Source organism: Cygnus olor, chromosome 1 (genome assembly GCF_009769625.2).
Source record: "Cygnus olor isolate bCygOlo1 chromosome 1, bCygOlo1.pri.v2, whole genome shotgun sequence".
Lineage (NCBI taxonomy): Eukaryota > Metazoa > Chordata > Aves > Anseriformes > Anatidae > Cygnus > Cygnus olor.
Window position 1 is genome coordinate 97,143,329 of NC_049169.1, and position 133,005 is coordinate 97,276,333.

Below are 133,005 nucleotides of genomic sequence, written 5' to 3' on the forward strand. Positions count from 1 at the left end.
TCTCAAAGCTACTCTGTTCTGTCAGAAACAAGCTGGAGCAGCCAGGCGGTCGCTTGACTAATGACACAAAGGGAAGGTGCTAAGAAGGCAAATGCAATCCGAACTCCAGCTCAGCATGTTGCAAATAAATTGAGCTGCTGTGATAAAGTTGTGAAGAAAAAGAGGTTTTCCTATTACTTATACAGCAGTCCTAGACATGGGGGTAACAAGCAAGTTGGAAATGGAAATTCCCATTGATGAGAAGAAATTTGATATTATTGCCATTGGCGAAGCCTGCGGGGATTAGTCACATGGCTGAAATGCTTAACAGTCTAGTTACAGACGCTTAAGGAAAAATAGAGTAAAGGCACAGGGGTGATGCTCAGCATAAAAGATGCCACTGTGGTTTTTTAGTTCCTTGATTCTTCAGAGCAGAGACCAGTTCTCATGTTTACTTGCAGAAACTTTCAGAGGATTACTGTTGGGGTCTTTCAGCCACTTCTAAATTAACTGATGGAAAATAATGATTCTGCTCCTCTCTGTAGCATATGGAAATACAAGAAGAAAAAACAGTTATTATGGCAGGATTTTAATTTGAAAGCATTTTAGGGGTTTTATGCAGCCAATAGCAAACATCATCAGTGCTTCTGAAGTGTGGAGATGATCATTTTCTACTGTAAAATCATTGTAGTCGGGTTGAGGTAAAAGTCTAATGTCGTTCTCATTAGGAAGGACAACGAATGATGAAAGGCTGGTCTGGAAGCTGCTGGTTGCCTCTGAAGGGTGGGTTTCAAGTCAATGAGGGATTCAGGCTGAGAAGGACAGATGCGGAAATCAGTATAAAGTAGCAAAAACTACAGACTTACCAAACGTATATAAGAACTCATTACACTGATACCCACAGGCTTGATAGGAAAGAGCCTAGGAACCATAAATAAAGAGAGGGAAACATTCAGGACAATTATAAATAACTTAAAAGAATGATAAGCTCCTGGACTGCAAATTGGCATGAGGAACTATTCAATGATCCATGCTTAACAGGATGATTAGTGTATGACTGGTTAATAACAGTGCATGGAAATGTCACTGGGAAAAGTAGAGGTATGCACCTGCGTAAGCTTTTGGACAACATTAACAGTAAAAATAGGTGCTAAAGTGCTACAGAAAGGGTTGCTTTTGCATTTGCAAGTGTCCCTGCACCTGCACACGCACATACAAAAGCAATTGCATGTGCCTGTCCAGATGATCACAGGGCTGATAGAGTTAATAAAAGGTGATACTCACAGGATGCTCTTTCAAACCTGTTGCAGGAGAAGCTGGAAGCCCTTGGGAGCAGCTACAGGGACCAGTGATCATGATTTGATTACTCTCAGTATGAGCAGAGGAAGATGGTGCCAAGCAATAATATATATATACTTGGCCCTCGGCAAAGGCTAACTTCTCAAATGTCAAAAGTAAAATTTATTAGGGGAGAGAGTACAATATCTATATGTATTTGTATAAATACTCATTTATGTATGAATTAGAATTGGGAGTTCCTTCAGCAAAGTTTATCAGAGGCCTCCGTGACACAGTCATGTAAGAGGATGACAGTGGAGGAAAACTCAATAGGGCTGAGTAGTGAGAGAAACTAAAGATCACTCCACGTTCAATCTACTCCACTTCATACAGACAATAGAGAGAGCAGCCTGAGTCATGAGAGGATGAGGACCTGTCCCTGTGGTGGCTCTGTGGCCAGGAGAGAGGGAATCTGGTCCACCTCTGGTTTCTGGTGGGTGGTAGGGATGGTGGGGAGGGGAAGGGGGTGGTTGGGGTGTCCTCTTTGCTTTGCTGAGGGAGTGGGGGAAGTTTACGCCCCTTCCACTTGCTGAGCTGCTGCTGCCAAGTGTCACACTAAGAGGCTCTTGTGGCCCTGACATTTCCGAAGTGTCTTTTCAGGCCTTCACGTCAGAGCTGACTCGCGCCCAGGCAGACAGGATCTCTCCCACATCCAATTACTCACGGCAGCCTGTGCGTTTGCTTTGTCACTCAACCTCATTCCCCTTCCTTTCCTGGAGGCAGAGGTGCTTCAGTTAGCGGAGGGATGCTGTCCATCCGAGGCTCAGATGCCTCCGTCCTCTCCTTGTCCTCTCACAAGCTCCACAGAGTGGTGGGAAGAGGATTAAGCCAATGGGTCCATGTCCACCCGCTCCCACGGATTTCCTTGGAAGTACACAAGGGATTCTGATTTCTACACAGCGCCGCATGCTAGGCCTACAAGACACAGCAGGGAAGGAGAGAGAGAATAAATGCGTGCTCAACCGAGACCTGGAGTACTAGCCTAGGGCTTTGCACTTGGCAGATCCTCATCTCGGAAGAAAACTTTGTGGTGCTATTACCAGTCAGCACTTCTCCCTCACTCCCTCACTCTCTCCCTTTCATCTAGGTTGCTGCAGTTGCATTTAATGACACAACAGATGTATTCATTTGCATCTTTATATGGATCTCTAAGCTCTACAAATGGGTGGGTGGGCGTGACCCCATTTTCCCAAATTATTCAGCACCTTTCAGTTATGCATTTCTCTCTTTTCTAATGTCTTTTTGAAGCACACGCAAGCAGCAGTGGGGAATTACTCTGCCGTTTTCGCTTGAGCATCTGGGACCTGATCATTCCTCTGGCTGCCTATGTGAATCTCCCTTAGACAGCAGGAGCCACGGAGATGTCTGTGCATGGGTGGACTGCCTCCTCCACCACGTACACATATTTCCTGAGGGGGGGGAAGGCACAGATTTATCTAATAAAGCCCAAAGACAGCTATGGGGAAGAAATCACTGAAAAAAAAAAAAGTGACACCCTGTCTATTTATCGAGGGTGATGACAGCTCTGTTGCTGCCATCAAGAGATCTGTAGTTGCATTTATGGGATGTGGGTGAGTTAAAATATTTCCCTTCACCATCTGAAGGCGGTGTTTATGTGGAGCTGCTTGAAGCACGCTTCATGCCGATGACTAAGGAGATGCTACCGCCAGCGTGGAAGACCTGTGAGCATGGTTGGGTGCTGGGGTGTGTTCTTCAGAGCTTCCTCTGCACCAGTGCCCAGGTCCTCAGCCCTGAGATGGCGGTACCCAGCTACAGCAAGGGGGTTTAAATGGGCGGGGAATATGCCAGCACACAGGGCTGGGTGCCTGGGAAAGCACACCATGCTGTATTTCTCCTGAGTCTGCAGCACAGCATTGCCACCTCTGCCTGGCCAGCTGCACTGACTGGGGACAGCAGGAAGGGAGATGAGGAGAAGAGAAGAGAGGAAGGCAGAGAAACATCTGTTTATATACCCACTTATACACCCACGCAGCACATGGAGGAGCAGTCCCAGACCTTGCAGATGTGCAGGAGAGGAGAGCTCCCATCCTGACTCTCCTCCTACATGCTCTTCATGTAGTCCGGGTGGCTCTGGGGCCATGTGTCAGTGAGAAGCTATTGCTGTGACACCTTGTGAGTGCAATGAGTAAGAATGCTGGTGCCTTCGGCAGAGATCATCTCCGGTTTAATTTATGAGCCGCACTTTGTGTGTATCAAGCTATGGCCAGATATAATGTAATCCCATCACCATGTGTGTGCTGAGCACAGCTGTCAATCAAAGGTGATTTGCATCAGTACGTTTTCATATAAATATGTATGCTCTCTCGCTAACATTATTATTATTTATTATTTGCGTTACAGTCGTGCCTCGAGGCTTCGGCAGGGACCAGGGCCCGGTTGTGCTGGGTGTTGCACACACAGCGAGAGGCAGACCCTGCTCTGCACAGCTTCCAGACCAAACACATTGCAACAGGCACGGTCTGGTGTGCCTAGGAGAAAAAAATATGTATTTTTGAAGTAGGAAGTGCTGGATCTAGCAAGCCAGCAGCAGAGCTAGGAGTAGACCTGGGCTCCTGGTGACTTCTTTCTTAACGCTCTTCCCATTAGACTTCTCCAGAATAACAACAACAACAAAAAATGCAACTTTGCAGCTTTGACTTCTTTTTAGGGAGGAAAAGGATAAGATATTTTACAAGGTGGAAATTCCCTCCTTTGGCTCACCAGGAATGGAGCTCCTTGCTCTAGCCTATGTGAATTTACCCTAGGCCTCGCACCATGGAATGTGAGATTTCTTCTCCTCCCAGAGTCCTGCCCACGAGGATCACCTGAATGCAGGAGGCTCTTCTCCAGTTCCTGTAAAAGGGCACTGGCTGGGGCATCTCTGGCCAGGGATCTGGGAGGTGGGGTGGCACAGACACAGGAGGAGATGTGAGATACGAGGTTATGAGGAGATAGGAGATATGAAGAGATACGAGATATGATGAGATATGAGGATGCACAAAAGGAGACAAAGGGGAGCAGCAGATACAGGAGGGGGCATGTGGAAGGGGACAGTGTTGGAGACAGGACTGGGGACAGGTCCTGGAGGGAGGTGCTCCATGCTGGGAGTACCTTGGGGGGACTGTGACCGTGGGGGACCAACGCTGGAGCAGGGACACCCCAAGGGACCCTGGCACACAGAGGACCCAGGCTGGAGCAGGAAATGAGTGAGGAGGAAGGAGAAGGGGAAGAAAAGAGCAAGAAATCAGGAATGGCAGCAAGAAACCATCACGTACTGACCCAGCCCCCTGTAAAAACAGGGTGGGGGAGTGCTGGTGGGAGAGAAGTATTGGACTGAAGCTGAGTCTGGGGAAGAGGGAGGAAAGGGACTTCCCTCAGTGTTTAATTATTTAAGTCTTCTTTGTTTTCCAACACACAAATCAGTAAATAAAGGTTTATGTTAATTGGAAATAAATCAAATTCAGTGAAATTCCCTGAACTGAGACTGTTTTGCCCACAGCAGACACATATGAAAAAACTGAAGGTTTCTTAGCTCAGAGGGTTGTGAGGAAAACTTTAGAATCATCAAAAAAAATGCTTAAAACCAGAGGCAGAGCTCAAAAAGCCCACAGTACTTTTCTTGTTATAAATCCATACGTGGCCACTGATTGTGCAAGAGCAAACACCAGCAGATGATGATGGAGGTCCTGCACTACTGTTGGCCCTGGAGCCCAGGCTTACATCTAACCCACAGTTGCTGGTGTGACTGGTGGAACATTGAGTATATTAAGTCTGACAGCTTTCCTTTTTATCAGTCTTCATGAACCAGCTTAAAATAAGTCATTTACTATTACACATTCCCTTGTTCTCATCCCCTTTGCAGAACTGCCTTGCTAACTGATCAGGATAGCCAGTGACCAGGTTTGCCAAGAGAAAAAATACTGTCAGACTCAAAAGCAGTGGGTCCCACCCATTGCACACTGGTCCTTCTGCACATACATAGGCTAATCTGCACAGGTCAGCTGCACGTATAACAATTCCATACCACAGTCACAATAACTCTACAGAAATGCAGTAGACAGTCACCCAAAGCACGGGGTGGCTGACTGTCCAGACTATTCAGCTGGGTCTTCTGATGAAATTCAGGGCACCTCTTTAGTCAGTCAAGCATCTTTCAGACAACAAAATTTCTCTTCGTTTTGACTGAGACTAGCTCCCCTTCTTCTGGGTGTGCTGAGAGTAGCTATGCTTGTCCATCCTCGTTGTCTTGCAGACTCTAACCTGGGCCTAAAGATGACCTGCTGGCCATACAAAACTACATCTAAGTCCCATATATTCCCGTACCAGCACCCTGGGAAGAAACAGGTCTCATGGTCCAACAGTGAACCAGCCAGTGAAATTTAATAGCAGTGATGGCAGTCAGATTTATGTAACATTTATGAAATCTATAGTACTGGACTCTCCAAAATGACTTGAAGAGCAATACACCATACAATGTAATTAAGCACAGGCAGCAGTGTGCTTTCTGTGCTTGTGAACACCGCTGCAAATCTGTATTCACTTTAATGTGAACAGCAGTTGCCTTGAACTTGCTGCTGATGATACGAAAATACCATTGTCACTAATCAAGGCTGCTTATAATGTAACAGGCACCCAACCTTATTTTAATGGGGCTGCTGTCTGAGTTTCAGCATCCTGCAGGAACCAGGTAGGAGATGAATGGAATTTGCGAGATGAATCTAAGTTTCATCTGTATGTGCAGACCTTGTTCAACTGACTTCTCATGTTTTCGCCAAAGCAATGTCAAAAGATGCATGCCTGTGTATTGAAGGACCCTGAAGTGATGGCTCTGCCTAAGGTCTTGGGTGGATTTGTGGCAGAGGTGAGTGAGTGCTGTGCTGAGCATGCATCTCCTCCAATCTTCATGCAATAGCCTTTTCCTTCTTGTGCCCCGTGCTGTCAGCACTCCCATCCCATCTACCACACATCCTTGTATGTAAAGGCTCACATGCAACAGGGGGCAAGAAAACAGTCTGTGATTAAGACTTAAATGAATCATAAACATAGGTGGTTGAGAAGAGGATGGAGGAGAAAGGGTGAACATGTATATTAATTTTTCCAGTCTTCCTTAACTGTTTTGTTTTCCTGTCGGATAAAAGGCACTCGGAGGTAGAGGGGTGGATGTCACAAAGCTGTCATCAAGCTGTTTTCCACACTTATTTTTCTGAAATTTGAAATGACACTGAAAGTTGAAAATCTGAAAAAGAAAAAAAAAAAAGAATTCTTCACAGAGCTATCTGTACACCTCTGTCACAATCTTAAAAGGAGAGATATATTTTTAACAGCCTCAGGGGAAAAAACATGTTAGGAAAGTTCAGAAAAGCCTGAGTGCTGTTACAACCCAAAAATGCTTCTAATCACTGAAGGCATTGCCTTTTTAACCTTCTTAGCTGACTCTAACTCTCTCCCCAGCTCTGAGTAACATCTTGCTCCACCAGCACAGCAGCCTGTCTCTACAAGCAGACCCAGGGATGTAACCTCACAGGCAATGGGTGCACTTTTGAAGCTGTAAGTCATCAGTCCTATGCGGAGCCAGCCTCTAAAGGCTCTGTTCAAGCTCGGTTATCTAATGCAATGGTTTTCAACTTATTCAACACTGCTAATGGCTTATGGACTGTGTCAAAGGGAAACACAGAAGGTAAAGAAAAGTCACTCTAATATCTCTAAACCTAAGTGTTTGACAAAGGGATCTGTACTACTACCAGGCAATTTTTCAAGGTCCACAAATAGGATTGAAAACCATGGCGAGGTACTTTAGTCTGCACTGAAGTATCTGTATTAGTCTGCCCTTCTGAGATGCTGAGTGCTAGCTGCTGACTGCTTCAGTATGACCAAAGGGTCTTTGCCCTTCTGCACCTCCCCAAAGGCCTGTGTGTCAGAGCTAACTTACCAAGTTAGTAAGGAGTGATGGAAAATATAACACGGAAGATTAGCACTTAATTTTTACCTTTTTTTTTCTTTAGTTTTGGTCTTTACACTGTTTTATTTATTTATTTTTAATGTGTCCTCTCTTTTCTTTGGAGCCCCCTTGTCTATTCACTGAGTCTGTTTTCACTGTTGAACCTATCACGTCCTACTAGTAAAAAAAACTACTGAAATTATTTACTGGCGAGAAAGGATGGTTTTGTTTTAAATGTTATTATAAAAACTGGTAAATCTAAATCCTCAAAAATTATGAGTACAAATGCCAGAAAATCAAACTAATTTTACATTGTTGAGTTTCTGACAACCTCCCCACAAAATAACTCCCACAAAACTCAAAAGCTCTTACCTTTATTTTTTTACCTTTATATTTTTTTCTTCCATATTTCATTTGTATGGTGCTGGGTACACTGAAGAACTCTTCTTGGTTGTCCACTCACTACAGGTGGCTATGGTCTTCATCATTAATAATAGAAAACAGTAACTCAGCTGGAACATAAGGGTTTCCTTCATTTGTTGGATTATTTTTCCCTGAAAATATTAAAGAAAATTATCACAGAAATTATCACAGAATCGCAGAATGGTTTGGGTTGGAAGGGACCTTAAAGACCACCCAGTCCCAGCCCCCCTGCCATGGGCGGGGACACCTCCCACCAGACCAGGTTGCCCAAAGCCCCATCCAGCCTGGCCTTGAACACCTCCAGGGATGGGGCATCCACAGCTCCTCAGGGCAGCCTGTGCCAGTGCCTCACCACCCTCAGAGTAAAGAATTTCTTCCTTATATCTAATCTAAATCTCCCCTCTTTTAGTTTAAAGCCATTTGTCCTATTGCTACTCTCCCTGACCAAGAGTCCCTCCCCAGCTTTCCTGTAGCCCCCTTTGGGTACTGGAAGGCAGCTACAAGGTCTCCCCAGAGCCTTCTTCTCTTCTTCAGGCTGAACAACCCCAACTCCCTCAGCCTGTCCTCATAGGAGAGGTGCTCCAGCCCTCTGATCATCCTCATGGCCCTCCTCTGGACTCACTCCTTAAAATTATGTTTTATGAAAATTATTTTATTTTTAAAACAGGTGCATATTATGCAATCTCCGAAGTGCATAAATTGGGTGGGAGGAGAATTTTAAAAAGAGACATTTAGCCTAAGTTATTCTGTCTTCCAGTTCCCCCTTGTAGCATTCATGGGCTTCTCTGATAGTTTAACTGTATGTGAATTTATTTATCTGTTGTTAGGTGGGCAAATTCAAGAACGCTGCCCTAAATTAGTGGGGATTAGGAGTCTGCAAAATAAAGAAATTAGAGTCCCAAATACCCTTTTATACGGAACTGCAATCAAAACTTAAATGCACTCATCTTCCTCCTCCCGCCCCCCCCCCCCCCCCCCCCCCCCAACCCCCTTTGAGAGCTCAGCAGAGCTAGAAGTACTTGGCTTTAAAGATCATTTCCAGCAAGGCTGTAAGAGAGCTCAGGTCCCAAAAGATGAAGGATTTTTTTTTTTCTCAGATCTTCCAAGCAAAATTCTAGGTTAATAGCGCTGTCTTCACTCTTTCTTCATCATATACCTGTTTAAAAGGTACAAACATCTTCCAATATGCCAGCCTGACAGAGCTCAGATGGGGGAAGATCAATACATTATGGCCTTGGTAAGTGATTGCCTTTATGGCTTCAGCTGCTTGAGGATTTGCTCTGTCTCATGTACATCAGACACAGAAGCAATAACAGTGTTGCCTTAACTGGCTGATTTTGTGTTTAAAGGAATGATTTCTTGGGCTCGTGCACTTGCACGCCATCTCACTGAGACCCCTCGCTAGATTTCATCACACAATCCCAGCTCTCCCAGTTCACAGGGCCGTGAAATAGCCCAAGAAACAGCAGGACACACGTCTGGCTTATGAACTTGTACTCGTTCACGCTGACAGGATGACAACCACATCGTGGGCTCCGCAGGGCCAGCCAGAGCTGGTCACGTAGCCCGGCTGCCCTCCAGGGGCATGGCCCACCCCAGGGGCTCTGCATTGAGTTTAGGTTATCTGCTTAGCCTTTAACTGATGCTTGCAGCCTGTTGAAGCCAAAGGGCACAAAATGCTGGCCTGAATACCCTTTGGAAGGTGAACGGTGACCCGGAGCCCCAGTGCCCCCAAGTAAAAAGCAAATACAAAAGGAGACTTTCTCTGTCAGTAAACAAAACAAAGCGGGATGATTTTTAAACCTTTTGGCATGTCTGGGTGTCTTTACCACCACTGATGAAGAATAAACAATGCAATTATTAATTATTGATGATCACTAATAAGAATGATGATTACCATCATCATGATGCGGTCTCGCCATTCCTGCCACCTCTCTAATCAGTGTGATCTTGCTGCTATTATACATAATTGCGATCTTCCAAGTCAGGGCAGGCGAGGAAGCAACCTTTCAGTGTAAATACTAAATACTTAGCATAACAAGAGTGAGAGCTCCCCAGCTCGGAGCAGAGCTAAGCGAAGTCACGGGCTTCCATTCTTTTTAATTTACCATCTGTTCTGTATGACACAGCCTGCGTCTCTTTAGGGTTTAGTACCCATTTATTATCCGAAAGCCACCTCTGCCTGCTATTAAAATCACGTTGGAGTGATTTAGAGAGGGAATCCGTCCATTTGCCCAAGTGGAAAGATGTGCCATCAGCATAAACCTAAACGCTGCAGCCCTTCCCGGGCTCCAGGACCAAAAGCTGGTTCACCAGTGCACGCGCCTCTGGTCTGCACTCTCCTCCCAGCAGAGCCAGTTACTGTGGTCCCCTTCCCTTGTATTACACACACATGCCACACACACACTTTTCCATCGTGCCTTTTCCTCCCTGTCTCTGTCACACACGTGAGGGACCTGGGTCCCACCCCACTGCTAGCCCATCTCCTCTTTCCTTCTAGCCTCAGCCTCTCATTATCCTTTCCTGCTCCGTTCCCTTTGCTCACTCACTTTTTCGTATACCTTGCAGTGTGTGTGTATGCTCCTTACCCCTTCATGTCCCAACACACGCCTTGTTCCCACATCCTGTTACTCAGCCTTACCCACTCTACTCCTTTCCAGCTCTTTCGGTCTTCACCATTATTTAATAAAACACAGCGCAGATAAAGATAATTGCCGTCGTTTCCTCAGGCCCCTGGGACATCTCAGAAATCTCCCGCAGGTACACAGACAAGCATCTCACCCTAATAGTGAATGACTGCTAAACTAAGACATAGATTTCCAACAGTCTCCACAAATTGTACCCAACAATGCCACCTCCACCTCCATCTCTGCCGTCCATGGCTTTAGCCACTTCCAATTAACTGAGCGGCCCAGAGCTTTCCTTGGGGACCCAGGACAAACAAGATCCGGGTGGAAAACAAGCTGAGGAAAGCAACATAATTAAATGCAAGGCAGCTTGGCTCCAGCGCCTGGGGCAGGTCTGCCGGGGAGGATGGGGACCCCAGGGGAACCCACAGCCTGGAGCTCAGTCCCTACGGAGCCCTTAGGGGAGATGCAGGTAGCAAAGCACAGCAGAAAGAGGTAGTAGTGCCCATCTCTGCCTACCCTTGTGACTACCAAGGGGAGAACTTTCTGAGCACTAAATATTTAGGATCTCATTTGGTTTGCTGAGACAACAGCCATTTTGTTCTCAAGCTTGCTACAGGAGAGAGACATGTGCTACGTTTTCCCACGCAGGGTGGAAGATGAATATATTCATTGCCCCAACTTAAAACAGTTTAATGAAAACTCTAGCATCACTGATGTGTCCTTGCTAGCTGTTATTTTTCCTTTACCTGCTAGACTACAGTGGGGGAAGGGAGGAGGAGAGGAGAAAGAAGACAAGGGGAAAATGACTATGTTCTCACCAGAAATTTTGAATTGATTCAAAATGAATTCCTCCCCTCTATTTTGAATCAATGCTTCAAAATCAAAAACTCAATTTTTGTTTTAGCCTCAAATGCTTTTCCCCCCTTCACCAAACAGGTTACAGTATATGTTCAGATTTTTATTTTTATTTTTTTTTTAAAAAGGAACAATACCCTGAAAATGAAATGACAGGTTAGACTTTTTAGTATTTCATTTAGAAATGGTGATTTGACATGGGAGTTACAATTCAGTACTTTCCTCAGGGGGTGAGCATGTGATTCCTAGAGGGCTGATGGAAAGCGGGGATGCTGAAGTACCAGGGCTTCTCAAGAAGTAGGTCACTTGTCTCTGCCATCCTGTTTGCTTGGACAGACTGAAGCTGAACAGCTATTTGCCTGCATGGGGGGCAAAAGTGTAGGAGGCATCCCTGGCACAGTTTGCTTCACACTGGCTAGCCTCAGCTAAGAGCTGTGCCTGTGAACTGCAGAAGATGAGAGGAGAGGAAACAGTGCCATGAGATGGTTAAGGGCTCCATCTGATTTCAGTATAAGCCTGGAGCTGCTGGAAGATGAGTGCAGTGCGAACAGCGTATCGCCCTGACCTGTCCTACCCATCTTGTGAACAGAGCAGCCCTCCCACTCACCACAGCTAATCCCACAAGGTCTGCGTGAGCAATTGCAGCACAAAACTGCCCTGTGGATAGATCAAAGCACATTTGTGGCTGCTGGAGAGAGAGACACCTGAAAGAGCAGAGCCGATCCCGTGCCAGTTCTGCCACATGTGTCCAGACAGAGCTCACGTGGCTGGGAGAGCCAGAAGTTGCTGCAGGCCAGTCCAGTGGTGCATTAGCAGAGATGTGTGTGCACAGGGGAAGCTGTATAGAGCTAAGTTTAGCTCTAGTCAACACCATCAGTCTTTCACTTTCATGAGCACTAAAATTGACTGAAACTCACTCAAAATATGTATTTTAAAAAATGGGAAAGGAAAAGAAAATGTCCGGTTCCTGTAAGATGATCAATAACAGCCAGAGCTAGAGATGACTTTTTCAGCCACAGAGAAACAACTGTTATTGTTGAATTGCTCGGGAACTTTGCCAGTGGACAAAGATAAACTAATAATGTCAAGGAGAGGAGGGGTGAGATTGCTGAAACCTTAGCTACGGTAAGAGGGTTGATGGAAACACTTTCAAGGGGCATGTGGCAGGCCTCACAGAAAGCAATCAACTCAAAGCAGGCACCAGGGAAAGCTGGGGGTGGGAGAGCACGCACCTATGGCACCGCCGCACTGCTGCTGCTGCAGCTGCTGCTGCCCGAGCAGGAGGGGCTTGGGACAGTGCATCCCCCTGCTGCAGGTGCTAAGCCACAGGACAGAGGGTCAGGCGTCTTCGTGCAATATTTCCTTTTCCTCAGCCTGGCTGCTTCTGTCCCCAGGCAGGTGTGGAGCCCAGAAAGGTGGGAGGGGAGAGGCAGGGCAGGGTGAGAGCACGGGACACCCATGGAACAGCCCTGCAGCCCCCCCAGCTAATTGCCCTCCGTTGCCAGACCCGATTCCGACACGTAGTGCTTAATGCTGCAGAGTGGACGCTGCCAAGGCTTCACTTCTGCAGCTGCGTCCCCCGTTCCTGTGGCTCTGCAGTAATCAATTGTGAGCCTATGCATCACCCAGAGCATGCAGCCCTGGTGGATATATCCACCTCGTGGCATCGCACCAAGGGGACTTTTCTCTGGCTGCCAGAGAGCCATCCCTTAAAGGGGGTCCATGGGTTCTTCCAGGGTGGTTTACAGTGGCTTCTAGGTTGCTGGCTGTAATAGTTTTGACTGTGAAGGGCCCCAGGGAAAACTCGGGCAGTCGCAGGGTCATAGTTCCCTGGGTTTTCGCCATTTCATCCTAGACAAACAGTAAATCTCATTCCCTAAAATAAAGCACTTTGTATTTTACAAAGGATTGCAACGAGGGCTTTTTCTCACAAGACCCTGTTATTCCTACAACATCAGCCCCATGACACCAAGGCATGAATTTGGGCCATGGTGTCCGCTGACAATAAATGGAAAGGCCCTGGAGAGACTCCAATTCGTGTTTGTGAGAGATAGGCTGTTCTGTCTAATCCTGACCTTTTCAAAGTTTCCAAATACTCACTTCCATTGCTAAAGAAAAATCACTGCACATTTTCTTTCTTTCCTTTTTTTTTTTTTTTTAAACTTTTGCCCAAAATTTCCCAGAATTCAAGGGATGACAGCCCCAAACCCAAAGCAGCCACTTCCCTGTGTGATGCCACGGGGGGGAGAGCTGAGCCATGGGATGTCAGTGTGGAGGGCACAGAGCCTGCTAGAGCAGGAGTCAAAACCAAAGCCCAGGGGTCCTGATTTCCAGGGCTGCCTTCTGACTAAAAAATGATGTTTCCTAGCAGCTCATGCCTCCATCAGCACCAGTGGGGTAATTATCCCTGCTTCACCTTCATATCCTTTTAACTCACTGTATCACAGGGTGCTCAACAAAGATGGCTGGTATTTTTACCCCTCTGTTGTGGAAGGGGAAACTGAGGCATGGAGGAAAGTGAAGTGACTTACCTGAACTTATTCATCAGACAAGTGTGACACCTGCAACCAAACTGTGAGCTTTCGACAGCTGAAGATCCTTCAGGTCTCAGGGTCAGCGAACAGTTGAGCTTCTTCTGTCTGGTGCTAGTTTTATGAATGTGTGTGTGGTCTCCTGCAGTGTTGAGGGCCCTGCAGCCCACCTTGATTTATGTCTTGTATTTAGGTGTCACGCATTTGAAATGGAAGAACTCGGATCCCACAAAGATAGGCAGAGCTTTAGGTTGTCACACCTCTGGTAGGCACTAGGGCACGGTGACTTGGCAAGCTTCCCATCAAAGCCTTGGCCCTGTCAAGCAAACCTTTTAGTTAAGAAGTTCTTCCTGTGGCCTACTCTGTCCTCAGCCTCTCTGAGGGCAGGAAGGCTTCCAGTGTGCTGGTGCCTGCTTCAGAAATGACACCTCATCCCTGGTGCACCCGCTCAGTACCCACAGACCAAAGAAATGCCACCAGAAACACGTGGTGCTGCACAGGCAGGAGCCCACATTTCCAGGGGAGCCCAAGCCCCGTGCTCCCCTCCCTCCCCATGTTTGTGTTGCTCTTTAAATGGCTTTGTTTTGCTTAAGCATCCCTTTTAAAGCAATGTTTAGCTTCCAGTTGGAATGAGCTCCAGGAAGCATGGCCAGGGCCCTGCCTGGAACAACGGTCTGTAATTTACAGTGAGTTATGTTTCAATTACCTCGGTGTTATAGCGTCTTGGTGAGGGCAGGCATTATGTCATGTCAGGGATACAGGCGAGGGAGAAAATACAGACGCTCCCATTACAGCCAGTGATGGAGCAGTTTTAATAATACTGCGGGAAAAAAATAAAGAGAAGGGGAGCGCAAATGACTTTCCAGCCATACCATTACTGCACATTAGTAACACAGCGCAGGCAGGGAGAGAGAGGGAGAGTGAAGTGGGGAAAGGAGAGGCACAGCTGAGCGATGGGGAAGAGGGAAGGGGAGATGGAGGGGGTAGAGAGAAGGAAAAATAGTGAGAGGGAGGGAGGGAGGGAGGGGCAGGGAGGGAATGAAGGGCACCAGAGGAGAAGGAAAGAGAAGGCAAAGGAGATGGGTGAGAGATGCAAAAGGAGAGGTGGCGAGAGAGGGGGAACTACATGTCGACATGGGTTGCCCCAGCCCCACATCTCCCCATCCCCACCACCCATGTCCCCTGCACCTCCCCAGGCTCGGTTCACTGGCTGGCTGCAGGGAACAGCAAGGCAGGTGAGGAGCCACAGGAAAAGGGGAGAGGACAGATCATTATTAGGCTTTTGTGAACGATATTGCCTTGTTGCTGGAACAAAGCACTCAATTTCCAATAATAACAATCTACCTTTTTTTTTTTTTTTTAATCAAATTTCCTTTGTCATTGTGGCTTTCTTTAATTTTGTTTTAGCAGGGTAAGTCTCTCACTTCCAGCTTGCTGCCTCGATCGCCTGCTTTCCCTTACGCTCAGTCACTCCTGCCCATGTGCTCCCGGTTGCTCTCTCCTTCTTTATTTTCTTGACGTAAATGGCAGTCATTGCTCAGAGAATGTGCCGGGTGAGCCTGCTTTGTAATTCAAACCTTTTATTCAGGTTACCATTATGTACTAGAGAGGAAAATATGTATTGGCTAAACAGCATCCTTACGGATTGTCCCCAGGCTGGGAGGGAAGGCTTGGGCATCGGTCCTCACGTGGACCTGCTGCTCATCGCCTGCCAAGGAATGTCCTCACTGCCACCTGCCTTCCCACTGTGAAGAGAAAGCCCACAGCTTGGAGATGTTTGTGCCTTTCAGTACCATGGCTTTGTCTTATTCTACCGATGCAATGCCATAAAGCCACGGCGGATGTTAGGCAGGGGTTTCCCACCATCACAAATAGCTTCACATTGCTATACCAGTAAAAATAAAAGCTGTCTCCCTGTCTCTTAAATGTAGGGCTTCCAGAATGAAGGCTGTATTAGAGGATAGCGGGGATAATATTGCCATGTTTCAGGCTGTGCACCTGCAAGCCTTTCAGTACCATATATCTGTACAGCACCAGTGGATGCAGCTCTGTAAATGCAACCTGAACCAGGCACTGGCAAATACTGCCATTTCTCAACTGCATACAATGAGGAGTGCATGCCTGCCTTATGCCCATTATTGGAAAACAGGACACCATCTGATTTGGCTTAAAAACAAAAGAACATGCACAAGCAATCCCCTTTACAGTGCAAAGCCTGCAAAAACAGTTCCTCCATCAACACGCTCTTGTTATCAGTTAATTTGCACTATATGCACTGTGTGACATTTGGCATTTTTGCCACACAGGTACAAAGACCCCGAAGTTTGGGTTAGCCTACTATTGAACCATGCTGCAGGCTTCCCAGCCCTGCAGTACAGCAACTATTGACAGCTGAGAGCTACAGTTTCCAGAGCGGTACCTCTTTCTGATGCTTACAGGCCTCATTTGCTGCATGAAAGCTGTGGGGTAGTTGTGCCTCCTCCCCGAAGGCATAAAGATAATGCATGTAATACAGTCTGGAAGATCTTAGAGGCAGAGGAATGCTACCAGAAATGTAAAGTGGAGACTCTCTCAAAGCATTCTCCAGTCACTGGATCATCCCAGTTTCAAAGGAGGATGCACACACCAAAGGAAATGATTAAGGGTGGCCTGAGTTCCATATGAAAAAGCTCACCTTTTCTGCTTGTCCCCAGGTGGAGTGGATAACTTTCTGGTCTAACTCACAGTTGTCTGCCTGGACTCTGCAAGAATATTTCTATTTTGTCCCTGGACCTCCTTGTAAAGGAGATCATGGTCGTATGAAGTGTAACCAGGAATTTGTTGTTCACTTAGAGTCTTTTCGCCTCAGGGCAAACACAACCTTACATGGCAAATGCAAGTAACATGCATTATAAACAGGTGATATTTCTCTTTGCAAGTGGAAATTAACTTATCTATTTATTTATTTGGCCTCTTGGGGATACCTCTGCACAGACAGGTAGGATTCAGTTGCGTGCAGAAAAGAGAGACTTCATCCAAGCAGTCCTGCCCAAGTCTCTCATTAGTCTTGTGGCAGACTCTTAGCAGTGATAGTCTCTGAAAATCTCTTTCCTCCCACCATTTCTGAGCTCACAGATGTTAAACACAGGTGATGCAGATCTGATGGTCCTGTAGTTGCAGCTTCTCCTCATTTCAAGATGCTAAATCACATTTAAAGATGTTAACAATACACCAAATACCCTCAGCATACGACATCTCTGTGTAAGCGATCATTGGAGCTGTCACAGGGATATTATTAATTTGCCAAGGAGAAGAAACACATTCTTCCTGGTTCTGAATGGAAGGGGAGGTGCCTGCATGGCAGCTTCTCAAACAGGAGGTGGGCCAGGCTTTAGAAAATGTTGAGGGTCCCCACCTAGAAAAACTTTTTTCTTTTTTTAAAATTATTATTATTTTAGGAAGCATGGGTTGGGCAATCCACCTATATTGTCTGTTGGTTTTCCTCTGTTGTGATTAGTCATTAAAGTCGTATCACAGCCCGGTCCTTGTTTTTAAACACAGCACAGTGAATAGCATCTTTTCCTGCTTAAATTTCCATATGATTTTTCTTTTTAACCTAAAACACAAAGTGCCTGTGGAATATGCGAATATGCCTTTGGGATAATCACAAGTAAACACATGGGTAGCAGCATGTTTGCAAACAGCTAACATTCTGAGACACCAGCCAACAGAAAAGCAGGTTTTGTGGCACTAGATTAAATTCAGCAGAGATTTGCTGGGCAGTTTCATTCCTCTGCACACAAAGGAGAACTCGCCATGGGTATTTTGGGAGGCCTCTCTGTCTCAGGCTCAGCAGAAGAATTCTGAGTTCCTGTTTCCTACTGCTGTCAATAATGATATTCCCTCACTGCTACAACTTGCCGTCCACTTGGCTGCCTGTGGTATCGCTTGGAGACTACAGGTTCAAGAGCTTGCACAGTAATTGGGTTGGAGAGCCTCCTGAGAGGAGCGTGGCTGTGTTTCTCCTCATCCCAGTCACCATTTTAACCGAAATCCAATGAACACAAGGAAAACATGGCAAGTTAAATAGCCAGGCTTCTGGCATACTTTTGAAAATTTGGGAAATGATGCAAGGCACAAAATTCTCTTCTTTGAGAGATTTAGGAGAGCAGATCCTAAATGTCTTTCTTTAGCACAGCACTTCCCAGTCCTTCTGGTTCGTATAATAGGATGTATTAGGATCCAGTTACAAGACAAAGTCCACTAGGGAGTGGAAGTGTGAAGCTTAATACAGTATCACAGAAATGGAAAGCTTCTTTAATAGTACAGAAGGGACTTGTGCTTGAAAGCATTTAACAGAGCCTTGGTAAGTAAACTGTAGTAATTGAGCTAGCAGAGGCATTTAGCTTGAATACTGTGTATATGTATAACAAAATCAAATAAGCACCAGGAAGAACTATTCTTCAAAGGGATGATCTGAAATGCTTCTATTCCCTTTCCAGACTAAGAGCATTTATTTGTTTTGGCCTGCACATTTCATTGTGCCATGTAACTACGATGACTCCTGGTTTGTGAGCACACAAAGATTTAAACCACAGTGCATTAATGTCAAGCTTCATATCTGCAGCTATTTCTAGTCCACCAGGGAATGCAACCCTACAGCTCCAGAACTTCAAACTGAAAACTCAGCAGATCATAGTATCCTCTGGGATTAGTCCTCCCACGTGCCTCTCTTGCTTCCATCTCTCTGCTTTCCTTGAGGTTCACATTATCTGGAGAGAAACAAGGGTGCTAAAAGGCATGGGATTGGAGATAAATAACAAGCATGAGAATTCTCTCAAAGAAAGACACTTCACTTTGGTTAGCTGTATGTCAGAACAAGCAGTCCAGAAAGAGAAAAAGAGAGGCAGAAAGGGAGGAAATTTCACAAAAATACAAGCTTTAAGGAACAGACCTCTATACCCAACAAAATTGTAGTATTGAATACAAGAGGTTTTCAAAGGTCTTAATAATATTTGGTCAAAAAACACCCATTGGAATCGTTTATATTATTCTTGAATTGAACCCTAGGATTTTCACTAAATAAACTTTAAGTTGGAAATGGAGGCAAAAAGCAGTGTTGTTCCTTGAATACTGCTGCAGGACCTTATAGAAGCTGAGATTTGAAAACATGTAAGTCTGTACTCCACTGGGAAGGTGGTCTTGCATAGAGATGAGTCCTAAGATGATGGTCCCAAGAACTAGACTTGCCACTGTGCAACCATATTGAATTCTAACTGAATAAGGTTTAAGTAAAATGTTTTAACTTCACTTTTTAAAGTGGAAAGTAGAGATCCAGTCTGAAATTTTAGGGAGAAAAGATTTTCCTTTTGTTAGAAAATCTTGTCCATTTTTGGGTTCAGCTTTACATGGTAAACTGTGGTGAACAGAAACTCACTAGGCAGGAGTTTCGTTTAACCTGTTTGGGCACCTTTGATGGTGAGAAGAATTCCAGTTCCTGAATTTTCATCTGAACATGAGGAAAATGGATGAAATTGCCCACAAGGAGGAAAAGAACACTTCAAAAAGTTTGGGCCCAGATTTTTATGATACTTGAAAGATGCTGAGAAATGATTAGAAGACAAGACGGGAAGAGGATAAAAACAAAGAAAAGAAGTAAAATAGGCAACAGAGAAGGCAAAGGGATCAACGTGATGCAATGATGGAGGCTCATTGAGAAGAGTAGACTTAAGGAAAGTGATCAGTTGCAACCCATTTTGGAGGCAGGGAACACAAGAGTCTAAGGACTAAAAAGACAGCCTGTGTTGTGGCTTTATCAGACCTTCAGATGCTGTAAGATGTTTCTTATCAGCTGAGAAAGGCACACCTTCAGAACTGTACAGCAATCCTAGTTTTTGCAAAAAATTGTGTTCCAGAAAATACGTGCTACCAAGGAGCAAGGCTTCTGCCTGGAGAGCAGTGTCATAGCTGAATCAGAGACTGCTGAGCTGAGGACAGGGCACTAACTTTGAGTCCCTGTATTAAGCAAACTAATAAGGAAGAATCCAGCTTCGACTACGACATACTGAAATATTCTTATACAGGTATGTGCAACAAAACAGCATGATGGGAGAAAAAGGAATGGAAAGTCATTATTATATACAGCTTCTGCACTCCCCCACTCAGCAAGGCATGCAGTGATTTGGAAAAATTAGGGTCTGACTGTTCTTTCTCTCTTCTTAGTGAATTTTCTCACCTCCACTGTCCCAGCCCACCACCCACCTTCTAAGAAAGCCAAAGCTCCAGTCATTTTTTGTAATGTTTAATTCTTACTTGAAGAGCTTTTGTTACCAGGTTTAACGAAAACAAAGAATGCTAAACAACTTAAACAGCCAACATCTGACAAATAGCAAATAATCAAAGCACTCAATTCAAACATAAATGAGGCCAGGGATTGCCTATTATTCTGTCTTTGCACACTACCCAGAAAACAGGCAGAGGGGGTGCATTCTTGGTCAATCCCTAGGCACTGTCATAATAAACATGATTAATAGGCTATAATTTACCTGCACAAATAATTCAATGAACAAATACAAACAACAAACAAATTTAGGCAGCCGTGATCAGATCTTGAGCAGAATAAAGCAAATTCACTAAATAAATTGGTATCAACTAGTCCTAGTAATTGCATTCCATCTCCCAGAATGGCTCGTGTATTACTTATGGAGCCCAAAAGCCTACCAAGCATTTTACAGGCTAACTCCATTCTGTGACTACAAGAGTGGATTCACTGCCTACACCCAAACAGATTTGCATTGACATTTTTATGGGGTTTTCTAGCTTCGCAAGTATTTTCTAAGGGATGGAGTCTAAAATATCTCTGGTCCTCCCGTAATATTCCTGATTAAGTAACAGGATCAGATTAGGTTTTGTATTCTTTCTGCTACAGGAACTACTTACTGGGGCATTAAAACAGGAGCTCCTGGAGAAACAGGCCATAGACAAGCCCACGGGACTGTGCTAGCTTTCCTTGTTATTTGCTCTCCCCATGTTTTGATTGTCCTGGGTTTTAAGCCTGATTTACACCTTAGCCGAGACCCTGGAGGTCTGTACTGGCTCTGACCAGCTCTGGGAGAGGCGACTATCTCTCCTCTGCATACCAGAGCTCTGGTCTGCTTTGTAACTCCCAAGAAGAGCTCTCAATCTTTGGAAGAAATACTGAATTTACCTTTCCTGGCCCACACATCCTCCCTCCTGCTGCCTGAGCCAGGCAGCAGTGCTGAGTGTGGTGGGTAAGCCTGGCTTCCACGACAAGGTAAGATAAATGGAGAAACATGTGCTGCAAGAGATGTTTATTGAGTGAGATGCTAAATGAATAACCCAATCAATGCTGTAATATTTAATTCAATACAAACTTCAGATTGAGAGTGTTCCCCATTTATTTTGTGCTGTCACAGAAATTGTCGTTCGTTAGAGCAGGGCGCTATCATTAAGGAGAAGAGGTTTCCAGCAGGAAGGGGCTGCCTCCAGGCTTGGCAATGGGTACAGACTTTGTATGATTGCGTGTGACCGAGAGTTTAGCATCATCCTTCCCCAATAGGAGCTTTAGGGAAGGCAGGAGACCTTGTGCCACTCTCGCCTGTAATGCTCCCACCCTCTGTATTGCCTTGCACCAGCCTAACATTTTCTGCATGTGGCAAGGAGCCCTTTGCAGCTGTGTCTATGCCCTGGACTATTTGGACATGTCAACCATGAGTTTAAACCACCCTATTCTCTCCTTCTGGGCTCCCAGTCCCCTGCTGGGACACTGCCACCACTCATGTTCTCAGCAGAGGGCTGCAGCCCAGGGTAGGGGAGGTAAGCGAGGAGCTGTGACATTGTCCTGAGAACGCAGGCACTGCCAGCTATGCAGCAAAAGGAGCAAGAGGAGCCTGCAAAACTCTTCCTGGGTGAAGTCCTAGACTGCAGACCTGCCCTCGCCATGTCAACGCACACATCTCAGCACCGTGAGGGAAAGGCAGCAAGGTCAGCCGCAGAGTGCCAGCACACCCTGCTTGCACTTGGACTAGGCTGCAGGCAGCCCTGCCTGCTGGCACGCCGTCCCGCCTCACCACCAGCACAAAGTGCTCACCCCCTAACACACGTGTGTGTAGGGATGGCATGGCAGGGGTTGCCAGCTGGCGGGACGCGCTTTGCTTGTGACAGGTGGCATGTTGTCTCTAAATCATCCCGGCCATCCTTATTCAGTGCACCTGGCACCCTGTCCCCCACATTTATAGCCGCCACTCTCATAGATCTCAAACCATCTGGTACAGCTCTGACTTGCCCTGTGCTCAATGGGCTTTTCTGTCCTTAACAATCAAATGAGCCGTGCTTGCAGCTCCTTCCCTGTCCCGTGCTGCCTCTGCTTATTTTTATTCTCCCTGGCCTCTGTCACTGGCCAGTTTGAGCCATGATCCAGGAAGATGTTTAAAGCATAGCTTGGCATCGCTGAAGCGCCATTCTTTGAACTAGTCTATTCTCTTTTTCCTGAGGATTCACATGAAAGCAGCCCCAGGTAGCTCGATATTGATTTCCACACGGGTGTTTGAGGAACTCTTTCATTCCAGCAGGTTGAATACCTTCAGTGGGTGTTCTTCAAAGCCAACTTCACTTTTGAATTGATCCCAGTTAGCTTATTCATTCCCTCCTCAAAGTCCTTCATTCTCTCTTCTGTCTCTCTCTTTGCTCTCTCAGGCAAGTCCTTAATTATCCCCCCGTGTTACTCAGGTGAAGAAGCTGAAAGCTGTGCTTAACATGTCCTCTTATTACCCACAGAGGACTAATGAAAGAAGGACTGATTTAGTGAGTCTGGATGCACATGTGTTTGCATGCTTATTTAGTCCTTTCGGTTCCTCCCTCGCAAAGGAAACCAGATCCTGCTGGCCCTTGGTGATGGGTAACTGACATGGGCACAGAGTATATTTTTGTCAAGCTTCAAGTGCTCTGAAGGTTTCTAAATCAAGGTAGTTTACGAGGAACCGTTTTGAAAGGAGAGTGCAAAACCTCCATATTAATTGGGGGTGATCTAGGAGGCAAAGCATCTGTCAATGCAGAGATAACAATGTATGAATACAAACAGAAACAACACCCTGCTCCCCTTTTCTATCTAATCTAGCCATCCATTCATCGATCCTAATCCTACCTCCTCTTCTCCCTTCCCTTCTTTTCATGGCTGCGAGAATTCGTGTTTCATCCCCATTTCAAAGGCTCATGAGTAACCAGAACTTTGTCGGCATCTTCATTTTAAACAGAAAAAACAAACAGCACCCCCTCAGCCCCCCTTCTCCCAGTCTGTTCCTGCCAGAAACATAGCAACCAGCATGCACGGCTTTCTGCAGGCAGCCTAGTTTGCATTTAATTAGTTCTGTGATATCCTAAACTTCTTTCAACCTCCGCCCCCAGAACATCATTGTAGAAATCCTCACTCCGGGAATGACATGATAGAGCTGTCAAAAACCCAGCATCTGTGCCAGGAAGTGTTTAGAGCACTTGGGTTCCTGAATCGGGGGACAACTTGCCCGGAATAGACTCTGCTACCAGGAAATTGAGTCAATATAACGCTCTGCAGAGGAACAAAGATAGGAAATCTAAACCCAGCTATACAAATTGTGACAAACAAGGCAGAGATGTGATGTTACCTGCTCGCAGAGCATCTGGCTGGCATACCAGTATCCACACCAGGACAGGCGGCCCATCTCCCCTGCTGGGAGGAGACAAGGGTTTTCCAAGGTGAGAAGGAATCTGGTGGGACAATTAGTCCCAATGCCCAGCATCTTCTTTTTACAACCATGCCTCCGTGTGCCAGCTGTGAGCAGCACCTCATGAGTCTCGCTGCAACAGGGCTTCTATTTTCATTGATCATCATTAGGCACACATTCCAAGGGCACTGAGTGGAAAAGAAAGAGTAATTTTACTCTAGAGGGAAGGGGCTTGTATGGACCTTTGTGAACACTACATAGGCTGTCCTTGTCAAGTGAGAGTGCTCAGGACCCTGATCAATCGCCCTTCCCACTTCACCATGCATAAACCACCGCCTCCAGCCCCTTGCAATTCCTGATAGCTCCATGAGCTCCTTCCCAGTCCTGGACCCTGACTCCAAGGCTTCTGCTTGGACACTGCACCAGAAGTTACCAAAAATGACAATGAGATCAGTGTGTGGCTGAGCTATGCTGGCTACTGGGGAACCTTGTCATTTCTGTTGGACCTTTGCAGTCCTGAATTTCCACCCACAGATCAATCTTTCCCTCTCCCTCCTCCTCCTAGACAACAGGGAGGACAGAGAGTGAAGTCAGAACACAGTGTCTGTCCCAGTGACCGTCTTAGGCAGCTGATGGGATAGTCATTGTTTCTCCCCTGAGCAAAGCCTCCCTTTTCTATCCGTTTACCCCTAACCCATAAGTGATAAGTGCCAGCCACAAGAAAGCTTCCCACACTTGCCTGCATTTCTGCTAGCCACAGCAAACCCAAAAACTGGAAAGCAAGCAGAGCTAAAGCAGGCAAGAGCTAAAGCAGGAGTCGATATTTTTAATCACTGTCAGCCCACTAACCCCCTTTGATGCTTCCACCGCTCTTGCAATCGGCAAGAGCACTGCTGACAACGGTACCAGCACGGAGTGATGGGTCCTTCTCCTGCAGGTGAGCGGTGCAGCCGAGCTTCTTGCTCCGACCAGGCTCAGCCTCTCTGCAGGGGAGGCAGCTGCATTCGCCACCAGGACCCTGCGAACTGAAGCACAGAAAACATTCACCTCATTCAGCAGTTCCTCCCCCCCATCCCCTGCCACTCTGCTGCTGTTAAACTCACTGCAGCCTCAGCCGCTTTATCATCTCATTTGCTTTCTGATCTGACACCAGTCTGCCATGCAGCTGATCAAAGGCAGAAACCAGAGTGCAGCCAGGCTGAGCAGCCCCAGAATTCAAACAAACATGTCACTTCCCATCTCTACATGTTAGACAACTTCACTTCTTTCTGTTACTGCCTCTTCTAATCTCTCCCTCCACACACATACACATACACCCCCCCTTTGCTTTCTCTTCATCCTCTACATTCATTTCCCAAGCACATATGCTGTCACCTTTTCCCCTTCTTTTGTTGATCTTTCCTGTCACTTTCCCTTCCTTCACCCTTTCCTCCAAGATCTATCTTCAGGACTGCTCTCACTCCGTCCTCCTCTTCCTGGTGTTTTCACACTTCTTTACTTCATAGCTTCACTTTCTGCCTCTTCCTCACTATTTTGGAGACTCTCCATTGTTTCACATGACTGAAGTCACTTTTGGGGGAGCAGAAATAAAGTGCCAGAAGGGATACCTTCTTCTGCAAAGCTGTGGGTAGGCTATTATTAGAATCAATATTATCTATAGATGTCCCTTGAATCAGTAAACAACCTCCTGCCATGAAGTCTTTAATGGATCAGAAGCCTTTCAACACTTGGAAATCCAATGTAGGGAAGAAAGAAAATCAGAGGTCCATTCCTGCAAGGAAGGAAGGGAAGAAAGAGAGAGACAGAAGGAGGCAAATAGAAAAGAGAAGAGAGGGAGGGGGGGGAAGAGAACAAGAGAAGTGCAAAGAAAAAGGTATTCTGGACTTTTAGGAAAGGTGGGAATGACAGGCAGTAAATACAAGAATTCAAAAAGATATATATATATATTTAATTTTATAACATTGCTGAATTTCATTTTATTGTAATCCTCAAATAATACTTGCATCTCAGGCTGAACTAGTGATCCTTGGAATCCCTCTGGTAATTCTTTCCATCACCTGTAACACAGGGCTACAGATTACTCCTAATGCTGGATTTGGGTCCACGCTTAAATATTTCTGTCTGGAACTAGCTATTGCTCTATATTGGGAAGGAGACCAGTCCAGAACTGTTTAGGTCAGAAAATGAGCATTGAGTCTGATTGCTCATGGCACAAGGCTTTTGTATCTGATGGCAGACAGACTGCATACATTATAAAAAGACATAGGAATCACATGTGAGACAGAAGAGGAAATTTTACCTCTCCTTCCCCCTCCATTAGGGCTCAGACCAAGCCTCGAGAGTTGGAAACAATGTTCCAAGCCTCAAACTAATCTGCAAAATTTGTATCAAGATATGAACATCTCTAAGGTCTTCAAGCAGGCATTTTGGTCTACACCAAGCTTGATTAAAGTATTCCTGGATTCAATTAACTGAAATATAATGAGATTATTTCACATGCAATCTGATTTTTTTTTTTTGGTTACAGTGAAGTGAGTGAGCAGTGATTACAGGGCTTAATACAGCAGGCCTTGCTGTATTGAAATCAAAAAGTGACATGAAATTAGGTCAAATTAGCCAGAACTTCCTGGGGAAAGCTGGGAGTGGGGGAAAATACCTCTGCTTTTTCTTCTTAAGTTTATTTTTCATTAGATAATTCTAGAAAATGTATTCTGTGACACACTAGATAATGCAAGAAGAAACAGTTTAAATGAAAGACATGTCATTTTCATAAAAATAAAGCACACATTGAAACAAGAGTTACATACATACACACAAAATCCTTTCTCCAGAATTTTCTCTAATCGAAAAAAATCTTTCAAAAATGAGGACTCCAGTTCCAGTTGCACATCAAACCCATATTTCAAAAATCTGAATCCTGAGTGTTGAGGACTGTAGCTTTTATTTTGTGAGAGTGAGGCAGCTACACACCTGTGTGAGGGCTGGCATGGAAGAGACTTCTAACACAACATTGGTCCACCGAGCACATTTTGAAATTCCACCACCCATCTCACTCCCCACACCTTGGTGAAACGAAATGATTGCTCTCTACATGGGCCAGCTAAGAAAATTACATGTTTCTCTATACCTTTGGACCAGTCTCTGGTGAAGTGCCCATCTTGGGGTTTTGCTAGCTATGACAGTCCTGGAGTTGAACAACCTGCTGAGCTTCTCTTGCTTCTTTCTCTTGCTTCAAATACATCACACAGATTTTAGTTCTACATCAGCAGCCAAGATGGTTCATTTCTATCACTGATAACTGCCCCTTATGCCTCTGCAGGTACCACCACATGAATATTCTCTAAAAATCATCCTTGTCCATTATATTGGGGTACCTTACCTTATGGGTGACGCTTTTGAACCTCCTGACATTTCCAAATCTTGTACCATGGGACACTTTGAATAAAAAAAGAAAAGAAAGGAAAAAAAATCACAAGCTAAGGTCCCTAAATCCCAAGTTCTCAGCTTAATAATGCTTTTTCAGCTGTGCAGTTCCAACATTCATAAGTAGTGCTGAGAAAATAATTTGCAGCCAGTAATTTGCTGAAAAATTTAGTTCCTTTCTCTGCACGCAGATGGTCCCTGAGCAAAATCAAAATTTCCTCGAATGTACTCATTATTTGAAAATACTCAACACATTTTTGGCAGTGCTCCCCCCCCCTAAAAAAAAAAAAAAAACAAAACAAAAACAACAACAAAAAAACCCTTACAGACTGATCACAAAAGCATTGCTTGTGTATTCCATAGTTAGTATTCTAGCCATGAGCTGCTGGTTTGTTGTGATTAATCGTAGGTTCATAGCATGGTTTCCATTCCCCAACTAGAGGGAAAACAAAACCCCTGTAATTCTTATAGTCAGGTTTAGGCCTTGAAGAACCCTTGGGGTTTTTATTTCCCTTGGGAAGGAGGAGCAGGTAAATTAGACTAGGGAATTTTAACCCTTTTGGTCTCTGGTTCTCCCAGGCTTTCCCAGATCATTCATAGTACTTACGATTTGAGCTTCAAGTGGCCTCCATACAAGGTCTTGCAGAGGTGTAGCAGGGCCACACATTTGAGATGCATGCCTCCTAAAGGCACGATGGCGTGACACTCCTTCCCAGTCCCTGGCCCCATGCTGTGCAATCAGCTCACCCCAGACCAGAACAAGAAGGCACACCTGGCAGACGGCAAGGTTGCTGGATGCTGCACTATAAGGTCATGAGGTATGGGAATAGTTGATGGGAGCACAAAGATGTGGTGGACAGAGGAGTCTTTTTAAAACTTGTGAGACCTGACAGGCCTGTACTTTTAAGGAGTCGCTCCCAAGGACAAATAAATAAGGCTTCAAAAATAGATTGATAGCCTGGATCGGTCATTTAAATGTCATTACCTCTTTGCACACTGAAGAACTACATGCAAGGGAGGAACTTAATATTGCATTTAAGTGCATTTATACCAGGGACTAGAAAGAGGAGTGCCATTTACTTACAGACTTGTTAAGGCTTCAGCAGACCCACCAGCTTGCTATTCTGTCCTCACGTTCACCCTCTCCTGCTTCCTTTGGATTGTCCTGCTCCACTCCTTTAGCTGGGACACTGGAATTTGTCCAGGGCTTAGATGCAAGCTGATGTCCTGGAGCTGAAGGGATGGGGCACAAGCATTATAAATCCTCTGAGTCATCCATGTCATCCATCAATCTGCTCTCTTTCTGTGCTAATGTGTGTTACTGATGCAAGTGCAGACAGAATTGTGCCACTCTTTGCAGCTGCTTCAGGGAAGAATCACATTTACATTACTAAATGCAGCTTTCCAGCAAAAACACAGAGTGAAGTCAGAAGACAGCCTTTGATAAGGAAGAAAGAGACTTTAAAACAAATACCCCACATTCACTAACATGTATTCAAATACAGACAAGAGGAACAGTGGTAAAAAAACAAAAACCCTGACATTTCTGCTTCTAGCAACCTTTATAACAGAGCATGAGGATTTTATTCTCGCTGTTACCTTTCCTTTTGATAGTCTCTTCTGAATCACATCTAAAACAGATATTTCTTCATTCCCCTCAGTACTCTGTGGTGTTGGGTGATCTTGTACCTTGCAGATGTACTCTGTGTTAGCCTACCCCAAGCTATGACCAGCCGTAAAGGTGTAAAATGTTCTTCCTTTCCTTGATTGTGTTCTGTGTCCACAGCAGAGCTCTTGCAAGAGGTCTTGAATTTGACTTAGGAAGACAGGACAGAGATGTCTGTCTTGCTGCTGTACATACCTGATTATGACAACTTATGAATGCTTTGAGAAAAGAAAAAAAAAAAAAGACAAGGGTTTTAAAAGGAGTTACATTTGCATTCAAGTTAATTTAGTATATGGGAGATTCTGTTTGTTAGTCATAATAGGAAAAGACCTCATGAAGTCTTTGGGACATAAAAGATGCACTATGAGAGCCTGGCACAATAAATGGTACACCTAGCCCCTACATTTTTGATACAACACTAGATTTTTTTTTTCAATATGTGACAGGATGGTAGAAACTAAGGAGTTTCAACAGATGGAAATGAGTAGCTGCAACAAGCCTCAGACAAAAAAGAAAGGATTTCATGGCATTTACAGCAACAACAACAAAAACAAACAAAAACAAACAAACAAGCCAAAAAGCAACCAACCAAACCAACAAATAGACAAACAAACAAACAAACAAAAATGAAACAAAAACAATCCAGGAGCAAACTAGGTGTCAGAGGTGATGTCAGTACGTTTCCGAGTGAGACTTTTACTGGGGTAGGTGATGAAGTCCATACCCTTCAGAACAACTGTTTTTTCATCTTTACTCTGGAAAACAGTGATGCACAGAATTATTAACTAATATTCTGATAACTGTTATTAGTTTTTTTTGATGACAGAAGAAGACTAAAAAAACCTGGATCTGTAACAAAGAAAATTCAGAGATAGGAGGTCAGTTCTGTGGCAACTTCCATGATAGTGGAGGCAAAAAAACTAACACACCAGGAGCTTTTATAAAAAAGTTTGCTTTTTCCTTCCTTGAACATTTTCTATTATGAAGTTTAAAAACTAAGGAATTTCCTGAATCAGAAAGCAGAGGCTGAATCACTCCAGAGTTAGGATGTTTGAAATATAGGACAAAATCTCAATCCAAACTGAGCAGTTCATTCCTCCCAAAATGCCACTCACCATAGAACTCTCCCCCAAGCATTAAAGTGCTTCAAGTACAGATCCAGATGCAAATTCCTTAACTTGTTAAAAAGTCTCATCACTCAGTAAGTCAAAAGAGGACAAATGTTACACTGTGTGGGCTTAGACACCTCTTGAATCAAGAGTTAAAAAAAAGAAAAACAACTTCATTAGCCAATCTTTCTTGTTATTTAAGCTCAAGGTTTATGCCAGATAGGACATGATATTCTAACTGAGGGGAGAAGGATAGAGCAAACCAAGGTTTTATTAAGGCCTGTGTGTACATGATTTACTTTTCATTAGATTTAGTTATCAGCTAAATAGTAATTCGGGCAAGAGTTCTAGCCGTGTTTAATACTTTAGTCTTACAACAGAATAATATCTCCAGCATCATTAAAAACAAACATTCAGATGGGAACAAATTAACTCATTTCAATTCAGCCAGCTGCAAAGACCTCCTTTCTTTTCCTGTCATTTCAGAAAAATGATCTCAGCCTTTTCCAAATCACCTTTTTAAAGATAAGTGACTTTCGCATAAAGCTGGTAAAGCCATAAAATTCAGGCCCTTGCTCCCCACTAAGGGAGTCACTCCCTGGTGCCCCCATGTTTTCCCAGAGAATTCCCTGCTCATGGGGTGGGCCATGCAGTCCACCCCTTCCTGCCACAGAGGTGGCACCGGGTGAGTGGTGATCCTACTGTCGTGGTTTTAGAGCTCTCTTGAAACTATCAGAGACCAATGTGCAAATCATGCAGATCCCCAAGCCTGGCATAACAGGCTTTTAAGTATGCAAGCTGAATTCTGTACCAGTCTGGGGCTTCAACAGCAGTAGGACTGCATGGTTCCTCCCTTGTCTATCTCCTCTTACTGCTGTGGCTGTGGCTCAGGCTGTCCTCTGGCCTTGTTTCAGACCCTTGTTTCACATTCCCACTCTCTAGCCCTCACTGATGGTGTCTCCAAAGCAAGGCTTGGCCTTGCACACAGTAACCAGCCCTAAAATATTTCGAAGCACAGGTCTCATTCCACAGCTTCCAGAGAAGGATACTTGCTCCCACAAATATGCCAGGGCATACAATAAACAAGGAATGCAGCCTCTGCTTTGACACCCATTTTGTTCATAGGCAATCAGATCCTTTCTATTCCTTTATACACTGTACTGGGTCTTGATACTGAGCAGTTCCAGCTCCAGGCAACACAAAGAAAGCTGCAGAAAGCAACAGCAAAGCCCTCGCTTGTTGCTTGCAACTGCCTTCTGTACTAAAAGTTGGAGCGATCTCTCCTCTGCTTTTCCACTTAGATATTCTCTGACGCTTTCTGACTAAACAAGATGGTCTCATTTATTCTTAGAAAAGTTGCTGGTCACCCATAAGTCCAAACTGAAGTTCTGGTAGGAAAGGCTTTTCTGCAGACTGTATCTGAAAACAACCCACTCTCAAACCCCACTTCCTATCCCAAAGCACTTTGAGGAAGTTTGGATACACATCTGAACTTTTCAGCTTGATGCAGTCTCTCCCTGTGACTCATAGAAATGTTTCCATGAATATTTAATTTTTTTAAGTTCCAAAAGGAAAAAAAGAAGGCTTAAATAGGGAAAGAAAAAGACTCAAACAAATACCATAGCTGCCAACATCTTGTGACAGAAAGTCAATAGCTTTTAAATCTGCATAAAATTACATACATTTCCATGAAATTACCTGCATTTGCATACAGTGATGCTTGATGCTACAAGGAACTTGCAGCTCCTCCCCAAGACTCCCCAAATCCTAACTTCTCCTGCAGGCCCAGTAGCACTTTAATTCTGCCATCCTAGAGCTCTGAGGCACTGTGACAATCTGCAAGGGAATCACTGGGGCATTTGCACAGCCTAGTGGAAATCCCTCTCTAGCCAGGGGCATGGGCCAGAGGCTTCTCGAAGTCTCCCTGGGACTTCTGTCCCTTCACTCTTCCCCACTTCTTCCTCTCCTTCTTGGATGGAGAGGATGAGGCTGCAGTTCATGCTGGGGAGGACAACTTCTAGCAGGCAGAAGAAATCCTCACCACCAGTAAGCATCCTAAACGGACAACTTCTTCCGTGGTCCTCCCTCAGGTTAGGGAGAGAGCATCACGTGAGCAGCTGAAGGGTTTATTTTTTTTTCTGCCTTCTCATTTCAGCTCCTCAGCCTACCAGCCAAAGGCACTGCTTGGTGTGTTTAGGTTTCCCCTGGTGACATTTGTCCACTAAAAATCTGAACCCAGACCCACCAGCCTCCTCTTAGAGCAGCCACGAGACAGGTTAGTAATGAGTTGGAACCAAATGAGGAGTGCTCATCCCACCCCCAGGCCCTGGCCTCCCTCTGTGTAACTGCTTTTGAAATATATTTGGTAACACACCGAATGTATTTAAAGGGATTGTGGAACTGGCCAATTTTCATGCTAATTAAAGTGCAGGAGATGGAAGTGAGCTGTTTGAAATACATTACAGCACCGAGGAAAACATATTGTGCGCTATCTCATATTTTTCAAGAGCCCATATTCAAATCCACTTTCAATCTGTGTGCACCATGCCTCTGCTGCTGCCTATATTACCGAGCCACAGGCAGCGCATGTCGTGCCCCTGCACTGGCCCAGCCTTGGCCATGGGATGGACCTGGATGCAGAATGCGTCCCTGGGGACAGAGAGAACTAGGTCAGTGCTTGGGAAGGAGCTGGAGCGCCTGGTTCTCTGAGGGGAAGGCAGGGAATGGAGAAGATTACTAATCTCCACAGACAGCATAGCCAAAGGGGACAATATTTAAATGTCCTGCAGTGGATGCTCACAGCAGAGAGCCCGGGCTCACAATGGTGTTTCTCTTGCAAGGACTGGGAGAAGCACGGTGTTCAATTAAGTGTCTGAGGGAAGGGAAGCTGCATACAGAAAGGCATTTGCAGAGCCTGTGAGCATCCTATTTTTGCCTCTCTAGATAGCAAGATGGCCAGCTCTTACACACTGTCCCAGCTAGGCAAGAGCTTGACTGGCATCCCTTAGCCAGTGGCATAGGTGTAGCTTTGAACCTGGGCTTCAGCCACTGAGGCTGCATGAGCTGCTTATCAAATACAGAGCAATCTAGTTACCTGCCAGGTCTGTTGAGAGCAACTGTTTTGTCCTATTTGCCAGGATAAGTTTAGAAACCCATTTCTTTTGGGGACATTAAATGCTGCCCTGTTGTTTATACGCAGTTCCTTCCCCTACAGGAAGAGACCCCATCGAGAGAGCGTGCTCATGTATACGAGCCAGTTTCAGCGTCTGGCTCAGGAAGAATCTGCATGTAAATTGATGGATGGGAACGTCCTTGTGTACTTCCCAAGGCAGTGGTGCATGTCCAGCAGCCCTCCTGCTCCTCTCTGCATGTACCTCCCCACAGGTGGTGACTGGCAGAGGGGACAAGCTCTCCAGGCACGCGTACCCATTCCCCCAGGAAGACTGCAGAGAGGAGGGTCTGTTTCTGTGCAGACAAAACACAGGACTCTGTTCTATGCATGATTGCTTGTATGTAGGAATTACTTGGCTGTTTTCCTTCTGTTTTCATCCCCTTGCCCTCTCTCACTGTCCTTTGGATACAGGGGCTGCAAGCATATTAGTCCCTGGGGCTGGGAGCTACCAGGCTGCACTGTCAAGTGCTGAGCAGTATTTCTTCACCCTCAGGAGGAAATCTGCTTCTTTAAATATTTGCCTGACTTCCTGACAGCTTTTTGACAGAACATCCACTCCCCTGTTAACAGCCGCGTTCAGTGGCAGAAGACATCTCTATCAGGGCACCTTCTCTTTCACAAGCAAAGCCCTATTCCCCGCTGGCAACAGATCTTCCTTCTCTCTTTCAGCTCAGATCTGAATTTTGTCCCCTGTGTTGTCTTCTGTAAGGGCCTCACTTGCCAAAACAGGATTTAGAGAGACAGCTGCCCCCGGGCTGGTACACAGATCACAAAGGTTAGGCAGCAGCAGGTGAGATGGTAAAAGAGAGGTTCTTCCCACCTCGACACCACCAGAGTACGGAGGTGGCAGAATAACAGCAAAAAGAGCAAATCCCCATTCTTGTGCAATAAAGGCAAGTGTCTCTACTAAACGTTAATTGAGAAGTTTTCCCTTCCTTCAGAGTCTGGCAAGTGATCTGTGCGGGGGTGGGAGGAAGACAGGAATTACCTAGCAATATCTGGAAACACCCTGCAATCCCAGGGAACACGTGGCTTGGGTAGCGGCAGCAGCTCTTAGGAGGCAGCTAAAGTAAGCCAAGATGACATGTGGGAGTCAGGGAACTAGCCTGTTCTGTCTGATGCTGTTTCAGCTTTCTGGTGTCAGGTCCAGCTGAAGTCCTTGGCTTTGGAGAGGAGCTTTCACTGGTCTATTAGGTCAGTTTCTGACTTAGCTCTGCCAGGGTGATGTGGCTGACTGGTCAACGCAGTAGCGAATTCAAAGAGAGATGTCTGAGTTAAGTCATCCGTAAGGAGTGTCTGAAAGGACAGCCTGGTTTCAAGAGCTTGTGGTAGGCTAATCCTTTTAATAAGATGAATATCTAGATTGCCTTTGTGACATTGGAAATCATTGAGTGCCTAAATCCTGCTCTACCAGTGCCTGGCAGCTTACAGCATGAATGGTAAATAAGAGTCCTAGCAGGAATGAAGAGATTGATTAATGGCTGATACCCACTGGACCACAGATAGAGTATAACAGGGTTTGCAGGAATAGACTGTGCATCAGGTTCACTTCAAAGTCAATGGTATGGTGCTGCCAAGATCTCTTCTGCAGTATCTTCTCCATGGACAGCAGGTCCTTTGCTGATGCTGGTGTTATTCATCACTTTATTTTTCCCTCTTGGAAGGTGAAGAAGAACCATCTATATATGGTAAACTCAGGGGCTTGCAAGATCCTTCATATTCCAAAAATAATGAGAAAATTAGGAGTCCCAGAGCCTCAAGAACCTCAAGACAGCTGTTCCCAGGTCTTCATGCTCTTTATGATGCTAGGATTAGGAGCACAAATAGTTTTTGCCTTGAAAAGCTGTCTCTCTGGCAGAACCACAGATACTTTTGTTCAGAGGCAGCATTGTGTGCTGAGTGTCACCCAAAGGAGGGAGGGAGGGAGGGATACTCTCCCACAGGATTTCTGGAAGGCACTGCCATTGTTCAGAGTGCAAGTGGGCTGAGGAGCTTAACAGATGGCTGCAGTGAGACATGGACTCTCTACAGATGGTGAATGCATTCCCTCTGAGATCAGTGGTGGGCTGGATGACAGCCCAATATGGTTGCAGGCTCCAAAAGCCTGTATTCCCCCCCCCACCCTGTTATCATGACATTTTCCTCTTTGGAGAATGGAAAAGGATTTAGAGAGGCAGACACAGAGACATACATGGGTAGGGAGAAACCAGAGAAAATAGCTGATGCCATAAAAACAGGTACCTGTCCCTCTGAGAGGCTGTCAGCACAGAAGGAGAGGGCTGAGCAGTTATTGCTCGCTATTTTCCCCCGTAGACATCCTTCCGGTCCATGGCATAATACTTTGGTTTTCAAAACATAACTTCTTTGATAGGCACCAGATCCCAGAAAGCAAAATGACCGAGGGTGGTGTCTCTGAGAAAAATCTTCCAAGAACCCCATCACCTGTGGATATGTCTTTGAGATGATGGTCACCTTTTTACATACTGGCCAGTACTGGTTAGAATGATCCTCTGCCTGGATTTTGTTGCAACCAGCATTTAAAAGGCTGGAAGCCTTTTCACCAGTAATTTTCCAAACCTGATTAAATCAGTGGAATTAAACAGCAAATGACTTCCTGCTGTAAGCAGCCTCAGATTTGAACGGATCCTTATCCCTCCCATCCCAGAAGAGAACATCAAATTTCAAATTTCCCATCAAATAAGCAGCTTATCAAGTTTTATTAAAGGAATCAGTTGGTTTCTTAGCCTTCTGAAAGTCAAAACAGAAAAAAAAATGAAAAATGTTTCAAGCCAGGAATAGCATATTAGAGAATTTCAACTTTTTTTTTTTTTTTAATTATTATTATTTTTCCAATCAGGACATTTTTTGAAGACAATCCTCCTACAGGTGATATTTCAGAAATGCAACACTGGAAGAGGTCATTGTGTTTTGTGTTTAGGAAAGCAGATCCTCATTTGTTCCAGGATGATCTTGTGCTATTTAATAGTGGTGGTGGATAATACCAGCAAGCTGTCTGGAAATACTACTTGGATGCAATTCTAGGTTTCACAATGAACACTAGCTTGGAGGATTATCTCAGCATAGTCAGCATAGGAAGTCTGACTCACAGCCATTCATGCTAAATGGTATCAACAAAAGTTTATTTTAATTCTGTATCTAACTATAAGCTTATAAGATGATACCCACAGGGACTAATGCCATATTATCAGGAACAAACTCAACTTCAGCAGGTTAATATTCAGCAAATAACCAAAGTTGGGCAAAGATCTGGATTAGAACACATCTCCTGAGAGCTGCTGTGCCCTCAGCCCCAGGGCTTGCAGGCTGAGCAGTGCATCCCTTGGATTTCACCTGCTTCCAGTTTAAGGGAATGCCTGCAAGGAAGTTCACAGGAGTGAACAAAAGACAAACAAAAAAACAAACAAACAAAAGACACTGCTGCTAGTTCTGGTAGCAGAATAGATCTTGTGGTTCAGCATTCAACACCTTCTCAGGAAGCTCTGAAGCAACTCTAGAAATAGTCCTTTTCAAAAAAGTGAAAAGGAAAAGGAAAAATGGAAAAGACCAAGAAGGCATTTGAAGCGTTTTAAGTATGCAAGTAGATCGGTAGGTCTAAAAAAATACAGAGGATATGTCTTGCTGAATATAAACTTATTGGTGCAAGGATCTTAGTCTAACGCTGATGGAAAGGCCCCTTGTGCTACATTGGTTCCTTGCATTAAAGTGGTGTTAGAACACCTTGCAGGATCAAGCGCAATATGAATGGTAAATCCTAGAGTTATATATATAAGTATGGAAATACCACACCAGCAATATTGTTCCCAAGATGCTATATTTTGGGGAGAAATGCCAGTGTAGCAGTGCAAGTTGATCCCCAGTGGCTTTGCCAAGAGGTTCTGGGATTATTCCAGAGGAATTACTTTTAGCTTGGTCTCTCAAGTCTGCTAAATACTTCTCCATATGAAAACCACAACACCATATTGCTGAGATACTAAAACCAAGTGAGGAGAGAGAGGGTCAGGAAACTTTGAAGCAGAGAGAGCAGAGATCTGCCCGGTCATGCTCCTTTCCCACTCCTCATCCCTTTTGTTCCAGGATATTTCCCACTGCTTTCCAGGCTTCACCCTTAAGCAGGCAAGCCCTGGAGCCACTGCAGCAAAGTGTGCTGTTGTACAGCCACTAGCCCCTTGCTCTTCTCAGGGAAAATCCTCCTCCCAGAGGACTGCTTCATTTATTTCATTTGTCTCCTTTCCATCTCCCACCCTCTTCTCAGGGGAATACAACCCAGACAGATAAGCTAATGAGACAATTAGCTCTCCGCTCCCTGATTGAAGGGCCCTTTATTTCCCTAACCAGCCAAGCCAATTCTCAACATCGTGAGTGCTTGACTTTATTTCTACAATGTGATTCATCTTCCCTCTTGCTCATATATAAACCTACCATAAAAGAATATTATTAATGTTGCCAAGTCAAGCGCTTGCTTGTTAGCAAACACTTAGACCTAAGCCTGTTTGGGGAGCCTTAATTCACTCTCTTCTCTCTCACCTCTCTGCAATACACCTTGTATGTGTATTTTACTATATGCTTTAATAACCGTATTGTACAGCTGTTCAGAGATCCCATTCCACACTCAGGACACAGGTTAGGCAGCGATCCATGAGCACCCATGAGCTAGTCACTATTTTATGTTTTAGTTATTTATTGGGATGCCTCGCAACTTTACTTGCCACCTACCTGCTACCACATGTCTGCAAAAGCAATCGTTGCGATGCAGCATGCAAAGGTTGGGAGCAACCACAATGCAAGGATCATGGCTAAATGTAACACAGCACGTCAAAAACACATCTTAAAATACTAGCACATTGCAAACTCTGGCAGAAAGGGAAGATAGAGGTCTGAGACAAATTTAAGAGCTTCTCCAGTTTCCCTTCAGCCCAAAGACCCTGCCTTCCAGGTGATCACACCACAGCCCCCAATACTTGGTCTCCATCATCAACTCCCTTCAAGCAGGTAGGGAGAGGAGATTGCTCAGAGGAGAGGGTGAATAGGGGAGGCAGTGGTGCCCTGATGCTCCTCTGACCCTGTGCCACGGAGAGAGGAGCAGCCTTCCAGAACCCCAACTCCTCTGATGTCCTAGACTGAGATGCAGTGCCATGGCAGCTGGCTTCACTTGGCCTCCTCTGTATGTGGGGAAATATAACAGTAGAGTTCAAGAGGCCTGCAGAATCTGCTCAGTATCAGCACAAGGTCCCAGTTTTCCTGTTCTTTTGCCACCCACTCGCACCAAGCTGTATAACCAGTTGTGACCATGTCACACAGTATTGAACAATGCAAGTTGCAGTTGGCAGAGGATCAGCCACTCATCAGCCTTTCTGTGGCAGCTCTCTGCCTTCCAGGCAGGAACCAGAGGGATGTTTTAGTTGTTCCTGTTACTGTAGCAAGTGGAAAAGAGAAAAATGGCAGATTACCTATGCCTGGAGTATCACTGTTAACTGTTGGGTCCGTTTTCACTGTTGGTGGCTGACTGCATCCATCAAGCTCACGAGATACTTTCCAGTGCAGTATGATGTGTGCTGTGTTCACCATTTACTATTGCATGCTTGATCGTTTAAGCTGTCACATCGCTTTTGATTTCTCGACAGACTGTCACCCCAGATCCCCTTAAGAGCTAGCAGTGTGGCCTCTGAGACACAGCTGCCTAAGAGCATCTATGTCATCTCTCCTTTTGCGTAATGTTGCTTCTAAGCAAGTTTGCAAGGGGAAGAGGAAGGGTGGAAGCCAATGTCAAAGTTCTCACTGGATTCACCTCATACTTAGTTAAATCTAAAAGGGACCCAAGATTTAGGATAGCTTGAATACTGCAAATGTTTTTAGCCCCCAGCCTTTTTCCTTACTCCTGGTTCCTTTAGCCATTCATGAGAACTCACAAATGTCCTGTCACAAGACAAAGAAGAGGTGTACAGCATATCCATGCAGATTGCTGTCGGAGTTCTGATACATCCATCTATTCAGAAATATCAGCATTTTTTGCCCCAAAACTTATGTCCAGGCAGAATTTGAAAGATTCATAAATTCTCTGGAATTTACAAGTGCATAAACGGTAATACAGCAGGCACATGTCCGCAGTTCATGTGCCCCAGCCCCATAAGTTATGGAAAGAGGCTCTGTGCAAAGTACATTTGCATTGTTTCCACATGGGATCTCCCAGAGGAGGTGGCAAGCCTAGCTACTGCATCACTGAATGTCTTTACTTTAAAGGCATACCTGAGCATATTAATTTTCTTCAGCATTGTTGAAGGCCAATACATGCAGATGGACTTCTTTTGCAAAGCTTCCAAGATCTAGCAACTTGTGATTGTGTGATTGTGATTGTGATTTTAAATATTTCATTTTAAAGACCTAAAGGGGTGGAAGAGAGGACTTGGTTTCATAAAAGTGCAGTACATTTGCAAATAGATTCAATGGCCTTTGCCCAGCCAGAATTATAGGAAATAGAGACTAAAAGGTTGTAGAAACAGTTAGATGGCTTTGGAGAAAAGCTCTGCTCCCTTTCACTGTTTGACAGATGCAGCACAGCAAACAGAGAGTTAAGGCTTTTCCCCTGCTACGCTGCAGCAAAAATGAGAGATTTAAATAGACTGAAAATGTAAATCCAACATTTACTCCATAGACAGAGTGAGGCAGAGCAGAGGGGAGGGGAGTGATGGAGGATAAATGATCATTGGATGTGTGAGAAGAGAGATGCATCACATAGTATATATTTTATATGTATTAATATTCATACCAGTTCTTTCCTTTCTCCCTCCAGGCTCTGTCTGCTGCTTCAGTTCATCCATCCAGCTTCAAGAGGGAGATGGATCTTTCAGCCCTTTCCTGCAACTCTAAACTAGAAACAAAGTGTCAAAGCAGCATGCAGTTCCCTTCTCAAGAACATTGCAGGGAGACATTGTAGGGACTTCTAGAGCCATGGGTCGTCCTAAGGGAAAGCATAGGGTGTGCGAGGGGTCTTCCCATGCATGCTGGAAAGGTTCTTTTGTGCTCAGAGGTGGGCTTGAGTTGCAACGTTTAGGAAGATGAAGCATGGAGTGACATAAGTTCTTCCTGAGCCCAGAGGAAGAAGCATCACTGCTTTTATGTGTGTATGGAGCTTTAGGAACTGCCATATTTAAAGGTCTAGAACAATGCACATGGCAGGGTCAGCATGTGCAAAGTCTTCAGGTATGTAATTGGGGAATGGAGCTCAGCATACTTTCAGAAAGAGGACGCGCTCTGTGATTGCAGAGAGATGGTAGTCAAATCCTGTAAAAAGACAGTGCTTTCTTCTATTGGTCTGGAATCAAGACAAACCCAGTTGTTGATAGAGCATGGAATCAGGTGACTGGGACACTTGGTTGGGACTAAAAAGATGCCCAACCTGAAGCAGCAGCATCAAGATAAAGAAGTAATATACAGGTGATAGTGCATGGGAAGAGAGTTTCAATTTAACAAAAAGAAATCGAGGCCAAAGTTTATGCTGAAAGGCTGCTGCAGTATTTTCATTTCGAGACTACCTAAGATTTCATGAAAAAAAAATCCATTTTCCAAACTGTTTTCAGAAGAGAGACAGTAGTAGTCCTGGAAGACTGATGTTTCCCTCAAGACTCAGGTGCTTCAAACTAAGAAGACTTGATGGCAGTGCTTAAAAAGCACTATGCGCCCCAAACAAACATCGCAGCGGAGAAATAAATTTCTCTTAACCATGCCAAGGATAGGTGAGGCTTAACAGTTTTCTTGCTGGTCTTGCGAAGCTCTTCTACCTGTCATGTTGGTATTCCTGCCTAAGGAGCCTCTTGGGAATTATTGCTTTCTATTTGGCAATCAAAAATCTTGGGCTTTGATGAGGAAAAAGCTGCAGAATATTTTTCACATGCAGTGATTTATTCCAGAGGAAGATACGGGTATTAGGTGAAGTTCAGATCATAGTTCTGTGGTCCACAAATGAGGAAAAGCTGTTTTTGAAGCCCCCTCTATGGCTTGAACGGAGGCAGACCCAAACTGTGGCCTGGCATCAGTCCCAAGAATGCCAGAGAACCAGATTTAGAGGTGTGACACAAGTTATACCAGTGCTTCTGCAGCTGAGCACAGAAGATCTGGACATGCAGCATACATTAGCACTGTCCTAAAATGTAGTGAAAAGGAAAGCCATTTTATATTTGCAAGGAGGAGGAAACCCTCCCTTTTTCTTAGTAAACATTGACTCATTTATGTACTACAGAATATTGGTCTTCCATTGTGGAACAGCTTCTCTGAATTTAGGGATGAAAAAGCTGGATTTCAGTAATCCAGATTGGGTAAAAATCTGTGCAACTATTTATGTTTGGACATAGCAACTGACAGATGTATCCCTATTTTTTGGGGAAAAGTATACAGAAGATTTACCGTCTTTCCTCCCACAGAAACTGACAGTGTTCACAAAATTAGCATCCCGGAGATAAAAGTTCAGACCACAACCGGCTGCCAATTCACATAGCACAATTTAAGTCAGTGCCACTTTACAGGAAGGCTTTTACAGGAAGTGCTCAGGAAGGCTTTTGATCTATGGATGTAAAGTAAGTACTTTTTACCCTTGCCATTATTTGGTACAGAAGGAAGAGATTTTTAGCCTACCATGGAAACACGGATTTGTCAGTGTTGTTTGTATTACAGTCACATTCAGGGCCTCCCACTGTGATAGATGCTGAATAAACATGCAAGCGAGAAGTCCATACCACCTAACAAAGATATCCAAAAAGAAGGAAATGTAACAGCTTGTCCAAGACCATGAAGCAGAACAGAGGTGGAAAACAGTGCAGAATCCTTAGTCGCATATACCATTTTGATTCTGGAAGATCTGTATCTACAGAGCTTGTAACTTCTTTACAAACTCATGCCTTCAGACAAAGGCACTCTGCTTTTACTGGTCGTGTCAACCAGAGATGTATTTACTTCATTACTCCCTTCAGCAGTCTCCTTACCTGTAACTTCTAGACCCCACCCCAGTTTAAACATATTAAATCAGAGCTGGGTATGGAGTTCCTCTTGCAGGCCTGGAACACAAAGCTCACATGGTTTCCTGAGAAGGATTAGGGAAGTCTGGTTCCCTATGACTTTTAGTAACAGGTGCTTCACACTGTAGTCTTTCTATTTTCAGAAAGCAAAACTTTCTCCTATCCATATTGCTTTGATGAGATCTGACTACTAGTTCAAAAGTTTTTGGGGAGTAGCGGGAAGAAGAAGGTTCTGTAGACAGAGTATGCATAATATGTCTTATATTCTAAGCATGCAAGATAAAATTTATGCTGATTATTTTTTGCCTCAGCCCAAAATAAATAGGAATTTAATTCTCAAATTAAACCAGAGAATTTAAAAATCCAAAATAAGTTTTACTGAACACATTTTATTTTAACCACTTTAAAAACCTGTATGAAAAAAATAGACCTTTTCTGCAATTAGCATACATTTTACTCTGACAGAAAATTTCCAAAAGTCATTTTGAAAATATGTTTTCCTTGAAATTTTGAAACATACCAAACACAACCCTCAGGCAACTTTTTTTCGAGTTGGTATTTTCCAGTGGAAAAAGATTCCTCCTCTAACATTGTGTATTGCATTAATAACATTTATAGCTTGACTGAGAGCTCTTAGCTATGCCATGGCTGAAAAGCTCACTTTGGAAATCGCTAATCCAGGCCAGATGCACACTTGCTTCCTTGCAAGCCTATGGCTAAACACTGCAGCAGAATGTGCCTGGCAAGACGGTGTACCTCTATCTTTTCTCTGCCACTGAGCTGAGCAGTTTTGGTGGATAAGTCAACAGTGGGGTGTCAGGGCAGGAAAGGGCAAAGCATATATGCTCAGGGAGGAAGCACAGTCGAGTAGGTCAAACACACGTGTGGGCTGGCCCATGGCATGGCTGAAGTCAAGCTGAAAGTGATTCTGATGAAATTATGGCTAGTGGAAAAGGCTTCTGAGATGCAGCTTGCAGATGTATGGCTAGATTCTTATTTGTAGTTCCTCACTCCCTCAGTGTTTGTGAAGCAAAAATCAGCTTTCTTGAGATGCTGGTGCTTGCAGTTCATGTTGAGTTCACTGAATAAGGGCAGTCAAAAAAAAATGAAAAAAATGGTTACAAATTGGTTCAAACGTAGGAAAATAAAACCTACTGTTGTAAATATGTGGCAAGCTTGATTTTTAAAATATTCCTTCTTTAGAAAATATTTCTCCCCTTGCATAAGTCATAAATTGCCAGATCAATTTTGTAAAATGAAATCCAACAACTCCTAAACAAATCCTTTGGGCTTAGGCTAAGCACGAGCCATTTCATCCTGAAAGAAGAATTACTGGGAGAGTTCAGAGGAAATGGAAGCAGAGGCTTGGATGCTGCAGCTCTTTTAAGCTCTGCATTTGGTGTATGCTGTGCTACTCAGGCTGGCGGACGCACAAAGGAATCTGCAGCTGAACTGGCCCATTGTCAGGGGATGGGATTTTGTTTCTTGAGTTGTCAGTACCACTAAAAAGAAGAGGATGGAAAGCCAGAAGTGAGCCTGGCTGGGTGTGCAGATGCCATACCTGTGGGGCCGGCTTGCTTGCTCCACGACCAGCATCTCCCCTGGGATGGGAGCTGGCTGACCCTACAGCACCCATTTGGCAGGGGTGCTTCCTCCAAGAGTGTGTGCATTCATGGTGAAAGGTCCCCATCACCTAGAAAGTGGCCTTTCGTCGGACTGGTTTTCTCCAAGAAGCACCTGCATACTCCTGCTGTGAATGGACACTGCTACTTCAGCTTACAACAACAGGGTTTTCCTTTCCTCCTCTGCTATTCGTACCTGGCCAGGCATGACTCATTCGCAATACCTGTAAACAAAACACACTACAGCACAGTTCAATTTTGTACTACACTGAATGATGGGTCTCCTGCAGATGGCCTAGTGATGTACTACAACCAGTGTTAAGCAAGCGACAGAAAGCAGCAAGACAGTGCTGTTGAAACGTTGCACAAAGAATTACTTGAAGCCTTCATATATCAGGCAAACAAGAGCAGGGGGGGGAGAGAGGGTTATCTGAGCAGGTGTTTTCAGATTAAGTTTGAAGGGAGATGGAAATGAGAGATTGCAAAGTGGTTAGCTCTCTGCAGCCGCAAGATTATGTGAATAGGTCTCTGCTTAGCACGTGCCTCTCACTATCCCCGTAGGAAAGATTTTAAGTTCTGGGAGATCTCAAAGTGACAGCTGCAGCCATCCAGCATCTTGTGTGCAGAGCCTGTTCTGCACCATTTGATTCTTACCTCAGAAGCCCAGATAAGTTTTTTCCTGGTTCTCCAGACTTGTGGATCTTGATTATCACAAACTCCGTGGCTTTTCTCAGAAGCTCTGCTCTTACCTTTGAGCATGGCAGTATTTGTGTAGTAAGCCGCTGCTGGGCTAGTATCAAGAGCTGGATTGCTCAAACATCTCCAGTTTAAGTAAGCTCCACAAAGCCACTCAGCATATAGCAGGTTCAGAGCCCCAACAAATCTGAACACCTCAGTTTTGCAATCCCCAAACTCCCCATCCAAGCATTCGAGGTTGCAACTGAGCCATCACACCAGTGTTAAGACATCGCTCAAGAGAGGATTTCAGCACTCGTCTAGGGCCTTTTTGGCATTCATTACAGGATTATTCTTTACATCCATAGCTTCAGGGACTGTAGGATGTGGAAGAACTGACACTTGAATGAAGTGCTTCGTTTTGAGTGAACAAAAGGCTCATTTGCCTAATGTGGGCGTGTTTGTGCTGCAGATAGTTTGAATCCTTTGATGCGATAACTTGGGAACAACTTGTTCTGAAACCATCCACTTCAGTGGAGGCTCCTGGAAATTCAGCAACCCTACTCCCAACGTTTGCTCTTGCCAAACAGCAGCAAGTGCTAGTAAGACCTGGAAATACTCCTTAGGGTCTTGCTAGAGATCTCATTCCTCTCCTCCAGGGAAATGGGTACATCCCTATTTTTCCATCTGTGTGTGGAGTACAGAAGGGAGAGGACCAGAACATCAGTGAAGAGCTCCACACTGTGTCACTGGAGAATAATTATGTTTTCAGTGCCAGTCATGAAACCTCTCTCCCCTCAGTCACTGGGGGAGAGAGAGGCAGGATCAGTAGGACTAATGGGGAGCCTCTCACTAGATTTAGAGGGACATGCTGGCAGGCCAGGGTGGACAGGAGGAGAGACCACCAACAGCCTCTGTACCTAGCGTGCCTTTGACACTCCAAGAGGGGAGAGCTGTGCAAGAGTCCCAGTGATTTGCAGAGTTGCATGCAGTAATGAGGAAGGAGCCAGTGGCCAACCCACTGCTTTTGACCTATTTACAACATGCAATGAATTTGTGCTGATTTAAGATCAACAGGAGACAGTAATGAGAGACCTGGCTGCCCTGAAAGTACTCTCACTTCACCTAGACCACTCGGGGAGTGTCACTTGGTACAGAGCAGAAAGCACACAGTAAGTCCCTGTGGATTACAGACTAATGGTATGACACCTTGTGTGTTGTCAAGTATACTGTCACTCCACCTGCCCTTGGGCAGAGGAGGCAGACACAACCCTCTGTGCATCCAGTAAATACTCGATCTGTCCAATGCTATCAAGGACAGGCGGCAGAACTAAGCAGCTCCATCCCCAGTTCAGATAAATTGGATCAACGCCCATCTGCTGCTGCTAGCTTTTGCCTGCAATATTAAGCTACTCTGGACCAGAGATCCATTCCCCCCTCTCCCATATTGTTCCCACTACTGCATCTATGGCAACATTAGGAGCTTAACAGCAGACAACTCAGCCAAGGCCACCGGCCACTTCAAAGCGTATTTCCCAGCTTGAGGCTCCTATTTTAGAGTTCTATTTTAGAGTTCCCACTGTTGCTGTCATCAATGGGACACCATGCGTATGGACAACAGAGAGCACAGGGAACAAAAAGCCTGCTACCATTCCTGTGTCAGTTTACTGTTAGTGTCCAGCCTGAAGGCAAGCCTTTATTTCATCAAGGAGGAACAGCACAAGAAGCAGCAGAGAGCATTCCCTTAAATACACTCCTTTTGGCAGGAAATTCGAATGAGTAGGAAAAGATGGGGTCATGAGAGGAAGTCTGGTAGAACAGATAAGAGCAAGAAGTCAAAAGCTTGAGTAATTTCATAGGAATAGTCCAGGCTTGCCCTCAACCATGCAAATGAATGTCAGGAGCATCTCCCTTCCCTAGCAAAGCATTAACTCTCAGCAGTTCGTTACCATCATGCCAGCCTGCACAGCTCTCAGCCACCGTCAGTGAGGAATTATGCTTACCAGGTTTTCCCTCAGATGAAGTAGATTGTTCCCAAGTGTAGGTGGCTGTCACCAGCCTGAATCTTTACTATCCCTTTACAACACCATGCATTTTGTGTATATATGTTAATTAGGGACACTATTAGTGCAATACAGTAAATAATATAGGATTATCAGTTGCAGAAGGACTCCAAGTCCTTCAAGACCTGCAAACAAAGGCAACCAGGCACCAGATACCAAACTTAGAAGCATCTGCAAGAACTATTATTTTCTTAGTACAGTACTCTAGGCACTAAAAGCCCTGAAATTTAACACCCATTCCCCTCAAAATATGGGAAGAAAACATGAAATCAAGAGTGCCAACAACTTGGACCTTCTCAACAGCTAGACACATAACATGAAGAAGTCTCCAACAAACATTTTCAACACTTTCCAGTAGATGTGTGACCCCTGTGTAGCAAGTCTGCTGATACGTTTGCTTTCCTCAGTCGCCTTTTGCAAACCTTTCATAAGTATTTCACAGATCTTCACCACTGGTGGTTTTCAGTCCAAGATCGCCCCAAGGCTCTGAATGATCCTGGAAAATGTATATCACCTAGTATTGCAAAAAGAGAAAAGGTCCATCCTAGGCCCTGTCAGTGACTTGGCCAAAATCTTCATTTCAGCCTCTAATTATTACTCCAGCTCTGAAGAAAGACTGCAAGAATAAGAGATTATTCCAGGAATATCTGCAAGTTTTAAAGAAGCCAGGAAATCTGAAAGCTAACTCAAAACCAAGGATAAAGAAGCAAACAAACACGCAAACCCCACAGCATTTCCCTTTTCAGGAGAGGTGCAGATGAATGCAGTTAAGTACAGTATCGCTTCAGACCCCTCCAGAAATTAGCATATCTGATACTGCAATCCTCACATCACTCGTTTTAACTCCAGGGTTACACCTGTGCTGTCACAATTACTTTCATGAATGTGTCAAAATCCACAGTGAAATAACTGAGGTTCCATATGCTTTCTTTTTTTAGAAGCCCAGGCCACAGAGACTATTTTTTTTTCCTGTTGATTAGAGGTTTTTCTGTTCAGTTCATTGATCAAAAGGGCCATTTACAAGACTCTGAGTTATCTAAAGCCGATTTCAAGACCACAAAGCGCTATCATGTTCCGAGGTGAGATTTCACATTGACTCTGAATACAGACAAGATGCTCTGGGAACACAGGCAAGGAGAAAAGTAACACGTCTAGACAGACTTGTCATCTAGTGCAAACTTAACCAGGGTCCTGGGCCAACCTTTGACAATATGCCTTATTTATGCCATTGATCAGGGCAGTCACTCCCAATAAAATCAGACTAATTGTTAAAATCAGAGCCCTGATTGTAAACCCTTTGAAATACCAGTTAAAGCCTGTTACAGCTACAGGAGCCAGAAAGCTTTATAGAAGTGACTTTGAGAAGAATTCGCATACTCTTTGCTTCTGCAAATACTTGTTAGACGGCAGAAGCAAAAGGACCATTTCATACAGACTAACAGGTCACTGTTGCTCTAGTGAACAGATGTCAGAGGACACTTTTTGGCCCTTTTTTATTTTGTCTACCATAGTTGAAAATAAAAATATAAAACTGAAAATATCATCCTAGTATTCCTTCCAAGATATGCCAAGAAGATTTTTTGTTTGTTTGTTTTGGGTTCTCTTTTTTTTTTCATATTTTCCTCTGTATGTGTTGGCAATCCTCAGACAAGATCTAAGTAAACCTAGAGCACAGCTAAAACATAAAACCCCAAATACTACAGATCCATCTTGATTTGGAGCTAATTCACAGGTATTTCCTATGCATAGCCTGTAACAGAAGATATTGAACTCTATTATTGTTATTATTTTTAATGATAGTTTAGGGGATTGCTAATGGGATAGTAGAGCTTCTCATAGCCTGGGTGCAATTCACACTCAGTAGTTAAGGGCTGAAAGTCACTAAAGTCTAGTATTGAGAAAGTATGCACAGTGTCATTAGAAAAAGGTGTGAGAGAAGATCACCCACAAAACTTAAAATCCTCTGTCCTTTTTCCTCCATCACATCTCCATGAGGAGCCATGCCAGAATACAGAGACTGGAATCACAGGCTTGATCATAAATAACCTTTGAAGCTCTTTCTATTCACTTTCTCATTTATACCTCACAGCTGAAAGATCATACTGTATAGTACTCCTGATAGATTCCCTTCCCCAAGCCCACCCACGGAGAGGGAAATATAACCCAGAAAAATACGAACCTAAAGCATCCCTCTTCTTCATTAGTTGTTTCCATCAGTCCCAGCTGGAAAACATCACAGCTGGGAGAGCAACTCCTGACAGAAGACCACATATATTCTAGGTGAATTCTGTCTGCTAAGTCAGAAAGATGACTCGACCGTCAGAAAAATAATGAAACTATAATCAACACAACAGTATTTGTTGAGAGAAAAGGCATATCTGCTCTGGCTATTTCTCACCCTTTCCTGAAGAGCGCTCTTCTCCTGCTTCACCGACCCACAAGCAGGAGCAAGTTTCCTAGAGGCCAGCCCCAAACTGATCTCACAGCCTCATTACTCTTCCTTCTACAATTCAGCAGGCTCTGCACACACTGCCTTCCTGCAAAGCACCGTCTAGACACAATATGTTCCTCAGAGGAAGGGGAACCTGCCATATACCCCTCCACTCTTTCCTACTTAGCTGTATCTGGGTGGGTTCAGGATCCACTGGAGCTGGTGGTTTGCACCCTCTCCCCTGTCTGCAGGGTGGTTCTGTCACAAATAATTAGGTGGTGTGCTGAGCTGAAAAGCCCAGGTTCCCTCAAGGAAAAACAAAACAAAACAAATACAAGAAACAGGGTTGTGGTTTGTGGGCTCAGACTGTAGAGTTTTCACCAACAGTACAGACCATCATCCCAGAAGAGCTGTGCTGGGAACTTCTTTTAGAAGCCAGGACTAGTGTCTTATTGCAGAATCCGTGCCCAATTATTAACCGTGTAAATATTTCAGATTACACAGCATATTATACCTTTAGGTTATTGATATGTCCATTGACTATTAAAATTAATTTTTCATTACACTAATTAATTATGATAGTGATTTGGCAATTATCTTCTGTGAAGTTTGGCTGAGACCAGTTGCAGCCTCTCTCAGTGTCTTTAACATGTATTCCACGTCCTTGCAGAATGCAAGATGAAAGATATGGCTTTATCAGACCAAAACTGGGCTGCTGACAACTCTCCCCAAATACATATTGACAGTTTTGCTGTCTTAAAAGGTACAGATTGTATAGCACAACCTATAAAAACCTTCAATGCAGGAGCAAAGAAAGATATGCATAGGTTTAACATATAATGTTATGCCCTTTTCATATGTCTGCAGAAGCTGGATTTAAGGTAGAAATTTCATCACAGAATCCAGTATACAGATTGCCTGTAGAATTCACAGACACATTTGTTCCAGAAACACTAAGTCTTTTGTTTGACTGGAGGAAGCTTACGTCTTGTGCTGCAGAGTATGGTTTACTAATCACCAGTGCTGGTTTGAATGGCTCCATGGATCAAAACTGACTTTATGTAGCGGTGCTGAGTGCATTGCCATTTGCGTGCATTGATCATGAGGATGCTTTGCTTGTGAGGATCATACTGGGAGTCATTTCTTTGATGTGTGCAAACATAGGAAAGAGCTGAGGCTTTTACAGGAGTTGCTTGGCTACAGGTAAAGAATGCCACCGCTTAGAAGAGGGCCATTTCAAGACAATTAGAGCCTATTTTTTCTGCCTTCCTATTTACAGGTCTAGCATAGCTCACATTGTTTTGGCAGGACGGAGATTTTGTTTCTGTGTTTTAGAAAAGCCCATCCAAGTGCAACCACTACAAGTCCGTTCTGCAGGAGCTGACTTTTACTCTGTCCTATCCCTTGTCACCACCCCGTCCTTTTCCGCTCTCTTCACGTTCACTTAAATTAAGGCTCACCTTTGTCACCTTCAGTAGTCACACTGAGCCAAAGATTTTGTCATTTTGAAATCAGTGAGAGTACTTCCTCTGACTTAAATTGGAAGAGGATTAGATTTTTTGCAGTCATCTCCATTGAACTGTAGTGAGCTTGGCCTGCTGATGTTCATCAACTTCTCAGAAACGTGTATAAGTTGACGGTGTATGATTGCCTCTTTCTCTTGCAAATAGCATGCCCCAAGGGAATTTGTGCACTTACTACTCCTGCTTACAATTACACTAAAGTGTGCTCATAAAGAGGGCTCTTGCTTTAGTCCTTGCAAGAACAACCATTGACTTTAGTAGACTTTGGACCAGGTCCTCAGTCTTGAGTTTTATTCCTGGCAGTGTCTGCATTGTGTAAGCACATGACAATGGATTAGTTATGGACTGGAGCACTGCACAGCCTTTGCAATCCCACAGTTTTTAGGCATTCTGGGCAAGTGTTCAGTACACTCGGTGAGTATTCATCTCCTTTCATGGCTGACACACAGAAAGGACATGGCCAGTGAAACAAGTTCATTGTTCTGTGTCCATATGAGGTGGCTAAACATGAAATGTGTTGCTCCTTTTCTGGCTGATGACTGAGTTCCCCAGTCTGCAGTCAAGTGATTAATGCAACGTGCATACTGCACCTCTCCTGTCCCCATGCCATCCTCCTCCTGAGTGTCCACCAGCATCCTCCATCCCCAATTTGCATGACAATACACTTGTGTAAGTCCATGAACAAAAATGAGCTTGGCTGCAGTGAATCAATGGAATGGCCACGGATGCAGGAAGAGGACACAACAGAGCTCCGTGGAGAGGGTAAGCTTGGATTGAGCCATCTGGGTTCTGGCTACGGCTTTCAATTGTGAAGTATGCAATAGCATCCAGGGGAAAAAGGGAAGCTTCTGGCAGCCAAATTCCTGGCTGCAGCTTTGTGTTCTGAAAGAGAAAATAAAATCCCTGGGAGAGAGAAGAGCCTTGGAGAGAATTAGCATTATACTGAGATGAGGCATTTGTCTTCAGGAAGCTCATCCTTGGATGTTGCTTTTTCAGTTTGGTAACAAAGAAACTCACATGTGAACAACACTGTCTGGGACCCTCAAAACCCAATAGGGGTTACCAAAGACTGCCTTGTCTCTACAAAGTTGATAGTGGTGTTTGGCTGGCTCACTTATGGTGAGCTGAAGTTCTCACTGTACTGATGTAACATGTAAATATTTGAGTGGCTTTGCTTTTTCAGATGAACTCCCACTGCCCTTCTTCATTTTAGAGACAGAGGCAGCACATCTGGCATTTGGAAAAACAACAAAAACAACAAAAAACATGTTATTAATATTTAAAAACTGGCTCATGCACATGAATACAGAAAGTTTATTATCACTTTTAATTGCATAGGCCTGTGTAATGGGTTTATGTAATGTGTAGGCTTTTCTACTGAGCTCATTGCTATAGGCTTTGAGAGCCTTGGAAACATTAAATAATTTAGCCTCAAAATACCCTCTAGTGGCGTGGTTCAGTGTCATTTATCTCCATTTTACAGATGGGGAACCAATGTAACAAAACTTCCAATGCTTTCCCTAAAGTTGCTCAAAGAGCTTGTGGCAAAGCTTCATAATCTTTTACCTCTACCATTATTATTACGTTCTTTCTGAAAGAGAGAAAAAAATAAAAATAAAAAAGACTTTGGGCTAAAGCAAAACTCACAAGTACCGCCAACTGAGTTTTGGAGAAATTACAACCTGCAGTCAGATTTCACCTGATTGCCTAGAGCTGCAAAAGATCTATACAGAGGAAGTCCTAGTCTGGACTAAATTGTGTTGTACATGGCAGAAATGTAACTAGGATTTAGAGCTTTAAAAGTGATGACCCAAATGACAAATTGATAGTCCACCCTAAAAGAAGAAAAGAACAGGGTGAGGAATGGTAAAATGGCTTTAAAAATAGAGACTGGGGTATCATCTTGACTTAGCAAACAGTTTTGACTACCCCACCTTTCTTTAGTATTCTACCCTGTCCCTAGGGGAAAATCTTTGCAATAAATAAACAGAAAAGCTAGGTAATGGAGGAGTTCTAATGAGATATTTTCATTAAAAAGTTTTTAATACACTGAAATGTTTCACTTTGACATTTCCTGAACAAACCTTAACCTTTTCATACTCTTTTAAGAATTGATCAACTTTGTAGAGCAAACAAGAAAATATATGTATATATTTTAAAACAGAATTAAATAACTTATAATGAAACATGACATTGACATTCAAAAGAGACATTGGCCACCTAAATTTAGTTTTCTAAGCAACAGTGAAATAAACACTTATTGCATGATCCATACCAAAATTTCTGTTTTGATCCAAGCCAGACCTTTTTTCCCTTTACTTCTGGCTTGGCTAACAAACCAGAAAACAATTTCCTTTTTCCTCAGTTGACTTCTTTTATACTCAGTTTTAACCCTTCAAATATTTTCCATCTATGTCCACACATTTCCTAGGAAGTCTCTTTCTGCATGGCAGCGAGACTGAAGGGTGATATTTAAGTCACCGTCCTAAAATCATACCGACAGTTCTGATCTGGATCTGAAATTTGTGGACTGCTGCACTTCAAAGGAGGTGGAGTTAAATATTTCAGTTCTGCCAGAGCTGCTAGTTGTAGCTTGGGAAGTATAACAGTGTGCCAGTCTTACTCCTGAATCTGAATCCCTTACTTTTCTCTTACAAAAGCCACAAAGAAATCCAAAACATGCAATCACATTAATTCAAGGTCCTAGAGCAGAAGTGGTAGGAGAAGAAGCATATGACTAAAGAGAGACAGAGCATTAAAATGGACAGAGTACAGTCTAAAAATCAGAAAACAGAGAAGAGTACCCAAACTTGGGAGAAATTTTTCCCATTATAAGGAATGTATAGCCTTGACAAAGCATCAGTAAGCAGCCTATAGATCTATACCAAAACTCTTAAGCAGTATCAATAGGTTTGCAGACCTCATGGCTCCACTCACAGAGACTCATCAGAGCAGTTCTCAATTCACTCCTGTCTAAAATCTGTGTACAGTCAAACGTTTTGTGGGAGAATATGGACCCATGTGCCCCATTTTTAGCCCAAGGTCTGCTTTAATTTCACTGCTCATGATGATACCACGAGATCGGGGTGGCTCATTTTTTTGACCTGATGGGCTCTGTGCATGAAGCATGGATTGTGTGAGCTGAACCTGAGGAAGATGGAGATTATGCTGGCAGGCAAAAGAAAGCACTTTGAATAGTTTATGATCACTCTGCAGTAGCAGTTACATATTTTGAACAGCCACAAACAGTCTGTTCAGGCAGTGCTCTAGGAAAGGCCCTAGAAGCCTGTCATGGACAGAGTATGCTGAAGCAGAGCTCTCTGCCATCCCCATTTGGCTAGAAGCCTCCACTCCATTCTGGCGCACATGATGTCCTGGCCTTGGGAGGCCAAGTTTTTTTTCACCTTCTGTTTGGATTAAGGACTGCAATGACCCTTTGGAGAGTCCAGTTGTTACAGCCCCCTGAAGCAATATGAACAACTCTGAACACATAACACTTGTCCTCTATTGTCTCCGCTGGCTCCCCACAGAACTCAATTCAAAATTCATGGTCTTTATCCTCATGGTCTAGGATGAAGATATTGAAAACATCACAGAAAACATCAGGTTGCAGATGTTGTTCGCCATAGTGAAAGTATATCATTAAGGGAGTATATCCCTGGTAAAGTGATGGGAGTTTTCTTGGTGCGTAGATATAGTAACACGTATTGATATCATGATTTCTGAGGGTGATTCTTCCACAAATTACTCCACCTTATGACTTTGCATTCTTAGTACCAGGTTTCTTTCTTTAACAGTGCTATTATTTAGCATAAATGTGAAGTTAAAGCGTGTATGTATCAAAAAAAAAAAAGAGGGAAAAAAGCAAAATGAAAAACATATTTATGCTAAAGAAGCCTAAAGACCTCAAATCAGCTGGAAGACTATTGAAAGCACTCTTCTGTCTAAAGGAACTTATCATGCCTTAATAGTTACTTAGTAGTACCAGTGTATGCACTCCTGGAAAGTGCCTAAGTCATGCAATAAGAACAGAGGCAAAAGACCAGCAGGTAAAAGATGCTTGGATATTAGACTGATGCTTGTAGAAGTGCTCAGATGCACATCTGGGATTCCATGGAACCTCTGTTTGACTGGTAGCTCAGTGATGCAAGGAAAACATATTAGCTCAGTCCACTTTGACAGAGGTTTAAAGACCTGTGTTTTATCTGGCATTTGCTGTACATGAAGAGTGAAAATAGTTATTTATCATGACTCAGTTGGAAAGCTGGCAACCTGTTACGCCAATGTCTTATGATTTCCTAGGGAAGTCCACAGACAACTGCAACTTCACAAATAGATCTTTCTTGTAATGCATAGGGCTTGCTCAGGCCCAAAGCCACCTTTAGTATGAGATACATAGGGTGCTTTTCTCCCACTTCTTCAGTAACACTTCCTGTTTCTTTTTTAAAATTTAAAGAAATTCTGATTGTGAGTGAGATGAGATATACTTTTGCTTGAATAAGTTTTCATTTCTGTGCAGAGTGAATCACCTCTTTGTTCTGTTCTTCTTTTACTGATTCTAGCTTTTCTGGCCACTGACTATATGGAATTATGTCAATTCAGTACCAGGTTCTGTCATTTGTTTGGCAAGTGCATCAGGTGATTTTGTAAGAACACAATCTAATTGTTTTTGAGACATGGAACTATGGTAGATACAACTTAGTCTAATCCGCAGACCTTCCAAGCCTAGGATTTGGGGAATTGGTAGAAAACAATAACAACTCTGACACTTTCCAGTGACAGCTCATTCTCTCTTTCTACTCCTGTATTATGAAATGTCTTTCTGGGGAGCTAAAAGAAATATATTCTGTAGGTAGGAATAGGTGTTCACAGCAGTGCAGGGCACTGAGAAACTCTGAGAGAGATGGATCTTTGCATGGCAGGAAGGGAATATATCCTGACAGAATGGCCTCGAATAAAAATGACAAGTGAGGAAACGGTCTTCTTTCAGCATAGAGAAAAGTGATATCCCCAGAACAGGAATGACACAGTTAAGCAGATCCTTAAAGCTTGGATAATGCTGCAGAAAAAGATAGTCACTGATAGATGCCTGACTTTTTTCTTACAAACTCCGTCTTTCAACACAGGCACTTTTCAAACACGCTTTCCAGGAATGCTGGTGTGATCGGTGCTTTTTTTTTTTTTTTTTCCTGAGTGTGTTTCTTTCTCTTTTTTTTTGTGTGTGTGTTTTGTTTTGTTGTTGCCCTGAATACTTAAAAGAGCAAGTGAATTTCAATGCCCTTCAAAGGCTTTCACATCATGAGAGACATACCTGTATGTTTGTGCAAACTGGAAATAGATGAAATATCACATGCTTCATTGGAACAACTACAAATAATCAAACCTGAAATGAAAACTGAATATTCTGAAAAGACCATTTTGATGAGCAATTCTTGTTCAAAATAGCAGAAAAAATATTCCTACAATCCATTCTGAAGCACAAAGACACAGTAGAAATGTTAAGCTTTTCTGAGATATCCTTAGGTCTTTGCAATGTTTGAACTTAGCAAGGCAAAATTGTTAGGGAAAGGTACCATCTTTTATTTGAAAGGCATGATAAAAACAGGGAAAAAAATCAGAAACACGATTTTTTTTTTCCCCCCAGTTTAGAAGCAGAACATTTCAAGTTCAACAACATTGTTTTGGATACAAAATTAGTCTAATAAAATATCTGTTTCAGTTCTTCTGATAAAACTTTGCCTTGCTGATATCCTTAGATCTTTGGAGCTACAACATTCCTACTACTTGTAAGGTATAACATTCTTTTGTCTTATTCAAAGAGCTAGAAGGGACCACGACAGGTCATCTAGTCCATCTTCCTTGACTTCAGATCAGAATCAAATAAACCTATGTAATTCCTGAAACTTATTTATCTAATGTGTTCTTAAAGACCTCTAATGATGGAGACTGCATGACATCCTCAAGCAATCTTTGTCTTACCTGAACCTTTCTTACTTTAATTTAAACCCATTACTTCCTTGTTCTATCTATCACAGCCATGGGTAATAGTTTCATTCCTTCTTCTTTTCCATAGCTTTTTATGCTCTTGAAGACTTTTTCTCTCAGTTCTTTCTCTCTCTGTCTAGGTTAAACCAACCCAGTTTTACAACTATCACATCGGTCTTTTTTTTTCTAGACTATTTCTGACTCTGACTTTTATGCATCCACAATTATTTTTGTTGCTATCCTATAGACTGTGTTTGTTCTGAATTCTCTTGATACCCCTAAGTACTCTTTACTCGCTAGTATGGAATATGGAGCATGATCCCGAAAAAGAGTGAACATAGAGACTGAATTTCACTCTTTCAGGAACAGGTGACCTTTCTTGCCTCAAATTAATATCCCTAAAGCACAGCAGCATGTTGGAACCCAAACTTGAGATGAATATACATGATTTTCTCTTTGGGAATTTTCTATCGATCCCAAAAGAAGGTACTTATAGCAGACTCCTGCAGGGTTCCATCAACCCTGAAGAAAAATAAAATAGCAGAAAATAAATATTTTGTAGTAGTAAGTAGAAATAAATAAGGAAGTGAAAATAAATATTTTGTAGTAGTAAGAATTTTAATTTTCATACGGGTATATGCAGGCTTTAAGCATTATGCAGGAGGTAGAAGGCTATTATTAAAATCAACCCTACTTACCAGATGGGAAAAGCACAGTACAAAGACATGATGATATGAAGCCCAAAGCTACATAGTAAGAAATAAACATAGGCCAAACTAGAAAAGAAGAATTCCTGATTTTCCATTTTTCTTTCTTTTTTTCCCCTGCAGACTCTGGAACTGAATTTTCTCTGACCTTAGGGGAAGACAATTTAGCTCAGATTCAGGTTAGAATTCACTGATGGAGTGGGGCAGAGAAGTCAGATGAACAAGGAGAGTGAATTTGCCTTTTGTACCACGTCTGAAGTAATGCGATCTATTCTGCCAGAGCTGTAACAGAGCAGTGTGATGGCATCTATCTTCCACCTAGTGCCTGGATAATGCTTGTACCTCTTCACAGTCAACAGAAAGCTAGAAGGATAAGCTCAGATTAGCTTTCATAGGGTTTCATTGCAAAACAAGTGTGTAAAAAATGATTTTAAGTGACCTAGATGATGTCTTTTCATATCATTATTTAGTAATATCTGCCTCAGTAGATGAGGTAGCTGTTAGTACTGTAAGGATCCCTTAGGACAAACTCCTGTTGTAACACATTTTCTCTGCACCAAAGCCTACATAAATGTTAAATGAAGCCACTTTAAACAAATATAGGTAACAGAGGGAGAATAAGCCTGTTAACAGAATCAGCATTGCAGTCACTAACTCATAATATTTTATTTATTTATTATCTCATAATACCTATAACAAAAGTAACTAGATGCTATAAAATAATACTTACAGACATAGAAGTAGAAATGCCTCACCATGTCCAACCCTTCATAAAAGCTCTACTGACTCACAGTATCCAATGAAAGAAAGAAAAGAAAGTATAGCCCCTTTCCAACCTCAGCAAACGTTTAGTTGAATGCCTGGCTGAGCACAACAGCTGTAACGCATGATGTTTTCCAAACACAGCCTCCAAAAGAGCCTTAGACCATCATGCAGTACTCAGGGTATGGACTTTCAAACTATAAGGGAGACAGGGGAAAGAGACACGCCTTCTTTTTTTCTCTCTCTTTTTATTTTTTCCCAGATATGGCCTACTGTCAGTTGTTGGCTTGAACCAATATAAGCAGACAATGGGAAGTGTGATGGAGAAGGTGGACAGAACAGGAAAAAGTTTCTCAGCACACTGAACAGTAAATGTAGCACAAAAAAGGGGATCCAAAGCACTGCAGTCTGTGCCATGTGAAAAACCAAAACAGCATCAAAGTAGAGAGCAGTCTTATGTGTGCTGCATATTGAGCATGAAGGTATGGCAGGCAATTGTGAGAAGACTACTGGGTCAGATACAGTCAGAAGAAAGCTGTCCATGTCATAATTAGAAGTAACAAGGGAATTTAAGAGGACCTCCTAGGCTAATATGGAGCTATACTGGAAAAAAAGTGTCAGTGAAGGGCTCCTAACCAACAAACAAAACCCGCCACACAACATTCCTCCATTATTCTCAGCAAATCCCCTCATTTCCATTCTCCTGGTACTTGTGGTCTTCACACAAATTCAGCCTCAGCAATTTCTTTATAAGTCAGAGCTTGAATAGATAGCAACAGAGTGCAAGGAGAGAACAATATGTACTAGTCAAAAGAAAACCAACACCTTCTTTTGAGCACCTTTCTCCTGTATGTCACTTTTTCTTTTTTTTTCTTTTTTTTTTCTCTTTCTTTCCAAACTGAGACATGAAAACAGCATAATGCAGAGGCACTCAGATGGCACTGCCAACACAGTGCATAGGAAAACACATTCCCTCCCAGGCTCCCTGATAATTTAGCTTTGTTTTAGTTTCAGTCTAATGAACATTTATGCTGTAGCCAATCTTCAATTTATACCCATCTAATCCAAAGCACAATTATATGCCGAGTGGAAAATGCGACTTTGACTGATAATAATAAGATTGGCACTGTGCATGGCAGTTTTTCACACTTCTTCATGACTGCAGCCATACCAGTTGGGCAATGATTTTGCCATACCTCCCCAAAAAGGTCAGGCGGGTAGACAGAAGGAGAGGACTGGGAGAGACATAACATTGGAGAAGGACACGTTCAGGTATATCTATCAATCTAGGAAGGGATGTGGGAGAGGCACTTTCTCAAAGAGATGTTGAAGAAGAAAGCAAGAGATGCTTTTCACTGTGCATTTGCTAATACATACTGTTGTCTTCACTCTTGTTCAGAGCAGAATTCTCCCACCAATAAGTTAGAACTTTTCCACTGCAGACCTAACCCAATGTTGGTAAGTGTTCTTAAAAGGCCATTCTTAACTGCTTTAAAGACAGAAGTAACGTCAATTTGAGTCTTTCTGACAGACATTCCATTAGGAAAGGTGATCTTGTGCTTAATTTAGAAAGTCAAGACATATGAATCGTATTCTTGGCTTTGCCTCTGACTTGCTATGAGATTGCAAAGGCATCACTTAATCTCCCTCTGTCTTCATCAGTTAAATAAAGCGAATGATACCCAAATCTCCCAGGTAGAAGAGTGTAGACTGACCAACATCAAATGTAAATCTGCTTTGAGATTGCAGAGTGAAAGGGGTTAAAAAAGAGTTGAAAAAGAAATAAGTTCCCTAGCCATCCTTTGGATTCCTCTTATAGTTTCAGCCTATACAGCCATTCATTTCCTATCTATGTCTTGTATAGAGATGCTGCTGTTAAGCAATGTATCAAAACAAATCCTGGTGAAGAAATCTGTTGAGCACGATGGGCCTCATTCTGGTTGGAAGGTGTCTATGAACAGATGGGCTATTCCTGCTTAGAATCTTCTTTCTCTTGGCTTAATACCATATTCTATTTCATTTTCACCTGCTTAGAGTGCTGGGAAGTCAGCTTGTCCTTTGTGTTCCTTTATTTCTTTATTTTTTCAAGAATGGGAAAGAGTTCTTACCTGGCCTCTTTGGGGGGAATTTCATGCACAGTTGGTGGTGCCCAGAAGGGAGAAGCAGATGCTGCTGAGATATTCATGGTGTCCAAAATAGAAAGCAATTTATATGGACAATTAAGAAGAGCCACACGGGACTTTGGTGGTTGGAAGCTACAAGTCTGTAAGCAGGCAATTTCTAGGACTTAAAAAAAAAAAAAAGAATTCACCTGAGGCCATGCAAGGGAAGAAAAGTTATATAGAGAGAACAATTCCCAAGTTCATTCACCAGCGCATTAAGCTCTTGATTTGCAGTGAAAATGCAGCAAGTGGAGTCCTGTCATCAACAAGATTTAGAGAACAAAGAATGCAGTCATCACGAAACAGGTATGAAATGTCACACAGAGTAAAGTCCGAGCAAGCCAAGGGTTTCTGAAAATATTAAAAGAAGATCTCTAAGACCTAGGGATAATGTGGGTCTCTTACTGAACGAGGGGGGTGTCCTGGTAATGGGAGATGCCGAGAAGGCGGAGATACTGAATGCTTTCTTTGCTTCAGTCTTTGCTTCAAGGACTCACCCCCGGGACTCCTCGACCCTGGCGGGAGGAGAAAGGGGCTGGGAAATCGAGGGCTCCCACCTGGTTGACAAGAGAGTGGTTCAGGAGCATCTGAGTGGGCTCAATGTACACAAATCCATGGGTCCTGATGGGATGCATCCACGTGTGCTAAGGGAGTTGGCAGAGGTGATCGCCGAACCGCTCTCTATCATCTTTGAAAGGTCCCGGAGAACAGGAGAGGTGCCTGAAGATTGGAGGATAGCCAATGTCACTCTGGTCTTCAAGAAGGGCAAGAAGGAGGATCCGGGAAACTACAGGCCAGTCAGTCTCACCTCTGTCCCTGGAAAGGTGTTGGAACAGCTTGTTCTGGATGCCATCTCCAAGCAATTGGAAGAGAAGAATGTTATGAGGAGTAGTCAGCATGGATTCACCAAGGGGAAGTTGTGCTCGACCAACCTTATTGCCTTCTATGATGGCAGCACCAGCTGGGTAGATGGGGGGAGAGCAGTGGATGTCATCTACCTCGACTTTAGCAAGGCTTTTGATACTGTCTCCCATGACATCCTGATAGCAAAGCTGAGAAAGTGTGGATAGAGGAGTGGACAGTAAGGTGGGTTGAGAACTGGCTGACTGGCCAAGCTCAGAGGGTGGTGATCGGCAGTGCAGAGTCTGGCTGGAGACCTGTGACTAGCGGCGTTCCCCAGGGGTCGGTGCTGGGTCCGGTCTTGTTCAACATCTTCATCGACAACCTTGATGAGGGAATAGTGTATGTCCTCAGCAAGTATGCCGATGACACAAAGCTGGGAGGAGTGGCCGACACGCCAGAAGGCTGTGCTGCCATTCATTGAGACCTGGACCGGCTGGAGAGATGGGCAGGAAGAAACCAAATGAGGTTTAACAAGAGCAAATGTAGAGTCCTGCACCTGGGAAGGAACAACCGGACGTAGCAGTACAGGCTAGGGGACGACCTGCTGGAGAGGAGCTCTGAGTAGAAGGACCTGGGGGTCCTGGTGGACGACAGGTTGACCATGAGCCAGCAGTGTGCCCTCGTGGCTAAGAGGGCCAATGGGATCCTGGCGTGCATTAAAAGGAGCGTGGCCAGCAGGTCAAGGGAGGTGATCCTCCCCCTCTACTCTGCCCTGGTCAGGCCTCACCTGGAGTACTGTGTCCAGTTCTGGGCTCCCCAGTACAAAAAAGACAGTGATCTCCTGGAAAGAGTCCAGCGGAGGGCCACAAAGATGATACGGGGCCTGGAGCATCTTCCTTATGAGGAAAGGCCGAGAGACCTGGGTCTGTTCAGCCTGGAGAAAAGAAGACTGAGAGGGGATCTCATCAATGTGTATAAATACCTGAGGTGTGGGAGACAGAGGGATTTGGCCAACCTCTTTTCAGCGGTTTGTGGGGATAGGACAAAGGGTAATGGCCACAAGATAGAGCACAGGAAGTTCCACACCAACATGAGAAAGAACTTCTTCACAGTGATGGTAACGGAGCACTGGAACAGGCTGCCCAGGGAGGTTGTGGAGTCTCCTTCTCTGGAGATATTCAAGGCCCATCTGGATGCCTACCTGGGCAGCCTGCTCTAAGGAACCTGCTTTGGCATGGGGGTTGGACCCGATGATCTTTCAAGGTCCCTTCCAACCCCTTCAATTCTGTGATTCTGTAAAGGACTATCTGTCCCTTACCTGCTAGTTACACCTCTCCTCCTCTGATTCTCTGTGCCATAGCTCCTCAGCATGTTTTCTCTTCTCATTCATGATATTACACAGGAAAAAGGCCTGATGAAGGGGTAGGAATGTGGTAGAGGGGGTTATATGTTTGGCATTTATTTTCTTGTCATTGTTTTTGCTCTTTTGGCATTGGCAAGACAGAGAATGTCAGCATTTTCTGTTGACCTGACATTTTTCCTGGAATTAAGGGAGTTTCAGTGCAGGCACAAAGGAGTTAAATCAATTTGCTTCAGAACAGCCCTAAAAAATCAGTCAACTCTTTAAAGAAGTCTCTGGAGGGGTGGTGGCTGTAGCTGTAGGGATGTGCAGGCTGAAGGCTCAGCAGCCACCGTAACATTTGAAGGCATGAACATTTCACAGTGGGGACAGAAATTATGTGACTTCAGCCCTTCTCTAGTTGGCTACAGAACTTAGAGCAATGCCTGCGCTTGCCTTTTCCCCAGACATTGCTTTGGGCTGTCTTATTAGGTTCAGACTTCCTCTGAGAATACCCTGCCTCTCAGCAATACAGTGTGCCCGAGGACACTGCTCACTCACCTCTCGGTAGCCACACAGTTGGCACAGGCTGTGCAGAAGCACTGAGAGATCATGCATTGGCTAACTCTTCCCTTACTTGCACATATGAAGTTGGGCCCACTCAAAAATCCCTTTATGAACCTTCACCCTGCAGGATGGTATCAGATTCTCCTCCAGTTCTTCAGTGGCAGAATTGAACTGTTTCAGCTGAGTAGCTCCAAGGCTCCTGCTGCATGCAACATGGGATCGAGCAGGGTATTTCAGACACAGACACAGACACAGATTTCTAGGTTGGAAGAGACCTCAAGATCATCGAGTCCAACCTCCGACCTAACACTAAGTACTCCACTAAACCATATCGCTAAGCTCTACATCTAAACGTCTTTTAAAGACCTCCAGGGATGGTGACTCCACCACCTCCCTGGGCAGCCCGTTCCAATGCTTAATAACCCTTTCGGTAAAGAAGTTCTTCCTAATATCCAACCTAAAACTCCCCTGTCGCAACTTTCGCCCATTCCCCCTCATCCTGTCACCAGGCACGTGGGAGAATAGACCAACCCCCACCTCTCTACAGCCTCCTTTAAGGTAACTGTAGAGAGCGATAAGGTCGCCCCTGAGCCTCCTCTTCTCCAGGCTGAACAAGCCCAGCTCCCTCAGCCACTCCTCGTAAGACTTGTTCTCCAGACCCCTCACCAGCTTGGTCGCCCTTCTCTGGACTTGCTCGAGCACGTCCATGTCCTTCCTGTAGCGAGGGGCCCAAAACTGAACACAGTACTCAAGGTGCGGCCTCACCAGAGCCGAGTACAGGGGCAAAATCACTTCCCTAGACCTGCTGGCCACACTGCTTCTTATACAGGCCAGGATGCTGTTGGCCTTCTTGGCCACCTGAGCACACTGCTGGCTCATATTCAGCCGACTATCAACCAATACTCCCAGGTCCTTCTCGGCCAGGCAGCTTTCCAGCCACTCATCTCCCAGCCTGTAGCTCTGCTTGGGGTTGTTGCGCCCCAGGTGCAGGACCCGGCACTTGGCCTTGTTGAACTTCATACAGTTGACCTCAGCCCATCGCTCCAGCCTATCCAGATCCTCCTGCAGAGCCTTCCTGGCCTCGAGCAGATCGACACACGCACTTAGCTTGGTGTCATCTGCAAACTTACTGAGGGTGCACTGGACGCCCTCATCCAGATCATCGATAAAGATATTAAAGAGGACCGGCCCCAGTACCGAGCCCTGGGGGACACCACTAGTGACCAGCCTCCAACCAGATTTGACTCCATTCACCACAACTCTCTGGGCCCGGCTATCCAGCCAGTTTCTAACCCAGCGAAGCGTACGCCAGTCCAAGCCCCGAGCAGCCAGTTTCTTGAGGAGAATGTTGTGGGGAACGGTGTCAAAAGCCTTACTGAGGTCAAGGTAAACCACATCCACAGCCTTTCCCTCATCCACCAAGCACGTCACTTTGTCATAGAAGGAGATCAGGTTCGTCAAGCAGGACCTGCCTTTCATAAACCCATGCTGACTGGGCCTGATCGCCTGCTTGCCCTGCAAGTGCTGCGTGATGACCCTCAAGATAATCTGCTCCATGAGCTTTCCTGGCACTGAGGTCAAACTGACAGGCCTACAGTTCCCCGGGTCTGCCCTCCGGCCCTTCTTGTAGATGGGCGTCACATTGGCTAGCCGCCAGTCAACTGGGACCTCCCCCGATAGCCAGGACTGCCGATAAATGATGGAAAGCGGCTTGGCCAGCTCCTCCGCCAGTTCTTTCAGTACCCTCGGGTGGATCCCATCCGGCCCCATCGACTTGCGCACATCCAAGCTCCGTAGCAGGTCGCCAACCATTTCCTCATGAATAGCGAAGGCCACATCCTGCTCTCCATCCCCTTCCACCAGCTCAGGGCACTGGGTATCCAGAGAACAACTGGTATTGCCGCTAAAGACTGAGGCAAAGGCGGCATTAAGCACCTCAGCTTTTTCCTCATCCTTAGTAACTAGGTTTCCCCTCGCATCCAGTAAAGGATGGAGATTCTCCTTAGTCCTCCGTTTCGCGTTGATATATTTGTAAAAGGATTTTTTGTTGTCTTTAACGGCAGTAGCCAGGTTGAGCTCCAGATGAGCTTTGGCCTTTCTAATTTTCTCCCTGCACAGCCTCGCTACATCCTTGTAGTCCTCCTCAGTGGCCCGCCCTTTTTTCCAAAGATTATAAACCCTCTTTTTTCTGCTAAGCACAAGCTGCAACTCTCTGTTGAGCCAGGCCGGTCTTCTTCCACGCCGGCTCGTCTTTGGGCATGTGGGGACGGACCGCTCCTGTGCCGTTAAGATTTCCTTCTTGGAAATTTCTCTTCTGGTTGCTTGATTTAAGTCAGACAAAAATTCTGGAAACAGCTATTCTGAAACAGCCAGGCTCACATAAGGCTAAACTATCATCTGAAGAGAAAGAAGAGATGGAGTGGCAAGACTGGACATATTTCATACAAATTCCTTCCAAAATCTGTATTTTCCCTGCCATTTTTTTTTTCATATTTCTATGGTGAAAGAGAGCATTATCCATCAAAGAATGAACTCCGTACTTTGTTTTAGTGTCTCTTATTTGTTTACCTTCACTCTTTCTTGAAGCCTGCATTCCCATCAGAAACCTATTCTGCATTTTCATGTCCCTTCCCTGGCTGTTTTGCTGCTAGGTCTTGTCATTGCCTGAGCTAAAGTGTTTTTTCCCCCCCTTTTCATTCTTGTCAAAATAGTATGTGTCTCACTCAGCCTTTCTTCAGCACTGTTCCTGACAACATAGACAGACCTATGGTAATGTAGATATCTGTGTTTTATGACATCTTTGGTTTCTTGCTGTACGATGTGCTTTGTCATTCTGAATAAGAGTTTAACTACTCACAGCTAGCACTGCAACTGGGGAAATTATGTGAGATGCAATTCACACAGGGTTCAAGTCCTTGGTCTGAATCAAGAAGAACAGGGACCTGAACTTGTCTCTCTCACATAAAATGAGCATTTAGCTAATAGATATTCTGCAGCACAGCTCTATCCTTTCCTAAGAAAACTTACTAAGCAGAAGCTTCATTGAACTTTCTTTGTTCCAACAAAAACATTTGGTGTGTACAAACTCAAATCTTCCTATGAAATATAATTTATTTTGGTGTGGAATAATTCAGAATCAGCTATATTACTAAGCAGGTCTTTGCAATGGGATGCCAAGAAAGCCAGCAAGTCTTTTGGTTATGCCTTGTGTTGCTGCTCTCTAGAAAAGGTACTAAAGAAGAAGGACTTATTCCCCAAGATAAAAGGCTAGCATGGAAAAGCAGAGTCCATGGGTATCATCAGAAGCCTAGTATATCTAAACTACAGATACACAGCCACAGCAGGCATGTGAGATGAATAATAATGGTACCAGCCTGAGGCTACTCAACAGAACTTCTTAGCAGAAGAACGTCAAGCAGGAGATCCAGTGTCCTCTCTGTCTGACGCTTGTATTAGCCAGGACAGAGGCACAAAGATTACTCCTTGTTTCCCCATTGCAGAACTGCCAATACAAATGTGAAGGTCAAAGGAATGATGTGATGTTGGTGTAGCATGTCTCCACTCAGTGTGCACACATGAAAGGCTCATTCCAGAGAGAGAGAAAAAAAAAAAAAAAAAGGACATGCAAGTTATGAAAGTTTCTCCATTCTAGAGGATGCCAGGAGCTATGCCTTGGCTGCAATTTTTTTGAGTTCCCAGAATATGCAAGTGAACCATGTTCATGTCCTAACCTGGTGTAAAGATAAGACCCTAGAGATTCACCATCGATCCCACAAGCCAGAAATATCAGAAGAGAACCATGATGAACTCTGGGTAGGTCACTCATATGGACAACTTGGGGGACTGGGTCCTTGCCCCACCTCTCTATTCTTTGGGGTCTGAGTAACACAGGATGCTTCACAGCACTTGAGGAAAATAATATTTGAAAGTTTTGGAGACTTTGGTCTAGATACTTGACATGAATTTTGGAGGAAGCAAAGAATAACTTGTGAATTTCATATTAATGCAATTCAGATTTGCAGTGATTAAACTGCCAGAGATGTGGATATCCAGGAAATAAAAAGAGTCCCACACTTGTGAGATTTCATGCACAAACCTCCCAGCAATCTGTTTGCAGTAGAAAAAGTAGAACAAAACAAGATTAACCTGCAGAGAATGGAGGAAGAAATCTAAGGAGGAAGGTTGTTAAAGCAGAAAAAAACTGAGTGAAAATATAGAAAGAATAAAAGAAGAGGGAAATAATCCAAATAATTCAAAGTTAGTGGCAAAAATACAGAGGAGAGAAATTATTCGCTGAACAGACATAGAACAGAAGGTGACCTGGTCTAGTGGTAGGTGTCCCTGACCATGGCAGGTGGTTTGGAATTAGATGATCTTTAAGGTCCCTTCCCAACCCAAACAATTCTAGGACTTTATGATTCTGTGACCATGTAGGTTATCAATTCCATCCTCCAATAGCTACAGAAAAAAAGGGAATAGATGTTATGCTGAGGAACATCCATAACGTCTACTACAATCCCCTTTCAATTTAAGTCAAAAAACCCCACCATAACCACACAATATTTAATACAAAAGTAAAATAATGCCACAGTGACCATAACACGTCTAACCAAGACTTTGAGATGGATGAAAGGTCTTAAGATCTTAGACTCATACAATTGCATGCAAGTAGATACACTCAGATAGTTCTTGGGAGTGGATCATACTCCACACAGCTATGGAGGGAGACACGACGAGCAATCAGACTGAACAATCCTTGTTCTTCAGCCCAGAGAAAAGTTCTTTCATGATCCCACATCCAATCAATGCTTTTAATTCAAGATACATCAGTCAGGCAGTACCAATAGGAGCACCAGCATAACCCAGCTACTATCCTGTCTTTAGCTTTGGTCTATTTCTTGTTTGGCTAATTTAATGCTTCAAAGGAAGATCAATTTGTCCTCTCCCCACTCCTCATTCCTCCCACCCTTACATACATATCCAAGAGAATAAAGGACTAGGAAATGAGGGCACTTCCTTCTTTACCCCAATAGTGGTCAGTAGAAGCTCTGAAGCATGAAATTAATTAATTAAAATATAAATGCAGTGTAATTCCTTCTATGAACTCAGCAAGCACCGCTTTTTAATTATTTAAGTACCTTGCCCTTGCTATCCTGTATGGAAGGCCAGAACTTCTTTCCTTTGAAGTTCAGAAACCTTCTCCTAATTTCCAAGCTAATTTATACTCATCTAATCTTTTAGCACTGCCTTTTTTTTTTTTTTCAGCTGAAACAATTCTGCATCCTGGTATTTACAAAGAGGGTATTCAGGAAGAAAAACTGTACTCCTCATCTTTCTTTTGCTAGTCTAACCAAGCCTCCCACGCACACTTTTTAAAAGGTTTGCTACTTCCCCTAATCATTCTTACAACTCTTTACTCTGTGCCATTTTCCTTTTTCTGATCAGAAGTGACCCAAATAGGCCACAGTATTTTAAGTGAGGCCTCCTCAGCTTCTCATATCACGGTACTACTAAAACACTTCACTATCTGAAAATACCCTTGCCAGATACATCACATAATTGCATTAATTCTTTTCAAGGCAATGTCATATTCTAACAAAAAGGAAAAGAAAATATAAAGTGGAAAAGGGAGATGCTGAACAGAAAAATGGAAGCATCCTGAGGAACAGCAGACGATTCAAGAGGGAAGGAAAAAATGTCCTTCAAACATAAAGACATGATCAGCTGTGTAGAAAAGGTAATTCAAAGGAATAATGGACAGTCAGAAAGCTGAGGCAAGGCACATCTGTACAAAATCACAGTGCACTAGTGTGGTATGACCTCTCAGTTTCATACCAGCCTCTGACAGGTTTTCCTAAAGGCAGCATTTTGGCAAAAGCAAGGCTGACAGTGTCACATCTGTAAGGGGGGGAGGAAGACTGAGGGCAAAGAAAGCAGGGGAGGTGGATCCATCTCCCATGTCCTGAAAGGACCCTTGCACCAGAGCTCACAGCTTGTCTCTCCAGGGTGCAGCACTTTCTGCCTTGCAGTTTAAGAAATAGCACTCCCTGCACATATGTGTGCTTGTGTGCTGGTGTGTGTGTGCATTTGAGACATACAAAACCTATGGTGCCTTTCTTGAGTCCTAAAATTTTTAAAGATAGCACTGTTAATAAAAATATTTCACTGTCCCATAGACATGCAAATATTGTCCTTTAACCTGTGAAAGAATATAATAGAAGATCTCAAAGTACTTTAAGAATATTAATGAAATGTTACAATAATTCCCAAGCAGTGTATGCTTATATATTTTTCTATGTACTCCACAAGGAGACACAGTAAGTCCTGCACTAAGTTGCCTCAGAGTTTTCCATAGTGAAACATGATTATGCCTTTTTTTAGTTATTATTTTGAAGAAAAACCTCAACACTGAAATATTTTGTAAGAGCACTTTGAAACAGAAGATGAGGGGAGAGAAAGCTCTATGTTTTGCTGATATACCATAAAGCTGATGGGTTTTGCCCTGTCAAAAGATAAATAAATAAAACCCAACAAATTTTCTCATCAGTGGTTTGTATAGCAGCACCTTTGTTTCTGCCAGTGCAAAAGGAAACTCAGCTCGCAGCAAACATGCGATATGTCAATTCATTTCCATTGTATTGGCAAGAAGCAACACACACAAGACAGATTTATCAAGCTATCTGATAGTCTAAGAGCCAAAAATTCTTCTTCCAGCTCCCTCCTCTTCTTTCTGCTTTCCTCCATACACACACATGCACAAATAAAGGTGAATCTGCCACTCCTGCAAGCACAACATTGTAAACTTCTACAGTTTTATTGGGGGTGTTTATCATAAAGCATCCTTATCTGTTATCTGCTTATAGAAGAGGGTTTGGTATGTTATTTCAGAGTAATAGCCGAGAGCGAGTTAAATTGCATTAACCTTTAAAGCTGGCATTAATGGGTAACCGTGTCAGGAGACTATATTAGTCTACAATTTCCTTTCCCTATTCTTATTCTGTCTCTGTGCTTGGAGTATTTTTTGCCACTAGTGTCAACCTTACATCACAGAGTTTGAGCTCTATGCTTAGTGCCTGTGCCCTGGAGAAGCCCTCAGCAGAAGTGTAGAACTGGCATTTCTTCTACTCCAACAGACAACAGGAGAGATTTGAGTCTATGCATCTTGTCCTTTGGCACAAACAGCAGGTTATTCGGTAAATGCTCCATACCCATATTTTGCTCTTGGGTGTAGCAGTGCGGTACATGAGACCAATCCCCTTACTGTTACAGAAGACTGTCAGCAATTTACTGGGAAACAGAGAGCTTAAAACTGAATTTTTTATCTGTGGGAACTAAAACATATGAGCCATACTACGCTTTCTGTTACTCTGACACGGGACACTTCTGCAAGGTATTCCAAGCGTGCAAGCACAATCTACTAGCAGCATTCCATGAACAGAGACAGCTAGAGCTGCTCTAGATCTGTTATGGTGTAAACGGAACCTGGATGTGTCCCACCAGTTATCCCATACTCAAGTCTATGTATTAATTATACATGTAGAAGTCCTGTATTTAAGAACAATCAGAGTCATTTATCACTTTCAGAGAGCTGTAATTGCAAACACAACATAACCATTTGTCAGCTGTTTTAGATGGAAAGGAGTAGGCTGAGAGAAGACAGCAGCCTCTCTGATCACATTTGCATTGGGAAGTCTCTTCATTACAGATCTGGTTTGTGGACGCTCCTCCCACTCACAGCTCTTTGAGACTTCTTCAGGAGCTGTTTACCCAAAGAATGCCTGCACCTGACTGCCCAAAGCTCTCCTGAGTTTTGTAAGGAGAGCGAGCAAGTCAAAGCTGTGAAAAGACAAAATCTCTACACAACTGAAGACAGGTTTCTGAAAATATACTGCAGTGATCTTCAAAACTTCCACAAATTGGGAGCCATCAGATCAAAAGCCTAGCTTACAGAAGAGCTTTCTTTGACAAAGGGGAGGAAGTCCTGGGTGAATTTTAATACTTCTCAGAAAAATGCCTGGTAAGAGCAGACATACATACTCCCTACAGACCTACATATGGGACATGCTTTGGGAGATGCAGAAGGGGTATATGTTTGTTGGCTACCATGGAGATGAGTGCAACATAAGAGCCTAAATAGAAGATAACATGTTTTGTTTTGAAGCCCTCTTACTGTAAAGGTGCATGTTAAATACAGAGCTGTTAGAGTTTCTTGCCAAAAGCTAACATTAATTGTTTAAGTTAACGCTGCAATTAACACGCAACTAAAATAAATTCTTTCTTTCTTCTTTTCTGTGTTTCTCAAAGGGAACCCATTGCTTCCTGAGCTTCCCTGATAGCACACATGCTCTGTTGTCCTTTTAAATGGAGCAGCTCAGCCTCTTCTCCATGGCTGATCAGCAAGGCTGGTGAATGCAGAATGGAGAGGAGCCCAGGCCTTTGGGTGCAACTAGCTTTGTTCTTTTCTCTTGAACCCTTTTTGTGACCAGGTTTGTGTTCATTGACATCTTTTTTGCCTTCTCCCAGAGAAGTCTGCCACAGTTCCAATGTAGGTAACCATGTTCCCTCCTTCAAGCTGTAGGGATTTACAATCATAATGCAATTCAGTTTACAGTGTCAGTAAGATGGGAGCTGCTGTATCATTTGAGACTGGTCTGGGACTGTGAAGTTTGGGGCAGCTTCCTGAGTGGTGGAACACATCATCTACCCATATGACCCATTTTGCCTGGAGCTATCAGTACACAGCCCCAAATGAGTCTCTCAAAAGACATTTTTATTTCAATTCAAACTACAGAGATTCACCCTATTAGTTCCCGTGGTGCCAGTTACAAGCCCCAGGGTGTCAGACAAAAATAGGAGCACAGGTACTTACACACCAGTAAGCCTCTGTGGTAGGGGAACATCTCTGGGCCTGGAGCTCTATAGATGGTTTTGAGACAACGTGTTGCATTCAGAGTAGTAATAAGGATCTTTCTCCCCCTAAGGAAAATAAAGAAAAAAAATTATGATCATTGGTAGAAATAGTGTTGATTTCTCTTAATGACAAATGAAATGAAAATTTGGGTAAGAATGATGGATGCTGCCAGTCAGAGCTCTTCTTGTTACAGCAGCCGATGTCTCTTTATGTACCCATCTCATGAAAGTGTCAGAGATATTTAAAAAGAAAAAAAAAGAAATATGCTAAAATTAAAATGGAGAAGAAAAAGTCTTTTCACACATTTAATGGCATAATGAAGTCTTTTTAATGTAATTTTCTTTACTCTTCTGATTACATATTCACAAAGAGGATCTTCACTTCCATCTTTATTAGGCGCTGTGTTTGTCATCATTATGGGTTAAGTATTTTCATAAACATTTGATGAATATTAACCATTTAAAATAAAAAATAACAGTTTATTCTCACTGCAATGACTGCTGCACATGGAGATATTAATATTAGAGCAAGTCACATGAAATTACACACCCTGCAGCCCCATCCCTGCGTGCAAGGAAGCAGTGCAGATGCTAGGAGATGAGAGACTCTCAACCTGCTGAACATGCAGAGATGGCTGGAAAGCTGGATCCTAGCTAGACCCATAACCTGGGGTAACAGATCATTAAGACTACTGAATCTCCCTGTCAGGGACTTGGTTTTCCTAGGTCCTTTCTGTAGGTCACAAAATAACCAGCTGTTTCTTTGCTACTTTACCAATGTGACTGCATTCTTCCCTTCCCTGGGCTTTCAGGGAGCTTATCCAGCCCAGGCTTTAATATACCATCCTGGTTAGTTTATATGCTGTCTCTAGTTGGTGCAAATGCCCTAACAAACACATTTTTAAACATAATCTGTTCTCTACAGCAGGGGAATGGCTTCTGAAAACAAACAGTTCCAAAGCCAAGTGCCACAGAAAGAAGAGAAGGAATGAAAAAAGAAGGTCCATCAGAAAGAGGATGATTCAGACAAAATGTTTTAGGCCCACTAGAGCACTGGTTATAATTTCTTTATAACTATATTTCATTTTGATCCCTTATTTTTGTTAAGAAAGGTTTATTTCTCAATGACGGAGTAATTTCCATGAAAGAAAACAATAATGTGTTCTATTTAAATTCCCCTCCCTCCCGCCCTCCCCACCAGCTCTGTTTCTTTTGCACCTTTCCTCATTTTTCTTCCTCCAACAAAATAAAAACATCACTGATGACATCCAAATTCCAAGGAAATACACAAAAGCTCATTTCTGACAAAAGGCTATTGCAACAAAAATACCCTACCTGCTTCTCATCACTGAGCATCCTTGTTCCTCTCCTCACCCAGAGGAAACAGGAGGCAGCTGATACCCCAGGGGCTTCCCCACCTGTAAACTAGTGGGCACTGGCTCCCTGTTTTCCAAGAACACGCATGCTAGCACCAACTCACCCCAAGATTAGGCAGACATTGAAAATGTTTTTTTTTTTTTTTTTTAAGAGCAATATGCAAAAGGTGAGGGGAGAAGGACTACCTGTGCATCTTACAATGCCCCTCCCTACCACCCCAAAGTGGAGAGCAATATTTTCAGTGCTATCAAACACTATTAGAAGGGCAGATTTGGAAAGCAGCAGAGGGCTACTCTTTTTCTTGCCTTCCCAGCCATAAACTCAGTCACTTGAACTAAATCCTGTAGGTGACGCACCCAGAGCAGGCGTCTGAAGAGCCCAAGGGCCCAATTCAAAACACCCTGCCTCAGCCCTGACTGGAGAGGGTTAACAGTAGAATTACCGACGGATGTTTAATTAGGATTTGAGAGATGGGGATTGAGCATTAGGCTTGGGTTTGTTCAGGGCTCATGTGTGCTCAAGCACAGAGGTAATTTCACATTGTACTTCGCGGTGTCCTTCGCGGCACTCAGCCAGAGCTCCTGACGGGAGCCACGCCGGCAGCAGCTGGAGTAAAAGCTCCACCTGGAGACAGCAGGAGCCTGCTGGCTTCCCTGGCTGCTCACAGCAGAGGCTACCAGCGAGGATTTGCTGCAGGAGCAGGGGGCTCGGGAATGCTCAGCCCTGGAATTAGTGCCTCTCTTGCTCCCCTGCTATGGCCCAGACACTTCTCTTCCTTCCAGTGCTTAGAGCTGCTAATTCCCATCCCCACGGGAAGCCAGGCAGCACAGCGCAGGAATGTGGGCGATTGCAGGTCTGCAGCAGGGGCACAGAGGAGAGGGAAGCCAAGGGGAAAAGGAAAACTTGAGCAAACCACTGACCATGGTGCCTCAGAGCTACCCAGGCACTAAGGTTGAGGCTGGACCCTGCTCCTGGCACGCTGCAGCCTGCTTGCTGCCAGCACGATGCTGTCTCCAAGCGAATGATCCCAGTGTTACCTGCAGCTGCAAGAGAGGCCATAATGGGAAAATAAAATCAGATGTGATTGGTTTTGCTTTGGTTTGAAGCTTGTTTTCCAGCCCTTCCATCTAATTTGCATTATCTCAACTGACTGCTCTCCCAAGAAGGCTGCTAAGGTCACTGGTACAGTGGGATGAGTAAGGAGGCAAGAAATAGCTCCTGGGAACCACTCACCCATCCTTGCATGGGTCAGGTTTTGAAATTCACATCCCGAGGAGAAGTTGGCAGCATGGTATAAGGTCTCAATGCCAGGACTGATGCATAAACTGGTATTTGGCCTCAAGCTTCTGAATGCTGAAAAGAAAATGTATTCTTAATGGTAGTGACTTAAGCACGGGGGTGTTCCCACTAACTGGAGCTCCTCTGTCCACGTTGCCAGCACAGCCCTTGGTATGGTTTTGGCTCAGAACAGCCAGAAGCATCCCAGAGAACTCCTGGATACAGCCTGAGATTTAGCATAGGATGGGGTTCTTTCAAGAAGGAAGGAGAGAGTTGTTATATAGCAGCAGGACATTACAGGCTAAGCAGCCTCAATAGCAGGAAACTTTTCTCAGGTGTATCTAATTCCTTGGCACAGGTACAGACTTTTTCAATGGAAGTCTGCTCTGGATCACCCACTCAAGGGAAGGGCAATCCTCTGCAGGAGCAGGCTTTCTGCAGCTGGGCTAAGACCCATAAAGGTGTAAGACCTGGTCCTTGGCCTGGATAAGGCCTTTCAAACTGGGAGAGAATTAAAAAAGTACAGTTTGGTTTAGTAGTGAACAGAGACTCAAAGACATGGAGGGAAAAAGTCCTTTAAGCTGTTAAAAAGTGGGTGCTCTAGAGCCTGGGTGTCAAGAGCAGAGGTGACAAGAGAAATGTTCAGTTCTGGCTTGCATGGCCCTGTCTGGAAAGCAAAGCTCAGTATCTCTAAATAGTCTAAAGCTAGACTGGTTTGTTATTAGTGGAAACCAAGCCTTTGCATGTTATTAGTCAGCAGATGGTATATAAATGTGATGTCAGGAACCAATCTAGCACGACCCACGGCAAGACGGGGGATGATTAAACAGGGAAATGAAACAGAGCTGAGGAATGTCACCAAAGAGCCAGCACAGAGGGACTCGGAGCCCCAGGAAAACGGGAGCTTCAGGCTGCACGAAAAAGCTTTGCCAAGGAAAAAAGCAAGAAGCAAGTCTGTAAACAGAGCTGACCACAGGGGATAAAGATGAAATAGAAGCAGACTTTTTTACTGTCTCAATCAGGAAGAAAAAAGTGACAAGAACTGACTGAGATGCTGAAAAGTGAGTGATATGCTATTGCCAAGAATAATGCTCAAAACACTGTAACAGCTGATAGAGGTACTGAGCGATGCGAACCCAGACAGAATAAGACTTCAGAGACATCTCTCGGTTAAAGAAAAAAACAACCAATAAACTAACCAAAATCCTTCAGCAACAGAAAAGGGAGCAGATGTTAGTGCCGAGAGCACTAGACTCCACAGGCAACTTTGGAGACTGCCGGCAGCGACTCCTGGTGAAAATGGCAGGTACACCTCTCCCCTGGAATATAAACACAGCGGAGACTTTCCTTACACTAGCATGCCTACAGCAAGCCCTCACCTTTCTTTATTCTTATCTAGGACAAAAGTTGTTCCTCAAGAACTAGCCCAGAAGGGCTAAGAAGTCTCTCTCTCTTCCAGCCCCCTCACATTTGTGCAAGAGACAGAGTGTCTTCACTACTTTCTCACTAGTGTCCTTGTCATTTTGAACAATGTTGTCCAGACCTAATCCAGCAGGTTCTGGGTTTGTTGAAAAATAAACCTGTATCAGACTCCTCCCAGAGAGAGAAGCAGGTGACTTTCCATATCCAAGGAACTCAGGTCTCTTTCCTCATCCTTCATTTAACTGTCTGAGTTTGAGCCACTGCATTTCACTGGTCCATACAACCTAACAGTCCTGATGGGGACATCTTCTGGACAAGCCCCTTCAGGCAGATGGATAATAGGCTAGGCCAGCTCCATCAGACCTCTGTGAGCGTAGCTGTACCATGAGATGTGCTTATCAGTGCACAGAGGCACTTTTGGGAGAAGTCTGGCCACGCTGGCCCTGGCTAGCTAGCACTGCTTGCAGTGCAGCACCCATACAGCTTGACAGCTTCCAGACACAGCTGGCTCAGCTCTGGCTTGGGCATCTCTTCAGGATTCAGCCAGCGTCATGCAAGTGCCTCTGCAGTAGAAGGGCCCCCAATCTGCATCCAGCAACCCAGCACCATGCTCCACACAGACCCAGGAGGAGGCTCCTCTGCTGGTGGTGGGTGTATTTTTATTTATTCCTTTATGCATACATACATTGTCATGTATAATTAATGCTTCTGCAGTGCTTTTTTTTTGGATGTTGTATGGGATTTTTATTTTTCCCCATCTCATCTTTTTTTTCCTCTCTCTCTCTCTCTTTAGCATATGCCATTTGCTCTATTATTTTCTCCTTACGATCACCCATCTTCTCTTTCCGTTCAGTTTTGACCACTCTCCCACCTCTCTGCCATATAGGTCATTCCCCCTATCTCTCTTTCCTTCCTCGTCTCCCTCCCTCCTTGCTCAGCGTAGGCCACCCCCTCCACCTCCCTCTCCGTCTCCTGTCAGCAACGCAGTTTATCGGCAGTTGCAGTCTCATCTATCAGTTCAATTCATCTTTCGCTGCAGCCTTTGGGGGAGAGCGAGAGGAAAAACCACAAGCTGCCTTCCTAAAGAAACCAGTGGCAGCCAGGGGCATTAATATGAGAAGCTTGGGAAGGTGTCGTTTTTCACTCAAGCTGACATTTAAGCTGTTTCATAAATATGAAATCAAACCAAGGGCCCAGATGGGCCTCCACCCCCTCCTCCTTTAACTAAGAGCGTCTGTGATACTCTCTTCACCAGCTTAAAGCAAGGGGATGACAGGAGCAAATCCTCTGGGGATGAAGGATGGAAGGAGTGACTGTTCTTGGTGATGGCACCTGGGATGTTTACACTCATCTCAGCACAGAGCCAACAACCCGTACAGGGGAGCCATCAGTCACTAGTGATAGTGGTAGTTTGTTCGAGATGGGCTTTTGATCCAAGTGCACAGGGCAACGGGGTGGATGTTCTCCCTTGTGCTCCTGCAAAGGAAGGCAGATCTTTTTCCATCAGCAATTCTCTTAGCACCACAGCTCTGTTTCACATACACATGGATCCTGATTTTAGGAGAGGAGGAGGTCTGAAACCCTGTTCCTGGTTTGCTTTAGGAGTGTGGCCTGCTTATACCACCCCAGTCCCTATCCACCCTGTGGTACCATCATGCTGTGTGATACCTCGAGCACAGCATGTCCCAGAGAACCAGCAGTTTCCAGAATAATTTACTGGACCAGCTAAGAGGGCTGTAACCTCACCTTCCTCTCCACTTCCATTAGAAACAATTCCTTTCATGGCTGGGCTGAAGAAGAGGTGTCCTGGGCACCTGTTAACGACCACAGATCCCAAGAGCATGGTAAGGAGTGTCTCTGAGCTTGCTTGCAGCATTTGAATCTGTTTTCATCTGCCCACTCTGCTGTTCCTACAAATCCATACTGTATGCACAGGCAAGGGGAGAGGGCCACTGCCTGAGGAGAGAAGATGTGGATATGGTACCTTTTTATATGCTGCTAGTTATTACTGGCAGTGATACAGCTCCTTGGGATCCAGACATTAACTACTACTGCCGTGAAATTGCTCACCAGTGTATACTGAATGCAATAGTGGACAGTGACCTCCCGAGGCACTGAGCTCTGCTTCTTGGTCTCACAGAGAGACATGTTGTACAGCCTCATCCCTCAGCATGGTGTGCTCACAATACCTTGCACTGTCTGACCCTACTGTAACCCTTGAAAGGCTATGCTTGGACTACTCCGATGGACAGAAACCATCTAATTCCCAGTACAAATTCGGCTGGCTGGTTTTGTGAGAACAGTGAACTTAAATTTAAGCAGCTTTTCACCCTCCCTCATGTTTGACCTAATTATATGTTTACAGAGAATAATGGTCTCCTCCCACTTTCCGTTTGACTAGAATGAACATGGCAGCCTTATTTCCTCTAACATGATGGGCTCATCATTCCCCTCATTGTACCAGCTTCCCATTTTGGCATTTGCTCCAGTTTTAATTCTTCTCTCTTGAAAATGATTAAAAAGAATGATACCAATTGTTCCAAGTGATGTCTCTATTTCTATCGTACAGCAACCACAGTACTCCCTTGTTTGTATTGTATGTTCCTCCCATGGCACATCCTAAGATCTCACTTACCTCTTGCATGGCCATTTCAGGTTGTGAGCTCATGTTTGTGCTGTGATTGACTGGAACAAGCAAGTCGTGTCTCCTGTTTTCTTGTTTCAAACTGATAAGCTTTCAGTGTGTAGGTGAAACTCTCATTCTCAGTGCTCAGATCTGTGGCCTTGCTTTTCATACTGCTATTCTCCCTCACACCGACTCAATCCTCACAATACCCTGTGTGATATTCTGGTGATTATAGGCACCAACGATGCTGCCTGTTAAAGTTAACCCACTCCTAATTTTAGGCCAAAGTCATCACTGAAAACATGGATCCCATGATCAAAACTTAAGAACTTTCCTAGCCACCTCCTTCCAGCACAGCCTTCTCCTTCCCCTCTTTCACCAGTTCCTTAGTCACCTCAAAATTCTTGCATTAATGCTCATCTTCTCTCATTTAACTAATAATTTCCCAGGTGGCACCATACCTGATTTTAATGAAGTACAGATAGAGGAGATCTACTGCATTTCCCTTGTCTAGAACATCACTTACCTTATCAAAGACAGATATCAAGTTAGTCTGGCACAATCTCTTTTTGATAATGGTATGTTGCGCTATATCCCATTTTCTATTCCATGTCTTCAATTATTCTTTCTGACATAATTTGCTCTGAATCCATCTATGCCCTTGAGGCCAAAATAACAAGCCCACAGCCACCTAGTTCACTCTCCCTCCCTTTCTTAAATACGGGTACTACATTTCCTGTTACCCAGGCAGAGGAAGAATCCCAGTGATTGGATAGATTTATTAAAAAACAAACAAACAACAACAAAAAACCACATCTACCAGACCTGCAATTTCATGGGACATCTGGGTATGGTGATTTCCCAGCCTCCCTGGTTTGAACCCTGTAAGCTCTCTGAACTGTTTCCATCTTGCATGCAATTATTGCCCTTTCAGTACATTTATTCCCATTAGTCCACCTGACTTTGCCCCACACTCTATACTACTGCTCTTAGGGGCAAAGTATTCCTCTACTTTAGAGCTGTGCAAACTTTTCTCACTATATATAGAGGCTCCACTACTTATTCTTTTTTATTTATAGTGCTAAGGATTCTTCTGCTGTTTCATTTCCTTTGCAGGGACTAACTCAGTTTGACTTCTGGCAATTCTCACTTCATTCCTGCACTTCCTGACCTCCCAAGACATACCTTTCTTTGTTGCTTAATCCCCTTTCCAAGCCTGCCTTGATGTGCAGGTGGACTAGGCAGTTATCAAGAGCAGCAGGCTGCTGGGGGGTAATAAAAGGGCCGCAGACCTATTGCTTGTTTGGCCTATGCCAAGCGCTGCAGAGTTAGCCCTGCTGTGACTACCAACACAGACAGGGTCAGGGTGGCAGCTACTATTGCACGAATATGCCCTCCAAGCAACAGTAGCTGCTAGTCCTATCCTCTGCTCCTCTGGACGGCAGTCAGAGAATTAAGGTAGGGTTTTCTCTCACATCCCCCTAATAGCCCCATTTCTTTGCTTCCTGTCCCCAAGCCAGGAATCTCCCTTTCATAAATGCCACCACAAGCAGGAGCCTGAGAGACACAGAGGAGTAACTGCTTTGGGGTCAGAGCAGAAACAAGACACTTTTGCAGCCCCTCTGAAAGTGGGGCCGGGAGGATAATAGAGGTGGATCTGTATTTTGAGAAGACAGCTGTTGCAAGGGTACTGCATGGTGGAGGAAGAGTGGAAGATTCTTTTCTCTACATTGGAGAGACATAGATTTGATGGATGGACTACTTGTTGGGTAAGGAATTGGCTGGATGGTTGCACTCAAAGAGTTGCGGTTAATGGCTCTATGTCCGAAGTGGAGATTAGTAATGAGTGGTGTTCTTCAGGGGTCAGTATTGCAATCAGTGCTGTTTAACATCTTTGTTGGTGACATGGACGGGGGACTGAGTGCACCCTCAGCACATTTGCTGATGACACCAAGCTGTGTGGTGCAATTGACACACTGGAGGGAAGGGGTGCCATCCAGAGGGACCTGGACAGGCTAGAGAGGTGGGCCTGTGCGAACCTCATGAGGTTCAACAATGCCAAGTGCAAGGTCCTGCACCTGGGCTGGGGCAATCCCAAGTACAAATACTGGCTGGGCTGAGAATGGATTGAGAGCAGCCCTGAGGAGAAGGACTTGGGATGTTGGTGGATGAGAAGCTCAGTATGAGCCAGCAATGTGCGCTTGTAGCCCAGAAAGCCAACTGTATCCTAGGCTGCATCAAAAGAAGCAAGGCCACCAGGGTGAGGGAGGTGATTGTCCCCTTCTACTCTGCTCTTGTGAGACCCCACCTGCATTCAGCTCCAGGACTCTCAGCACAAGAAGGACATTGATATATTAGAGCAAGTCCAGAGGAGGGCCATGAAGATGATCAGAGGGCTGGAGCACCTCTCCTATGAAGACAGGCTGAGGGAGTTGGGGTTGTTCAGCCTGTAGAAGATAAGGCCCTAGGGAGACCTCATTGTAGCCTTCCAGTACCTAAAGGCCCCTACAGGAAAGCAGGAGAGGAACTCTTTGTCAGGGAATGTAGTGATAGGACAAGGAGTAAAGGCTTTAGACTGAAGGAGGGTAAGTTTAGATAAGATATAAAGAAGAAATTCTTCACTCAGAGGGTGGTGAGGCACTGACACAGGTTGCCCTGAGGGGCTGTGGATGCCCCATCCCTGGAGGTGTTCAAGACCAGGCTGGATGGGGCTTTGGGCAACCTGGTGTGGTGGGAGGTGTCCCTGCCCATGGCAGGGGGGGTGGAGCTGATTGGGCTTTGAGGTCCCCTCCAACTCAAACCATTCTGTGATTCTATGACTCCTTTCTCTAACTACGGTTCCCTGAAACCCCCTGTAACTCCTTTGCAACCTCCCAGCTCATCCTGTCTCCAGTCACCTCCCATCTGCTCTGCACTACCACCAGAAATTACTTTTTTGGTCTTCATCTACAGGGATGGCAACATTCAAAAATGTATTCATATTGCAGAGAACATGATGCTTCCACCCTCCACTGTTCTTTCTAGGCGCTCTGTTTATGGTCAAGATGTTTTAAAGTTAACCTTTTAAAATAAGTTGGTCATTCATTTCCTCCAAGTTTGCTCCCTTTTCTTGGGATGCAAATTCCAAATAACTTTGCACTACCCAGTTATGTGTATTCCCCCTGTCCTCTTTAACAGTCTCTGAGCTCCCAATCCAGCTGACTTACTGATTTCTTTGCTCACACAAAGTTTGCCCTTTGGAGATAGAAAGAAACTCTCAGTTATGATTCATTCTTATTTATCCAGCCACTCAATTTGAACCGAACTGAACCATTTAGCTGTAGGACTTGAATGGACCTCAAGAGCTCACGTAGCCCATCTCTGCCTCAAGTGATGATCAACTGTCCAGACCTCCATCACTCCTGACAGCATGTATTTAACCTGCTCTTGTAAACCTCCACTGGCAAAGACTCCATAACCTCCCCAAGCAATCTGTTCTTTATATTACTCTCCTCATCCTCCAGAAGTGTTCCCTAATGTCTCATCTGAATCTTTTTTCCTGCAATTTAAGACCATTATTGCTTGTCCTCTCTACCACGGACACAAAAAAAAGGTTATTGTCTTCATGGCAGCTTCCTCCTTCTTCATAAAACCTTTCGTTCCTCTCTTCACAGACCAAGCAGCGCCCAGTTCATTCAATCTTCCCTCATGCGTAGTGGTTTCTACATCTCTGAGCATTCTTGTTTTTCTCTTCTGGACTAAGTTCAGGAGACCCATACCTTTCTTAAAATGCAGTGTCCACAACTTGATGCAGTTGAGGCTGCATTAAAAAAGGATTACTTCACACATCTTACATGTGACGCTCCTATTTATACATCCCAGCGTGATGTTTGCTTTCTTCACAACAGTTGACTTATTATTATTGACTCAGGCAGTCTGTGATCCACTGTAACCCTCTATATTCTTCTCAGCAGAACGACACCTGGCCACTCCTGTCTTGTGCTGCTACTATTGATTGTTCCTCAGTTCAGCACCTTGTACTCACAATCACAGAACTCATCTTCATTGATCTACCTCCCATTTTTTTTGCAGATTATTTCTCCAGTCTCTCTAGATCATTCTGAATTTGAATCATGTTCCCTGTAGCATGTGCATGCGTATTCAATGAAGTATTCTAACATTTACTAAGGGCATGCATTATTCCACAACCTACGTTATCAGTGACCATAGTATCCAACTTGATGGATCCTTCTAGTCAGCCAGTGAATTGCTGATAACTGTTTTACAAGTATGGTTTTCCAAATAGTTTTGAATCCATAACATAGTAATTTTATACAGGCTGCATTTCTCTAGCCTGCTAATGGAAGTCTCACATGAGGCAGTGTCAAAACCTAACAAGTCAAGGTGCTTTGTCGTTATCTACAAGGCTTGTTACCTGTCAGAGTAGGAAATCAGGTTGGCTTTATACAATTTGTTCCTGACAAAATCAAATTGTCTGTTATTTACCATGTTGCTATCCAACTCATGATCAATCTATTGTTAGGTCCCACATAAAGCTCTCCTGTATTCTCTCTGCTAACTGAAATCAACGCTGGAGTAGTAGCACCTCTGATGGGTCTCAGTGATTATTTGGTGATGAAGTCTTTTAGCTATCACATTCAAGAATAACCAGGCCCTACTTTTATTAATAGCACTTATTTTACAATCTAAATTTCAGAAAATACAGTCTTCTAAACTGACACAATTCCTAGGTATTTTTTTGTCTCTCATACATGTTAAAGCAATTTATGATATCATGGACTAGAGAAGACACCCAAGTGTAATAAAGACAGCATTTTTCCAGTTCCTCCCCAAAGCGATTTTACTCCCAAACCAATTCCACTTTAGCTTTGCTGCTACTTATTTGCCCATCACACCCCTAATGTGCATAATCCCAACTAACTTCATCTTTGTTTCCGTCTTTCCTGAAAAGCATATACCCTTCAATACCTATATTCCAGTCTTAACTGCTACTCTAACATGTTTCTGATATTTCTATAATAACCAGTTAATAAAAACCAGGTATTTTAGTCCAATTTTCAAGTTTCTTGCACTAATGTTAATGCACCTTGGCTGTGTCAGCCTAATCTTGCCCAATTTCCTAGTTAAATTATGTACAAACATTTCCTGAAGAGTATCACTAATTTCACGACTGTTCCAGCCAGCATTTGTATTCTCATTTTCCTGGCCTTTTTCCCCCTTTTGTTACACATCCATCTATAGCTATGTGCTATTTTACTCCATGTTGCTTTTTCTCTGTATTAAATAAACAAACAAACGTAGGAACGAATATTATACAAGCCTATCCCAAACTACTGCTCAATTTTCTAGACCAAGACCTTACTATTAATTGTGCTACATCAATGCCAGAAATGAGCCTCTCAGTCACACAGGAGTCTCTCCCTGGAGGATGCGAGACACTTTTGGGAATGCCTCTCAGTGGTGAGGCTGTCTGAAAACCTTCCCAGTAATACCAGTCCTGGGACAGCCTTTCTTACTGTCTCTGTACATGAAAGAAATTCCACTCATCTTCACCTTAGCACTCTCCTTAGAGGCACAGATGTTTTTGACCTTCTCTGGTGGGATTCTGGAGTAATACTTGTCCGGGCATGAAGCATAACTGCTGGATTTTTTCAAAGTTCCGTTCTCATTTGCTTTTTTTTTTTTCCTGGTGTAGGTCTTTCTGATTCATCTCACTTTCCTCATTTTCTTTTCTATGGATTTTCTACGGATTAGTTTTTTTTTTTTTTTCCCTACTCCATCTTCTGCCTCTTTCTCCATTGCAGTCTCCAGTGCAGCATGTCTGTTGTCAACTCTATTTCTCCTCCATCAACCAGTCTCTTTCTCTGCACATATCCTCACCTAGCCTACACTCAAGCTCATTCCATTCAGTTAGGATCATGAATCTGGAAGACGCAGAACCATGTCTAACCATTGTGGAGAAATCTTTACTGAACAGGAGTCAAGTCCAGTGGTACCAGGGAAACTGGTCTGGAGAGAAGTCTGCAATAATGCAGAGAGGAAAGTCACCCAAAGGGCTTCTCTGAAAGCTCAGACATTTAGGACATCAAGAAGTTTTAAGAGCAATTATAAAGACTTTTGAGGAAAAATTAAAGGAGAACTTTTCTCTCAAAATACCTAGCCTCACAGATCATTAGAAGAATATATTATTACAAGACACAAGATCTCTTGAAATGTAGTTCAGAAAGGAAACCATGTAATATTCCTACAGCACCTGGAACATGACATCTACAATTAAAAAGAGAGAGAGGGGAGAATAACAGAGGGAGATAGGGCCCCAGAGACACACTGTTAAAAAAATTATATTTAGAATCTCCAAATCTCCAAGGAACAACAGACAGAGAAGTCAATTATACTACCTCAAAGGGAGATTTTCAAATATTGTACCTAGTGGGAAATCACACAGACCTGACTCCCTATGTGCTTGCAGCTCCCATGATCTTTTCCATTTCACAAGGCAATTGTAAATCTCTACCAGTCTGGGTTGGCAGCTCTTTCAGGTAAGGAGGAAGTATAACTAACAGCTGTGTACACATCTAACAGAGTGATTTAATAGATCTAAACAAAATTTGGAATCTCTATGCCAAAGAAAATTCTGCAATTTCAAATTTGCTTTTGTTCCAAAAAAATGAAAACAAAAGGAAAAAAAAAGTAGAAAGAAACTCTTTGTTTTAGGTTAATCAGAACATTTTGTCTATATTTTAACTTTAATATTACATTACATTGTAGTTTCAAAGAGAAAATAGGAATCTAAGCAAGAAGTCATAAAAAAGCCTAAATGAAACATTTCAACCTCTGGAAGTGTTGATGTGTTTTCTGAGTGAAATTTCATCAAATGGGGCACATTTCTTCAGGCCCTGAAGCTTTCATAAAAATCAGCCTTTACAAATGGAAAATTGTTATACTCTGAGAGGAAAAAAAAAAAAAAAGGAAAAAGAAAAAACCTACCACAAGTACCTCTCCTATTGCTTTTCTAACCTTCAGCATTGCAAGTACAATCACTGTTGTTTGTGTCACTAAACAGCCTTCTAGTTGTGAACAGCAACAATCTCAGCAGTTCCTCTGGCCAGACACTTGAGAAAGCATGCTCAAATTCATGTGGTTTCACACTTGTGACCTACCGACCACTGCAGGTCCACAGCCTCTCTTCAAGAGCCTGTGTAAGATACCTATAAAACAGTGTCTTTTGCTAGGTTTGAACTTGCTAGATAAGGTGAAATTTCTGCAGGAAATGTTTGGTTGTTTCTGATTTTGAAAAGCGTGGCTGTCCCCAGCACTCCACCGTCTCACAGGGCATCAGAGAATCAAGACTCACAGAACTGAGCCTTGCTCTGCCTCAGAAGCAGAGAAAAATGGACTGGCCAGCCAAACAGCACCAGGGAAGATTTCCTCTGAGGAACAGAAGAGCCTTCCGAAGTAGGGAGTTGACAGCTGCGGGTTCCTTTGAAAACCACTCACTTCCCTCTGTCTCCAAAGCGAGCACAGATCTAAGGTTATTCCTCTCTTTGACTTCCTCAGTTAATCTCCATTGTGTCTGATGTTATTCTTCTCCTGTATTTTTGAAATTACTCATCCTTCTCTGTTGCGCAGTTACTCTTGCCTGCGTTTCTCTGGTGATAAATGCATTAACAAATGCAGCTCTCTGCCTATCAAACCTGGAAATCAGGGAAACTGCAAATTCAGAAGATCAAACTCCACAAATCCCAGCTACTGATACCCAGCAGATGAAGGACTTTGAAATGCAGCAGTTCTATCAGATTGTTATAACCTCGGTGAAACATTTGGACTGTTGATACATCGTATCTACATTCCCTGCTCAATAAATCATGCACAACACAGGAAAAGTTCTTGAGGGATATAAACCACTGTTCACTGAGACCTTCCTTGCATCATTTGATGTCAGTGAAGCCACACCCCTCATGTTCAGTGAGAAGCATTTTTTTTCAGGCTAAGTGGTGGTCTAGTAACAGCAAAGGGTGAGTAGGACAAAAAAAAACACCTATCAGAGAATCACTCCAACTTGCACTTAGTTGATCATTTTGGAGTAGTAGAAGGATTATTTATGGTATGGACACTGGGATTTGCTTGAGTAAATATGAGGACCTACGGTGCAGAAATTTGCATCTGGAGAAGCCATCCTAAGCATCACTTGTAAGTCAGCAAAGCTCTAATCAATATAACTAATGCTGTTTAGGGTGCAGTTCATCTTCTCCTAAAATAAACACCTATATTTTATCTGCTAAAGTCCTGTCTTCAGTATCCATTAACAATAATGGAATCCAGATATCTAGCAGGGGTTTATCTGGGACATAGATACCTAATCTGTACATACCCATTGCTAAGTGAGACAAGTCCTTCCCTTCTTTCCTTTCTGAGCTATAAATGGGGCCCCACTAGGCCAGTAAGGAATAGGTTTGCATTATCTGTGAGCAATCTGGGGACTTCACTTCCATATCCTCTTGTAGCTAATGGTCTGTTCCATTAATTCTTAAGGTTAAAGTGACCCTTGTAAAGCTAAATCAGTGCATTTCTCAAATAGCAGACAGCAAATATACTTATGCACACATTTAGATATTTGTGAAAGAAATTAACCCTACCTCTCCAACTCATTTCCCACTTTCCTTTCAGTACCAAGATAATTTACTTAAATAGAGTTCCCAACCTTTCTAACAAGCGAAAAACAACATGAAAAAGATGGAAAAACCCAATTGGCTGGCTCCTTTCCTGCTCATGGAATAAAATGAATAATTATTTCCTTATTAAAACAAAAATTAAATATTTTCTAAGCTTTCATCCTTTTTCATCTTCATTATACCACCTCTTAAAATAAAATGAAAAGAAGAAACATGAAACTTAATAAAAATAAACCAAAATTGATGCAAACAGAATAATTGGCAAGGCGTGAAAATACCGCTTGTATCCTGGAGACAGACTGCGTTGTCGGTCGTTTCTTAATTTTCACTCTATTAAGGTAATTTCCTGTGACTATGGCTTTTTTTCCCCAGCAGCCATTCTCACGCACTGTCATCCCTGCCTTCTTTGCATGCGAGGAAGGTTTTTTCTTTTTTCTTTTTTCTTCTCACCTTCCTGATCAGGAAAGAAAAATACATGTGTGAAGTCAATTTTCCAGAGATCTAGAAGCAGACAATGCTGATCACTGAGTCCAAATGCATGGAAGGGAGCAGTGGAAGTAAATTTCAAACTGTAACATCCACATCGGTGTAATATTTGCTCAACAGCACCTTTATTGGCTATATCCTATGAGAGATTGCACTCTAAAAACTTTGAAATTTCACCCAGTAAAGTGTTTGTATTACCACTGCACCCTAGCTCAGACCCAGATCTGGTTCTGAACTTATGTCTGACTCATAGCAATTTGTAGCCAGGCTAAACCTGCAAGAATACAAGAGCTTCTGGGGCCAGATACAGGTTTTCTTCACTGCTTAGTTTCTTCCCTTGCTTGTGACACTTCTCCCATGAACCTCTATGAGCAGGAGATTTTGGTAAAACCCATCAAGGCTGTTAGATGTACCCATACTAAGGAACGAGCATCCTGAGGAAGTTTAGAACTAAACTGAGATTTTGTAGAGAGCTGTCCAAGTTGGAAATGAAAAGCACATTTTCAAATATGCCAGGGATAACAGAAGTTCAAATTAAACTGATTTCAGAACCACAACTAAATTTTCATATTAATTAAGATTAAAAATTGTCTCTACAACTCTGACGACTCTACACAAAATCATTTTAGAAAGTTTTCAAAGTCTGGAAGGGAATAATGTCTTCGACACCTCCACTTTCTTCGTTGTTTTTCTCCTTGCTTTCAACCAGAACAAAATATGAAAGAGTTAACTGGAGGCAGGAATTATCAGGTGTTTTCAAACTAAAATTTTCTGCCTGTGATCAGAACCTGGAATAGTAGAGCAGGCAAAGCAGTCTTCCATCACTGCCCCTCAGTCTTGGACACTTACTATTCTTCTGTGTGCATGTTAGCATGTGCGAGTTCATAATGACTTTGGAAATCCAAATTAATTTTTTTATTATTATTATCCTGATGCTTTGTGAGTATTTTCCAGAAGCATATTGGGGATTAGTTTCCAAGGAAGTTTGTATATGCTTATTTTCCCACAATTGTTGTCTTGTGTTCGCATTCACCAGTGCACAGAGAACTGATTCACACCCTCTTATTTGTGGCATAAATCTTTGGTGATCGAGTAAAAGATGCTCTCTTTCTTTACTAGCTTTATTCATCAGCAGTTTCTCAGCTTTTGAGCCTTGTATCAGTGATATCAACAGCTGAAGTTCTTTTGAATGATTAGCAGATATAAAGAAACAGACTGGTATTACTGCATTGGCTTTTTGTATCAAATACTTTTGACTATAAGAGACAGTTGTCTTACTATCTGCTGCATGCCATTAGGAGCAGGCATGGCCTGGGTGGTGGCCCAAAATGAGAGGAGGAGGAGGATCTGGGTTTCAGCTCTTGCCACAGGGATGAGATCCAACCTTGCACAAGGTACTTAAGCTCTTTGCCTCCTTTTTGTCCTGCACAGCGGTCCTAAGTGAAATCTCACTGGCTTTCTGTGATGTTTTCAGTCTCAAAGGTCAAAAATAGTAGCTAAAGAGTATGTGTCTGTTTGCAGTATTGCCAGATTTTCTCTCTTCTTGATATTCTAATCACTTCCACCACTAAGGATTATACACAAATGAGAGATTAATACCATGGGTATGTCTACAACATACAGCAGTGCAGACCTACACAGAGCAGCCTGTAATGAATTGCTTTATCTTACAGAAGCAAGTCTACCAATGATGACAAGTGGAATAAATGAACCGGTGAGGAGACATTCTTTCTATTACCCAAGGCTTAGAGGTAGCACAGAGGTCTTTTGCTCTACCACATTATAGTATATCACACATAGCTGTTCCTCTAGCTCCCCACTCGCCCTGGGATGTTCCATCTCTTTACCAATTTTTATCAATGATCAAGTAAAGCCTGCGGGGGAACCAGTAAGGCTTTTGTAGGAGGACCTACATCAGCATCTTAATGAAACCAAGCTGACAGTCTCAGATGGTAGGCCATGTGGTGAATTCCACTAAACACTGGGAGAGAAATTCCAAGCCAGCTCTGCACTGTTTAACAAGGAACAGGTACTTGCTTGCAAATGAGACTTGTGCTTTCATCAGCCAGCAGGCCCCCACTGCCTACTGTCCTCTCTATCAAAAAATCACATGGATTTGCAATTGCTTCTGGAATCACAGGTCCAAAACTTCATAACTGACCCTTCAGATGGTGAATAATGCAGCTCCCTGCCTCCCACTGCATGTACTCTGCATCTACCACATACTGATGATAGCCACCAAAATTGTAAACAGTTTAGGACACAACTGTCTGAGAACACTTGAGAATGATCTTATGGAGCTACTAATGCCCCCAACGCTTCATCTGGTGACTTGCTTGCAGCAGAAACAAGATAAGTGAAGGAAGGGAAGGAAGACTGGATTTATCACCTCTCAGAGCAGATCCAGGGCTTGAGACTATTTGGCTACAGAGTACACATGTTCTAACCCACGAGATGTAGCTGTTACCAAACTCCCTCCACAGAATATCCTTTATATATATATATATATGTATATTTATATATATATATTTTATATATATATCTATACACACGTCCCTCCTCCCTCCCCACCCAGCCTGCTGGAGGGGCAGCATCAACCTCATTTGATGCTTAAACAGCAGATCATCCATACCAAAGACCAAACCACACCACTAACCAGAAACAGCCACAGGACAAGAGATGAAAAGAGACTGAGAGTATTGCCCAAGTGATAAGACCCAAATTAAGCTTAGCGTTAAGTTAGGAGATACTTAGATGGTCCTCAGATACACCCCCTGCCTCATGTAAAGAGTTTCTCATTTGTGGAAAAATAAATGCCTGCTAGCTCACTTAGTTGCCCATTTATCTCCATGGACAACTAATAAAACCCTTTTACTAATGTTAGTGTGCCATAGGTCCATAACTTTCTGCAAAAATATTGTCCATACTTTGCAGATATGGTGCATATTTTTCATTTTATTTTACTCCTCTCCATTTCTGTCCAGTATTTCACATTCACTCTATTTGTTTTTCAGTCTGCTTTATTCCCAACTGCCTTTTCACCTCTTTTTTTTTTTCTTTTCTTTTTTTTTTTTCTTTTTCTTATCCAATAGCTGGTTTGTCTTTCTCACCAGTCTCTCTGCTGATCTCATTCCTGAAGGGAGCACAGACCGGGAAACAACTGAATTAAAACGTGTGCACATCCGATTCATGAGAGAGCTTGATATGAGGCATGAGAAGTTTGCCACATCCCTAGCGATTAGCTTTTTGACTGCCATCTTTCTAGCAGCAGGATTTTCTTCAAGGGGAAATACATAGCACAATCAACTCTGTTAAGGGAAAATAAATGAATTTGGGCTTGATAAAAAACCCACACAATCAAGTTCTGAAAGAGTGAAGGAAGATGTGTTTTTAATATCTGTCCTAACTCAAATTACTTTTCAACACTGAAAGTAAAACATATCCCATTTACAAAATGCAGAAAAATAATACCAGAATGTGACATATCCTGGACAACTAATATCCAAAGGCAAGAATATCGAACTAGTGTAAATTCAAAAGGATTGTCTGATTTCGTGCAAACAGTTAATTACCTGTGTCAGAGAGCAGACCAAACAGCACAGAAACTGTCTACTTATTGAAATTAACTGAAGTGGAAAGAAAACAAAGAGAAAGAGAAAGAAAGAGAGAAAAGACTATTATTATTAAACTCCTGATAATGAACGGAATGCTGTAAATTAGAGATAAAGAACCATATTCTGACCAGAGTTACACCGATGTCTGACAGAGGACAGAGCTGGGCCAACTGATGCCTCAGGGACTTTTGCTGATCCCTGTAAGGTGGAGTTGCTGCTGTCACCTTCTATACTCTTTATTCCCCCCCTCTCGCCCTTCCCTGAGGCTAAATCCCTGAATCAGCCATACAGTATCAAGGAATTTTGCCACTACACAAGCAAAATGGGGAGCTTTCAAACGCTCTCGTGGAATCTGTCTCACATCCAGCTAGCATATTTCAACAGTCAGGCGGATTTAATATCATGTTTTAAGCAAACTCATGAAAATATAACAGACTCTCCATTTTGTCTTTTTGTGTCTTCTTCCTGCAGCTCCATGAGAGTCTGGAATCTCTCCAGACTCCATGAGAGTCTACAATCTTTCCTCCTACGTCTGTCAGTGGAGCCCTGTCTCAGACTAAAGGTGGGCAAGAGACAACAAGCTCACACCATCTGGACTCTTTAAATACCCATCTGTCTAAGTGCCAGGTTCTCAAGAGTCCAGCATCCAATGAGCAGACCAGTAAGGAATCAGTCTTTCCAAAGGACTCAGGCCCTGTTAGGCCCTGGCAGGAGGCAGACAGAGCTTTGGATGCTCCCAAACCTCAATGCTTGAGAGCTGCAAATGTTGAGGGCTTCTAGGGTTGATGCTTATCTGAACTACTTGGATAAGCACAGAAAGCTCATGCTGACCAGCAGTCATGTGTCTTTCTTTAGCCAAAAATACCACAAAACCAGATTGGATTGTTTGGTTTCGTTCTGCATATCCCACACTCAAAATACTGACAGCTCAGTGATGCAGCTGCTGCTGAATTTGGGCTCAATTTAAGTCATTTAGATGTGCAAGTACTTGATCGTGCCTGAAAAAAATCAAACCTTTATACCTTCTAAAAGGTCTAACTTTGTGTGACAGTGAGAACTGCCAGCACAAAAACAAACAGTCCAGCTGAAAATTTGGCCCTTTTTTTAAGAACCTTTTCACAGACATACAGAAAAGTCCAGCAACGATGGGAAGGTTAAATTAAATGCCTGCTCCATACTAGAGTGTTTTGTTTCAGTCTAATCACTCAGGGATTAATCATCTGCATAGTTCCTAAATACTGCCCAGACAAGTTGCTCTGTGCCTGCAGGAGCTAGGGACTGACTTTAAAAGATTGCCTCAGTATTGTCTCCAACTACATGAGCCTGACATTCTCCCTTGAGCCAGCAGAAGTCCTCAATCATAGAATGGCTTGGGTTGGAAGGGACCTCGGAGACCATCCAGCTTCCCCTGTCATGGGCAGGGACACCTTCCATCGAGACCTGGTTACTCAAAGCCCCATCTAGCCTGGCCTTGAACACCTCCAGGGATGGGGCATCCACAGCTTCTCTGGGCAGCCTGTGCCCGTGCCTCACCACCCTCTGAGTGAAGAATTTCTTCCTTATATCTCATCTAAACCTACCCTCCTTAAGCCATTACTCCTTGTCCTATCACTACACTCCCTGATAGGGAGACCCTCTCCTGCTTTCTTGTAGGCTCCCTTTAGGCACTGGAAGGCTGCAATGAGGTCTCCCCAGAGCCTTCTCTTCTCCAGGCTGAACAACCCCAACTCCCTCAGCCTGTCTTCATAGGAGATTGTCGCCCCTTCTCTGGACTCGTTCAAATAGGTCCATGTCCTTCTTGTGCTGGGAGCCCCTATCCACCAATGCTGTAACCCCATCATAGAAGGCCACCAGACTTGTTGGGCATGATCTGCCTTTAGTGAAGCCATGTTGGCTGTCACCAATTGCCTCCTTATTTTCCTTGTGAGTTAGCATACTTTCCAGGAGGATCTTCTCCATCATCTTGCCAGGCAGAGAGGTGAGACTGACTGGCCTGTAGTTATCCGGGTCTTTATTTTTTTCCTTGTTAAAAACGGGAGTTAAGTTTCCCCTCTTCCAGTCAGTGGGAACTTCACCAGATTGCCACAACTTCTCAAATATGATGGAGGATGGCTTAGCAACTTCATCCACCAGTTCCCTCAGGAGCCGCAGATGCATCTCATCAGGTCCCATGGCTCGTGAACCCTTAGGTTCCTTAGATGGTCTTGAACCTGATCCTCTCCTACAGTGGGCAGCTCTTCATTCTCCCAGTCCCTGCCTTTGCCTTCTGGGATTTAGACTATTTAGCTAGAGCTCTTGCTGATACAGACTGAGGAAAGGACATCACAATCATCACTAGTGGAGAGACAGCCTGCAAATATGACAACATTCTGCTACCTGCCATGTGCCTGTCTGGCCAAATCAGACTTTGATATTAGGCCATGGGGAGACAGGGTTTTCTATGTCCTGAAGGAAACTTGGAGTTACAGGCTTATGGTCTTGGAATTTTTCTGCTTCAGCTGATATATTGTCTAAATCTAAAACTTATTTAAAAACCTGTCTGGATGCCACGGCTTTTAATTAATCTTCTCTTAGTTTTTATACCATATAGTACCTTGAAGACGCAAGATCAATCACTGCTATATTGCAATGTAGAGTTGGGAGACAGAAAGATAAATGAGCTATCAAGTTTAGCATTTTGATGGCTAAGTTTAATTTTAACTAGCTCGGGAACATACTGTAGATAGATGAATAAAATCAGCTTTAGGACCTAAGCAGGAGTCCACCAGAAAGGAACTGAAAGAGTTCTGGTCAGTCTTATGAGGAATTGGGTGAGAGAGATCTACGCTCACATAAGCAACTATGCTAGCAAACATACAGTTCTTATCCTTCAGCTGTATTGACTTTTCAAAATCATAAACAACCCCTGAAAATAAGAAACATCATCAAACAACAATAATAAAAAACACACAAGCCTGATGGAATGCTGGTATACCGCGTATCTTTCATCCACACATTCTGCAGTTTCCACCCTGCAAAGACTCATTCACAAAGGCACTGAGACCATTTACAATGCACAATATTAGGCATACAGGAGTGTCATGGTAGAAACAGGTCTCAGTACTTCATAAGGAAGGGAAGGGTAAATGCAGTGTCACATGCATGATGTGCAAGCAAGAAGCAAGTTTATCACTCAAGGGTACAAAATGAGTCAGCAGCAGGGCTGGCAGCAGAATCAAGGAATCCCGACTCATCATTTACTCCATCCATGAGGCTGTTCACATTGCTGCAAGTAAGTGATATAACAGCCAGCCAAGTCATTCATCCCTTTGAAAGTACCTCCGCAAGGATGAGGCACATTTGGGGTCCTTGTGCCTTTTATGACTCATGGTGACTCAGATTCTACTGTGTTTCACAGAGTCCATCACAGAAACTCTAATCCCAGTGTTTTCTGCTTGGTCCATTGTAATGATTCTCATTCTAATGCGTGCCACGCATCCATCACAGTGACGATTTCTACCGCTCCACCCAGTCTTACTGCAATGAGTAATGCTAATGCACTGCGCCAGTCTGCGAGGAATTTCCATCATGCATCATTTTAAGATCACATTGTATTCAACAGTATGCTCAAATTAAGGCTGTTCTTGTACGTGAGTTTGCTCTGAATCTTAACTCTAGCCTTTTCCCATCAGACCAGTAAAAAGGTGGAGTGAGGGAGCTAAATAAAAAGAAGCTGTGTCAGTCTGTCTGCCTCTCCAAGGGATTTATAAAGCACCCATCGCCAAAATTTTCCATGTGCTGGGTGACAGTGTCTTTTTGCCAATGGTTTATTCTGATCCACTGGAGTGAGAATTACTGAAACTCACAATCAACCAAAACAAATGCTAAAATCTTTGTTTCTTGTCCCCTTAGGTCAGGTATAGTGTTTGGATTGGGGTGGGGGAGGTTGTTGGCCGGGAGGAACTGCCTACCTCTAAACGCCTTCTCACTTATGTAATAAAAAGTGGATAAAACATGCATGAATGATAACACACATTTTACCCAAATAGCTCCATTTATGAATATTTTTAATTTATGATATAATGCTGAGGCTCTGAACACACAGATAATAGTACATAGCATCCATTATTTCACCACTGGGTTGGAGATACTGTGGCTACAAGACAGCAAGAACCAATCCAGTATTCAGTCATTCAGTTGGTTGAAAATTTGTCCAGAAGATTTTGGTGGATGAACTCTGCTCCAAAGAACTGCACAGGGTATCAGATACCACCTGTCCTCCACTGTGTGACATCAAGACAACATAAAAAATAAAAATAAATGAAAGCCATCATAAACTCTGTAGGTTGTGCTCTTGCTAAGTCAACAGAGTTACTTGCGTGCCCACATCTGATCCAGATCAAAATCGTAATGGGCTGATGCAGCAGAGCACATGGCCTCAGAGCGGGGCTGTTTTCTTCCCATCTCACTCCATCTCTGTCAGCATAGAATTATTTGCTGCTATTGCTTTGGTACGGGGATTTTAGCCTGTCTGATCCACACTGTGGTATGTGATGAAACGCTGGGAGGACCTGTCCCAAAAGAAGCTTCATGGTCTGTAAAGGTAGACCCTCATTACTAGAGCCAAATGTGTACCAAAGACATGCAGGGCAACCATTTTTAATAACTTAGAAATAGAATATGACTCTGGTCATTTTTATGCTGTTTATACTTGCTTTAGAGAGCCGTCACACACACAGAGCCCCGTTGGAACAAGAGTTCATAGAGAGTAAATCTCAGGCCTGTAGCTTAGAACCACTTAATCACACAACAGACTTCATTTCTGGCAGAAGTAATTAACAAAGGTTCAGCCATCTAATCAGGGAACAAAAGCACAGCTCTGTCACCTCATTGACCAATCATGTCACCCGAATATCGAATCATGAATATCGACTACTCGCAGCAAAGGGTCTGCAGGTAGCTCCCAGACCAAAATACGCATAAAAACCGAGGCTGCAGGTCAGTCAATGCAAACCCACTGCATAAAACAACTACTGGCTGAGAGCAGACAACTGGCAAACATGAAGAGGAAAAAAAGAAAGGGGAGGGAGGGGGGAGCAAAACAAAGCAGCAGCTAAATTTGCCAACCACTGCAGATTCTGCTTGTCTGAGTATAAAGCAGAGAGCAAGTAAAAGGGAGTGGAAAGGAGAATGGAGGAAAGAGGATGCTCCCTGCACAGTTCTCCTGAAAAACACTGTTCAGAGAAAAGTTCAGAAGTGCGGGAGCACCAGAGCTGGCACAGGGCATGTTGAACAGTGGTGAACTCTTGTCTAGAAGCCGGTCTTGCAGGGCTCCACATCCTGTACCAATCCTCCCAGACAAAGCATTCTCCATTCACTTTCATTTTCCATATGCTTGTTTTGTTCAGTGCCAAGCAAGGGCATGCAGCCAAAGCTCATTTTTTCTGCCCTGCCTGGGAGCTTGCTCCTTCGCACTGTGTTCAGGCTTCCTTCTCTGCATTGAGAAGTCCACTTTTCTTCAGTGTAAGAAAAGCAAAGGGTGGGACAGGGAAGATGGCTGAGGCTCAGTACCACATTATTCCACATGCACTAACTGGCAATCATTAAGGTAGAACGGATACTGTGAGCAGCCCCAGACAAAGAGAAAGTTCTCATTCAGGTCATAGCATCACACAGACCTGCCTTTGCACTGTGCCTAATAATGACCCCATCTTCCAGACATCCATTTTAAGGGAACCATCAAAAAACAGTTTAGGAAACAAACCGAGGAACTTAAGGTCACCCTAACTTATTGCATAAGGTTGACTCCCAGACAAACACTATCTTCAGAAAGGATTCAAAACAGCCCCAGCTCTGTTCATAGACTTACAAAACCAAACCTAAAGAAACCCTGAAAGAGTTGAAGAGTAGAAGAGTGCAATAGTCCATTCTTTTCAAGGAGATGTCATTTAAGCAACATTTTCCAAAAGATCACAGCGATGCCAACAGAAAGCTGTGGTACAAAAGAAGGCAAATGTAAAGTAAATGGTTGAACAGAGAATTTAAGTTCAAACATCCAAGTACGGTAAGGCAGGCAATGAGAAATTCTAAGGCTAAACTGGTTTTGCAGTCAGGACAGTATGTAGAGATGTGGGAGATTAGGGATTTATTTTCACCCCGGCACAGTTTTTATGAATGACTTGAGCACTACCAGTCCATCTTGTTATAAATCTCAATTTCCTTAATCATGAGAGTGTAATAATGCCGATAAACTACTTCAGAAGATGCAGTAAGAGCACAGTAACATTTGCAAGGTGTCCAGACACTAGGTGATTGAGGAGACAGGAAAAATGCAGGAAAATAGGGGACTTCCCTGATTCTCTTCTGTGAGTGTACAGTCAGGTATTGTAGAAGGTGCCCAGCTGCCCACGTCGTGATGGACAACATTGGGTCCATTCTGGCTGTTGTTGGTTGTGCAGGTAAAAGCTGTGGGGAAGTTTAAGTGCCAGTCTTGTCTTCCCCAATCTAAGACCCAATTGCAGAGCTACTCACCCTGAGGTCTAGGTGTTTATCTAAATAGTGAGGCTAAAACATGTTGGGTTACACTGAAGACCAGGAAGGCTTCAGCCAGAAGATCGTGAACTGAATGCACAAGTGAATGTACAAAGCCAGGAGACCAGGCAAAACTGAGAGGGGATCCAGGGAATCAATACATGGCTTAAAAGAAAAAACTCACTCCTCTTCCAACCCCCCATGCCCCAAATATTTTTATGGAGGGAAGACCAAAGCAATGTAGATTATGGTGGAGGTCAGAGAGGCTGTCAACATCTGCAGCCCTTCCCAGAAACACTCAGCATCATGCTGACAGATAATAAACTCAGGAGCTAAGACAGTTTGTTGGTGAATAGGTCTGAAGAGTACGTTAATAAGGTAACTTCCCAGCCTTTGCAGGCTCCGTCTGTCAGGGTGGGAGTGTATCTATGAGTATGTATGTAAGCAAACAGTCCTCCCCTGAGGCTATGAAATCAAGCAATTAAGAGTATGTAACAATGCACCTGTGGGGAAAGCATAACCTCCCATTTTCTACTTCCCAAGAGTTTCCCCTTGCACCTCTTCCAGTCCCTACACCCCTGGAAAGGAACAGTCTGCTTTACCTATTGCTTCTCCTTCTTGCCTCAACCCTTCAGCAGCTGAGAGCACGCAAATGGCAGTTCAGCATCCTGTACAACAATGCAGTTGGCACATGCCAGTCTCCTTGAATTAATGCAAAGAGATAGTCAAGAGGGGAGAAAGTTTCCTAGAGCAGTTGCAGCTGACCCATTACAAAAGACACACAGAGCCATGCACATGAGGACCTCACTGTTACAGGTTGGTGTTTCTTAGTATACCAGTCACAACTTCCTGAGGTCAAAAGCAACATAGCGCCTTCCTTCCTGAGTGAGAAGTTGAAATTGCTTCCCCTAAGCGATTGCCCTAACCAGGGAGCTGCTAAATACCTTTAATTGCTGGCAGGAGTTCAGCTTCTCCAGCACAGGCCAGTGAATGTTGGCAGAGTGGTTGCAGCCAGTTCTCACCCCTCTGCCTTGGAGGAATGGAGCTTTCTCTATTCGAGGTATAGTATGAAGAGAAATGAGGCAAATGAGATGGGGCAGTGTTTACAGAAAAAAGAAAAAAGAGAGAGAGAGAAAAATTGGGACAGATGAACAACAGCTGAAAAGCCATGCTGATTATCTCAAATTGCCTGGCAGAGGAGATTAGATGAAGAGCAAATTTAAGCAGGCAGGGAGAAGAGAAAGCAAACTAGGTACTCCTTGTATTGCTTGCTTGTCTGCTGTAGCATGACTGTTTTTGCATTGCTGTGGACCAGAGAAGCCCCAGTGCTGCGTGGGGAGGACGAGTATTGCCAAAGCTGCAGATGGGAGCTGGAAATGGGTACTGACATGTAGATGTAGGTTCTCCTTGGGGTTGAAGCAGGGGGACAACTCTTGCACAGCAGCACCAAGGTCTCTGGCAGAGTTGTTTGGTACCAGCCTGCAGGACTGCAGTGGGCAACCTGATCTGTGGCTGTGCTGTCTTCCCACTTTCACATCAGGACTGTGTCTGCCCCTGGGTTACCCACACATCTGAGTACCCAGAGAGCAAAGGAGAAGCCGTGTCCTGTTGTCAGCTGATTGCTGTGTGCTAAGAGAGGGTGGCTCAGTGGCACAGCTGGAGACAGCAGGGAAGGGAGGGAGGGAGCTGCTACGCTTCTCAAGGATATAGCAACCTTCATAGCCAATCAAACCAATTGTCCAACTGTTGTAACACCTTGTCTCAGATGGTGGCCAGCATCAAGGATAGATGTAAAACACTTAAAATGGGAAATAACTAACTAATATGTCCATTGGGGAAGTTTCTTTATAACCCCAGGCAGTTAGTGGTTGGATTTATGCCTTGAATCTCAAGGGCTGATATTTCTTATAAATTTTTTATTTTCTCTAATGTAACTGTGAATGTTCTCACTATCCACAGAAACATCTTTTTTTTTTCTTCTTTTTTTCTTTTTCTTTCTTCCTTTTTTTTTCTTTTAACCAAATCTGTAAGCTCAGTGGGTAATATCTTGCAGCAGGGAGTTCCACAATTAAATAGGGTATCATAAAAAATAATATTCTCAACACTTCCAAATTGATGTTGCCTTTTTAATTTCAGAGCGTATCCCTTTATCCCAGTAGTGAGAACCTCTTAAAACATTATTATTTATATACTTCTAACACATACCCCTTCTTGTTCATCTCCTCTCTGAACGATATCTTCCTTCATCTTTTTCAGTCTCCCCTTATCTGAAAATCCTTCCTAGCCTCCAAACCATTTTCACTGCCTATCTCCAGGTCCTGCTATATTCTTCTCTTTTAGGAGGAGTTGATGAGAAATTAGCTAAGTATAAAAGGTGAGGGTTTATCAGTAACTCTATGATGGTATTATATCTTTAATGTTAATTTCAGTCCCACGCTGGAGATATTTTTGCTGTGCATCTAGTTATGCTAAGTTCAAGGAAAGATGGGGGGGTCTGACTCCAATGAATAAGCATCTTTGTGCAACATCTATCTCCTGCTGTTCCTCATGCCTCTGAATACAGCTCTCATCTTCTGTCTTAGTGCATGTTATCAGGCTGTGTTTCTTGTTGGGGATTGTCATTAGAATGGTGACCTGCCAGGGTTACATAGCTGCCCAGCTCCTATCAAATGAGAACTTGAAACATTTTTCTGTTATTTTTAAATACAGCCTTGTACCGCCTCGTTTAACTTTAATGTTCTGTTTGAATGCATTTCTCTGTAGTCATCTAAGAGAATAGTCCACAAGGAAAAAAACACTGAAAAAAGTTGCTGTCTTTTTTTCTCTGCTAAATTCTTCTCTGAACTGAGGTTCAGAGAGGAAAGATAGTTTTGGTGATACGACTAGTGCAAAGCACTATAGTAAAAAGAGTCAAATCCCTGCTCTGCTCTCCCTTCTGCTCCCTCATGTGATCTCATCACTAACAGAGGCTATGGGCAATCACAAGTGATCAAGCTCCTGATGCTTAACAAGTTACTGCTCATCAGCTGAACCGTAGAAGCAAAGATGTCCACATTCTATGTCCACAGAGATAGCAAAAATAAAATCTCTTCACTTAAACTACCTTCATGGAGCACACCAAAGGGCAATTAAAGCTGGCCAGCTGGCATTTAGTCAGCTACGAAAGCACATCCATCCTCTTAAGGTTTCCACACCTGTAATAATTCCTTAGCTCATAGGAGAGTGGGGGGAAAGCAACAGAAAAACTGTATAGAAAAACCTGTCACAGCACTGCAGCCACATGGCTATGTCTATATTGCATGCCTGATAATACAAACCAGCAGTGGGCTGTGCCACCATACAGAAAAGCATCCCCTCTGGTCCCAGGCTCCTCTTTTCTCCTCCCTTCCACTCATCTGAGGTCAGCAGAAGGATGAATGCAGTATGAGTCAAAACCAGAAGGTTTTGGGGCAGGTCTTGGAACCAGGGTGATGCTCCTGACACTGCCAGAGGAAGGACAGCAGCAAGCACAGGTACTGGGATGGACCAGCACCACCCCATACATTTCTGCCCTCCATCATTGTGTGAAAGCCAAAGCAGACACTGCTGCTGAGAGAGGCAAGTCCTACATCTGCCAGGAAAATGCACAGGCAAAATAAGCAGCATGAGTGAGGTCAGCTTGATTAGGGTTGTACAGGAGCTCCAGGAACAGCCCAATTTGCTTGAAGCCAGCTCAGAGCTGTCATGACACAAGTGTTGTTTGGTGTGAAAGAGAAATGTGGACTTGACAAACATTGCTAATAGAAGAGGAAAAAAAAAAAAAGGAGCCTTCTCCTTATTGCTCCAGATTACTGTATTATTTTCAGGGTTGCTTTTTTGCAGGTTTGGAAATAAACTCCAAGCTGTTTTGCAAACCCTTCATATTCAGTGCAAACATCTTATTTTATTATCTCTGGTTTTGTTGTTGGTTTTCTTTCTTCCTCCTCCTCCTTTTTTTTTTTTTTTTTTAATCCATTCAACCATTTATTGGATCTTCAATTCTCCAGTGTGCATTTCTTCTTTGCTACACTATCTTCTGCTTTTCACAGATAAACACCTCACACCTGGGAGACAGGCTCCCCTAATTAGTATTAAAACCTGAAATTTTTTTCCACCATGCTTTGAAGCTTTCTAGGATGCCTTTCTGTGAATAATAATGTCCTCAATTCAACATAATGCAATGCTCAATCAAAAGGAGCTACAGCAATCACTTCCCAACAAGCCACATTGCCCCTTCCCCTCCCTCCATACAACTGATGAGGCAAGGAAAAGTCCAGCTGAAAGAGATGCTCAGAAGCTGAGGTTTCTCTGTGTGGCAGCCTTCTACCCTCAGAGTGCTCTATGCAGAAGGAAAACAGGGACAAGTCTGCTCTGCCTTCCCGCTTTCTGGGCGGGGTAGAGAAGCCAGAGTTCAGGCAACTCTTTTAAAAGCACCCTGGCCCACTGTAGCATCTTGCATAAAATCCTATGTAAGAGAGAGTAAGAGAAGTGGGGCGGACGGGACCACACATTTCCTGTGTGGGAAGGAGAACCAGACATAAACGAGACACCAAACCATCCACACATCTCTTTGCTCTTCTCTGCAGAACACTTGTGGTCTCCTCCACAAGCTGCTGCCCTTGAGATGCCAGCTGGGCAGCTGCCTGCTGAAGACAGCAAGGTCCCAGGTGCTAAGGATGCCCACACTGCAGACCATTTCCAGTGGAGTCTTCTTTCAGAAATTCACAGCACCTGCTATCTTCCCACAGAGCATGTATATTTCAGAGGATGAAAAAAAATCATCATTCCCCAACAGGAAGGATGTTTCTTGGCAGCTTTCCTAAGCACTTCTATTTAGAAACTAGCTAGGGTCACAGCTTCTGCTCCCTGAGGGCAAAGTGATACCACAGCCTTCACACACAATAGTGCCAGCAACCCAGAATCACTGTAGATAATGGCTGTTATGACTTGGGCCACCCAGTCCTACTATTGTAAGGTTTATTATTGCTTATGGTAAGATTTTACTAGTGAATTTCTTTGCTCTGTGCTTATGTGCACATGCAAATACAATGAAATACTTACAGGCACATGTTGAAGTATTGACTGTGGAACTTCAATGCTGCTGTAGGAACATTTATAATTTGGCACCCTTGCTCATGGCCCAGTCCTACTACCCTTGCACACGTGGGATCAGAACTTCAAAGGAAACTTAAGTGACTTAGAAGCTTCAGCCTTCCCCTTCTCCTCCATTCTTACCAGAATTGCTCTTCCAGTCCCACCCGGTTGTTTCTAGAGAGCCTACTCGATGAGCAAGACATTAATCCGCTGCATGTAAGACCACTGAAATCTGTGGGACAAGATGCAAAGTGTTACTATGAATGACAAAACTTAGCAAATAGGTATGCTTTACAATAATTTGGCTAACATGAGAGAGTATTCCTATGTGAGACATGTGCAGGCCAGACAGTTTTATTTCCACGGAAGCTTTTAAAAACTCCCATAGTTTGCTGCTTCAGCCAATCTCAACTAGCCACATCAAGGCAATGCCATAATTGTAAAAGACTGAAGAAAAAAACACCTTCCCAATGTCAGATCCCAGCTTTTCTTTGCAAGTAAGGTAAAACCTCTGAACAGCAAGATCTGGCAAGATCTTCTGTAGTCAATCCTTGAGCAGTTTCCTACTGTGGGGAAGGCTCAGGAAGAAATGTCACTCAGGACAGTTGTTCCTTACTGCCCCAGTCCTACAAAGCCTTGAGAATCTTAACTTCCCACCAAAGCTAAGAGGAACTAAGAACTAAAACAGAAGTAGGGGGACTAAGTATTCTCCTGGACTTGGAAGAATGTGAATGAATCCTGCAGACATTTTGTGAGTGATTCAGCGTAACAGCAGCAGTCTGTACTACCATTTGAGATGCCCCAGGATTGATGAGGTGTCTGTACAGGACTGGTGGACATGGCACACAACTCATGGGGTGCCCAACAGAAATGCTCACCTGTTTGTAGGTGTCTTTAGGTAGAAAGTGGAGAAAGGCAGTCTGGATTTAGGCAGTCAGACCTGTACTTTGTGGGATTTCTTGTACATCCTCAGGCACCTGATATTGGTCCCTGTCACAAGACAAGATGCCAGACTGGACACACTGCTGCTGTGATGCACAAAGACAGTGCTGGATGACAAGTATCCCCACCTCAGATTTAAAGCACTAGGGGAAACGTGAGAACACATCACGTAATTATTAAATTCTGCTTTTTGTTAAATGCTTCTCACCAGTCCCTCCATCCCCGACATAAAGAACTAGCTAGGCTCAATGCAGTTCTGAACATCATCTAAATGCCTACTGGGCTGAGAGGTCAGCTAGTTCACCAACCATATCAATTAAATGCAGGTTATTACCCTTTCATTATTATACTGGTGAGCTGGTGTTTGGATGACTTCACGCTCCTTAAAACTCCTGCCATTAATTAGAGTGCTGTCAGCTCTCCTCTGATTTGCAGCCCCTTCTCCCCACCGCTTTTCCAGCCCTGTGTCCCTGTATCCACGTGGCTCCCAGTACACCCTACTCCTGCCTCGCAGCTCCCCCTCCTACCCCAGAGCTGGGGTAGCTGTCTCTTATCCTGAATTTGGAGCTTCTCTCTCCACTTTTCCTAGACCCTTGCCTATTGAACCAGCTCTTGCTTGAACAGAACCAGCTAATCGTATTGAATTATGCCAGATTTTAATGTGGCTTCCTAACACAGACACATGCCCATGGGGATCTATGCTGAGAACACCAAGACCACATCATCTTTGATCTAAGACACTACAAGATATAAACCCTTGATCACACTCCTCAACCTAATTTATCATCACCTTCCCCTTCATAAAATATCTGTGTCCAAGAACATCATTGCTGATTTGATCACAGACAAATTAATCGTTGTATATGCAGTATGTAGTGGCATTTCTATAAGAATGTTTAATACTAGTGAAGTGGTTGCATTGAATCAAAAATTATAAACTTTTCCAGCTCTCTTATAATTGCTATTCAGGGAGTCATTTGAATAGCAAGCCTCCAAAAGGATATGAGCAGCAGCATTTTTGTAATGAAAGAAAATGTCTTCCATGAAAAGAACAGCCCCCCTGCTCTCGAAAGAACTCTGGTTTATATCCTGAGAGGTGCAGACTCTCTTCTAAAACTCAGACTCCTGTCCTAAAACACCTTATTATTTTTGTAAATTCTACAGAGGAACTACCATCATGTAAACCAGCAATTACAAAAACAATAACGGCGCAGGCTTCCCCACACCCATTATTTTTGCTGAACAACATACCCCCCAGCCACTATTAGGAATCACACTACAGCTCATGCTCTTATGCTACATGCAATATGATTTCACATAATGAACCATGTACAGTGTAATTGATGGAAACCATATAACTCATGCAAACAAATGGATGTCTAACAAATAAACATACCTGAAATGAACTTGGACTATTTGTGTGTTCAGCTGAGATATGAACTACATCTACTGCAGGTGACAGAAAGTGACAGAGACTGGCAAATGAAAATGAAAACCTAAGTGTTTTCTAATCTAATCAGTTCTTTCCTTGTTCTTTATGTCTGCTGGAATGTGTTGGCTAGAATTCTTAACTCCAGTCCTAAGGTTTTGTCAGAACCAGTGTACAGGCATCAAAACTGCCCCATAGCTAAGGTTAGGTATGGAGATTTCCACTGGCTGATGTATAATTATTTAATTCGAATTTCAAATTTGGCACCACCAGGGACAAATGGATTTATTAAATAATTGCTTCAGTTGAAGATTTAGAAACTCTTACAAAGCCAACATTTTAAAGATGACCATTGAAATTCAGACCTATTTTTCACGTATTTCTTTGGGTTTCACTATCTTAAATCATATATGCTGTGCACACATCAAATTTCACCCAGTATCTCATCTTTACAATCTTTCAGACATAGGGCAGGTATTGGGAGTTGAAATGAAGACCTTTAAAAGTTATTTCTATCATTTTTTGCAACTGGATTTAGCCTGGCAGAGAAAACCAATAGATGTGAGAGCTGTCATCAACACCATGCTCTGCTATGCATCAAGGTGCGAAAGAGACCTTTGTGCGCAATGTTGTTTATGGACATTGCATTTCACTTAATGAAAGGAAGTAAAATACAGATGCTGGGTCCAAATGGCAGGGTTTCCCTTCCCTTCACTTTCAAGCATATTGTCAGCATAAAAGGAATCAACCAAAAGCCAGCCCCAAGCGGGCCAAGTCTTTGTTAGGGGAAAAAAAAAGTAAAAAAAAAAAAAAAAAGTTCAGTTCTTAACTCATCGTAACTGCATAGACACAAAAGACTTGTAAAGATGGAGCCACCTGCAGAAGGTGCAAACAAGTACTGGATCCCATCTCCTTGCTGATGTGGAAACCAGAAGTGCTTTGTTTCTCCTAAGGTTTTTTGTCAGGTTAGCTCTGCCCTTACTTGCCAGGAAAAAATCCTGCCAGGAGAAAATCCTGCCAGGATGTCTGTAAGCTAACAGCAGAAAGCACTGTGGGAATCTGGTTCAGGTGAACATGAGGTGGTCTCAGAAGTCACCTCCTCCTAGCTGCCTGCTCCCACATCACTCTGCTCACCACCACTGCCCGCAGCAGCACTTGCCTGAGCTTTCAGTGCTGCAATACACAGCGGCAGCCCAAGCCCACCTCTAACAGCAGCTTCTGTTGGCATCTTGGACTGCCAGCTGCAGCGGCTAGAGAGCAGATTTGTCCTCTCGCTTCTTTTCTGGTTCCAGAGGCAGACACATCCAAGAGTGGGGCAGGCACCAGGGGGTGGCTGTGGTGACAGAGACGTCTGCCAAACTCAGAAGAGCAGAGCTGGCTGCAACATGAGCTCTTAGCCACATTGAAACAAGAACTCAAAATGCCATCTGAGGTCTTGCCTGCAAGGGAGAGCTCCAGCAGTGATGTTAGTGGGTATGCAGACTTACATTTTAGCAGAACGAATCCCAGCCTGAACACCCTTATCCCAGTATGAGCAAAGGAGGGTTATGACAGCGCAAACTCCTTCCAAGACAACATCAGCTAACCTGAAACAGGCTCCTCTAATAGCCAAAAAAAATCACACCTTGAACAAGGATTATACCTGTAAATCGTATTAGTTTAAATCCACCTCTCCAGTCGTATCAGAAGGATGTTCCCATACAAACAGGGTCTAAAGAAGGGATAAAACATTGGCCAAAAGGATGGGGTGACACGGTGGCCAGTTTATGTAGGGCTAAAGGGAGGAGGGCTGAAGCACAGCTTGAGAGGAAAGCTGGGGGGACAGGACTGACACAGCACTGGTTAGCACTGTGAGGAAAGATGAAATGCCCTTCAGGAGGAAGTTCTTGGGGATTATAGCTCTACACCCTTGAGCACACTGCTGTACAGCAGTCATGGTAATAATTAATAACAAGGAAATGATTCTCGCCCTGTTCTGGTCACCTTATTAAAGCGAGGATATTGTGGAAATGGAAAAATCCCAGCAGGACAGCACCTGGGATGATAGATGGATGGGATGCATTTTTAACAGACCTCACTACATTTCAGGAAACATATTTCTGAGGGGAAAGTGCCTGCAGAGCTTTTATATTCTTTTCCCACTCTGCTACTACCAGATGAGGCGAGGTGGACCCTTGCTCTGCCCAACTGGTGGCCAATTATGTTGTGCTCTGTGGCCCTTAAATGCTTGGCTAATCCAGTAACCTTGTCTTTATATTTTTTTTGTTGCCTTTCTCCTTCCACTGTGGGCTCTTACCAAGATAAGGAACAGAAGTTGTTAAAATAATGTGAGCCAAGGTGTTCTTTCTGCATGTCTGGAGCGGCCCACAGATTGTTGCTGCTTGCCCTGAAGGACTCCTAAAATTCATTTTTCAACACTTAGGTCAAGATCTAGTTTCTAATTTAATAAGGGATGGTCTCAAATAGCATCAGTGCACAAGAAGTCAAGATAGGCTTTGAGTGGGTATCCAGATGGGCAAAACTGAGTTGCACATAAACACAGGACTCTCCGAGTTTCATAAATACCCAGGAGGGTATAGTTTTGGCAGGGCTGTACTGGCCTTTTAGTCTTAAATTGTCCCCCCCAGGGGCCCTGTAAAGCCCACAGGTTGCTCCCAGTGAGGCAGCCTCACAGCTGCATGGAAGCAAACCCAGATCCCAGCAAAGAAAACTTCCCAAGCAAGCTCTGAGTGCTTTCTGCTCTGCCCCTGCAAATGCAGCCCCAGGCTGCAGCTCCTCTTGCCAAGGCTTTTAGGTGACATGGTGGGCTAGCAGAGAATGGACCATTCACCCTGCTCCCGCTGAGCCGCAAAGGGCAGACCTTTTGCCAGGATCCGTGTTACAGTTTACAGGGGAGGGCAGAAAAAAGAAAGAGAAAGAAACAAAAGAAAACCTTAGCCCTCCAAAACAATTGAACAAATATCCCTCTGGTTAATAAATAACAGGCTCGGCTGGGGAATTGTAATTGTGTGTATAATGCATCTCAGATCTGCGGTATAATTACACTCTGGAAACCATTGACTAATAAAAGGCACCAGCCAGGGGAAAGGATGCCTTCTTGCCATGGGTTGACAGGCAAGCAACAAACAAGACGCACTTTTTCACCTTCTATTCAATAAAATCAGTGTATTAAATATGCAGGCAGAGCACCTCCATTGAGCAATTCACTTCCTTCCTTTTCTTTCTCTTTTTTCCCCCCTTTTCTTCTCCTTTTGTTTCCATCAAGACAGAGAAGGTTAAAAAAAAAAAAAAAAGCTATATATGAAACCCCTGGCTATACGTGAGCTGTGTTTTAATGAGGCTGCATCTTGGTCCCTCTGCTATACTAAGTAAACATGTTTCTCCCCCTGCAAAGAAAGGCTTTGAGTGCCTGGGCCTAAGGGAAAAGAGCTTGGGGAATACTAGTAGTCTTTTTCTCTGCCCCCACCCCTTCCTCCATTTCCACTAAAATAAAACTCTCCCCTACATTACAGAACAAGGGCTTGTTTACAGAGTAAAGGCAATATAAGCCATTTCCATACCACTCACAATGCATTTGGACCTTTAGAGGAAATCAGAGGCCAGAAGACTCACCTGAAAATCATGTTCTAGTTCCTAAAACTTACAGGAATTGCACCTGGCTTTAAACAAACCAGCCAGCTCCTTTCCACTGCACTGGAGTCCATGCATACAGGAGCTGCAGCACGACTCAGAAGGGACAGTATGCAAGTACAACAACAGAAGCCTCTTTTCAGCCTTTCCCCATGGCATTGAGATGGGCACTGAGCTGGACTGAGGGACCTCTGCCTCCTGCCTGGGAGCCTGGCACTCAGCTGGTGCTGCCACATCCTTGCAAGGAGAGCGGAGGCCACATGAACCCTGACAAATCCTGCGGCACGGGCACACAGTCGGGAAGGGGATCATGAACGTGAATCCCTGCCTTCCTCGTCCCATCACAAGCCCCTGGCACTGGTGACCTCTTAGGTCCAGGGCTGGAGAGCACAGCAGAGCAGGCTGAGCTGCTTCAGCTTCCTCTCAGCTTGTCACTACGGTGAGAGGTGTGTCTATAGGCATTTGCTTCACCTCCGACTCTGAGGAATGAAGCAGAAGAGACATTTCCCACGGACTGAAGAGTCAGGTATTAAGCTGGAAACCTGCATGCACATGCACCGAGCGGGTGAGCTGCTAATTTGGAAACCCCAGGGTTGATTAGCGAGCGCTTCTGGTTTCAGATGCTTCCAACCGATGCACCTCATTTCCCACCTGTGCCTCCAAGGGCGCAAGTCCAGTAACGACCCCGCTGGGCTCCCCAGGATGCGGAACCTGGCCTTGAAGCAAGCAAGGAGAGCAATTGAGCTGCACTTGCTGTCGCTGCCTCCCTCCTGGGGCTGGGGAGGGAGCAAAGAAAGAGTCGAGTTGGGGAAGTTTCCTGACTCAGCAGTCGTGCGTTCATTCACGGAGGCACTGCTGCTGCCACTGCTAATAGGTTGTGGTAATGGAGAGGCGTCTCGCAGGCAGGACGGTGGGAGGCTGATCAGCTCCAGCAGAAGAAGTGAGGTCAGTGGTAATGAGCGACAGCGAAGAGGAATGCAAATTGCGGGAGGATTTATGGAGCAGTTTCTGCTCAGTGAGCAGATTCCAGATAAGTGGTCTGTTAATAAGGCAAGCAAAGCTCCTCAGCTGTGCCAGCTGTTAGATGGGGACAGCTATGTGCCTCTGACTGGCACCCACCCGAGACCGGGTGCAGGGGTGCCCGCAGCACGGTCACCAGCACGCACACGTTGCCTCACCACACGCATGGTGGTGTCACGTCCCTCCGTGGGCAGGATATGTGCTTCTACCCAGATAAAGGAAAGCTGAAGAAAAGCCAGGATGGGTGGCAGGCTGACTTACCCGAACACAAGGGATAGCTGAAAAAGAGCACAGTTTTGCACACCCAAGCCCTAACCAGAGCTGTTTTTATCCTCGCTTCTTCTTTTTGTCCCTCCTTCCTTGATCTCAGAACTTGCTGTGGTGTGGAGATGAGTATCTCTCACCAGCCCCTCAGAGGAGGAGGGACCTGAAGTCACAGACAGCAAATCCCAGCAGAGCTGGGAAGGGCAAGCTTACCTTGCCCATCTCTCGCCTGCCCAGGCCCGAGTCTCTTGGGAGCGCTGCTGCTGCGAATGACTAATGGTAGGTGTCATGGACTCTGCTGAGGAATGCCACTCTTGGGCCAGTCTGTGGTGTGCTGGTGACTCAGTGAGAAATCTTCCAGTAGGAAATCTTTTTTCTTTTAGATTTTTTCCTCCCAAAGGCTGTGGGATGTGGTAGGAGTACCCCAGAGCCTACAAAACTTCCCTTCCCACCCGTCTTTGCCTCTTTCCTCTAAGCAATCTGCCTGCCTGCAACATGACAGATCCCAGTCTCCAGGTTAACAAGGCCTCACAGACTAGCTGCTACTGAGCCCTCATTGCTGGTAGGAACAAGTTCACCCCAGCAAGGGGTGGTGAGCTGTGAAGCCCCATGCAAAGTGTTTGTTGTAGGCCTGATGTGGGGCTACCCCGCTGGACTGGGATGGGGAGATCCTCCTCAATGAGAAGGAGAGGTGGTGGGGGCAGTTACCTCTGGAGGCACCATCCACACCTACAGGAAAGAGGACCAGCCAGGGAACATCTCTAATGCTGGACAAAGCAGACCAAGGTCCCAGGCTAAGAGGCCTCCTCTCCCATGCCTGTTCTGGGTAAGCACAGAGGGCTCCCACAGATGTCCATGCACTTTGTGACATAATAAGGGAGCGTGGATGACATGGACAGGGCAGCATTCTGCAGTGCTCACCACACAGACTGTGCTGCTTGCCTTCCTGGCAGTACCAAATTGCCTGGCTACATTTGGGCAGGTCCTCCTGGAGCAGCAGAGGGGCATGGCACAGCACATCTGCATCTTATCATCAGCAGCACAACAGGGGAGTGAGAGACAGGAACTAAATGAGCTAATTTCATTCTGAATACATGAGACTTGACAAGTCTATTAAAGGGCTGGAGCCTAATGTGTCTCATTATGAAAAATTAGTGCTGTCCTGTAAAAATACTGGAGACAGTGCATCACTTAAGGAAGGGATGTCTTGAGGATGTGGTCTTTTTTTAATAGGCCCTACATCATCAGGGACATACAAACCTCAGGAATGAGCCAAGGGGGTTTGGACCTGGGAGCTAGTACTTCTCAGATCTGACACTTGTATAATACTTTAGTTTGCCCTTCTCTTTCTGCTCGAACAAGGAGAAGCTGGAGTAGCCAAGGATCAAACGGACCAAGGAAGGATTTGGTTTGCTTGTTGCAGCATCTCACTGAAAAATCCAGTGAGAAAAACAAAAGGCTTGATTTAAACAGAAACAAAATGTTGTAAATTTCAAAATAAAAATAAATCATAAATATATTTTGTTGGTCCAATCCCATACTGAGTTTTATTTCTTCCTTGGACTATTCAAGATTCTGCCTAATCTTTTCCTTTTAATTTAGATCAGTGTTAATGTCATTTCAATAAACTAGGTATTTCTGTGAAAAGAACATCAACATTATTTTATTTTTTATCTTCATTTTTGCTAAAGTTCCTTGCTAGAGTTGGCCCAAGATTATCCAGTTTTGCCTCTCCACTCAGACCCTATCCCACCTCTTTCACTACTTGTTAAAGAGTTTTGTCTGGTTCTGTTTGCAAGGCTGAATCTCCTCACGGCTCTGGGAATTGAACAAAGATAAGAAAAAGGATATTTCACTCTGTCTCTTCTCCAGCATTTGGGAAGGACCCAAGACATCTCCATGCCATCTAACATCTTGCTAGGTTTGCTATGACCATGGACAAACAAGCATGTCAACTACATGGAGGTGAATGATCAATGGTAAGTCTTACTAAGTTAGGCATCTTTACTGGAGGAATGCATGGCCAAAAGAAAATTAGCTGCCCCTGTTGAAGCGTGATAAAGTCCTGCAAAGAGAGCTATGGCTATTGCACACAGAAAGGCTGCAACATGTCATGCAGCAACAGAGGGGTGCTGGATTGGTCAGCACCATCCAACATCAGATCTTCACATCTCAGGGACGTTCAAACATAGCCTAGCATATTTTGTATATTTTGCTGATTTCTACTATTATAATTAAAGCAAAAAGACTCTGCCTGCTAGCTACCTCTCTAGGAATGTTGTCTTCCAGACAGGCCAAGGAAAGAACACATATGACAGGTGTAGGAGCTCAGAGAAACCTAAATAAGTGCTTTGTCTCACAGAATAAAACAATAATGAGCAATCTGAGCACCATCAAACCTGCTGTGAGAAAGAGAGAGAGAGGTAGGACCAAATCCCTTTAGACTTTAAGCTCCCTGGAATTAGGCCACTTTAAGAAGAAAAGGGACCACAGTTTAAAGGATTCAGGTAATTTCCCATTTCTTGAGACAACTCTTTGACCTTTGCAAAAGAAACCACAAAGAACCCAGAACATAAAGGAATGAGACTTCTGTGTCGTTCCTTTTTTTTCATTCCTTCTCTCAGCTTTCCCTGTAAAAACAGGTAATTGAGCTGCCCTTTCTTGGGAAGATGCAGTTGTCTCTCAGTTCGAGCTTCGTAATACAAGTTCCACTACTGTTACCACTGGCATGACTGGAAATCTGAATGGAGAATATAGCTGTGTGAAACTCATCATTAAAAATAAATAAATAAATATTGCCTCCACAGTATGCTCTAGAGCAGAGTCAAAGAAGACCCAGGGGCTGGGCTCAGCAGTAAGCTAAACCTATTGAAGTCTTAATCCTAAATCCACTGAAACCTAAAACAAGTGCCCTAACACAGATAGACAATGGGTAGCACAAGTTACCCCCTCTATTCAAATACTTCACAGCTACGTAGGCATGAAATGGTCAGTGGTGTGTGTTTGAGTTCTCCTGGGAGCTGGTACCTTGTGTCCACTGATGGTCCACTCGGCTTTGAACCCAGGTGAGGCAAATCCATCTGCTGAGATGTGTTTTTCTGTCAGTCTGCCACAAGGATTTACACACTTGGAAGAAAATCCAGACATAATGGATAGTAACAAGAAGTCTCTAGTACATGAGCCACGGGAAATGGGCAGAAGATGAGATGGGAAGTGGAATTAAAGAGCTTGCTTGCTATGGAAGGAAAGAATATATCTCATCCACACATGCACAGTGTGGCTGCAGGAGTACCTGTCATGTACACAGAAAAAAAGGGACTCCTTGTGGGACCCCTGTGCCTACATACACACAGCTTGCATGGGCAAACGGGTGACTAAGAACACTCAGAGGGACACCCTAAGACTGTCTGTCTCTGTGTCTCACACACTGACAGCTCTTAGCAGAAACTCAGGTGTGCATAAAAACTTCTGTGGACATGCAGTCATTTCCACAGGCACAACCAATTCCAGACGTGCAGGCCTGCAACCACACGCAGAGACATGCTACCCATGCTGTGTGTGACTGATCCCACATACCAGCACACACTCTCAGCAACATACTTAAGATCCTCATCCCAACATACTTTTGTGTCTTTAGTGACAGGTTTATAGCACTACAGCAACACAAATTCCCTGCTCCAGACAAGTTTCCAAACAGGCTCAGTAACAAACATCCACACATGACATTGGATCACTAATCTACACCTGCAGATATTCCCAACACTAGTCCATGTGCATGCAGGTGAATGGGACACTCTTGCCCGGCCAGATGCAAACCAGTCATAGGCATAGGAATACCTGCCTACCACAGTGAATGACATATATGACCATGAACCATAGCCTCTTTGGTGAAGTTTGAAGGTCTCTCTGGTTCTCAGGATCTGATCCCTTCTTTTCAAGGTCCATCTCCTTCATCTGCTTGGTGTTCTTCTGCACCTCCAAAATCTCTCTCTCTCTTCCCTCTGTAGCTCTCTTCAGAGAAGAAGAATACAGCTGTACTAATAGCCTAGCATACAGCTGACTGATGGCCTTCCCTTCATACCTGCCACTTGCCCACATGGAAACATTCACATCTGGCTGCCACTGCAGCACAGTCCAAAAAAAACATTAAAAGGGAAATGAAAGGGACAAGAACTCCGGGGGAAAATCCCTCACTGGGTGCCAGGCAGCTGAAATCAACAGCCTAACACCAAGTTTGAATTTGGCCCAGTGTGTTGTTTTGACAAACTAAACAATTAATTAACAACTATCTCCCCAGCAGATCTCTTCTCGCGGCACAGTATGTGAGGAACTCACAGACCCATGTAAGGGCTCTATCGCCACCATTACATGCTGAAGAATAGTGTCTAATTAATTATAATGATGGCAAAGATTAGATCCAAATTCCCCTACACAGTGTGTACACAGCCCAAACAGACAAAATAAATCAGAGAGCCATACCCTAATCCACCAGCTTCAGAGGATTAAATAGGTGCATTCTAATCACAGGTTCAGAGCAGTCCCACTCAGTATGCACAGAGCTGCCCCCATATGCAGCCGTATCTCTGAGAGATCCCGGGAAAGGTATCTCACTTCAGAAGGAAAAACATAATTTAGGCCTTTCCCACCTGCTGTCATTTATGATCTCCTGGCTTGTTTTCCCCCCCCACATTTTAGTCTGTGCATCCCAGGCAAACACCAGGGGTAATAATTTATCACTCTTTAAGCCACTCCTGCAATTTCAGATGGGGAAGACATTAGTTTTCATTGCTCTGCTAGCATGCTGCTGAGCTGTGCTCTGTTGCTTACCAGTAGGTGCTCCATTCCAGAGGTGGCAGCATTTCAGACAGAAAGAGGGAATTTTTTTTTATTACTTTTATTTTTGTGATTGAAGTTATTGAAGTAAAGATGCTTTCCTTTCCGCAACTTCATTGATATGAGCTATATAAAAAGGCTGGGATTCCACTGTTCATAAAGCAAGTCAGTATGTTCTCTGTTCATCAAGGCTGATTTCCAAATTCCAGTGGAAAAAAAATTACTTCTCAGAACGTAAAAAGAAAAAAGCCCACAATGACACACATCTTTTCATGCAACAAGGGTAAAAATCATTAATTGTGTCACTAATCATCGGGTTAGCTCCACCCCTGGGGTGGCTGAGACTGAATCGATCCTATTACACCTACTGTGAAACTGAGCTCTTATGCTAACTAAGAATAGAATTGGGTGGTCCGGCCCATGAAAAACACTACAATTTGCAGAATGAAAAGCTTAATTAATACATATTTTTCCAAAGGAATATTTTTTTTTTGAAAAACACAACCGGAAATACAGTCATTTTTCCACTTCTCCAATCTAAACAACGCCTATTGACATTCCTTGAAACCAAACATTTTATTTTGGAATGTTATACTGAATGCTTCAATAGCCCTTTTTCTTGCCTGTACTAGAATTGATCTTCCATAATGTCTCGCTGCTCTCTGACTTTACCCTGCACCGTTCGGCTCACTCAGAGCAGATCTGCTGTATGCTATTGGAAACGTACTTCAGACAAGCAGACTGGTCCGCAAAAAGAGCTGCACGCACAATGCATCCAAACTACACCTCCCATGAGGCACCACAGCTCCATGGGCAGGTGCCACTTGATGTCAAAGAAATGCACAGCAAAATGCTTTGATTCCTTTCAGCAAGTGCAAATGTTTGAACCAATCCAAGTCAAAACATTCTGTTCAGATTCTAACATTTTCAAGCTGTCAAACGTTGCTGTGTTTTGTGATTGTAAAGGAAATAGTGTTTTCCCTTGGAGAATCAATTCCATGGGAAATCTCATGCCTAGGAAGCTGCAGCAGCTAAAAGGCTTGACAGAGGCTCCTCTTCTCTTTCACATAGGGTGCATCTTCACTGGAGGGACAAGTTGCAGCAAGCACAGACATACATGAGCTAGCTTGTTCTCATATGCTGTTTATATAAGTACCAATAAAATTACAAGAGGCCTATGTAAATCCATTTGAGAAGCTTTATAAGTAAACTGCTAGCCCACATTGGTATCACGAAGCTCACCACTATTGACTTTAATTTAGCTAGGGTGGTTACTTTTATCCATCCTGAAATCATGCCTCTGGCTGCAACACAGACATGTCGTTCACAGGATGACTCTGTATCCAGTAGATAACAAGGCATAGTATCAGTAACTTCCTAAACGGGTGAGAGCAGGTCTTCTAGGGGAAGTTTTCCGGGAATAGTTACCCCATGCATGGCCTTAAAGAAGAGATAGCAGGATAGGAGGATACTAAAGTAGGATGAAAAGTGAGCATGGATCCTTAGGGCTCCATAGCACACCAGAAAAACTCCATCCACCTCAGGAATAAAAAAAAAAGAAACTAAATCCCCACATTCTTGCATCTCTTCCCCTCTCTTTTTCTCTTTCTAAGATAAAAGTTATAATATAACCTTTCATCATTTCATCACAGCCTCATGCTGTGAACCAATCGATACTTTTTATTATCACCTATTATCACAAAAGTTGTAACAATCTCTGATCCATCAAGTATGGAGCAAGGCCCCATTCCGCTTGGTGCTGTACACTCATGGGAACAAAAAGATGGTCTTTGCCTAAAGGAAAAGCTAAATATAAGTCAAAAGAGTGGGTGGCTACAGACAGATGGGGAAGAAGGAAGCAATGAGACCGTACACGCCAGCGTAACAGGCAGACCTCTGCACACTGGGTGCTGAACAGTTAGCTTGCTTTGGTCTGGGGTGGGTTATTTTGGAGGGGAGAGGGGGTAAGGGTGGGGGAATATGTGCTGCAATAAAGATGGATTTGAGGGTAGAATACAGCAGTGCCTTTGCAGATGGCAGAAGGGAGCAGGAAAGAAAGCAGGAGGATGCTTTGCTGGCAGGTGTGTGACTGGTGGCAGCATGGAGAGGCAGAGCTGACTGGGCAGGGAGACCGTGATGGGCCTTGATAAAAAGGAAGCTTATTGTGTTGGAGAGGGTCTGAGGAAGCCTGAACTGAGCAGAGCGAAGCAGCAGAGGGTAGGTTTTACAGCAGTGTCCTCCAAAGTCCTTGTCAAGGTCCGAGCAAAATGTAGTATGACACCCAGGGGAAGAGAGGGCTTAGCTGGGCCTGACTATCCCCAAATAGTGTTTGGGAATGAAGAGAGATAAGCTGAACATTCAGAGGAGAATCTACTATTTGTTTCTGAGGGACTGCTTATTTGTTTTTCACAAGGGGTTCCTGCCTTTTCATCAGCCTGAATCAACCCCCTGATCCCAGCCCTAGGTTTCAGGGAAGCCGGCTGTGTGGGTTGAGGGCTGGCGATGAAGCTGAGGGCTGGATGTCAGGAGCACGGTCAGACTGGCCTGCAGTGACAGTCAGGGCTTGTGTGCAGACAGCAAGAAACAGCTTCTTCAGTGAGCACACTTAGCAGGGCAGAAAGAGGTGAGGGAGACTGGGAGCTGACTGAATGGCTGTTAGCTGTCAGTAAGCACCGCTTGCGTCTAACACCGATAATCTTCCCATCAGGGCTGCACAATGTCAGGAGCTGAAAGGTCAGGAAAACTCCAGCAAGCACCCCCTTCCCAGCTGTGCTTTGTGCAGGGCAGTAATGTTACCTTATCACCTCCGGAGAGCAGAGTGCAGAATTGCCTGGAGTGACAACTAAAAGGAGCGGAGGTCAGCTTGGTCTTGGCTGAGGGTGGCAATGCAGCCATGCGATGAAGTTGCAGCTCAGTCCCACACAACTTGTCGTGTCTCTGTTTCAGTTTGAAGCTGAAGCATAGAGAAACTCAGGAAAAAAAGTAAAGCAATGGGCAGAAAAAAAATGAGGTGGTAAAGACAGGGCAGGTCTGAGACTTCATGCCAGAGCCTGGTGTGGATGGAGAAATATGGAGCTGGACCAGCAAGCAGATGTGCAGGTAACAAGGACGCTGGGTGAACCTGGGCACCGTGAGCTCAGAAGCAAAGGAGATGAAGTTGAAATCAGGCTGGCAGGGACTGCATGGAAGACTAGGACCAGAGCACAAGCTGAGAGGTACAGGAGGGTAAAAGGGTGAGGGAAGAAAGGCCATACACAAGTTACGCTGCAAGAAGAGCCCTATGGAAATATGAAATTGGGGTAAGGATGGTGAAGGGGCCTTTTCTTCATAAAGGCAACTCTGAACAGGTAGTTTATATCATGCTCTGTCCTTTCCACCTCTGAAAGGCATGCAGCAAACAAAACCAGGCCCAAACCTGCGGCATGGAGGATTGTATTCTGAAATCTGGAATGCACTTTAAACAGCAGCTTTCTCACAGCTTTTTCCTGGAGTGAGCAGAAAAGCATTTGGTCTGCCTCCTTTTTAATCCTTTCCCTTTCCCTCTGCTTTTTTTTTTTTCTTTGTGAGGGAACACTGAAACCAGAAAGATCTCTGCGACACCAGGCCTGACCAAGCGTGGGGCAGAATCTGCTCATTCCAATTATCTGCCAGCCTAATCATAAAAACATCACGGTGCACGCTCCATATGTCATTTTTATTGAATTCATTCAGGAGTTTCTCGATTAATCTTTTATTATTCCTTTTCAAATCCCAAGGTTCCCATAACAGGGGCTGATCAGCTAAAGCAATTCTTGCACAGACTGGAAACAGTGAGAATTATCTTGGCTCTCGCATCCTTCTGTCACGTCACCAAAATTCCCTCTGGACTCTTCTTCGAGCACCTCCTGCCTGAAAAAGACCCTAGGCCCCCAGTGCCTCTTAGCCCCTTGGCCCTCATCCATCCAAGCAGGAGAATCTGACACATCCCGAGGGCCAGTGCTTATGTACAGTCTTAAGAGGACCCCATCTGAAGGAGGAGAAATGATCACTCTCACACTGAGAACCCCTGAAAACGAAAGGTCCACTCTCATGCTACCAGTTCCTGTGCAGCACCCTGCTATAGTCCTCTTGTCCCATGCAAAATTTGCATCATCTATTCCACCTCAATAAAAAAGGCAACAAAGGAGTTTTACATCCCACTTGTAGACACCTGTGTCATTCCCTTCAATTAGGCAGGATGAGACCTAAAGGTACTGAGAGCTTCCCCAAGCAGTACTGTTGGTGAGGAAAAATTTACTACTGGGAGAATAGTAACTAACCATTTATTATCTCTGGGGTAGGGTATTCCTGTCCCAGTAACTTGTTTGGCATCTTCATCACCACCTCATTAAAGCTTCAGCTCATTAATTAAATATTTAATACATTAAATGAGGTTCCTTCTGTACTGAGGAGCTGAGATCTTGTTGCTGGTATGCGTGATGCTGTGTATCCTCCTGGGAGGCTCCAATTTGCCATACTAATTGCACAGAGACTCTTCAAAAAGCCCTGCACCGAGTCTTTGGCTGTTAAGCAAATTGTACACTCTGTCTCGGCAGGAAAGGAGCCTGAGCTGGCAAAAGGCACAGAACAGCAACTTACCCTTCTTCATGGCCCCTGGCAGTCTGGAGAGCTCACCCATCTGACAGGACGCAGTGCAAGGCAGCAACTCCAAGTCTGAAAATAACCTTCAGTCCTCATCTACACTGGTGTGCAGGGCAAGAAGCAGCAGCCCACAGCTTTGCTAAATCAAGCATGGGGCTTGCTAATTCAGGCTGTTAGGCGGGAACCAGTTAAACTTTCTATTAGCTTTTTAACGGTCCTGCTACCATCCCAAACATTTCTGTTACCTTGGTTATATTTCAGCTCAGCTGGCAGCTGACTGAATGCAGCAGAGATGGACAGAAGCCTCTGGAAAGAGTTCCACAAAGGGGAGGGTGAAAATAGGAAAGGGGGCAGGAATCTCCCAAAGCAGATGGGCTACCAGTGGAAAAGAGATTTAGACCAGCTGTAAAAAAACATATTGCTGCCCTACTTTGCCCTCACATACACTTTCTTGCCCCCAGCCTGCTGTCTACTTCCACCTCTGTCATTACGGTGAGAAATCAACTATTCACGTGGCCAAGCTGTGATAGAGAGGGCTGAAGTCTCTGGCAAGAGAGGGCAGAAAAGCTAATTATTTTTGTAAACCTTTGTTCGGCCCCTTCCCTTGCGTCTCTCTCACAAACCAAGCACTGATCACACCTATATGGAAAAATTAACAGCCTTCTTTCTATTGGTATCCACGTAAAGCTATAAAGATCCAAGTTCCTCATGGAAACTGCAATACCATAAACATGGTTTACCTTGTAGGCCCTTTTCTTAGATTGACTGAGGGATGTATCATTCCTATACCGTGTGAACAGCATCATGTTGTTGTTCTGTTAGAAATCTAAGTAGCTATACTGAAATGTCTATGAAAAGTAGAGATTGAAACCCCAGGCCTCCAGCATAAGAAATGTGGATTTTGCAAGATAAAGAAATTCTCCATGAACAGGTCACAAAAGGATCTTAAAAGGAGTTTGGCTCTCCATGGGAAAAGATGGCATCTACATGTGTGAGATTTTTATCTGGCTATGAAGGTTAGGTAAGGAACACAGCAAGGAGGAGCTTAAAAGGGTTACTGGGCTTGAGTTTTCAGGTGGGATGGCTTCCCAGCAAGACGAAAATATAACTGGATTAAGGTTATTCTCTGGGAAGGAGAAGGGGATGGAGAAGGAATGACAGAGAGAACACAGTAACTAGCTGAAGTAGTGAATACTGATAAAGAAACAAGGAGGCATAATGTTGTCTGTGTCAGATCAGGCCACTTTGTAAAGAATGAAATCAGGCTGCTAAGGCAGGACTGGCAAAGCACAGAGCCAATGTTACAAGGATTTTCCTCCCTCAGAGCTTGTCTTGGCTGCAAGGCACTTACCCCAGACTAATTCTTCTGCCCCTGCTCTTCAGTCACCTTTTCCAAGCTGACATCGATCCAGCTATATTATCTCCGTCTTTCCTCCCCTGTTGACAAGGGGGGCTGAACTAGATGGAGGAGAGAGAAGCATATCACAGGACACAGGTTACTGGGCAGGCACCCCCAGAACACCCAAAGTGGATCAACTTCCTGGCGCAGAGAGGGCATGCATCTTGGGGCAGGCGACTCTCGCTGGCTTCCTTCTGCCCTGTCGCATTTTTCATTTTTTTTTTTTTTATTCTTCCTTTTAACGTTGTAGTAAGAAAAGGAAAGGTAGCTCTATAAAAATAAAAAAGCTGAGAAATGGGGAGAACATTAAAAACTGCTGGAGCATTTGGGTAAAGAGAGAAGCGATTGTCCTTTGAGAATGGGAAGGCAGTGAGTGGAACACCCGTTGGAGAGACTGTCTGCGGCAGCAGAGGGCTGCTCTCTCCCGGGGTGGAATGTAAAAGGGGTGCTGGCTTCTTCTTTCTGGACACCAGAAGGGAAGCAGAGTGCTTGGGCACCGGGCAAGAAACACAACAATAGATACAATGGTTGAAGACATTCCTCCACAGCTAATAAAGCACCTCCACGGGGTTAGGTACCCTCTGGTCCTTCATAAATAATGTTTAGTACACTGACACTATACAACTCTTGAAGGGCTATTCGGTCACGGGTAAGGACCATTAGTTACAGATGTAGGAAGTAAATCACATAGATGACACAGGCCTCATCCAAGGTCACGTTGCAGATCAGTGATGAAATCAGGGATCCAGCCCAAGTCTGCTGACATTTGATCTCGTGCTCTGTGCATGGGAACACGGAATGGAAAATACAAACAGAGCCTCGGGAAGCACACCGCCTCTCACTAAATCCAAGTCTCAGGTACAGGCAGCCCTACTGAAGCCAATGCTGTTACACCATTTAATGTTCTGTACAACTGAAAAGGAGTTGAGAGCACAAAAGTCCTTCCTTAGCCCAAAAATCAAGTTAGGGAGGAAAAACGCCTGTTGGTAGGGCTAGGACTGGGTAAAGGAAAGTTTACTCACATGAACCTTTGTAGATGCCAACAAATGTCTATCAGTCTTCACAGTCTTCAATTTGGCCCCTTCCACATCACTAAATTCACCTGAAACTATGCACACTTGAAAAATCTATGATGTCCAGCCAAACATCTTTCTCCAGTTACTTCAGAGAACATCATCTCCCATGACAGTCTGAGATCAATTTTCTTCACAGAGAACATTTTTCTGTTAATTATTTTAGAAGGAACAGTTCTGATGCTGCAGATCTTTCTCAAGTAAAATTCCTGGTGTAGTAGAGTATAAATACATAGTCATGTATAGGCCTGATCAGTATGTCATGGACATGAATAGCAAGGTCATCTGTAGTGGACTTCGGAGCAAGGTCTGAGCGTCTGGAATCACAGAATGAGATGTGTCTGAAGGCAGCGACTAAATAACCCCATTACATGGAAATGACCACGTACCTAGATTTCTATTTGTCAAAGCCACTGTGATATGTACTGTCCAAAGCAATGGATTACTGGGGAAGGGGGCGAGGGTTTGCCAAAAACCATGTATATTTTTTCCCTGCTAGCTCACAAAAAATAAACAGATGAGGTTTACAGCTCTTACCGCTTTAGATTGACACATTCTATTTGCCTGGATCTAATATTTCTCATGCCCTTGCTGCTGATACTACTACTGTGCACTAAAGCTGTAATAAGTTAGGTAAATCCCAGACTACTCTTAAACAAACACAAGCCCTGGGTTATGAGCATTTCATTCTCAGCCCTTTTTGGGGCAGAGAAGCAGGAAGGGAGTTTTCTTTGCTCCAGATCTTCTTTTCTGTAATATTGAGTTGCTTTGAAAGACTCTCATCATCTGTTTTTATAGTCCAATTAACAATTCCATCTCTCTACGCCCCCTCCTCCCCAAAGATTTTTCTTTTTTAGGCTGTTTTCTCATAAAGAACAGGAGGCAAAATTTTCTCAAGGCATAACCCAATGAACTGACACTAGTGGGAATTTAGTTGTACAAGATTTTAAGCCCATTAGATACCCAGCTCAAAGCCTTGGGTGGAGTGAAAAGCTATGCAGTCAGTGCCTGTGCTGAAATGACAGCCATGATACTTTCACATCAACAGTCCGCGCTCGGCAATTTATTGCGTTTGGATGCAATTGCTGGCAATGACTTAACTGCCAGCATGGACACGACAAATCACTTTCAGCATCATGTCAGCCTTCTGTGATTAAATTGTGTATCTCAGATGGCCCAGTCTCATGGGATTGGGATATAAGGACAGACAAAGCCAACCATGGGTGTTGCCAGGATCACATTCAGGAGTAAAATGGATGGGGCACAGCTCTGCAGAGCCACAACCATTCTTGTGGCCCATGACTTGGAGCATGATGCTGGGCAGAGCTGATGAGGAGGAACAGACCTGTTTGAGCCCTCTCCTTCAGCCCATGCTGGAAATTCATGCCTGAATGCTACAAGAGATGCCATCTGTTTCGTCTGGGTCGAGGGTGTACTGCCCTTTAATTTAGGGCAGTTCTGAGCAAGAAAACCAGGGGAGTTGGAGGTTAAAGCCAGAAGCAGGGAGATAGTGGGGAATGCATTCTTATGCCTGTGGGTCTGGACCAGGTGGGATCAGGAGGGAGGATGAGGAGGAACTGCCAACTAAACATGGAGACAGGGGCTTCCAGGACTCTGGCTTCCCTGCTCAGAGAATGAGGAGGGGTTGGAAACTCGGGCCGAGTGTGGAGCAGGGCTCTGTCACAAGAAGAAAGATTAACTTACAGCTCAGGAACTGACTGTAATGGCAGCAGCCAGTTCAATCAAGTCACTTCCAACACACAGTAATAGTATTTATCAGGTGCTTACAGGCTACCCAGAATCATAGTACCTAAATGCTTTCTACAGATGGTGGCAGATCATCACAGTTAGCCCTATGCTATTTTGCCCAATGTACCGTCCTCAGTACATTAGCTATCCCCCTGTATAGATGCCTAAAGAGAAGGCAAAGCTGTGTAAAACTGCTAGAAAACACACTCTGCAACAGAAGGCTGGTTCAAACAAGTCTGGACTTCCCTTTCGTGTCCACAAACACCTGCTGTAACGGGCCATCCCTGCAATGTCTTGCAAATCCAGAGTAAACCATGCTTTGCAAATAAACAGAACTTGTAAATTAATGAAAGACTAAGCAAAGATGGTGGAAGTAGGTGAGATTGCCAAAAGTAATCTCCCCTTCTTCTTTGCACAGACAGGATGTAGCTAAAGAAAGACAGAGGCTAATTCTCATCTCAGTTACCCAGGCACCAGCCTAAAGGCTGTCCGCAATCCTTCAGAAGGGCATTGGTATGACTACAGTAAAAACCTATCCAAAGGCTACTAGAAGAGAAACTAACTTCTATTCTTTAAATACTCCAAATCTCAAAGAACAGTTGCAGCAAAAGCAGAAGCATGGTCTCAGGTAGAAGATGCAGAATTTCCTCGATTCTTGTATCAAACTTGCCCTTAGCAGTAGCTCTAACAGTGTGCGTTAAACTAAGCAGATCTGTGCCACAAACATTTCCCATAATTTGTCCAGAAGTTTTTTGCCCCTTCAGCTAAACATTATAAGTCCCACACAATCCTCTTTGTTTCATTTTCACTGTGTATACTATGAGCATTTATCCTAAGGTGAGTGAAGGTGTGAGACAGACAAGACCTGTACAAATAGTTGGGTTACTCAAAGATGCTGCTGTCTGCAGGACGTGCAGAGCTGGAGAACCCGCAGGAGAAATTGCCATGTTCTCAGACCTGCCAGTAAAACGGCTTGTGCGATCATTCCCTAACGCACAGCAGTTGAAACAAGGCAGATTAGAGCTGAGTGGGATCATTTTGATGGGCACTGCTTTGGCACGCTGCTCGCACTAACATCTGTGTGGCATGGCTGGGGTAAGCAGTGGGTTTACAGGGGTAAGCAACCTCTTCCGCAGCTCCAGCTGGATCCAGAAAAGGACATGCACTCTTAATCAGACTAGGACTAATCTTCTTATTCCTAAAAAGAATCAGAGGCATCCTTTTGGCTTAATCCCTTCATCTTTCTAGCTACTTTTCTGTCTCCCAGGACACACTGCTGCCAGTTTTCTGAGGAATGGTGATGTACTCCTGCAACACAGGGGCAGGCTTACAGGAAAAGCCTCCAGATCGCCTGTCACAGTGCTGAAAGGCCCAGAAGCTGCACAGGGAAATCCCATGCTGTCTTCCCCTACAGAGGTTATGGGGGCTTGATTCAGCTGTTTAAACACAGTCATCGAGAGCCATGGGACAACATCCAGATGAACAGAAGCTATTGCTCTAGATAGGCACAGGTGTCCTATGGGTCTTTGGTAGTCCACCAGCCTCACAAAGCTGTCTCAGACACCCTTGAACATCCTAAGCAGCACAGAGCTCTAAGCAGGGGAGCAGAGTTTCCACCTTGCCAGGCAGAGACCTAGCACAACTATGGTCAAACAGAAGAGAGAAGGGCACCCAGCTTCATCCTCTGCAGCTACTGCTGCACAAGCCTCTCCTGAAGGCCAGAAAACACGGGCAGCTAGGCAAACCAGGCGAGGACAGAGCCACTGCATCACTACTGATACTATGCAATCATCTCTGATGATTACTTTCTATGAGTGCAATGAGAGAAAATGATTTCAGACCTTACCCCAGAATATGACATCACCTTTTCTATCTGTGGGGCCTTAATTTGATTGCCAAGAAAGAAAAATCAACCCTAATTTCACTCCTCCTTGTTCCCCCAATTATTCATTCTCTCTCCCAAAGGACAATGACTTACCAGTGCCTTCTTCACACTCACCCAACCAGAGGCAGGGAATAAGGAGGCCAATGCCATGTGAGTGGATCTGACCAATCTTCCTTCACCATGGTGATACCAAATGACAAATATACTTAGGAAATCCAATTAGTGGAGAAGCCACAGGTTGCAATTTGTTCATAAGCACCTCTCAGTGAACATGTTAGCAAATACACATGTAAAATTAAAGTTTGTTCAAGAGCAGATAAACAAGCTGCATTGATTAGACAGTCAGCTGTTAAAAGTTTGCTTGTCTCTCCCAGATTAGTCAAACGAGAGGATAGATAGACAAGCAGATAGGCTGACAGACAAACAGATAGATAGAATTGTTCCTGCAAACCTGAAGGTTGCATTTTCAGGGAGGCAGTTTGGGTGAAATCAATAAACCAATTTCTGGAAGCTGGAGTGCTGCTAGTAATTAGAAAAAGGCCTCTGCAGCCACCCCATGCTCAGCTGTGAGATCTCCCTTCATGGGTTTCAATGAGAGTGAAATTGAGTGACTTCAATAATTTCATGCCGGGTTATGGGAGGGAGGTGAGGAAGGGTGAGTTCCCAACCATCTAATAGGTCTCTAACAGCTCAATAATTGGCCCATCCCGTGGGTGATTAAGGATGAAAATAACTAATTTCCGCTCATCTTACAGACTAATCAGATCACCTCACCCCTATCATTTTCTCCTCTATTTAAAGAGACAGTCTCTTTCTTTCTGGCATCAAAAGCTAGCAGGATGCAATCATTTAAGTTAGTAAGGAAGCTAGTTCAGACCAGGCTGGAGTTAGTGTATTTACCAGCTCTTCAATTGGTCGCTCTGTAATAAACCTTTTTGCTTCTGATTTCTGCTGCAGTGCTCCAGCCTCCTCACTTGCAGCATATAAATTCTGTTTCACGTACTGAGAGCTGCGCACTGCAAAAGGGGAGGCATGGGCTCAGACCTGAACCCAAATCTGGGTGTCACGATGCTTGGGAATCCTCCCTGCTCTTGACTCTTCCTAGCCACCCTCTCAAGAGCTCGTGGCAGGTGATTCCTTGTCAGAAAGGCTATCCTTCAGCACTGTTACTGTCCCAGTCTTTCTGCATGCAGTAAGTTAGATATGAGCATCAAAGTACCGAGGTCCTTCTTCACTAGAAAGATTTGGGCCTTCTTTTACCAGAGACCTTCATGGCTGTTGGGAAGGCCTCATGGAAACCTCAGAACAGCACGAGCAGCTCCCTCAAGCACACATACCTCTCCCCACGTGGGAAGCCTGCAGTACGCTGTGTTGGTGAGCCCACAGATTTCAGTCTCCTAGCACCTCTGCAGGGTGCCCTGGAACAGTCTGATCTCAGGAGGTTTCAGCATGGGGTAACCCATGCCACTAATCAAGAGGAAAGGAAGATTTATTTATTTTATTTTTTTGCTAAAGAAAAGAGAAAGTTTGTCAGAGAGAAGAAAAAGCTAGCTGTTGGATTCCTCTTCCCTCTTCTTTTGCAGGCACATCCTTCATCACTTCTGCTATGGAACCAGAATTTCAAACTCTTCCCAGAAACAAGCCACTGATGCACATGGAGCTCTACACACATTTGCAAGAGATGAACAAGGCTGTAGGTACGACAAGCCAAAACTTCCTACCCTTCATCCCACCCTCATCAAAAGCACAGTAGTGCTCAGGACATAACAATCCCATAGCAGAAATATTGCTGCTCTGCAATGCTGGATTTTTCAATCAGGAGCAGGCCTGGAAGTTAATGGCAAACATGCCCATGCAAGAACATCTCCTGCTGGCCTGAACTTCAGTCTGGGCTCCCGCGTGTTTACTACCACCCTCAGAGAGCCCATCAGCACAGATGATGGAACACGAGTCACTCACAAGCCAGGGGCTGAAGGCTGGATTCAGCTTTGCCAAGGCTGTTGTGCCCATGACAGTGTGCAAGAACATTTGTGGGTGCCCTCCGGGCAATTGTTTCAGGGATGCAGGGAACCATAGCTACATGGCTGTGGAGCTGTCACCATCTGAATGAGGGAGAAACACGTGGATGAGGTTTTAAGCTTCTCATATGAAACTCATGGCAAAAGCACACCTCAAATCTACAGATCTGAGAGAGGGAAAACTCTCCCGCTCCTCCCAAGGGCTCCCATGTCTCAAAGGCAATAGAAAGGCCACTGCTGTTAATTATTTCACTGCTGGTTGATAACAGAGGAAAACAAAAGCACCGTGTCTAGAGCTACAGTGTGGATTTCACCTTGGCACCTCAGTGTGGCATTTGTAGCCCACAGGGGAACTTGGAAAAGTGTTTCCATTTTTATTTCCTTTTGGTTCTGTGTCCTGCCTGCAGCATTCACGTGAGTTTGAAAGAAGACCACAAGGCAGGCTGGGGTCCCTTGAATTAGCCAAAGGGTTATTTCACCCTTCACAAACTAAGACAAATTGAGCAAATTATTAATAATAAATATTTTACTCAATGAAATTTGAATCTTTTTTTCTGCTCTGTCCCAGTTTGTAGAATATCCCTGTGCAAATGGCAATTTCCTTGGATCCACACGTTATTGGAACTTATATGAGAAATATTCACATTTGATCATACAATACATTTTGGTGGCGGAGTAACCCCAAATATGCAATTTGTGAGCTCCAGTGCGTAGTCCCAATTGGTCAGGTTTGTCACTTGGTAACTTCCTATTTATCCACTGGATGGGCTGATCAGCATTTCCAGTGTGGAAACCTACTTGTGAGGTTTTCAAATAAATTTGCTCAGTTGCAAGTTCTTTCTGTGAGTCCTCAGGTTAAGTTAGCAATTCACTGTTGAGCGCTTCTTTCCATAATACCTAACACCCCTTGTGTTCTCAAACAGCACATAGGAAGAAGGATCTAGAGAAAGGGAAGCAAACTACGTGCTGAACAAGCCCATTTTGTATGCTGGAGGAGAAAACTGAACATCATTATTATTATTATTTTAGTGGTTTGCCAGACGCCAGGGTGGAGTCAGCAGCAAGATAAGAAATGCAGTGAATCTCACGTACTTTCAGGTTTTCTTGCAAATAACTCACACAGCTCCGGTCCTCTGTTCAGTTAACACTTAGTATGTGATCAGAATTGTTCCTCATGCACAAAAACCTATTTCCAGCTTTTCTAGGTGTCCTGGTTTCAGTTAGGACAGAGTTAATTTTCCTCCTAGTAGCTGGCAGGGTGCTATGTTTTGGATTAGAACGAGAAGAGTGCTGACAACATGCTGATGTTTTAATTGTTGTAGAGCAGTGCTTACACCAAGCCGAGGACTTTTCAGCCTCTCTCTGTCCTGCTAGCGAGCAGGCTAGGGATGCAGCAGGAGCTGGGAGGGGACAGACCCAGGACAGCTGACCCAAACTGGCCAAAGGGGTATTCCATACCATCTGACGTCATGCTGAACAATATATAGGGGTGGCTAGCCGGGGTGGAGGGGGGGGCCGGCTGCTCGGGGATAGGCTGGGCATCGGTCAACGGGTGGTGAGCAATTGCATTGTGCATCACTTATTTCGTACACATTATTACTATTAATACTATTATTATTATTATTGTTGTTGTTATTCTTTTCCCTGTCTTAATAAACTGTCTTTATCTCAACTCACAGACTTCACTTTCCCGTTTCTCTCCCCCATCCCGGAGAGGGAGGGGGGAGGGTGAGCGAACGGCTGTGTGGTGTTTGACTGCCAGCCGGGCTAAACCACAACACTAGGAAGTCCTGTTGTAGCAGGGTCTTCAGTGTATGCATAGAGACACATGCTGATGTGCATGGTTGAATAAAGGCAGAGTGATAAATTGAGGCCTTCATTACTAATGTATGCATGTGTGCACAAGACACATATACACACACATGCAGGATGCATGGCTCTGTCCTGCCTGTTCTGCTACATCCTCCCAGGGGAGTCATCACTGCAGCTGGGCTCGCATCCCTTCGCCAGCACAGCACACCACATTCACTTACAGAATTGATTTGCCCTGAAAACCACTTCTCTCACATTTCTAAATCTCTTGGCGTAAAACCTGTTATTCTCTTGACATTAGGCTATTCAATACCTGTCACTTCCCCCCCTCAGAAAAAAATTGACTTCCGAGTGACATTATATGATAAGCAGTTATATACTGAGAGTTCTAACCAGATGGAGCCTTTCCATCACCGGAGACAACACAGAGCACGTGGGATAAATGCTCCCTGTCGCATAGTCCCTCTGCTTACTGCTTCACAGAAGGAGCTGCTCCTTGCCTTGCAAAGCCCTGGCATTTGAACCAGCTCCACAGCTTTTAGGAACAGTGGACGTCTGTGATAGACCCATGCTTGGAAAGGCTGGTGCTCTCTAGGGCAAACTCATGGCCAGACTCAAACCCTCTTGCTTCTGATAATAACTCAGGGCATATGCTGTTGTCATTTCTCTCACTGTCCCTGTTTCTTTTCATTGCTACTCTCAGACAATTAGACTGTGGATCAACTTGCTGGGAAGAAGACCTCTGTGACAGTGCACAGCTGGATTGACCTCTTCCATCCTTTTGCAGCAGTCTCTATGCAGTTTACACATCTGGATTCCTCTTCCCCTCAACTTTCCTATGTAGGGGCACACAACTGGACACACGCCATTCCTAAGTAAAGGCACCACACTCACACCCTTTCTCTCTTGCTAGCACCTTCCAGAATGGATGGTAGACAGCTGCCTGTAGATGTGGGCAGCTGCACTGGACAGCAAAACCAACCAACCAACGGTTTCCTTCACAGAAATAAAACATAAAAATCTTATAAAACCTTTCCCATGTAAAGACACATTTCAGAGCCTGTTTCAGGACACCCATGTTCATTCTCCTTTATTTTTTCCCCCCCTTCTGTTTTTCCCCCCATTTTATCAATTTATACCTTGTATTTCAACCAATATTGTTGAACATAAATCTGTCTCTGCAGCCTTTGGGGATGAAGCAAGATCCCACAGACTGTTCCCAACCTGGAAATGCATCCATGGTGCATCTCACACTGAGGAAACCCTCACCTCTTTCCAAACAATGGAGATGTCAATAATTCAACACAACAGAAAAACGCAGGTACCTCCAGACTGCAAAGCAATACAGAGCCACGGTACACACAAGTCTGGACTGGAAGCAAAGCACAGGTAACATTTCTCTGAGAGTGAACATCAGAGAGATGTTGGGTACAGCCAAGACATTAGGACTTAAACCTGAGTTTTCTGGTTAGTAGGTACGAGAGGTCCCATGATGTCACTTGTGCTTTGAAGCTGGTTGTAGGCACTTCTGTCAGCCTGCTGCCCTGTTCTGCAGCACCAGGCTGGAGCACTTCTATTCAGAAGTCACCTCAGCCACCCCAAATCTCCCACACCATCTTGTGTTTTCACAGGAGTTACAGCACCCCTCAGATTCTTGATGGCCAGTAACAACTATTAGTATTATAATAGTGCTCAAAACACGGAAAACAAACTCATACTTTCAGCATCTTAAAGTAGAGTTTTCTGGGTTGTAAAAACAGCCCACCCAGCCAGTCGTTTGTCACGGAGCTTAGTTCTGCCATAAAATACTAATCAGCCTGAACAGTCACGTCCCCCCTGCGCCATATCTTTTTATGAGCACATTAACACGGTCGTTAGGGAGAGGGGACTCATATGGACACAAACACGCACTGCCATCATTTATTTCCCCCTCAAACTCCATCCCCAGTGACTCTAATTCATTTGCAGGAAGCAGTTTTCCTTCCCCTCCACTGAGGTGGTTCCTTGTTTCCCCTGCCCCAGGCATGGCCAGGCCATCCCACCATGCTGTGGTGTCACCATGTTGCGTCGCTCGTCCCCACACACACATACACACACGTCACAGGAACGGGTAGAGCCATCTCCTCCAAAAGCATAACACACGTGCTCTCTGCAATCTCTACAAGGAGTCATGTCACCCCAGCTAAATGTAGGAAGGTGGATCACTATATGTGGCTACCTTTTGTACAGAGTATAGGCCTGGCAAAGAAAGGATAAAAGTCACCCTTTTCCTTCAGACACCCAAAATGATGCCTGTGTATGTGATAAAAAGATAGAGCTGGGAAGAAAGTTTGCTAATTCAGATGCAGTGATACAGGTCACTGCTACTCAAGCTAGGTGAGAGCTAAAGTCAAATTTAGGAGTAGAAAGCCAAGCTCTAGAGGGCACCTTCATACACCCAGGCAGCGTGATGCAGAGTAAGGAAACAGAGCAAAGAGCACAAGAATATTTGTCTCGTGGGTATACCCCCTGACTGCCAAGCAAGACAGGGACCCCCACAACTGCATTCATGGCATCCGTAACAAAAGCACTGCAAACAGACCCCGGGTGTTACCGCATCCTGCTTGCTCAGTCCTCTTCTTACCAGAGCTAGCAGCATCCACTTGGGCAAAACAAGAACAAGGCAGTAGTAGCTTTAGTGCAAATGATTTCCTTTTTCCTAATTCTTTCTTTTTTCCCCATCAGTGAATTGTCCCCTCCTTCCATCTCCTATTCACTCTCTATCTCACTGTATGCAAACCACAATCCCTCTTTTCTTCTTTCTGCTTTATTTTCCTGAACACTCATTAACTACTCACAAAGGACCGTGCCTGGCGGATCGAGCTGCAATTATCTCCTGGTTCTGACCCGTGTTCAACGGTCAGAGATTAGCATCAGAAATAATAATGGAGTGCGAGATGCAGGCAGCTGCATGCTGGGGATTTGACAAGTATCCAGGCTGCTGGAGCCAGTGCGAGGGGAAGGGAACCCACGCAGGGGGCTGTGTCCTCGGGAAGGTGGATGGTTCTGTTTTGTCGGGGGAAATTCCAACACATCCCTCATGCCTGTGGTGGGGAAACGGTCAGCTTGCCCTCCCATATTCCAGGCATAAATCCTGCTTCTGCTTCCACTCATTCTGGTGTGCCCAGGAACCAAAGGCAAGCTGGATATCTTCCCTGCTGCAATTACCCTCTGACTTTTTCAAACTTCACACATTTTATTCATTTGCAACATGCAGAAAACACCTGGAAAATAGATCACTAAGTCATGCACATTAGCAAGGAAATATCTCCTAGAGTGCTAAAATAAACAGTCCTGCCTTCTTGCACCCCTCAGAAAGGATGGGGAAAATATTAAACTGATTCTTCTACAGTGCCTCCCACTGGAGTCCCAGTGCACTTTCCATTCTTTCTGTCCACCCACTCATCTGTTTAAGACATCCATCTATCTCCACTGTCCCAGTGCACCATACTGCAATTAAGATTCCATAGCAGGCTCAGTGTGGGTTTCCTTCTCATTTCTCTTAGTTTTTCAGCAGCTTTGTTTGCTAAATTGTATGGTTTTGTTTGTATATGGGTTTATGATTTCTTGTTTTCAGTTACTGCAAGCAGACTGACAAACAGGCAAGTCCTGTAATATGCTTGGGAAAATGGTCGATCTCTGGCTCAGTCTATCTCCTCTATCTATCAACGCTATTAGGGCTGTCTCCATGTCACATCCTTAGCTGACCCTTTGTCAAAAGAAGTCCAGGGTGTCAAAACTTCTCACACAATGTTAGAATTTATCACTTAGCATCTTCTGGATACTACAATTTTTTTCTTCAGTGGGGTATTTGCGTA

The 133,005-nt window shown here is 44.1% G+C and overlaps 2 long non-coding RNA genes across 5 annotated transcripts in view; both read right to left on the bottom strand.

Annotated features, from left to right (window-relative positions):
- The window catches only part of LOC121076694, a 10,867-nt gene extending 4,314 nt beyond the window's left edge, over positions 1 to 6,553 (bottom strand). Inside the window, exons 1-3 of one of the 2 annotated variants that reach the window (XR_005823665.1) lie at positions 6,430 to 6,547; positions 1,982 to 2,232; positions 1 to 791 (exon numbers count right to left, since the gene is read on the bottom strand). The exon at positions 1 to 791 is cut by the window's left edge and continues 1,587 nt beyond it. This is a non-coding gene — a long non-coding RNA (uncharacterized LOC121076694). Of the gene's footprint in view, positions 792 to 1,981; positions 2,233 to 6,429 lie in introns of both variants that reach the window. The other variant, XR_005823669.1, reaches the window with a different exon arrangement.
- Positions 6,554 to 23,356: 16,803 nt separating this feature from the next.
- Positions 23,357 to 111,227, bottom strand: LOC121076700. 3 transcript variants are annotated; one of them, XR_005823674.1, is made up of 7 exons: positions 110,468 to 111,227; positions 71,337 to 71,443; positions 27,900 to 28,048; positions 26,772 to 26,827; positions 25,000 to 25,163; positions 24,242 to 24,417; positions 23,357 to 23,580 (listed from the first exon to the last, which is right to left on the bottom strand). It is a non-coding gene; the product is annotated as an uncharacterized LOC121076700 (long non-coding RNA). The 3 variants fall into 3 exon arrangements; XR_005823671.1 differs by having other exon boundaries at positions 24,242 to 25,163; XR_005823675.1 differs by lacking the exon at positions 110,468 to 111,227 and adding an exon at positions 87,031 to 87,202 and having other exon boundaries at positions 24,242 to 25,163.
- Between the last annotated feature and the right edge of the window lie 21,778 nt (positions 111,228 to 133,005).